The following is a 110274-nucleotide window of genomic DNA, read 5'->3' as shown; positions in this document are numbered from 1 at the left end:
AACTATAGAACCGAAGTATACTGACAATACATGTTTTACTCATGCATAAGTGCACGCGTGTTAAACGTGTGTTCAGTCACAACATTCAAACTAAAGGTTAGCAGTATGCGGATGCTATTATTTGGTTACTTACTCATTTTCATGCTACATGAACATCCGTAAATACCAGTGGGTGTGCCCCAATTCGTCATATTGTGATTCTTAACGGAAACCCACCATTTTACAGGATTCAAATCTTGATCAAACACACGTGAATTAGAACTTGCAACCTCTAGGTATTGCCGGCATACTCGTGAGCTGTCGATTAAAGCTTCAATTTGTACAATGGAGCCATTGTAAGCAGGAATTACTTCCAAAACATCTTCAACGGGGCCAGTGATGTTGATGTCCTCTGTGTTGTGATGAATATTTGTGAATCCTATTATAAAAGACGTATAACACTTCAGTAGAGAAGTCGTATGGAGCACTTACTAAAATTCATATTCGTAACTCATATTACATTTAAACAAGAAACGTTTGGACAGTATTTATTGTGGGACATTAGAGCACATCAGACATATCGAATTGCATTCTGAATACGAAGAATGTCATTCTGATATCAAATAATTTTGATTTTTGAAATTCGCAATTTAATACACATTTTATGGCAAATCATTAAAATTGATATTTTTGATATTTAACAGTACTTGAAGTAAACTTTATAAATCTGATGATTTATACTTAAAGTGTATGTAGGTGGGATGAAAAGCCGACGATCAATTGAAAATTTTGACCTTTCGTATTGAAGATATGGATTTTTTTTCCCAAAACACCAAAAAAAATAAGGTCTTTTTGGAAAAAAATCCATATCTTCAATATGAAAGGTCAAAATTTTCAATTGACCGTCGGCTTTTCCTCCCTGCTACATACACTTTAAGAATATGTCATTAGATTTATATAATTTACTTCTATGACTGTTATATATCAAAAATTTGAAAAATATCAAATTTTATAATTTGTCATAAAATTTGTATTATATTGTGATTTTCAAAAATGAAAATTATTTGATATCAGAAAGACATGCTTCGTATTCAGAATGCAATTCGATAGGTCTGAGGTGCTCTCATGTCCCACAAAAAAATACTGTCGAAACGCAATAAACGCTCATTTGAGATCCCTTAAGTGTTTGAAAATAAGTTGTTAAAACTTCATTCTTTGAAGTGCTTCAAATGTCACTGTTACCCAGTTACCTGTTGTCATGTTACAAAATGCTTGAATAGGTGGGGCAACACCGTGTGGCCCGGAGGGGTCTATTTCATACCATCCGTCCTCTGGCTGACGATCGGGGAAGTCACGCTCTAGAGCCAATTTTAGTGCATAACACGATTCTTTGCGATCTGAAAAGAATGAAAAAAGTTTGTAAATACTAGATTTGGCTTTATGGAATACCTTATATAAATATATCATGGTCAACCTGTACAATAGAATGAAATGGCAATTACATGCATCAGAAATAGCTGAATTCTGCTGCTGCTGAATTTGTACTCTATCGCCGAGCGATTGTGATGTACCGATTTTCTCAGGGCCGGATTTACCATTGGGCCAGGTGGGCCCGTTTATGTTCCTTTTTAGCAGGAAAACAATATGTTTTGGACCACAATATGGTAAAATTGCAACATTTTGCGCACTTCGTGCGCACTGGCCCTTTACATAACAAAATTCACATTCTTTTGGTGCTAAAATAGTGTGAAATTTAATTTTTTGCGAGCTAAATACCCCATATAAAATTGTAACAAAAGTATGTTCATCACCCTTCTTCTGGCACTGTCGATCTTATAGTAGGCCCCTTATTTTTAAACCAACACTTGGTCACTTGAGTGAACATACCTTTCTCACGGTTCCGGGGCATCCAAGTTTTGGCCTGGCCCAGAATACCTAGAAGACTGCAAAATGAACACTTAACTAAAGAAAGAAGTGAGAAATTTTTTCATGGCATTGGACCCATCTGGATATTTATTGTATTATTTGCTTACTGTATATGTAAATATGATAATCACACATTCCCGTGTTGCCATAACCATCGGTGGCGTTGCAAGTTACTTGTGTCCATCCGAGAGGAAATTTGGTTGAATTATCCGCCGAACATGATACATCTACCACAACACCTGAGTTATCCTGTGTCGGGGGTAATGGCAATGGTATAGTCCTTGTTGTAGAATTGTTGTAAATCGGAACGGATTGATTCGTACATTTGAGTCTTGGCTCTTCCACGTCTAATTTGTCATAAAAAAACAAGTAATAAATGTTTGTGAATTGCATGCCACCAATGCCTTCTATTTCGAAGGTTCGCTGTATGCGGGGCTGTGTCAAATGTTCGCTGTGTCGATCTGTTTTTTTTTAATTATACCAGAGGGCAAGCTATGTCGAATATGAGATAGAATAGGGTTAGGGCTAGGGTGTGATGTGCCCTGAGTAATTTAATTTGATAATGCCCATGGATAGTTGGAACTGGAACATATAGAAAGGTTTCTATACAAAAACGATTCTCTTTAAGGGATCTAAAATGAGCGTTTATTGCGTTTCGACAGTATTTTTGTGGCACATGAGAGCACCTCAGACCTATCGAATTGTATTCTGAATACGAAGCATGTCTTTCTGATATCAAATAATTTTCATTTTTTGAAAATCACAATATAATACCAATTTTATGACAAATTATAAAAATTTGATATTTTTCGAATTTTGATATATAACAGTCCTCGAAGTAAATTATATAAATCTAATGATATATTCTTAAAGTGTATGTAGCAGGAAGGAAAAGCCGACGGTCAATTGAAAATTTTGACCTTTCATATTGAAGATATGGATTTTTTTCCCCAAAAGACCTAATTTTTTTTGGTGTTTTGGGAAAAAAATCCATATCTTCAATACGAAAGGTCAAAATTTTCAATTGATCGTCGGCTTTTCAACCTACATACACTTTAAGTATAAATCATCAGATTTATAAAGTTTACTTCAAGTACTGTTAAATATCAAAATATCAATTTTAATGATTTGCCATAAAATGTGTATTAAATTGCGAATTTCAAAAATTCAAAATTATTTTATATCAGAATGACATTCTTCGTATTCAGAATGCAATTCGATATGTCTGATGTCCCAAAATAAATACTGTCCAAACGTTCATACCCCAGCCCTTAAACCATCATGCGCACAGTTTCCACCTCGATACACCTGAGCACACATTTTCGTCCACAAGCTTCCAAGCAGAGTACAACAAGCAGTGAATTTGTTTTTTGTTTTTTTGTTTTTGGTTGATTTGTATGGCGCTTTCAACTACTGAGGTTATTTGCGCCAGTACTCACTCCTTTGTCAAGTTGCACCTGTATTTCCATTCAGTCACAATACGTAGTTATCTGCTTCACTGCATCTTAGTTATTTCTATCTTCTTCGTGCCTATCTCGTTGAATTTCTCTTGCTGTATATGGTCGTACGTACATTAAAATTTATTTCTTCGTCGACGTGATAAAAACCAAACGGAGTCTCTTCAGAGCCACAACAGGCTGAGTCAACCGAGGAAGGGCTAAAACGTGGTCAAAATACTTTGCATGATCCTCCGCTAGCTTGACTTCCTCGCATCCAAGCCTGTTCCCCAGAGCCCAAGTTAGCGTTATCCATCCGACACCACGTGGAGGTTTGGGTTGAGTTGCCCGCGAGCAAATACTTTGCCAGCTCTACGGGCCTTGTCGGACAACAAGCAGTGAATGTCTCCACCACCGTCTTTGATTACACTACACGGTTGAGTGCATAGCAATGCAAGACCTGTGGAGCCTGAGCTTCTAGCTGAAAAAATGGGCCTCTTTGATTGTTTTTTGCCGAAACCTTCATCCAATCAGAATTGTTTTTATATCAAACGAAAGCTAATACTTTCCCCCTAATAGTCACTTATAGGTCAACTGATAATGATAATGCGAATGTGGAAAATATATATATCCAAACACATTTTTGACCAAAATGTAGGTTTTAAAAGTCTCAAGTGTTCCTTACAATATTTTTAAAATTTTATGTCATTAAATGAAAAAGCACATTCATATCGTCCATATACTAGCGTCACTAGAATGAGCAATGACCAATTCTCTTTAAATTGCAAATCTTGTGCAAAAAGTTACTATTTTCGCCCGTTTTGTCATAAGGTTCTAAATTCAATGAACTATGAATTTTAAAAATGAGCGCTTACAAATTAATATACTTTGAGTGAACGGAACATTGTCATCATCAATAAAAAGAGGATCGGCTAAGTAAACATTGCAGAATTAAATTTGTAATATATTGATGTATGCATGCATATTTATATATATATATATATATTGTCCAATCATATTATACTTTTCATTAAAGACTTTGTTAACTTAATCAAACAGTGTATTATTGTTGTGCATTCTTGTGAATTTGGGTAAAAGGTGATTTTGATCTTGAGGCATTGCGGCTCGTAACAAGGGTAATAGAGTTAGGGTTAGATTCGAACTCCATATGGCAATAATACGAATACTACTACTACTACTACTACTACTACTACTACTAATAATAATAATAATAATAATAATAATAATAATAATAATAATAATAATAATAATAATAATAATAATAATAATAATAATAATAATAACAATAACAATAACAATAACAATAATAATAATAATAATAATAATAATAATAATAATAATAATAATAATAATAATAATAATAATAATAATAATAATAATAATACTGATGATGATGATGATGATGATGATGATGATGATGATGATGATAATAATAATAATAATAATACATGCAATTTATGAAGCGCCTTATTTTAACCGCGACCTTAAGGTGTTTTACAAGATAAACAAAATACAACACTAGAATTACAATTAATATATAGCTATTATAAAAATAACACTAATTTGCAAAATTCTAAAATAACAACGTAAAACACAACAGTTCAGACTCATACTGTCCAGTTTGTCAGGAGTAATCTTGGTAAAACGATCACATAACCGAGCAAAGAACAAAAGAACAACAACAACAACAACAACAACAACAAAAAGGATCACTCGGGATTTTTAATTTTAAAAGCTACATTGGAGTTTTTAGCGGGAAGTATTAACTTTCGTTCGATATAAAAAAGATTTCTGATTGGATGAAGGGTTTTGACAAAAACCAATCACAAATGCCTTATTTTCCACTGGTCACCAGCTAGAAGCTCACACAGCTCTTATGATGCTATGCACTTAACCGTGAAGTCTAAACACAGACTGTATAGAGACAAGATACTGCTTGCGTGGACAAAATTGCGTGCTCAGTTGTATCGAGGTGGAAACTGTGCATAGATGCGTATAACAGAGAATCGTTATGTAGCCAAACTTTTCCAGAATGTTGAACACTGATGGCGCTATTTAGCTTAAATCATTAAAACATCTTTTTTAAATTAAAATTTTTTTTTTTTTTCAGGATTATTGGGCTAAATTATGCTTAAAATATATGTAAATAGCGCCCTCAATTTGCACACAAAATTCCAATTAATTTATAGAATAAAATTTACCAAAAAAGACAGAAAGATCAAAACAATCTATGTTAAAAATAGCTGAAAATATATATTATATTAGTGTGGTAGTTGTTGGTATTGATCAGGTCTAGAATCGAAAATTATATGTTTTATTAGAAAAATTAATAAATGATAACATCAAACAACCGTGTACAGCTATCTTACCTAAAATAGTAACACTGAAACTACAAAGATCCTGATTCCCTGCAAGATCCGTGGCAGAACACTGGACTGTCGACTTGCCAATGTTAAACACACTTCCATTGCCTGGTGTACATTCGATTGTCAGAGGAATGAACCCTGCGTTGTCAGTAGCATTCGGCTCAGACCATTCTACACTTGTATTTGGTAATCCAGTGTCAGTGAATCTGGTTAGGTTGTTTGGGCACGTAATGTCTGGTATCTCATCATCTATGTATACAACGGTGTAAAGAATCAAAAGTAATAAACAAAACAGCACGAATGTTAATTTAAAATAAAAGGTCAAATTTAAAGTTGCTCCGATCAAGTTGTAACCTGCAGAAAATAATCCCTGACACTTGTGGAGTATGACACCGCAAAGGTTATCCGAGGTCAAAGAGGTCAAATTTAAAGTTGCTCTGATCGGGCTGTAACTTGCGGAGTATAAAACTTGGGGAGTATAAAACCGTAAAGGTCATCCGAGGTCAAAGGTCAGGGCAAATTAAAAGTTGCTCCAACCAGGCTGTAACTTGCGTAAAATGACCCTGACACTTAGGGAATATGAAATCGTCAAGGTCATAAGTCAGGAAAGGTCAAATGAGGTCAAAATGTTAAAATAGGCCCGATTGGGCTTAAATGTGATGCAAATTATCCTTGATTTGACAGAGCATGAGTAGTCAACCGGAGTTTACCTGAGGTCAAAGGTCAAATGACGTCAACCAGCAGCCACCGCCTGATATTCGTGGCTCGTGAGCCACAGTAGCTCTAGTGATACTTTTCATTGCCGGAGAGTGTAGTTGAATGACCAACGGCTATTTCCATAATTGAAACTGAAAACGTAAAATTACTCACCTAGAACTGTGATGGTAAAACTACACTGAATATCATTTCCGTTAAAACTGGTTAAACACGATACTGTCGATTCTCCGATAAGAAATTTACTCCCGCTAACAGGCGAACATTCAACTGCTAGAGAGTTACCAAAGTTATCGGTAGCATTGGGTTTACTCCATTCAACTGCTGTGTTTGGGAGTCCTTCGTCAGAATATCTGGTTATGCTGTCTGTGCAGTTGATACTGGGAAGGAGGTTGTTGTCTGATGAAACGATAATATTAAAATATAAGTACTAGGCCACGTTAAATGTTCAAGCTTTTACGATGGGTATTCACAAACCATACCGAAAGTTTCATCGTCGCGGACAACTCTGAAACTGTCAAGATTTCGTTAGGGTTAGCTCTGACTTCTAAGTAGGTTGCTGCTGGCATACTGATTTTGCGGTGGCTAAATAAATAGCCGTTAAAGTTAACATCCTGTTGTTCACTGATATACTTCAGCGCTACCAGCTTTATCTGTGGACAAAGACCAGTCCTGTTGAAGGGCTCTTTGGCACCTATTTCAAACGATCTTTCCAGATCTTTCCACCATGTTTTAAGTATATTAGTCTTTACTTTTCAGTCTTTCTTTGTGCAAGAGGCACTACATGTATGATACAATACAAAATTCAAATGATTATGCTATACTTGCGTCACTATAACCATAGGCCTATTTCTCTTAAAAGAGAAATATCAATCTCACTAATGTCGTTTTACCTGTCTGGGCACTGACTTTTACTAAGAATTTCATCATATGATACAGGTAGATAAGTTTGTAGACCATCAAATATTATATAAATCAATAAATATTAAATGATTCATTTGATATTATGGTATTAAGCTAAAGAATTTTTTTAAATTTTTAATGTAGTTACCATAGACTTTTCTGCTAGGATTTTATTTTTTATGGGCTATGTTATCTTACGACATGGCTGATGGGTCCATCTGTGTGTGATCCCTTTACGCAGACAGTTTGGTTGCGTCAAGTCTTGTTCCTTGAAACCAACCTGTGAACAGTGTGGGCAAACATTATTGTCGTGTTCTTTTCAAATTCAAATACATGTAATAAGGAGGCACTGACTCTTCCGTAACCGGAAGTGCAACGTCGATAGGATAACAAAACATAAAATTTAGGCCAAATATATGCGTATTTCCACCAAAATGTATGTATGACACCTGAGATGTTCTTGTTGCCCATGGATGTGACAATAGAGAAGAACTGTATCGCCGGGAACTGATTTTTTGGGTACTTTAAGGTGGTACTACACCCCTTGATAAATTTTATCAAAAAATAATAACACATTGGTAACAAAAGTTATTTATATTATAGGGGCAAGAAATCCAGTTACTACACTGCAATTTCAGTGAGTCAAGACAAGCGATACGTTATTTATGATAAAAAAGAGGTACCGCTAGAATGTACCTCATTTCTTTCCAAATATAACTAAATAACTGATGTTGTTGAGGAACATTATCAGCTATCACATACTTTTTGAATTTTGAAAATTGACCACTCCGTTTTTGGAATAAAAGAATTTTACGAAACTCCATCATTTTCAAGCCTTTCCACGGAGTCAACATCTATCAATGACAACAGACGCATCATGCACTGATGGTGCGCAATGATTAGACCATCTTTATTTTTAATCTTAAATAGAACTCTTAGTAGTTTATCTCAAACAATTCCCGAGTTAAAAGCTAATACGGAATGCGGTTTAATTATTTTTTATTTATTTTTGTTTACATATGGAAAGGTTTCTATACAAATTTCTCTTATAAACCATCATGCGCATAGTTTCCACCTCGATACACCTGAGCACACACATTTCGAGAACAACAAGCAGTGAATGTCTCCACCACAGTCTTTGATTACACTACAAAGTTGAGTGCATAGCAATGTGAGAGCTGTGGAGCTTCTAGCTGAAAAATGGGCGTCTTTGACTGGTTTTTGTCGAAACCTCAAGTGTTCCCTTTATGCAATCAGAAAACGAAAACTAACACTTCCCGCTAAAAACAGTTTTCGTCACTAGGTCAACAGATAACGCAATTCAATGTTATAGCAAGGCGAATGTGGTAAATCTGTTGAAACTACCTATCCAAGCACATTTTCTGACCAAAATGTAGGTTTTAAAAGTCAAAACCTCAAGACTAGAGGTTGTAAATACAATGAACTATGACTTTGCTAAAAGAGCGCTTACAAATTGATATGCTTTAATTTTGTGTACCTGGGGCATGGATAGATCACCTTTTCATCTCTCAGGAAGGTTGCACTGTGGTCAAGATGTGGTCAATTTTTATTGAAATTTGGACTATGTTGACGTCTGACGATGTCAGGCGTGAGATATTTGTGTGGTGGGTCGGGAAAACAATAAAACAGCGAACAAAAATTGAAATTTACTCAATCCAGCGGGAATAGCGCGACAAAAACGGACGACTTTACTAATGCTCGCGGGGGCTTTGAGACGAATTATTAAATCAAGATGGCCTTAGCACTCTGACTATAGATTATCGTTGAATCCGTGGAAATGATTGAAAAAAAGGGGGGGTGGGTTCGTAAAATTCCTACATTTCAAGAACGGTATGGTCAATTGTCAAAATTCAAAGTTTAGTTATGTTTAGTTGTGGCGATAAAACTTCCAAACAATTACGTTTCCGACCATACAGTTTTTTTAGAGACACACTGTATTGACATGAATATAATAATATTCGTTCTTATTGTATGCAATGGGATGACAATGTATTTTAAAATAAAGGAGTGGGGGGGGGGGGGGGGGAGGCGACAAACTTACCAATTCATAGTATTGCATTTTTGCATCTTTTTCCTTTACTACATCATCATCTGGAATATTACTAGATGTAGCATTATTGAGCTGACAAATTCTATTGGTTCTATCATATTGAAAAGAAAAGCAACCATTCTGAACTCTGCATAATTCCAAACAATCATTGAGTCGATCCACATACGCGATTTTGCAGATGGCGTGACGGAGAAGGCGAGCGCTGGGCACAGATTTGAATCGGTGGCTTTTGACGGCAGGAAATTTCTGTGATCTCAGTGCTGTCGTACAGGTTTGAAAGCTAACGGGTAGGCCAAACACCAACAGTAATCTAACTATAGGTAATGATCCATTAGAAAAGGGCGATCCATTTGAATCTGAGTTGTAAAGAGTACGTAAATAGAAGAAAGTAATAAATACAAAATGAAGTAATCACACATGCCGTAAAAATGTAGGCCAACGTTATAATTCATCGGCAAGACAAGGAACGTTGAATTGAGGGAGGAATCGCCGACCAATTCCAGCTCGCCATTCTCATCTGAACAGATGCAAGGTATTGACTGTTTCTTAAACTAAGTTTGGACTTTATATATTATATTCTAATAATAGGATGGAAATGTCTCAGCAAACACAAAATGTTCTTAAAACGTTTACTCAAAACGTTTTTAAAACGTTTTGAGTAAACGTTTTAAGACCATTTTCGTATAGCCTTTAAATATCGGGTTATAAAAATTATGAATACGATTTCAAAACGTTATTGTAAAATATTTCTGGCGAACATGTTTGCAACATATTTTGTCAATTCTGTTAGAAAATTATGTTGCATCACGTTTTCAAAAATGTTTTATGAATGCTATTACAACGTTTTTATACCGTTTATGTAACCCAATTGTCATGTGGTAATGTTATCAATGCGCGATTAATTGCAATATGCGCTCAAACTAGTACGCGGCGTGGCGCGCTATGTCCGCAGATTTGCGTAGCGCCATGATTGCGAATGTATTTTATTATTGTAATTCACTTTTGAATGTAATGTCCGACCGCGATGTCGTAAAACTATGGAATGGGAGAAAAGAGGTGGAAGGAAGAGGAGAGAGGAATAAAAGGACTCCCAAGTCTAAGAATTATGGTAAAACTTCGCCTGATGGTGTGATTTCATAGTTTTATTAAGAAGATAAGCCGGCAGTGAATGAAATGTCCGACCGTGATGTCGTAAAACTATGGAATGGGAGAAAAGAGGAGAGAGGATGGAGAGAGGAATAAAAGGACTCTAACTAGTCTAAGAATTATGGTAAAACTTCGCCTGATGGTGTGATTTCATAGTTTTATTAAGAAGATAAGCCGGCAGTGCCAGCGAACGTAACATTTAAACCTTTTCTGTAAAACGTTGTGTGTTAGCGAAGGTAAAAGGTGAACATTAAATTAGGCTTGGTACGGTCTTGTAAAATCCAAGGAGATTACGAGCGTTTAAGTGATGATGTTAACATGGTTAGACCACGAGAGTATAAATATCATACTATAAAATGTGAGTGGACATTACGAAGGAGCCGTAAACTCGGCAAATTGTATTCTGAGATACAGTGCAAAATGTGCGTGCAGGTCGTATTCATAGGTGTCTCAATTAGGCGCGACATGTTTCTCATTTGATAGCGTTTAAACCAAACAATAATCCTATTGCTGAAGAAGATAATAATCTAATCATTAAATAGCTCTAGTCTTTGTTTGCTTTGGCTAAATCCTGTTCAAGTGGTGGGTTACAATTTCATTGTATTTTGTCTAGGTATGTATAACCAACAATTACAATGAGAGGACATTCCTGAACCTGGTTGACTTGGGGATGATTTGAAATGACCGCCAATTATATTATGACTTTATTACCAGCAATGTGGAAAAAGAGACACACGTAGAAGCGAAAAAAGTTACCATTTTGTTGAAGGAGCAGAGTTCAACAAACCATAACCCCGCTTCTGGATATCGTTTGAAGTCAAATGATATACTATTTTAAAGCTTATGATATATATTTTCTAAACACGAAATAAAACAAAATTGACCGGGTCCGACTTTACGGCTGATTCGCAGTGTCCAGTCACATTATGATAACCCGAATAAAATAAAAAGGTTATAATAAAGAAATATGTGCAAAATTGTATTAACTTACCTAAATCGAGGAATGTTATCATGTGCATAGTACAGTCACGACAAAAATCATTAGCTTTAAGCTAAAATGACAAAAGTTGTTTTCCGTAAAGTGTCGGAAAACACTGTGCGTCTTTTATCAGCTACTTTGTGTGCCAACGTAGTAACCTCAGTTTGGGGGCACTTCTAATTCAAAGACGTCTCTGATATCAAATACTCTTGAAGCGTCATGTCACATAACAGTATCATATTTCAGAGACGTCTCATAAATCACATACTCCCTAGTTTCAAAACCCAGTCGCAAACGATATAAGTAATTTTGATGAACGTGCCAGCGCAGTGGGAATAATTTTGTGTATGGGCCTTATCAGGGTTGTAGCTAGCCCAAGTTGAGCATGTTGAGTGCCTGGTAATTTTACTATCCAATTCATGAATTGGATAGTAAAATTGGGATTTTTTTTACTTCAAAACATTTGATTTTAGCCATTGCAATCTAAGTGTGTTCTGGGACCATTTGTCAGAATTTGCACAGATGGATATAATGTTTGCACAGGTAGATATTTGCTAAACATAGGAAAGCTTATTGTAATACACTCAGCTTCGTTCCGATGTGCTGCATCGAGCGCCGAGCTGTCAACAAAGCTCGACGTATGTGATATCACAGCCCCCGTATGTGAAATCACTGACCCGTCTTTGAAATCAGAGACGCACACCGACATCGCCTGTCTAATAATTATTTGGTGCAGCCAATATCTGTGGTGCAGCAGAGACATTACAATGAATATGCACGATTTTGATATCAGACGAAAATCTTCGGATACTGGGTTAGAAAATGATGAATATCTTCCGTAAATGATTTTTTCTCAAGAAACCAGATGTGGTCTCATACACTTGAAAATACGTGTTGAACAGATATGATAGTCGTTAGCGTGCGCTTTGAAAATTGGCCGTGCGCTTTGAACTCAAAATTTGACCAAAACTCTAATTTTATATTGCGTTGGTCCTGTATGGACTACAGCGCGCAGCAGGCTATAGCGGCACTCACTCAAGTGGAGACAGTATAACCATTGACCGCAATGTCGTATACAAGCTTACTCACACAGCGAGAAATCAATTACCCCGTCTATTGTCAGTAGCCTTAGTCAGGTCACTTCGCTAATTATGCATCTCATAAGGTCCGAATAAAATGGCCATGGGTGGCTGTGGATTCAACCTACCATGGCGATTTCTACCATGAAGATATCGGGGCGATGTCACTGTGAGACGTCCGGTTATTACGAGTGCCCCCGAACTGACCTTGTCCTTAATGACGTTAGTATTTACCCCTAACGAGGTTTTAATTCACATACCGTGTTAAACGACTGTAATATTTTGTTTCTAATGACGGTGCCTTTTGTGAAAAAATGCATTAGTTGATTAAAAAAGGGAATTTTAGAAGTATTAACATATGAAGTACTGCAAACCGTGACTTTAGTGGCTATATTAATAATTGGCCTATAAAAAGGCTAAATGTATGGACTAAACTCTGTATTATATAAGGGTGCCCTTGTGCAAAAATGCATTAGTTGATTAAAAAAGGGAATTTTAGAAGTATTAACAGATGAAGTACTGCAAAACGTGACTTTAGTGGCTATATTAATAATTGGCCTATAAAAAGGCTAAATGTATGGACTAAACTCTGTATTATTATAGGGGTGCCCTAAATGCTATCTTCAGTAGATGGCGACAAAATCGAAACATCAAAATACATCTTTCACATACATAAATAATAACACATCCCGTAAAACCTCGTCTACAAGCATATCATAGTGTTTTTGATGAAGGCTAAATTAGTACGAGACAGCCATAATATGCCAATACAATAGATTGGTCTTACAATAGTACTTGTTTGTATATGTTTGTATCGGTAATTAATTTAAACTCAAACTCCATAATATTATAAATTTGTCGATGGATGGCGTCTGCATTAATTTAGCTTTCACCAAAAGCACACTACATGCTTGTAGACGAGGTTTTACGGTAATTCACGTTTATGTTACGAATTCCTTATTATTTTCAAGCATAAAGATATACCAGTCCCTTGCCTTTGTTTAGAGGTCAACTCATCTATACGGTACAATAAAACAGGTGATAGGTATAAATGGTTGTGGAATCGATCTAGAGACCTGCTCCTCTGTCATCTTAAGCTATCTTAGAAGTTTCCTCAAGCATGTCTGCTATTTTAATTGTTATACCGTTCCGGTTGGTTTAGTGCATACACTACAGGGTGATTTAAAATGAACTGTACCCAACTTCAAAAATTAAAATAAAATACTTGCGGACATTTAAATAATTTGTGTTTGTAGGCTGTAACAGGATAATATGTTTTCTGTTATTGGTGAAAAAATCATGTCTTTACCTCTAATGGTTTTGAAGAGAAATACATTCTTAGAAAACACACCAAAAACGATGTTGCACACGGATGAGTATTTTTATTCAAATATTCTGTTCTACAGCGTTTTGATCACTCAACTGCCCTCAGACACTTTAAGTTCAAAATAAATTGCGCATGTTTATTTAAAAATGAAAATAAGATGAATTGATAAATAAATACAATTACAATTAAATACTTACCGACATTTAAATAATTTTATGTAGCAAGCTGTAATAGGGTAGTAGGTTATGTTTCCTATTATTGGTGAAAAATTCTGTTCTCAATTACGAGTGTATAGATATTGCACCAGCACCATTTCTATTTGCATTTAAATTTCCCTCTACAATTTCAAGTCAACGAGACCTTTGTTCTACATGTATTATTTACATGTAATCTTTGGAAACCTGACATTGTAATTGAATATCAATATTATTGAATTAATAATGCGAAATAACATTTGTCTTGGTTTTGCTGTACATGTACGTAGTCATGGTAGTTGCATTTAACTGCGGTAGAGAACACGGATAAAATTAGTTCTGTGTGTTGGTCTAAAAATGGGATGATAACTTGAAAATGCGATATCTTCTGACTAAAACCACTTATTATCAAAATTCAAAATTTCTACTACAGAACCAAATACTTTCTATGATAGTTTTTTTGATATGTACAATTTCCGCAAATATATAAAAAAAAATTGCTGAAGTTGGGTACAGTTCATTTTAAATCACCCTGTATATACACATCTAAATGCCCAGGTATTATAAGCATCATCTCATTTACTACATATATTACCTTTTACATTTTTTTGTCTATATGTAATATTATTACGTCATAGAACTCAGGCATGAGAACAACATTTTAATGAAAAAAAGGAAAATTCTGAAACAGGAAAAAGCGCGCAAAATATGCAATAAATGCTCAAAACGGGCTAAAAACAAATAAAAACGCGGAAATTCGGGCAGACAGGGGAAGTCTTCATATTTTTTGGTGTTATCTGTCGTTTACATATCCTTCCTAAAAACACGAAAGTGCGAATACTTCCAAACACCTAAAAAATTAGGACATGTTACAAAACTATATTTTCTAGAATTTCAGAGAATACTTTAAATGTAGCTTGTACCATTTTTTGTGGCATCCTTCAGAAGTGAGCGGTCCGTTACCAATATTTTCGGTCAAATCTCCATTCAATTAACACGGGGAGTTGGCTAACTATGCCTTGCCCTCACTCATATTTTACCAAAGTGCGACTATTTCTGAACGTCTAACCTAGCTGTAATTTTAGGTCATGTTAGAGAAATATATTTGCTAGAAGTTTGGAGAATACTTTAAATATTGGCCGGTTATTTTTCATACAGTGATGTTAACTAGGCAAATGCCTATACTTCTAACATACACTATTTGTAAAGGTCGCGCGTCAATGGTGAGAGCACTGTGTATAGAAAAACAGACAGTAACTGCAGTATGATGTATAATAATGCCATGTTTAAAGAAGCTACCCTTTACAGAACCAGTTATAAAAAAGGCCAAACAATAGAATAAAAAGGTTACAATTAGTGATTCATACACTCTTAGATAGCGAGAACCAATCAGAGCAAGCGTTAGAAAAATCCAAACCAAGCATTGATTGTGTCTAATTGCACTCCGCGTACTACGCGCAGTGTTTCACGCGCGTTCGCGTCGGGGGAGTGCATTAGACGCATCAACATCAGCGCAAGTGCATTATTTTGTCTAATTTCTCCAGCAACAAGTAATACGAGTTCATTAACCTAAGTAGTAAAGGTTTTAACATAATGAAGTTTAAAATCACACACCGTGTATAATGACAGTAATATTTTGTTTCTAATGTCGGTGCGTTTGTGCAAAACTGCATTAGATGATTAAAAAGTGAATTTTAGAAAAAGTACCCGGATGCGATGATATTATATTATAGAGGAAAAATGCAAAAAGCGATTCAGGAAGCGGCGGGGCTATATAAATAATTGGCCGATATTAAGGCAATTTTTGAATTATATTCTGTATTATATAATATACCCGAAATGTTATCTTCAGTAGATAGCGGATAAAATCGAAATATAAAAAAAAAAGACTTTTCTAACACGATTACATAAATAATAGCATACAATTCACGTTTCAATGTTACGAATTCCTTATTAGCTGTATTTTTTCAAACGCAGATTGCTGACAATTGCCTTTTTTTCCTTTTGCTTTTATTTGAAGAGGGTTGGTGCTTTCAGCTGCTACGGCTATGTGCACCACCAGATGTACAATTCTCTCGTGAACAATACCTTTTTTTCATACAAAACCATAAATACGTATATGCTTCACTGCACCTTGGTTATGTTGGGGTGTCTCCAGACGAATGAATGCCTGTGCGTTAATTCCTCTTGGATGGTTGTGCGTAAATGTCCTATAGACGAATCCAACGAGCCAAGTCATGGTCAGGATTAGTCTACTGTAGTAGACCAGTTTAATTTATCATCAAATTAAGCTCTCTGACCTGACCATGGAAAACTCATCATTCCTGTTCTGATTCAACAGCTCAGATATCCATGGGAAAACTCTGGGCAGGGCAGTCACTGGAGATGTGATGTGTTTCGTCATAGATTTTAAATGGTTTCATGCATGGAAACGTATGAATTGTTTATCACAAAAAAAGGAATGCAGCGCAGTCTAGGTCAGGATTTGGTCAGCCATCTTTGGTTTCCCGCTAGCACCAACCTGGTGTTTTGAGCGCCCGATTGTGCAAATAAAAGCCGCCTAACACCTAGTGACGATGCAAAGACGAGGAGGGTTAATAATAGAATAATCTTACTATAAATAGGGAAATGTTGTATGTATCTATTTATTCAGCTATTTATCTGATGATCGCCGTTTTAGGCGTGACACTCCGAGTAATAAATCATGCTGTTATAACATAATTACGTTGTTTTATGTATTTTATTACACGCTCTACTATCTAATAGTATCGAGCACTATCTTCAGCTGTTTTGATTAACTATATATTACTAGCGGGACACCCGCGCTTCGCGCGGGTCCCCGCTAGATGAGTAAATGGGAGCGTTCACTATAACAGGAAGAATTACTGAACAGGTAGAATCATTGAAAAGGGACATTTTATTTATCTAAATAAAATCTGTCTCTTCTTACATTTTCTTTTTTAGTTTCTTCTGCTTAGCTTGTGATTGTCCGTTTCCGTGTTATTTATTTAACCCCGTTCTCATTATTTTCTAAATCTGTTCTTTCTTACATTTCCATTTTTTCTTTATTTGCTGCTTGTGATTTCCCGTTTCCATGTTATTTATTTAATTCTATTCTCATTATTTTAGCTTCTTTTTTTGTTACATTTCCTGATTAGTTTCTTTCCGTCTTTGTTTCGTTATCATAATCCCGTGACCCGTCCATGTACCTTTTTGTCCTTTATTTTTCCTTCATTCCGTATTGTCATGTCCACTGGTTGCTGGCTCGCAAGTCGTGTGGCTCTGCGCCGTTTACGCGCGCATTGGCGTAGTGCGCATTACGCACGCGGCGCCGACGCGCTGCAGGCCAGCTGCAGTGACGCGTAGGCTGGCAACAGATTTTCATAATAAAAAACCGGTTTTTACCCATATTTTGACTGTTTTTGCAGCCAATTCTTGACCGTTTTCAACCAAATAAAGTTTAAACACGTTCCCGTATATTCCTCGATCTCCCGTATGAATTTGGCGACATTTGGATTGAAACTGACGGAGCCTTTATAGGCATACATAGATACATAGATAGATAGATAGATAGATAGATAGATACAACATTTCCCTATTTATAGTAAGACTAGCGGGATACCCGCGCTTCGCGCGGGTCCCCGCTAGATGGGAGCGTTCACCATAACAGGAATAATTACTGAATAGGTCGTACTTTTTTGTCCTCATTTTAATTTATAGTACCGCTTCATGTTGTTTATACAACAAACATCTTTTTCCCGTATTTATTACGTCCTCTCATAGCGTGTCTGCGGACGTGTTCACCCGTTATCATAATCCCGTGACCCGTCCATGTACCTTTTTGTCCTTTATTTTTCCTTCTTTCCGTATTATCATGTCCACTGGTCTCTGGCTCGTAGTCACGAGGCTCTGCGCCGTTTACGCGCCCATTGGCGTAGTGCGCATTACGCACGAGGCACCGACGCGCTGCCGGCCAGCTGCAGTGACGCGTAGGCTGACAACTGATTTTCATAACAAAAAACCCGTTTTTACCCATATTTTCACTGTTTTTGCAGCCAATTCTTGACCGTTTTCAACCAAATAAAGTTTATACACGTTCCCGTATATTCATCGATCTCCCGTATTAATTTGGCGACATTTGGATCGAAACTGACGGAGCCTTTATAGTGATACATAGATAGATAGATAGATACAACATTCGCCTATTTATAGTAAGACTAGCGGGACACCCGCGCTTCGCGCGGGTCCCCGCTAGATGAGTAAATGGGAGCGTTCACTATAACAGGAAGAATACTGAACAGGTAGAATTATCGAAAATTTAATTTTTCTTTATAGTACCGCTTCATGTTGTTTATACAACACACATCTTTTTCCCGTATTTATTACAACACACATCTTTTCCCGTATTTATTACGTCCTTTCATAGCGTGTCTGCGGACGTGTTCACCCGGTATCCCGTGACCCGTCCATGTACCTTTTTGTCCTTTTTTTTTTTCTTTCCGTATTATCATGTCCACTGGTCTCTGGCTCGCAAGTCGTGTGGCTCTGCGCCGTTTACGCGCGCATTGGCGTAATGCGCATTACGCACGCGGCGCCGACGCGCTGCCGGCCAGCTGCAGTGACGCGTAGGCTGGTAACCGATTTTCATAACAAAAACCCCGTTTTTACCCATATTTTCACTGTTTTTGCAGCCAATTCTTGACCGTTTCCAACCAAATTTTCGCATAACCGTTTCGGTATATGGTTCAATGTCCCGTATGAATTTGGCGACATTTGGATCGAAACTGACGGAGCCTTTATACATGATACATGATACATAGATAGATACATAGATACATACATACAACATTCCCCTATTTATAGTAAGACTAGCGGGATACCCGCGCTTCACGCGGGTCCCCGCTACATGAGTAAATGGGAGCGTTCACTATAACAGGAAGAAATACTGAACACGTAGAATCATTGAATCATTATTTTCTAAATCTGTTCTTTCTTACATTTCCTTTTAGCATCTTTTTTTTTTTATTTGCTGCTTGTGATTTCCCGTTTCCATGTTCTTTACTTAATTCTGTTCTCATTATTTTAGCTTCTTTTTTTCTTACATTTCCTGATTAGTTTCTTTCCTTCTTTGTTTCGTTCCAGTTTCATTTAGTTACTTTACCCCGTTGGCCTAATTACTCGTACCTTTTTGTCCCCATTTTAATTTTATTTTTCTTTATAGTACCGCTTCATGTTGTTTATACAACACACATCTTTTCCCGTATTTATTACGTCCTCTCATAGCGTGTCTGCGGACGTGTTCACCCGGTATCCCGTGACCCGTCCATGTACTTTGTTGTCCTTTATTTTTCCTTCTTTCCGTATTATCATGATTATCATGTCCACTGGTCTCTGGCTCGCAAGTCGTGTGGCTCTGCGCCGTTTACTCGCGCATTGGCGTAATGCGCATTACGCACCCGGCGCCGACGCGCTGCTAGCCAGCTGCAGTGACGCGTAGGCTGGTAACCGATTTTCATAACAAAAACCCCGTTTTTACCCATATTTTCACTGTTTTTGCAGCCAATTCTTGACCGTTTCCAACCAAATTTTCGCATAACCGTCTCGGTATATGGTTCAATGTCCCGTATGAATTTGGCGACATTTGGATCGAAACTGACGGAGCCTTTATACACGATACTTAGATACATAGATAGATACATAGATACATACATACAACATTCCCCTATTTATAGTAAGACTAGCGGGACACCCGCGCTTCGCGCGGGTCCCCGCTAGATGAGTAAATGGGAGCGTTCACTATAACAGGAAGAATACTGAACAGGTAGAATTATCGAAAATTTAATTTTTCTTTATAGTACCGCTTCATGTTGTTTATACAACACACATCTTTTTCCCGTATTTATTACAACACACATCTTTTTCCCGTATTTATTACGTCCTTTCATAGCGTGTCTGCGGACGTGTTCACCCGGTATCCCGTGACCCGTCCCCGTCCATGTACCTTTTTGTCCTTTTTTTTTTTCTTTCCGTATTATCATGTCCACTGGTCTCTGGCTCGCAAGTCGTGTGGCTCTGCGCCGTTTACGCGCGCATTGGCGTAATGCGCATTACGCACGCGGCGCCGACGCGCTGCCGGCCAGCTGCAGTGACGCGTAGGCTGGTAACCGATTTTCATAACAAAACCCCGTTTTTACCCATATTTTCACTGTTTTTGCAGCCAATTCTTGACCGTTTCCAACCAAATTTTCGCATAACCGTTTCGGTATATGGTTCAATGTCCCGTATGAATTTGGCGACATTTGGATCGAAACTGACGGAGCCTTTATACATGATACATGATACATAGATAGATACATAGATACATACATACAACATTCCCCTATTTATAGTAAGACTAGCGGGATACCCGCGCTTCGCGCGGGTCCCCGCTACATGAGTAAATGGGAGCGTTCACTATAACAGGAAGAAATACTGAACACGTAGAATCATTGAATCATTATTTTCTAAATCTGTTCTTTCTTACATTTCCTTTTAGCATCTTTTTTTTTTTTGCTGCTTGTGATTTCCCGTTTCCATGTTCTTTACTTAATTCTGTTCTCATTATTTTAGCTTCTTTTTTCTTACAATTCCTGATTAGTTTCTTTCCTTCTTTGTTTCGTTCCAGTTTCATTTAGTTACTTTACCCCGTTGGCCTAATTACTCGTACCTTTTTGTCCCCATTTTAATTTTATTTTTCTTTATAGTACCGCTTCATGTTGTTTATACAACACACATCTTTTCCCGTATTTATTACGTCCTCTCATAGCGTGTCTGCGGACGTGTTCACCCGGTATCCCGTGACCCGTCCATGTACTTTTTTGTCCTTTATTTTTCCTTCTTTCCGTATTATCATGATTATCATGTCCACTGGTCTCTGGCTCGCAAGTCGTGTGGCTCTGCGCCGTTTACGCGCGCATTGGCGTAATGCGCATTACGCACCCGGCGCCGACGCGCTGCTAGCCAGCTGCAGTGACGCGTAGGCTGGTAACCGATTTTCATAACAAAAACCCCGTTTTTACCCATATTTTCACTGTTTTTGCAGCCAATTCTTGACCGTTTCCAACCAAATTTTCGCATAACCGTCTCGGTATATGGTTCAATGTCCCGTATGAATTTGGCGACATTTGGATCGAAACTGACGGAGCCTTTATACACGATACATAGATACATAGATAGATACATAGATACATACATACAACATTTCCCTATTTATAGTAAGATTATTATATCTACTAGCGGGACACCCGCGCTACGCGCGGGTCCCCGCTAGGTGAGTAAATGGGAGCGTTCACTAAAACGGGAGGAATTACTGAACAGGTAGAATCATAGAAAAGGTAAATTTCATTTATCTGAGTCTGACCCTCGTTAAGCCTAAGTTTCCATTTTAGCTTCTTTCTTTCTTTTTAGTTTCTTCTACATGGGCCAATTTTGTTCCATTTTTTAAAACATTTTGCTGCTAAGCTTGCAAATTTCCGTTACCATGTTTTTTTATTTACTCAATCCCGTTCCCATTATTTTCTAAATCTGTCCTTTCTTACATTTCCTGTTGACTTCATTTTTTATTTGCTGCTTAGCTTGTGATTTCCCGTTTTCATGTTATTTATTTAGTTCTGTCCTCAGTTTAATAGCTTTTTTTTATTTAAATCATCTAATTTTATTAGATTTTATTATTCTTTCCTTCTTTAGCCTATTTTATTCCCGTTTTCATTTTCTTACTGTGACTAACTATAGGCTAACCCACATACTCGTAGGCCTACCTGTTTGTCCTCATTTTGTTTTCTTTTTTAATTACAGTAGGCCTACCTCTTCATGTTGTTTGTACATCTTTTCCCCGTATTTATTACGGTCGGTCGTTCACCCGTATTATCATTCATTGCGCGACTCTGCGTCGTTTACGCGCGACATGGCGTAGTGCTGCGTTACCCGCGCGCTATCGCTGCGCTACGCGAGCGGCTTGGCATTAGATACGCCCGTACGACGCGATAGATAGATACATACAACATTTCCCTATTTATAGTAAGATCTATCTATGTATCTATCTATGTATCATGGAAAGGCTCCGTCAGTTTCGATCCAAATGTCGCCAAATTCATACGGGAAATCGATGAATATACGGGAACGTGTTTAAACTTTATTTGGTTGAAAACGGTAAAGAATTGGCCTCAAAATCAGTGAAAATGTGGTACGTTGCTATGCTGGGTAAACAAAAAAGGGAGTCAGTTGTCAAGCTAGCCCGTGCGCGTCGTACGGGCGTATCTAATGCCAAGCCGCTCGCGTAGCGCAGCGATAGCGCGCGTGTAACGCAGCACTACGCCATGTCGCGCGTAAACGACGCAGAGTCGCGCAATGAATGATAATACGGGTGAACGACCGACCGTAGGCGTAATAAATACGGGGAAAAGATGTGTGTTAAAAAGTACAAACAACATGAAGAGGTAGGCCTACTGTAATTAAAAAAGAAAACAAAATGAGGACAAACAGGTAGGCCTACGAGTATGTGGGTTAGCCTATAGTTAGTCACAGTAAGAAAATGAAAACGGGAATAAAATAGGCTAAAGAAGGAAAGAATAATAAAATCTAATAAAATTAGATGATTTAAATAAAAAAAGCTATTAAACTGAGGACAGAACTAAATAAATAACATGAAAACGAGAAATCACAAGCTAAGCAGCAAATAAAAAATGAAGTCAACAGGGAAATGTAAGAAAGGACAGATTTAGAAAATAATGTGAACGGGATTGAGTAAATAAAAAACATGGTAACGGAAATTTGCAAGCTTAGCAGCAAAATGTTTTTAAAAAATGGAACAAAATTGGCCCATGTAGAAGAAACTAAAAAGAAAGAAAGAAGCTAAAATGGAAACTTAGGCTTAACGAGGGTCAGACTCAGATAAATGAAATTTACCTTTTCAATGATTCTACCTGTTCAGTAATTCCTCCCGTTTTAGTGAACGCTCCCATTTACTCACCTAGCGGGGACCCGCGCGTAGCGCGGGTGTCCCGCTAGTCTAGGAAATGTTGTATCTATCTATCTATCTATGTATGTATCATGGAAAGGCTCCGTCAGTTTCGATCCAAATGTCGCCAAATTCATACGGGAGATCGATGAATATACGGGAACGTGTTTAAACTTTATTTGGTTGAAAACGGTCAAGAATTGGCCTCAAAATCAGTGAAAATGTGGTACGTTGCTATGCTGGGTAAACAAAAAAGGGAGTCAGTTGTCAAGCTAGCCCGTGCGCGTCGTACGGGCGTATCTAATGCCAAGCCGCTCGCGTAGCGCAGCGATAGCGCGCGGGTAACACAGCACTACGCCATGTCGCGCGTAAACGACGCAGAGTCGCGCAATGAATGATAATACGGGTGAACGACCGACCGTAGGCGTAATAAATACGGGGAAAAGATGTGTGTTAAAAAGTACAAACAACATGAAGAGGTAGGCAGGCCTACTGTAATTAAAAAAGAAAACAAAATGAGGACAAACAGGTAGGCCTACGAGTATGTGGGTTAGCCTATAGTTAGTCACAGTAAGAAAATGAAAACGGGAATAAAATAGGCTAAAGAAGGAAAGAATAATAAAATCTAATAAAATTAGATGATTTAAAAAAAAAAAAAAGCTATTAAACTGAGGACAGAACTAAATAAATAACATGAAAACGGGAAATCACAAGCTAAGCAGCAAATAAAAAATGAAGTCAACAGGGAAATGTAAGAAAGGACAGAATTAGAAAATAATGGGAACGGGATTGAGTAAATAAAAAACATGGTGACGGAAATTTGCAAGCTTAGCAGCAAAATGTTTTTAAAAAATGGAACAAAATTGGCCCATGTAGAAGAAACTAAAAAGAAAGAAAGAAGCTAAAATGGAAACTTAGGCTTAACGAGGGTCAGACTCAGATAAATGAAATTTACCTTTTCAATGATTCTACCTGTTCAGTAATTCCTCCCGTTTTAGTGAACGCTCCCAGTGAACACTCACCTAGCGGGGACCCGCGCGTAGCGCGGGTGTCCCGCTAGTCTTACTATAAATAGGGAAATGTTGTATCTATGTATCTATGTATGTATCGCTATAAAGGCTCCGTCAGTTTCGATCCAAATGTCGCCAAATTCATACGGGAGATCGATGAATATACGGGAACGTGTTTAAACTTTATTTGGTTGAAAACGGTCAAGAATTGGCTGCAAAAACAGTGAAAATATGGGTAAAACGGGTTTTTGTTATGAAAATCGGTTACCAGCCTACGCGTCAGTCCGCGTCACTGCAGCTGGCCGGCATCGCGTCGGCGCCGCGTGCGTAATGCGCATTACGCCAATGCTCGCGTAAACGGCGCAGAGGCACACGACTTGCGAGCCAGAGACCTGTGGACCCGATAATACGGAAAGAAGGAAAAATAAAGGACAAAAAGATACATGGACGGGTCACGGGATACCGGGTGAACACACCGCAGACACGCTATGAGAGGACGTAATAAATACGGGAAAAAGATGTGTGTTGTATAAACAACATGAAGCGGTACTATAAAGAAAAATTAAATTAAAATGAGGACAAAAGGGTACGAGTAATTAGGCCAACGGGTTAAAGTAACTAAATGAAACGGGAACGAAACAAAGAAGGAAAGAAACTAATCAGGAAATGTAAGAAGCTGTAAGAAAAAAAGAAGCTAAAATAATGAGAACAGAATTAAGTAAAAACATGGAAACGGGAAATCACAAGCAGCAAATAAAAAAAGATGCTAAAAGGGAAATGTAAGAAAGAGCAGATTTAGAAAATAATAGGAACGGGTTAAATAAATAAATAACATGGAAACAGAAAATCACAAGCTATGCAGAAGAAACTAAAAAAGAAAATGTATAGAAGAGACAGATTTAGATAAATAAAAATGTACCTTTTCAATGATTTTATCTGTTCAGTAATTCTTCCTGTTATAGTGAACGCTCCCATTTACTCATCTAGCGGGGACCCGCGCGAAGCGCGGGTATCCCGCTAGTCTTACTATAAATAGGGGAATGTTGTATGTATCTATGTATCTATCTACACTGTAAATTGGCCAGAACACATGGAACGCGTTCATTAATGTAACAGTTTTTTAACACATGACACGTGTTCAACTTATTTAGAGAACACTAGTGTTAATGTAGAGAACACAGGTGTTATTACCTCAGAACACTAGTGTAACATGTTCTAATCCTTTAAACTCTGGTGTTCAAAATTACTATCTATGAACACCTCGGACACATGAAAGAAATGTAACAGTTTTTTTTTTCATGACACGTGTTCAAACATTGATTTTCAGAATGCTGGTGTTCAACCTTTATTTATACATTTTCAAAATCTCATTACTCGACAATAAACAAATACATGGTAGTATAAACAAGATAATGGCGGTGTTCCGAAGAATTCCGAGAGATGAAATCAGAGAGTTTTCACCTAAGGCAAGCCCAAGGCTCGAACCCTCGCCGATCGTATCTCCCGGCTGACAGCGCAACGCATTTCAATGCGATTTTCCTGCGATTAAAATCGCTCGGCCATAGTCACCCTCTTGTGTCTCTCCTATGCTTGTTCATCGCTGTCCACAGATATACGGGCTCCGAGTCGCTCCCAAAGTTGCCCTGAATTTCATTCTTCTCTAAATCCTTCGAATTTACTCTCACTATCATCCCATTTGTCTTGGAAAAGACAGTTTGTTATAGCGTTTCCCGGAAGCGTTTCCACGTTTCATCGCCATTGTTGTTGTTACTTATATCCCTCCTTCAAAGGAGCACCGTGTATTTCTCGCTGACACGTCGCAGCTCTCCAACGCCTCTATCTGCTCATCCGTTCCATTTTTGAATACCAGTATTCAATATAATCATTCAGAACACTTGTGACATGTCTGATCAATACGATGTGTTCTACATTATACTAAAAGAACACTAATGTGCAAGGCTTATCATATTTTCAAATACACTAGTGTTCTAAAGAGACAATTATGAACACCTCAGACGCGTCTGAGAGGCGTCACGTGTTCGGGAACATTTGCAGTGTATGTATGTATGTATCGCTATAAAGACTCCGTCAGTTTCGATCCAAATGTCGCCAAATTCATACGGGAGATCGAGGAATATACGGGAACGTGTTTAAACTTTATTTGGTTGAAAACGGTCAAGAATTGGCCTCAAAATCAGTGAAAATGTGGTCCGTTGCTATCCAAGGTAAACAAAACGAGGAGTCAGTTACTAAGCTAGGCCTGCGCGTCGCACGGGCGTATCTAATGCCAAGCCGCTCGCGTAGCGCAGCGATACCGCGCGGGTAACGCAGCACTACGCCATGGCACGCGTAAACGACGCAGAGTCACGTAATGAATGATATTACGGGTGAACGACCGTAGCGTAATAAATACGGGAAACAGATGTGTGTTAAAAAGTACAAACAACATGAAGAGGTAGGCCTACTATAAATAAAAAAGAAAACAAAATGAGGACAAACAGGCTGTACGAGTATGTGGGTTATACTAAGTCACAAAATGAAACCGGGAATAAAATAGGCTAAAGAAGGAAAGAAAGAAACTCTTCAGGAAATGTAAGGGGAAAAAAAGCTATAATAAAATCAGGAAGTTTAAATAAATAAGCTATTAAACTGAGGACAGAATTAAATAAATAACATGAAAACGGGAAATCACAAGCTATGCAGCAAATAAAATAGAAGCTAAAATGGAAATGTAAGAAAGGACAGATTTAGAAAATAACGGAACGGGGTTGAATAAATAAAAAAACATGGTAACGGAAAATCGGAAGCTTAGCAGCAGAATTTGTTTTAATGGAACAAAAAATTGGCCCATGTGGAAAAAAACTAAAAAGAAAGAAAGAAGTTAAAATGGAAACGTAGGCTTAAAGATGGTCAGGTTCAGATAAATAAAATTTACCTTTTCAATGATTCTACCTGTTCAGTAATTCCTCCTGTTTTAGTGAACGCTCCCATTTACTCATCTAGCGGGGACCCGCGCGTAGCGCGGGTGTCCCGCTAGTATATACAATAGAGTTAATCCTGTCGCATCTATTCATACATAGTCCTTTTGTTCATCCATTTGTACATCTATGAATAGATGCGACGGGATTACCTGCGGAATTATCTCTGTTGTATTATTCTATTAACCCTCCTCGACCTTCTCTAGGTGTAATGCGGCTGTTGGAACTGTATTGTGTTGTAAACTTTAATCATTCTTTTGTCTACCTGTGTTTTCGCGGAAGGTGTAAAACGGGTGATGGAATGCAGTTTAAAATTTCCGCCAAGGTCGAATCATTTCACATTTTGGATGCATTGTAGCCGACGGGGACCCAACTAAAGGCTGCTAGTCAGGTATAGGAATGCGTGTATTTGGATTCGTCTATATCTTCCTCTTGCACTCAATTCAAAAACCAAACGGTGTCTTCTCAAGGCCACACCAGGCCGAATCAGCAGAAGAAGTGGCTAGACCGTGGCCAAAACTATACATGGTCTCCGACTTCGCCGAAATCTTCGCTTCCACGCCTGTTCCCCATTGCCCAAGTTACCCATCCGACACCACGTGGAGGTTTGGGCTGGGTTGCCGTGTTTCCACGTGCATGTCATTATAATACTTTCCGTATTTTATTGGTGTTGATGGTGTAGTGATGGCCGTCGTTTTGAACATTTTTATAGCTCAGCATTATAATAATCATATTTCTGAGGTACCCTCACAGTGTCGACATCCTGGATTATAAATATTTTTTCTCTGCAACTTAATACTCCGGTGCCTTGGTGAGCGACGGGCGATTGGTATTTCACCGAACACAAGAAAAGGATTCCTGTCTGATTGGCTAGAAATCGATCGCTAGATCGCTCAGTGGTGAAGTACAAACTCAAAATGTAGAGATGTATTAATTTCTATTGAAATCAATATTCTATTGACGCAGATAAAGAAGGTTGCATAGTGTTTCGATATGTGCATTGTATTATAGACTTGTGATTTAATATTCTATACAACACCCGGATCTGAGCTCAATGGGTTACACGTGTTCCTTTATATGATTGTAATTCTCAAACAGTTGAATATATCACATTTTTATCGTACGATTTAAAAATCGTTACACTGAAAATGCAGTAAAATATATCCACAGCAATCGCCGCTGATTAGTGTATTGAATTTCCAGTTAGTGTATTGAAAACAAAACCTGGGTTTTACCTGACAACAAATCGATTTTTTTGTAATGGCAACATCATATGGGGTACTGAGCATGCGCAAATCGTAAAAACGTGTAGACTAGAAACTCTGTGGTATCTCATATCGTGTAAATGGTATGCTTAGCCCGAAGTCGCTCGGCCTATCTCGAACAAAATCGACATGCGTAGCTGTTGAAAAACGAGAGGATTCGCCGTACTATCACGGCAATTTTTGACACGAAGATATAGGGATGATGACGCCGTGCCCCTTTTATAGTTTATCAAATAGTTTCTTGCTTGGTTTCATAATCATGAAAGTCCGTGGAGGAATGTAAAAGATTTGTACTCTAGGTCCATGGTAGCATAGCTTAACTTAACTTTAATGCATTTATAAAGCGCCATCTATCTAGGCAGCCTAATTCGAGGCACTATACAAAATAAAAACACATAAGAAAATATAAACATGAACAATACCTGAAACCGACAAGAAGCATATTTAGGAAAAATACACTTTGAATAATTGAACTATTATTTTGAAATCTAAAGCAAATGGAAAAGTAACTTCAAATAAAAAAAACATTAAATAACATATGCATATTGGAGCAGAAATGTTTTTAAACGATTCTTAAGGAATAGGATATTAACGTTTAGCGACGTTTTCACGAATTTTTTGTGGGAGCTTATTAAAATTATTAAAATTTGATATTTTAAAATTTTTTGATTTCAAAAAATCAAAATTATTTGATATCACAAGGACATTCTTCGTATTCAGAATGCAATTCGATATGCCTGATGTGCTCTCATGTCCCACAAAAAATACTGTCCAAACGTCCATACCTAATTCCTTAAAAATGCATTTGTCGAAAAGTGGGGGGATAATGCTGTGGATCACGAAATGCCCTTTTAAATCATGAACAAATTAAGTCTCGACATAATGTACATGACATACACTGGAAAAAACACCCCAAAACAAACTAACAATCGACCCCAGGATTTGAGCCTGGACCTTTGGATACACATGATACAAATGAATACCTGAGTGGAAGAAGGGCCCAACTCCAATTTGTTACAAAAATGAGGTAGACCCAGCATTTTATTGCCAGCAGACAGTTCTTCTTTGTGTGTGAAAGATGCGCCAGAATTCACTCTCTAAAAGTCTTCCACGTACATTTAATCATGGTTTTCATGGAAGAAAGGCCCAACTCCATGGAGTTGGGCCCTTCTTCCACAAATATTGGGTTAAAGAGGAATTTTGTTTATCCATGAAATCTGCTTTTCTCTACAATAAACTTTCTTGCTAACATATTACATGCTTCTACTTGTGCAATTAATGGATTATTAATAGGAAAAACGGACAGTAACTGCAAAATGCCGTATACGATAATCCTTGTATATTATACCGATACCCTTGCTGTTTATAGTGAGACACACAGTTACCGCACAAATTATATACCAACTAACATTATCGTACATTTGCAATGACCCCGAGGTCACATGGGGAATGTATAAATACTGTGGCGCGAGCACGGAATAGGCGCGAGCTATAAACAGCCCATTCAACACTATGATCATGGCGGTGATCGTGCAGCTTCTGTTTTCATAACTCTTGGGGTGAGAATCGTTCCGAATGTCCTGCGCGCCTATATTAAGGGAGGTGTCATGAGCGTGAACCTGGTTTGTCCGACAAGGCCCGTAGAGCTGGCAAAGTATTTGCTCGCGGGCAACTCAACCCAAACCTCCACGTGGTGTCGGATGGATAACGCTAACTTGGGCTCTGGGGAACAGGCTTGGATGCGAGGAAGTCAAGCTAGCGTAGGATCATGCAAAGTAATTTGACCACGTTTTAGCCCTTCCTCGGTTGACTCAGCCTGGTGTGGCTCTGAAGAGACACCGTTTGGTTTTGACCACGCAGACAAAGGAAAAATCTGGATTTTATTGTACGAGCCGATACAGCAGGAGGTATCAACGAGCTAGGCATGAAGATGATAGAAATAAATAAGACGCAGTGATGCAGATAATTACGCATTGTTACTGAATGGAGTTATACAGGTGCAACTTGACAAAGGAGTGAGTACTGGCGCAAATAACCTCAGTAGTTGAAAGCGCCATACAAATCAACCAAAAACAAACAAAAACAAAAGCGTGAACCTGGTTTGGATGCAGAGGGAGTGTGCCTGTAACAGACACAGCCACCAGAAAAGGACCAGCTCAGATCGCGCGCCAAATAAGTTTGCAGTCCAGAAATTTCATTTTTTCTCAGCCTTGCAAAAAATAGGCAGAGGTGGGAATCGAACCCGGGACCTCGGTGTTGTAAAACCTACTGCGTTACCACTGAGCCAACTGCCAATCAGCTATGAGAAGTTTGATAGTAATCCTTGATATTGCTGAATAGAATAAATTAATACTGATAGGTCTATTTATCTAATGTACGATGTTATTCAAATTGGCCTATAAACTAGGAATATAATGTGAAATGACTATCAATCGATCAATCAATCAAGTTGTCAAGTTATCAACAATCAATAATAAACCGACGTAGGCCTATCATGGAATATTACTAACTAGGCCTACTAACTAATATACCAAATAAATAAAATAAATAAATAAGTCAGTAAATAAATAAATAGGCATAGGCCTATATAAATAAATAAATACAGAATGCAGAATGCAGTTAGTATTTTAGTTGCAAAATTCCAAACATTCTATTCACACATTCTATTATAATTTTCTGCTATGCACGCAAAGGACCTGTGCCTTTAATATGTCCGCGCCTAATCAATAATGAGTCTTTCACCATGCTCACACACCATGTTAAACTATTGTATCCCTGCAAGTATTATCTACTGACCAAGTCCTAACACCTCAATGAAATGGATGCTATAACATACCCAATCAAGCGAACATATCAAGGTCATATCAGGGCGTTATACAAAGAATGGTCAAAGGTCAACGTTTCCAAAGAAGTATAGTAATAGATGTAGACACAAGCTTTCGTGCGGGAAACATAAACACATAGTCGTCAGTCGTGTGGTTTTTATGAGATTTGATACGGCGCTGAAGTCTATTGGCTGTCCCAAAATCAGTACCAGACCCGGTTTCCAGACGGCAATGTGTGTGTTGTTACAAGGAATGCAAACTCATTTTATCAATGAGTGAACCACATAGAGGAATACGACATCTATCGTGAGCCAATCTGCATTCTGTTGCCTGCAAAAGCCGACGATCAGGTAAAATTCTAAAAGCAGCGTGACTAGATATTTGCGTTAATTTCATGATACGTGTAAAACGCATTGAAAACGCCAAATTGCAGTCATAAAATATATAATACTAGATTTCGCGGTTCTCGGGTTGGGTGGTTCTCAAAATAGGCCTATCTCTAATTACTAAACACCCGTTACTCATATACCCGCCCTGACCTTTTAAACTACTATGATATAGGCCTGCGTCTCTTAGTGATCAATATAATGGGCTATATAATAGGCCTTACCTGGTTCTGGTCCGATGAGATGCACCTGTAAATTAGTCACATGCACACTGTAATGGTTTGCGATACCCGCACTGCGCCCGTCGGTACTCCGCGCACACGCCCGTTGATACTCCGCGTACGCGCTCTGCGAGCACGCGATAGCTCCGCGCGCACGCGATAGCGCGCGGACAGACGGACAAACTCTCTATAATTAGTATTAAGATTAGTAAATCACCCAATCGAATGTTAACGTAGGTATGTGGAAAAGAACTGCAATAACAATAACAAACTATGTGCCCAAAGAGTTGTCTTTGGCATGTCGCTTTTTTGAAATATGACCAAAAATATCAAATTTTGGAAAAACGCCCCAAAATTTAAAACAAACACGAACCTTCCAAAATAAATATATATTAGCACTCGGCGGCCCAGTCACTACCTGCCGCTGTGATTTGGGGTAACTCATTGCTTCCCCTCTCCAGATACCGGAACTTCAAGGTCGCTCATACCCCAGCCCTTAATTTACTAGTCAACATTTGCATAGGAACCGCATAGTCGGAGGCAAGGTTCATTATTGATTGGAGATTATATACGTATTTATTAGTAATAGACAAGTAATATATATATATCGTGTGTTTGCGATTTATTCCGTAATCAATAAGTATGATGAACAAACGCATTTCTGGCAGAAGCACTCACAGCGTAGTGGTATTCGATCTCGACTGTTAATCAAAAGGTTGTGGGTTCGAACCCTGGTAGAATTTTAATTGGAATAAATTTGTTTTTCTTTTGTTAAGGGCTGGGGTATGAACGTTTGGACAGTATTGATTTTGGGACATCAGAGCACATCAGACATATCGAATTGCATTCTGAATACGAAGAATGTCATTCTGATATCAAATAATTTTGATTTTTTGAAATTCGCAATTTAATACACATTTTATGGCAAATCATTAAAATTGATATTTTTGATATTTAACAGTACTTGAAGTAAACTTTATAAATCTGATGATTTATACTTAAAGTGTATGTAGATGGGATGAAAAGCCGACGATCAATTGAAAATTTTGACCTTTCGTATTGAAGATATGGATTTTTTTTCCCAAAACACCAAAAAAAAATTAGGTCTTTTGGGGAAAAATCCATATCTTCAATATGAAAGGTCAAAATTTTCAATTGACGGTCGGCTTTTCCTCCCTGCTACATACACTTTAAGAATATATCATTAGATTTATATAATTTACTTCGAGGACTGTTATATATCAAAAATTTGAAAAATATCAAATTTTTATAATTTGTCATAAAATTTGTATTATATTGTGATTTTCAAAAATGAAAATTATTTGATATCAGAAAGACATGCTTCGTATTCAGAATGCAATTCGATAGGTCCGAGGTGCTCTCATGTCCCACAAAAAACTGTCGAAACACAATAAACGCTCATTTTAGATCCCTTAAGTAAGAGGTAATAATTATGTCAATAAATCCGCCGTATAAAACTGAACACAGCTCAATCCAGCCTCATATAGGCCTATATCATGTAAATGTATTATGTGATGCAAATGTTGACTAGGAAAAAAAATATCGCGTCCTGCGCGCATCCTACGCATCATGAAGAAGCTCCTACTTCCGGTAATACCGCACAAAATTTATACTGGTGTGTTTATAGTGCAAATATCTCGCGACCATATCCTTCGGTTGAGAAGGATATCGATGTACCGTACATACTAGTGTTTATAGTGGGCAAGAATCCGGATAATTTCTGACCGGGTAGAAATTATACCGCAATGTACCGCACATCTGCTCCCACTATAAACACGCTCAGAGATAGCATGTAGGGTATATACCAAAGATTTAGCATTTTTATCTTCTAATTATTACGTCCTTGATCATCATCTCATTTACTACAAATGTTACTTTTACATTTTTTGTCCCTATTTAATATTATTACGTAATAGAACTCAGGCATGAGAATACATTTGAATGAAAAAAGGAAAATTCTGGAAAAGGAAAAAGCGCGCAAAATATGGCATACATGCTCAAAACGGGCTAAAAAGAAATAAAAACGCGGAAATTCGGGCAAAAAAGGGGAATTCCTTTTAAAAAACGAAAATTCTCATGCCTGAGAACTTCTTCGCTTTCTACCACATACGTCTCGTTCACAATTTTTATTTTAATAGCTATCCTCATTTTATCCTTTTATAGTGTAGCATTAATGCCTATTTGTGCTGTATTCAAGCAAAATCAGTCTGAAGTCGGGCATATTCAATATTTAACATGATTATATAAGGCATTTGCAAAGCTACACTTTGTAGAAAAACCCCACAGAAATTGAAAATTTAGTTTTAAAGATATGAACAAAAAGACAGCAAAAAAAATGATTTTCTTTGTTTGGCTATATCTGAAAATCAATATTTTCGACTGATATAATTTTTACATATGTTGTTAGAAAGTCAATGTGATCACAGATAAATGCCACGAAAATATATGGGGTTTACCAGTCAACTCTCATTACATACCGACTGCCCCTCGTGGTATGTATGTATTCTACTGGAACTCCTCAATTTTCAATGATCATGATGATGATTGAGAGCTCTACCAATTTTCAATGAATTTATCCCATGTTTCAGCATTATAAAGTGTCCTTTTTCTTCTCTTTTATTTTACAGGAATTATGGAAATCCAGCATTAATGATTCAGCCTTATCTGATTTACTGTTCATATGCAGCCAAACCCAACTTCAAAACAAACCCTAAAACCAACTTCCCATCAAAATCAGGAGATTGCTACTCTTGGTATGGAACTTACATCAGATGATTCTGATTCAAATCCAGAAACATGGTCGTCAGAGCTTAAAGGATGTTTAACCAACTTTAAGAATCCATGGCTTGATGACAGTAATAGCCAACTTTTACAACTGTTGCAAAACGTCGTGACTTACTACACATTTTCCAGTATTGAATTTGATATACACTGAAAGCCCACCTGGAGTCAGGGTGACTCTAAAAGTAGAGTCCAGCCACTCTGCGACTCTATGTCGGAGAATTAGTAAGCCATCTGTTTCCACCTGCTATGGCCTGTCTTTTAATGAACTGGATGGGTATTGATGATTCAAGTGAGGACCCTAACAGTAAAAAATACCCAAGAGGGTGGAGCCTCCAACGCCCAAGAAGGTGAAGCCCCAAAGACTCAAGAGGGTGGAGCCCTAAAGACCCAGGAAGGTGGAGCCCTAAAGACCCCGGGTAAAGACCCAGGAAGATGGAGCCCCACCCAGCAAACACAAAACGTTTTCGACATCATTCGCAAAAGGTTATAAACGGTTATCAGAAAACGTTTAAATGTCGGGTTATATAAAGGGCATATTAAGGGTATAAAACGTTTTCATAACATTAAAAATCATTTTTTGATAATCTACTGCTCAGCAAACAAACAATGTTTTACAGAAAACGTTTAAATGTCGGGTTATATAAAGGGTATAAAAACGTTTTAATAACATTCCAAAACATTTTTGAAAACTTGATACAAAACATTCTAAACAGAATGTTATTTTGGGGTTGAAAAAATATTTTGCGAAAAACGTTTGCCCAAAATATTTGCAATGTTTTAAAAACGTTTTCATGACCTTTATATAACCCGACATTTAAATGTTATTAAAACGTTTTGAACATTTCTGTTTGCTGGGTGCAAATATTTTAACATAATGTTATTCAAGTGTTGACAAAATATTTGGCAAAAAATATTTGCAAAAATAGTTTACAATAACATTTTTGAAAATATTTTTAAAATATTGTTGTAGTGTGTTATCATACAAAACGTTGTAAAACGTTTTCATGGCCTTTATATAACCCGACATTTTAATGTTATTAAAACGTTTTTATGTTAACCAAAAGCCAAAATATAACTTATTAAAAACGTTTTTAAAACGTTTTTGTGTTTGCTGGGCAAAGACTCAAGATGGTGGAGCCCCAAAGACCCAATAATGAAGTGCTCAAGGAATTAAACAAGGTGTGGTCTGTCCAGGCCCGTAGCCAGGATTTTTTTTTTGGGGGGGGGGGGGTGCTGATTTTGAAAAGGGGGACCTTTTATTTTTTCAAAACTCCTTTAAATAACATGACACATACTATGACCTTTGACCCTTATCTGTGTGTAACTTATATTATGGGGGATGACTCCATGAAAAACATGCAACACTATCCTGTTGTTTCCACCATTGCCAAACCCCCAGGTTACCATGGAGAATTGCACAATGTTACAAAATACTACATGCCCCACCCCTGGAACACAATAACCAGTTAACATGTTTAATGGCATCTTCCGGTTTCCCACATTCCCGGATGGGCGAGGGGTCAGTACTTGACTTGTGCATTAAATTCAAGTTTCATCTTCATAACACATAATTTACATTATGATTACAACATGTGTTTACTGGTTACAGACTTACAGTAATACATTAAACACAATACAAAAAAACAGCTTTGGTTTGTTGGTCTATAGCATTTTATTCCATATTTCAAAGCCTTTTAAACAACAGGCTAACAACAAATTAATGACTTCATACCATCAAATAATACCATATTGATCATGTTGATGCTATTGAGAAATCACTGATGCAGGATTTGCAAGAAATAAACTCATGTATTTTCTATACAGAGATGAAGCATACATGAGTAAGCATTTATTGATAGCGTAATTGTTATCAATTAACAAAGGCGTTTCAGAGTTTGTTCACTCAGGCATGTAAGGTGATTCGGAAAGAATTTAGGCGTTGTCACTTGATGTCTTTCGCTCATAACAGCTAGATCGGTAAATTTTCCAGAAGTGGGTAAGTTTTCAGATTTGATTTGATTGGGTAATAATGAGGCCTACAATAAAGTCAGGCCTAGTACGTTTTATAGACTCCGGCCCTTAGCTGCTGCGGTAAGACAACTCCCCAGTACAAGGATTTCAATGTTTGTGTATATAACATGTGGCGCAAGCGCGTTAGAAAATGTTTTATTCGCGTTTAAGCAGCGCGTATTTAGCGAATAACATATAAGAAATTGAGGTTTAATCTAGTACAAGTCATTTGTTCTAAATTTGACTTTTATCCTATTACACCCATTTAAAAACATTTTCAAAAAGTTGCTGCAAAACATTTTAACATGTTCAGTTTTGACAATTTTTTTCTAAAATCTTGTTGTGTTTTTCGTATAAAACATTTTAAAAACATTTTCATGACCGTTACAGTAACCCACCATTTAAATGTTATACGTTTTGACTAAAACCAAACCGTTTAAATAACATATTTATAACATTATAAAAATATCTGTATGTATGTTAAAGGCAACAAAAGCTGTATTCTTCTACTAATGTTATCATCGCTATGCTGAATGAAGATGCCGTCGCAAGCTACGTCTTTGCGCTACTCAGACTCTGAAAAGGTAACTTTTTAAGCTTATGTCAATATGACAGAGTCCAATATCAGTCTACATGCTGCAATGTTTTCATCGTTTCTTAAAATTAAACCTATATTTTGTGCAACCAGAATAGGATCTGGTCCCTGCAGTTAGAAATAAGTCAACATTTCTGAGGGCCATTTGGGCCTTCTGGTCTGAAAATCTATGGACCCGACCTCAAATGACACATGTTGAGGATTTTAATGTTACATTGGTTCTCAATTTGTGACACTCATAATATGCCATAAGAAGGATTGATGTTGTCTGAAGTCTGCATTGATGGCTAGAGATCTTTGGGCCTGCACATAGTATACCAGCAGGCCTGCAGTGATCTTCAGACCTTTGGCCTCAGGGCCCACCTTATTTCTGTCTAACATATGGAAAGGTTTCTATACAAAAACGATTCTCTTATAAACCATCATGCGCAGTTTCCACCTCGATACACCTGTGCACACATTTTCGTCCAAGAGCTTCCAAGCAGAGAACAACAACCAGTCTTTGATTACACAACACGGTGGAGCTTCTAGCTGAAAAAATGGGCCTCTTTGGCTGGTTTTTGTCGAAACCTCAAGTGTTCCCTTCATCCAATCATAATTTTTTTTTATATCAAACGAAAGCTAACACTTCCCCTAAAAACACTTTTTAGTCACTAGGTCAACAGATAACGCAATTCAATGTTATAGCAAGGGGAATGTGGTAAATCTGTTGAAAACTACCTATGCAAGCACATTTTTTAAAAGTCAAAACCTCAAGTGTTCTTTACAATATTATTTTATGTCATTAAATACACTATAGTCACTAGAATGAGCAATGGCCAATTCTCTTTACATTGGAAAAAGTTACTATTTTCGCCTGTTTTGTCATACGGACAAATGAACTATGACTTTTCTAAAATAGCGCTTACAAATTGATATGCCTGGGAGGCCTGATGATTTTAATGTTACACTGGTTCACATTTTGTAACACTTTCAAAGACATCATATTATACCAAAGAGCAAGGAATGATTGATATTGTCCAAAGTCCGCATTGATGGCAAGAGATCCTTGGGCATGCACATAGTGTATCAGCAGGCCTGCAGTGATTTCCAGACCTTTGGCCTCAGGGCCCACTTTATTTCTATCTATCACGGGGGTTCACAAATGAACTATGACTTTTCTAAAATAGCGCTTACAAATTGATATGCCTGGGAGGCCTGGTGATTTTAATGTTACACTGGTTCACATTTTATGACACTTTCAAAGACATCATACTATGCCAAATTAGCAAGGAATGATTGATGTTGTCCAAAGTTTGCAATGACGGCAAGAGATCTTTGGGCCTGCACATAGTATACCAGCAGGCCTGCAGTGATCTTCAGACCTTTGGCCTCACCTTATTTCTGTCTAACGTGGGAGGCCTGATGATTTTAATGTTACACTGGTTCATATTTTGTGACACTTTCAAAGACACCATAATTATGCCAAATAGCATTTGGTTTTCTTTAGAGTCTGCATTGATGGCAAGAGATTATTGGGCCTGCACATACAGTCATCCACATAGAAGTACAAAGTAAATGCTTTTTTGGCGTGCCAACTGCTGTGCGATTTGTACTTGCTGAGCGCACCACGCTCTTTCCCGACTCCCAATGCCACAGATTTGGTTTGTACTTCTATGTGGACAGACTGTAGTGTATCAGCAGGCCTGCAGTACTAGTGATTTTCACAGACCTTTGGCCTCAGGGCCCACATTATTTCTATCTAAAACAGGAAGACTGAAGATATTAATGTTACACTGGTTCATATTTGTGACATTTCTAATGCCCAAAGTCGACATTGATTAAATCTTGCCGTCAAAATGTCATGTGCCCTTTGGGTCAGCAAATAAAAGCACCCATGTTATTTCAAATTTAATTTGAATGATCCAACCGTGAGCGTATTTTAAAATATAAAATGTGAGCGGGAGGAAATATGGATCAAACAGTGAATCGGATTCACTTCCATGGCATGGACACACACATTCATCACACAGTGTAAGCGGACATTTGTCATGCTGTGTTCCTTCAAATGAAATTTTTACTGTAATATTCAAACTACTACATGATCAGTTAGTATTTAATGATAATAACAACTCCTGAGTAAATAGCTAATAACACTAAATAATAATAATAATAACAATAATAGCCATTAAGACAACCAGTAAAACCTTATCTTTGCTGAAGATTGTATTCACAAATACAAGTGAATAATGAAATATACAAAAATAGAATACAAAAATGTAACACACACAGTGTAACCAAAAGGATAGGATACATCATTCATTTTCTCCTGTGAGTCTATGCAAAACTCAAGTAAATAGCTATCAACTATAACATAGCTGTCACCATCCCCGCAATCGTATTCCAAAATATTCCAAAATACAAAATGTGGGCGGGAGGAAATATTCATCAAACCAGTGAATCGGATTCACTTCCATGGCATGGACACACACATTTGTCACACAGTGTAAGCAGACATTCCTCATGCTGTGTTCCTTCAAATGAAATTTTTACTGTAATGTTCAAACTATTACATGATCATTTAGTACTTAAAATGATAACAAATCCTGAGTAAAAAGTTAATAATACCAAGATGTTAAAACAACCAGTACAGCTTTATCTTTGCTGAAGATTGTATTTACAAATACAAGTGAACAATGAAATATAACAAAAATATTATACAAAAATATAAATACAATGCACCCAAAAATTTAAATACATATAACATACATTTGTCACACAGTGTAAGGGGACATTCGTCACCCTGTGTTCAATCAAATGAAATTTTTACTGTAATTTTCAAACTATTACATGATCAGTTAGTCTTTTAGATCTTGGGAGAGGCCAAGCAATTTTTGACAAATATATAAAATACAAAAATATAAGTTAAAGGAGGATTTCGTGATCCTTGCATCCTCTTTTTATGACATTTTTCAGTAGATATCCACGAAAAAAGCTTATTCCTACAATTTCAGTTGATTCCGATTTTGCGTTTGCGGGTTATGCATGATTATGTGTATTACACTGCTCCATAGACCACTGTTGTAATTTCGTTCTGGTATACCAGAATGAAATTAAAATTTGGCGATATTTTTGCTGAACGAATTAATCTGCAAGAAATATTTGGTACATAAACATTTTTAGCCAGAGGTTTCTAGTGGTATAAAAATCTCAACTTTCTTTGAGAAAAGTGGGGGATGAGGCATAGATCACGAAATGTCCTTTTAATATATAACTTTTATAACAAATATTTACAAGGTTTATCATGCTCTTATATATACATTGACAGTCTCATGTACAAGTATTTATATTTTGACCTAAAATCTATGTTATAAAATCTGTGTTTATATGTGACGTGTCATGTCAAAAGGAGACACTTTTGGGCAGGTTATCAATTTTGAGGTTATTACATATTTCAAATATAGAGATATTTTGCTCCACAACACCATTTTCCCTAATGAAATCGGACATTCTGAAGCGGATATACTGAGTTCGTAAGTTATGGTATTATAAAATTGGAAATTGAGATATCGGCCTTTATTATTGACAATGTTGAGAGTAGGAATAACCTCGAAAAATGTCTCAAAAATGCAAGATGCCAGTTATATTCCGGTCTGAAACTCTCATACAATATTTTAAACATTAATAACATCAAAAATTTGCAACAAATCCAAATTGTGAAAAATTTACCCCAGGGCATATTTTTGGCCATTTCTCCATTTACGATCCTGCCCAAGTGTCTCCTTTTGTTACCATTTATTGGTATCGAGAACTGTATAGCTGTCTCTGATACATCTATTTCTTAATATATTTTGACCTAAGTAAATAAAAGGCTTTTTTTCTAGAAGGGTGCAAGCATTTATAGACCAAAATAATACAACAACATAAGTGAAAATAAAAAGACTGTTTAACAAATATTTACAAGTCTAATCATGTTCTTACCCTGATGGCCTCATGTAAAGTATTATTGACATGATGTGACATATTTATAATAAAAAGAGGCTTTATTTATGTCTGGGGATTTTGGCAGGTTGAATGCTGAGGAGCAATTTTATCACAAATTTTCCATATAGCACAAACAGTTCAGAGGAAAACAACAACGAAAATGTTCCAATAATATGTAAAAATATTTGCTCATGCCACATAATTACACTGTTTCAAACATGTTTTCCCCAGAACTTGCCATGTGTAAAGGTGGGTATCGATCACATTACAAAAAGGGTGAAATTGAGAAGCTCCTTGCCGGGTATGCTCAGTTAGCCCTGAAAGTAAATAAAGCGGATTTGGAGATTCCATAGATAGAAACAAATGTTTGTATGTGGTTGATTTGAAAAACATTACCAAAAAATTTCAATTTTGTATCCACAAAGGACAACAAATTGTATTCACATCATTAACTATTTCAGAATTAAAACACATAGGTTTTATATGCAAGGATACACCATTCATTTTCTCCTGTGAGTCTATGCAAAACTCTTAAAGTAAATAGCTATCAATTATAACATAACAAGTCTTAATAACAATGTTCAAACAGTCTCCTTTGATCAGTTGATAGCTCTCATTTACTCTATCTCACAGCAAATGCTGTGATCACAAGTCGACTCCTTTGGGCCAGCAGATAGTAGCTTTTGGCCCAAGCACCCACCTGATTTTGAACACTGGAGCATGTACACACACACTAACCACATTCTTTTGTCATGTTTATCTCAGTCTATAGTGAAGGATAAGTCATTCAAATTGTCATTTGGTATTTTTGAAATGAAATATTTGGCAAAAAAAGGGGAAGAAAACACCCGGGGGTGCCAGTTGAACCGTCAATGAAGTCATCACCGACCAAAATTTCGCGGTAAAAGGGTATCTTTTTAAGCATAGGCCACGTCCCGCGCGGGATGCGAAAAGGGTCTCAATTTTGGTGTTTTCTGGAAAAAAGGGTACCTTTTTTACAATAGATATGTCGGCGTTTTGGGTTCATGAAACATCAAAGTCCAGCATTTGACGTCAGCCGCTGTTTTCGTTCCTGATTGTAAACAACTTCTTACTTCCGGGTCTGTAAGTGTAATATATTAGTCTTGTGCCCGGTCTTGTACCATGATTAAAACTTGGTGATGTTTGTGCATGCTGCCGAGCGGGCTAAGTAGAGACGGGCGTAGAGACTACGAATTTTGTACAAGGTACAGATACTGTGTAATCGGAATGGATTACGACATACGTTTGACTGCTGAACCAGATATGACAGGAACCATGCCTTTTGGAAATCGTGAAGTGACATTTGCCATCGCTGTTTGTCACCCGCGCCAAACCGAAGTTAAACGGGGAAAAAAGTGCTTTATATTTCAGATTTCAGAGCTTAGCGCGGATCATGGATTCGGCCCGGGATTCAGCACTGAAATCAAAGGTAAATAGCTACGCTTATTAAGCAATGCCAGTGCACCAGGCTGTCGGAAATCAAAGCGTATTAGAGTGCAGGTAACATTTTCCGACAAGTAATAGACCTGGTGAGTGTGTATTTGTATGTACATTTTACAAATATTGATATACAATTTCTGTGTGTACTTTAGTCATTGAAAACTGTGATCATCCCAAGGGATCATACACCACAAATGACCAAGATGGATTATACATCATGCAAAAGTATTGTGAATTTAATATGGTTCATGTATTTATTGCCAAGAATAGGAAATAAAACTTTTCCACTACAAATAACCTGTTGGTGTATGATCTTCCCAGGATGTACTTGTACTAATTGGATACCAATGAAATGATTGCAGCTTGTTTGTTGTGTATGACCACAATTTTGTGTTAAGGATGATATTCCAGGCTATTTCATATTATAACAGAAATTGTATGTAAAGGGATTGGAAATACACTAGGTAAATATTGCTTTCTACCTTCGTCAGTGAAAAGGGTCATTGGGACATGTAAGGTCAGTGATATGGGTACCTTTGTTTGCACCATGGCTGTGGTCAGTGATTTGGGTATCCTTTTTTCATAGCAGGTCAGTGGTAAGGGTTACCTTTCAGCCCTTGGTTTATCTCAGTCTATAGTGAAGGATAAGTCATTCAAATTGTCATTTGGTATTTTTGAAATGAAATATTTGGCAAAAAAAGGGGAAGAAAACACCCGGGGGTGCCAGTTGAACCGTCAATGAAGTCATCACCGACCAAAATTTCATGGTAAAAGGGTATCTTTTTAAGCATAGGCCACGTCCCGCGCGGGATGCGAAAAGGGTCTCAATTTTGGTGTTTTCTGGAAAAAAGGGTACCTTTTTTACAATAGATATGTCGGCGTTTTGGGTTCATGAAAAATCAAAGTCCAGCATTTGACGTCAGCCGCTGTTTTCGTTCCTGATTGTAAACAACTTCTTACTTCCGGGTCTGTAAGTGTAATATATTAGTCTTGTGCCCGGTCTTGTACCATGATTAAAACTTGGTGATGTTTGTGCATGCTGCCGAAGCGGGCTGCGTAGAGGCGGGCGTAGAGACTACGAATTTTGTACAAGGTACAGATACTGTGTAATCGGAATGGATTACGACATACGTTTGACTGCTGAACCAGATATGACAGGAACCATGCCTTTTGGAAATCGTGAAGTGACATTTGCCATCGCTGTTTGTCACCCGCGCAAAACCGAAGTTAAACGGGGGAAAAAAGTGCTTTATATTTCAGATTTCAGAGCTTAGCGCGGATCATGGATTCGGCCCGGGATTCAGCACTGAAATCAAAGGTAAATAGCTACGCTTATTAAGCAATGCCAGTGCACCAGGCTGTCGGAAATCAAAGCGTACTAGAGTGCAGGTAACATTTTCCGACAAGTAATAGACCTGGTGAGTGTGTATTTGTATGTACATTTTACAAATATTGATATACAATTTCTGTGTGTACTTTAGTCATTGAAAACTGTGATCATCCCAAGGGATCATACACCACAAATGACCAAGATGGATTATACATCATGCAAAAGTATTGTGAATTTAATATGGTTCATGTATTTATTGCCAAGAATAGGAAATAAAACTTTTCCACTACAAATAACCTGTTGGTGTATGATCTTCCCAGGATGTACTTGTACTAATTGGATACCAATGAAATGATTGCAGCTTGTTTGTTGTGTATGACCACAATTTTGTGTTAAGGATGATATTCCAGGCTATTTCATATTATAACAGAAATTGTATGTAAAGGGATTGGAAATACACTAGGTAAATATTGCTTTCTACCTTCGTCAGTGAAAAGGGTCATTGGGACATGTAAGGTCAGTGATATGGGTACCTTTGTTTGCACCATGGCTGTGGTCAGTGATTTGGGTATCCTTTTTTCATAGCAGGTCAGTGGTAAGGGTTACCTTTCAGCCCTTGGGCATGTCAGTGTTTTGGGTGAAAAATAAAAGTGTCTGGTCAGTGATGACAACATGCAATGGTATATGAGTGGCATCCCCGGGAGAAAACAGCAGTACTGCCGCAGTAACATTTTATATGCTAATTTATATACTGTCAGTTTATAAATTACAGATTCATGTAAATTCCTTATTTTTGTCTTGAATAACACATTTATGACGATGACAAAGATACCAAAATTTGAATTTTGATGATTTTTACGATCTTTCGGATGAGCAAATCACTGAATGGGCCTTTCAGAACCAAAGACATTTAGTGTTTTCAGTATACGATAGCCTTAATTTTCAAAAATGCCTCTTTAGGCCTCCATGGACCAGATCGTGGAATATCAAAGTGTAAAGCATTTATTGCATTTGGAGAATGTTTTTGACACTCAAACTGCTCAGAAAGCATTGCGATATAGCCTGCTCAGAAAGCATTGCGATATAGCCTGCTCAGAAAGCATTGCTATATAGCCTGCTCAGAAAGCACTGCGATATAGCCTGCTCAGAAAGCATTGCGATATAGCCTGCTCAGAAAGCATTGATATAGCCTGCTCAGAAAGCATTGCGATATAGCCTGCTCAGAAAGCATTGCGATATAGCCTGCTCATCAGAAAGCATTGCGATATAGCCTGCTCAGAAAGCATTGCGATATAGCCTGCTCAGAAAGCATTGCGATATAGCCTGCTCAGAAAGCATTGCGATATAGCCTGCTCAGAAAGCATTGCTATATAGCCTGCTCAGAAAGCATTGCGATATAGCCTGCTCAGAAAGCATTGCGATATAGCCTGCTCAGAAAGCATTGTGATATACATTTGTAGCCTGCTCAGAAAGCATTGCAATATAGCCTGCTCAGTATAGCCTGATCAGCCTAAGCATTGCGATATAGCCTGATCAGCCTAATAGCATTGCGATATAGCCTGATCAGCCTAAGCATTGCCATATAGCCTGCTCAGAAAGCATTGCGATATAGCCTGCTCAGAAAGCATTGCGATATAGCCTGCTCAGAAAGCATTGCGATATAGCCTGCTCAGAAAGCATTGCGATATAGCCTGCTCAGAAAGCATTGCGATATAGCCTGCTCAGAAAGCATTGCGATATAGCCTGCTCAGAAAGCATTGTGATATAGCCTGCTCAGAAAGCACTGCGATATAGCCTGCTCAGAAAGTACTGCGATATAGCCTGCTCAGAAAGCATTGATATAGCCTGCTCAGAAAGCACTGCGATATAGCCTGCTCAGAAAGCATTGCAATATAACCTGCTCAGAAAGCATTGCGATATAGCCTGCTCAGAAAGTATGTTCAGAAAGCACTGCGATATAGCCTGCTTAGAAAGCATTGCAATATAGCCTGCTCAGAAAGCAGTGCAATATAGCCTGCTCAGAAAGCAGTGCGATATAACCTGCTCAGAAAGCAGTGCGATATAGCCTGCTCAGAAAGCATTGATATAGCCTGCTCAGAAAGCACTGCGATATAGCCTGCTCAGAAAGCATTGCGATATAGCCTGCTCAGAAAGCACTGCAATATAGCCTGCTCAGAAAGCATTGTGATATAGCCTGCTCAGAAAGCATTGATATAGCCTGCTCAGAAAGCTCTGCGATATAGCCTGCTCAGAAAGCATTGCGATATAGCCTGCTCAGAAAGCATTGCGATATAACCTGCTCAGAAAGCATTGCAATATAGCCTGCTCAGAAAGCATTGCGATATAGCTGAGGAATCAATTCATGATATAAAACTTGATCTTTGAGCAATTGATGATTGAAAAAAGACAAAATGTGTGTATACACGCGAAAACTGTCATTTTTGCAGTACTTTTACATATTGAAATAACATACAACAAATTTGATTAGTTTTTCTACATACATGTATAACCACATCAACAATAGAGGTTATCCACGTTACTCATGTGTGACTTCTAACAAAAGGCGCTGGTTCCCGTAGTATTCCTCATTCAAACCAATTCAATGCACGACCTCAGAGTTACCTGCATGACTATGGCGGACTATTTTGAAACAGTTATGGTTGCAGATGCAGGTACTTCTTTTGAAAGTACTAAAGAAAGTATAGCAGTCGCTGATAGGATATGCAGCTTATAGAACACGGATAACCTCTATGATGATAGCTATTTTAATTGCTCCTTCAGACAGCGTTGGCAGCACTGTTCAACAAATACTGTCAATTGCTGCCGTAGTCACGTTTCCTGGCATCTTGAACAAGACCTTTGTCTGGTGCCCTCTACATTTGATTTTGATGGATATCCATCATAAATATATTTTTGTTGTGGGCCAGGCAGCTCACACCTCCTAATCAAACTCACTGTGGTATGTCCAGCTCCGTTTTCACACTTCATTTAAAAAGATACTCGTCAAACCTGGACTGTATACTTTTTTTCAATGATTTGAACTTCGCAAAAAAGGTCGTAATCATGCTCGCGTAATGCACTCATGAACTCTATGTATGCATCTACATTTTTAGTTTTAAGAGTTGAGAGCAGGATTTCGACCCTTTGTCCAAGTCCTTGATACCTGTTGATCTCGGCCACCTCGTATTCACTCAGAACACGTCTTGATTGGAGTCTCAATACAATATTGTATGGATTCAAGTTGTTGTTTAGCTGATTCATGGCATCATCATTGAGAATCTGTTGAATTTGAGACTTACGTAATTCTCTGGTTCGTATCTGAAATCATATAACAATAACAATAACAATAACAATAATAATGAAAATGATAATACCGTATTCATTTCGCATTCCATTAACCACCAAAAATGACTTTGTTAAAACAAAGTCATTTTGGGTGGGTGCTTATTTTTTTTATATTGTTGGAACAAAAAAAATCTATGCACTTGTTTCATATGCTTATCTTAAAGGATTAAAATGGTATGCCACGGCAGAATGGGAAAAAAAGAAATGATGTCGTGCGGGTGCATCAGTGGAATAGGACAGATCTATGGAAATTTTGTTTTCATATGCTTGTCTTAAATAATAATTTAAAAAAGGTATGAGGCCTGCCACAGTGTAATTGGAAACAAACTATGGCACACATTTCCTATGCATCTTAAATCATGAAGACATGATATCTCCCACAGCAAAACAGGTAAAAGGAAATGATGTTGTACGTCCAGCCTGCCACATCAGTGGAACGATGATAGTATCACTGAAATAGTAACATTGTAATAATCACTGAAGTTATTGATCACTGAAACACCTCTGAAAATTTGATTATTTCAGTGGCATTAGTGAGTTTCAGGGTGATTAGTGTCCAAAGATATTCCGCTAATAACCACCAGCAGAGCTCAGCAGGTAAAAGGAAGTGATATTGTACGCCCAGTCTGCCACAGTAGAACAGAAAAATAATACCGCTGAAATAGAAACACTGTATCGTAATGATCACAACACCTCTAAAAATTTCATCATTTCAGTCGGATTAGTGAGTTTCAGTGTGATTAGTGTCCAAGGCCATTCCACTTTTCACACTGAAATTTGCTACTCCTGCTGAAATGATTTTGCAGTGATGTTTTAGTGATCATATCAATGATTATTACAGTGTTACTCATTTCAGTAATACTTTATAGATTTAGTTATATATTCAGTGATTTTATTTCACAATTACATGAAGGTAACACACTTCTTTTGAGCCGAGCTATCTGTCACACATGCAAATTCTACATAGTCTGCTTCCTTTCTTGAATCTCTAAACTTTTATTTGATGCTTCAGGCAGAAGCTTGTAGGCTTCCCTACAAAACTACTTTGTAACAGCAGGGTCCAATGCTCTGTAGGCCATTGTTTTTTCTACCTAACCGAGATAAAATTATCTTCAAAGTTGGAACTTTGGCTGTTTGGCTTGTTCATTTGCCTTTGCGGAATGTGCTGAGAGGTTTTTCGATAATATTGCATCCCACCTGGAACAATATAAAATTAAATAATAGACCTCAGTATGTTATCTAGAACACCACCATTACATGAAGTTTCCCATACTGCAGCTATATCGTAAGTTTGGTTGCAGTTGGATTTGAACTGTTCATATGAGACCAAATTTGGTATTTTTACAAGTTGACCTCAAGTGACCATTAACCTCAGTATGTGACCTTAAACAACAACCATACATGAAGGATCCCCCTAATGTAGCTATGACCAAAGTTTGATATAAAATTGGATATTTTGAACCCAATGCACAAATTTATTGGTCGAGCTATGAAATGTATTTGAGTCCAATATTGTAAAACTCATAGCGAGACCAATAAATTTTGCATTGGGTGAAAAAAACACCCAAGTTTATCAATATTGTGTTTTCAGAATCTTAATTTCAGGTATGTGAGAAGCCACAAACCAAAAACGAGGAAAATGCTGCAAAACAGCGTAAAATCGGGGTAAAAATGCCAAATATGGGCTGAAAGTAAAAGAAAAAGGCGTACATTTTGGCAACAAAAAAAGAGGAAATCAGCTGAAAAGAGGAACTCTCACATCCCTGTATTTTGTATTTTTTTCACATTTTTTAAATTTATTTTTCTTGATTTTTTTGGGGGGGGGGGTCAAAATCGACTAATCCAACATAATAATGGTTGCAATAGGATTTGAACTGTTCATATGAGACCAAATTTTAAGAAGTCTTGTTGACACACAGAAAATTACACTTAATAATAATAAATTTGATTTGTAATACCCTACGCTGGACCCGAAATAAATATCTCAACCAACCTCAGGGTTGTAGAAACTTAAACAAGCGAAAAAACAAAAACAAACAATACAATAAAAAGCTGCTATGAATTAAAAATATATATAGGTCTTCTGAGCAGTTTTAAAGCACTGGACACTGGCAGCCACACTGGGGACTTGCATGTGCGAGGGAGTTTGGGTTTAGGAAACAAAGGTCATGCGAATCACAGTTGATCATCACAATCAACAACCTTGCTAAGAGCCTGGATGATAGGCATAGATTGACTTGATCTTACTTGACTTTTCAAGGCTTTTGACAAGGTCTCTCACTACCATTTTCTCCTACAGGCCAAATACTATGATATACATGGGACTTCTTGAGTGAACGTAGCCAGCAAATACTACTTAAAGGACAGTCAAGCTCAACATCAGAAGTCACATCTGGCTTGCCACAGGGCAGCATCCTTGGTCCTCTCCCATTTGTAATCTACATCAACAACATGCCAGAAAATTCAACCAGGTCCACCACTAGACTCTTAGCTTACAACAGCATCCTGTTCAAGAATCTCATCACCCGCAGACAGTAAACATCTACAGGAGGATCTCAATTCTTTAGTTAACTGGGAAACCAGATGGTTGATGCAATTCAATGCTTCCAAATATCAGATGTTGAGAATTACAAACAAAATATGAAACCAATCCTGGTTCAACATTCATATAACATCCATGATTTGGATTTGGAACTTGTTGACTTTACACAATACCTGGGAGCACCAGGGCCGTGACACTCGTATTCAATCCCTGTATAAAAAGTGAAGTCACTTTACGGCAGTTTGAGTGACAGTTGCTAACGAGTTTGGTACACCTAGTAACGCCATAGTAACGCTTTTTTTTAATAGCCTAAAATTTACATACATGTGCACGACAACATTGTGCGTACTACTTCAATAGTGAAACAGACTTATCCGTAGTTTGATTGACAGTTGCTGGGGAGTTTGGTACACCAAATTTTTCCAAGATGGCGCCCATCGACTGCCAATTATTCGGACCCTTTCCAGCAAACTTCACCAAACATGCTGACTCTGTGGCAAACAAAGCAAATGGTAATCGAGCCATACTTAATTCCTTAGTCGAAACAATAGCCATTGTGGGTGCAAAATCAAGGAAGCCAAGACCTTCATCCATCCTGTAATAGAGTATGCAGCAACATCTTGGGACCCTTGTACCCACCATATTATCAGGACTGCATGCCCGGCGCAATGAATTTAAAAGTGGTGTGGTGCTCGTAATATATATACGATCCAATTTGAGTGCAGCATTAAACGGCGTGGGTTCTAGGGGCCCGCATAAGGGGCCCTTGAAAATTTTTGTTTCTGGATGGGCTTAGAGGCCATTTCCTATTTTTCAAACAAAATTGTGTATATTCTAGGCTTAGGTAAAGATCAAAATAAGGTCCTAGTTGCGCGAGAATGGCGAAAAAATCCACTCTATAATTATTGTAATTTCCCCCCGATTTACATTGGTAAAGACCACAATATAGGCCTACGATCCAATTTGAGCGCAATGAGCAGAGCGTGTAATGGCGTGCGGTCGCGGGGTCCACTTTAGAGCCCCCATGAAAAAGTTTTGTTTTTGGATAAAGTTAGAGGCCGTTTCCTATTGTTTTTTAAACAAAATTACGGATATTCTAGGTTTATAAAACAGATTTGAGGTCTATAAAAATACCTTTAGTGATTTGATTAGAGGCCACAGGGTGTTGATTTAAATCATGTGGGGAGATTTTTTGTTAAATCTGATTTTACGATTTTGTGACATGCACGGGAGGATCATTCTGGGCAGGTTTTTCAGAGTAGAGGAAGCTATGTAAAAGGTTGCCGCACACAATCAAGTCTTTTAACTCCATCCACAAAACCATTTTCAATCATAAAGGGGTAATTTTTTAAGTTGGAGTATACCGGATATCAGAAATAGTTAAAGCATAACTTGGGACATCTGCCTGATATTGTGCCCCTTGATGCACAACAGCTCTAGTTATGTATTACCTTACCTTGATGACGATAGGAGAAGCCGGGGTTCAAGTCACCAGTAGCATATGGATCAACATGTTCTGGGAAAAAACACACCGAGCATACATTTTTTTAACTTAGAGCTTCAAAATAATCCAACCTAATCCAACTGTATTTTAAAAATAACTAATAAATAATTTTTTAAGGCTTTTATTTATCATTATGCAGAACCCAGGACTTTGGCAATGTTTTGCTTATGAATTGGTTTTATACTATAGAAGTTTTAAATGTTTGAAGTATTTTAGTGTCTTTAAATTATAAGCTGCAGATTTTTTGCTATATTTCAGATCTTTTAGCAGGAAAATTTGTATATTTAAGCATTTCCGAACTGTTTTCCTTTTTTAAAGCGTTCTATTTAGAAGGTGTCCCATGAATGTGTGCCAAAAATTGCTCGCCGCTCAGCTTGCCAAAAATTTCTTGCCTCCCCCCATTTGGCTGGCTAAAACATTCTTGTCCCCAAATTTTACCCTCCCCCAGGGCTCATAATTATTGCACAGCCCCTTAATCTTACAAAAACATGGCGGGAATTAATGTCTCAAAGCTGCTGCATTTTGCTGTGCAAAGTTCAATGAAATTACCAAGTGTCCATTTTTTCTCAGAACATTTTTCCCCCAGGATTACAATAAATGATACAACAAAAACATCTGAAAATCATTATTTTTAAAGAATTATTAGCTTGATATTTCAAATTAGCAAAACCCTTTAGCTGGTGCACGCACAACTTGAAGTGCATATGCCATAATGTCACTCACTGAGGAAGAAGCTATGAGATACATGCTGCTGCTTTATTAACACAATAGAACAATCAAATTACCTCTGTGTATCTCCTGTTGAATGTTATGCGAGTGAAAGTTGATTTCCTTGGTCATTGTGCCTTGTGATACTTTTACAATACCACCAATGCTTCTACAAGGGCGATTGCAAGGAAGTTTCTTGTTCACTGTTACCTGCACATGGGATGAGGCATCTCCAAGACACAATTCTTTGAAATCTATTACCTGAATTAAAGAGCAAATAAATAAATAAACTTCATGAGTTGGCCAATCTGAAATGATAGGGAAAGCTACAAAAACCATGTCCAAGCTGGTTAAGAAATTTGAACCATCTCCTATGAGAAGTACATAAACTTTAGGCCAAGGACATTTATACATGTAGCTCAAGTTCCCTTCAATGCCTCATTTGGTTAAGCCCACTGTTTACCCTAACCCTGCAGTGGCGTAGCGTGGGTTATCATATGGGGGGGGCATCGACCATGATTGGAGGCACAAGCCGTTTTTTGGCAATTTTCCTATGGGATTTTCTAAATTTTGCAATCGATTGGGGTGCTCCCAGGTATTTTGTAAAGACATGCCCCCGATGGCGCTTCGCCACTGTAACCCTGCCTGGTTGACACACCCAACTTACCAGTCAAGGTGAATATCATGTATTAGAAGTATCAATGCATTATGCTATTATGTTCAGAGACATGCGCGAGTTCTTGAAGCTCATTAGAAAAGACACTGGAGATTACCGAGGTACTTCTCACCACCCACTTGTCCAGGATTTGTCCCCTGGACTTTAATTGTCAAAAATACATAAGTGTAGATTAACTTAGATGTGCACATTTTTATCCCTATCCTCAGCAAATCTATTAAAGCGTCTGGGCCAGGTACCAAGAAGCAGGGTTAAGGTTAAGGGGGCATAGTAACATTTGTTGTGCACATATGAAGGCTAGGGCATGTTCCAGGTGAGTCACAATTTTATCATTATGTTTTGGATCTAATATTTTCACACACTTGGATTCATCAAAATATAATAATGGTTGCAAGTGAATTTGTTTGTCATTTTTCAACAAAATGGGCTGAAGTAATAAGTATTTTCTATCAATGTTTTATCAAAATGCACACAATTTGTCTCTACGAAAGTGCCCCTTGCCAACCTCTAGCTGCCCCTATTCTGATCATGGTTTGCTATCTCTAAGGACCGCTATATCCAAGGTTTGCTATCTCTAAGGTTCACTATCACTAATAACAAAAAAGGTGCACTATACCTAAGGTTCATATCACTAATTAGGAATAAGGTTCTAAGGTTCGATATCACTTAATTTCAAGTAAGGTTCGCTATCACTAATTTTAAAATAAGGCCTGCTATTACTTATTTATTGAAAGTTCGCTATATCCAAGGTTCGCTATCATAATTTTAAATAAGGCCGCTATCACTAATTTATTGAAGGTTCGCTATATCTAAGGTTCGCCAGCACTAATTTAAGGCCCACTATTTCTAATTTTAACGAGCACAGTATCCCTAAGGTTCATTATCTCTAATTTAAAATGAGGCCCACTATCTCTAAGGTTCGCTATCTCTAAGATTCACTATCTCTAAGTTTCGCTATCACCAAGTTCAAATAAGGTTCGCTATCTCTAAGTTTAAATAAGGCCCACTAACTCTAATTTTCATTAAGGCCCGCTATCTGTAACTTAAGGCTTATTTATAATGAACCTTTTTTAAAATTACAGATAGCAGGCCTTATTTGAAAATAAAGATAGTGGGCTAGGGTGGGAGGGAGGGGCATTATCTCAATATGTTGTGATGTTTTATCCTGCAATATATTGTGTCTCTTGTAACTTGGGGCTTCATGCTTTTAACATAGTGCTGTTTTTAAAAATGTTTGTACTTTTAATGTGTTATTAATCTTTGTAATATCTATGTGCATTTATAGTGCAATACTTTGTTTATTTTAATGACCAGCTTGCAAGGGTGGGGTCCACTCATCTTTTAGATGTCAGTGCTTAATTTGCCACTTTTGTTGGGCCCTGGCAGCCCTTGCTTGCTGGTCTAATTTTGATGTATATTTTTGTTGAAATGCCTAATGAATAATAAATAATAAACAAATAAATTTAAAATTTAAATTTAAAATTAGTGATAGCAAACCTTAGAGATAGCGAACTATAATTAATTAGTGATAGCGAACCTTGATTAAAATTAGTGATAGCGAACCTTAGGTATAGCGAACCTTAATTGCAATTAGTGATAGCGAACCTTAGAGATAGTGAACCTTAATTAAAAATTAAAATTAGTGATAGCGAACCTTAGGTATGGTGAACCTTAATTGCAATTAGTGATATTGAACCTTAGAGATAGCGAACCCTTTTCTCTATTAGAGATAGTGGGATTCTCATCTCAATAGACTTTACATGTTAATTGCAATTAGTGATATTGAACCTTAATTGCAATTAGTGATAGCAAACCTTAGAGATAGTGAACCTTAATTAAAAATTAAAATTAGTGATAGCAAACCTTAGGTATGGTGAACCTTAATTGCAATTAGTGATATTGAACCTTAGAGATAGCGAACCCTTTTCTCTATTAGAGATAGTAGGATTCTCATCTCAATAGACTTTACATGCTAGTGATAGCGAACCTTAGAGATAGAGGTCCTATAGAGATATACTATGATCAGCTCTTAATAGGTGGGAATTATTCGGTTTTGTTACTGTGCGAGTCAATAAAGTTCCAACTTACGCACACGTAAATTCACAAAAGCATGAGTCATTCACGCAAAATGCTGCGCCTAGCTATGTGTACGCCATTCTGTATCAATCCACGATGCTATGAGTCCTGCCTATTAATTGCAATTCTTTGTAAAAACCACATGTGCCTGCTAACGGTCAAAATTTTTTTATTGCATGAGGTGAAAGGGCTTTGGTAGTAGGTTACAAAAGTCACATCAAAAATTTCTCCGAGCTTGTTGCCATAGCAACGGCAGATTTTATGATTTCGGCAATTTTTGCTTATTTTGGGGTGAAAATAAGGGAAAATATGTACTTTTCTAAATTGCTCCTGACTTTAAATTTGAGGTCACATTAAAAAAGCAACCTTACCACCATAAAGTATTATCTTTGTGCTTTCCCCAGATGCAAAAAATATTTCAATAATATTTCCCTATGTGCAATTTTAGGCCTGGGCAACATTGCCAATTTAGCACTTTTGAAAAAATGCAATTTTTACCCTATCTTTGAAGTCTAAAAACTAATTTTGTTTGAGCACCCAGAATTATTTCCTCTTTGTTGGTACTTGGGCAGATATTGCCCCTTCCAAATTTGGTTTAAAATCTCTGGGGCTCTTTGACCTGTAAAGCCAGTGTTGCCAGAATGTTTGATAATTTTCAAAAAATGCATTTTTGGAAATAATGCATTTTCTACATATTTACTCATGTAACCTATACCTCCAACTTAATTAAAATATTTGCACACATGATTAGACACACATTGCAACGGAAGCAACACTTTGAGGCTGGGGAGAAGTCCTGTGGGCTGCAAAAACCGGTATTGCCAGAAAATCATATTTTATTAATCCAAATTTCCAATTTGTGCGTTTTACAATTATTTATTTGGTTAATTTTATACTATCAATGTTAGTTGAATAGAATGTGCATTTAAACATCATCTGATACAATACAGGTTCAGACACATGGGCAAGTTTCTCGACAGTTGGCTTAGTAAGCCCTAGGCTTCGGCGACCTTGAGGATACTAAGCCTAGTTGTGACCAAAAATAGTAATTTTTACATGGGAATTTTTTTGAAAAATGACATATGCATCTTCGAAAGTGTATCAGCTTACTAAGATGGATGTTTGGATCAAAAAAGTAAATCACAACACTTTTCTGTGACCTATGGTTTTTGACCTATGACCTCTTGGAATTCATAAGTAGGCCTAAAATGCAGGTTTTTAATGATTTTGGTCATTTTGGGCAAAAATGGACCAATTTTTACCCACCATCTCAAACAGGTTTTTAAACTTAGGCAATGATGGTGTTACAAGATTATATGACAATTAATTTACCCATACCTGTTATTTTTGAGTTCGTCAAAGCATGCGAGCATTTGTTTAAAAATGTAGCCTGGTAAAATGAATGATACGCACAATAATATAAACTTCAAACTCCCATAGGGGCATCAATATTGACGTTTGCATTATTTGACACCCTTATTGAATATCTCCCCTAAAATAAGACATCCGTTTGTTGTTCCGATGCCATAAAACAAGGAAAAGGGACCCAAAACTACCACCCCTAATTTGGGGTTTATTTTGGGGGTTTTTTGTCCAAGTTAGTGGGGTCCACGTTGGCGGACAACCGATACTCGCGGGTACACCATACATGATCACACACTTTTAAAATGTTCGCATAAATGTAAATCAACTGATACAAATCATGTGAATGTTTTGATTATTGCACTATTCTTATATTAAAACGGTTTGCAATGTTTGTTTGTTTTTTATTTTAAAAAAATCAACATTTTGAGGCAAAAAAGCTAACAAATTATATTAACATATTCTTCATTAGACCGTTGTTTTTTTACAAACGTAATGGAGTATTTTTACCCCCTTCCCCCCCCCCCTAATAGTAAATGCGAATCTCAAGGTTTGTAAATTTAATTCGGGCCCTTTTTTCTGTTTAAATAGTGCACAAATGATGCACCAAATGGCTTGAATTGGACCTTCATTTTGCAAAATTTTCCAACTGCGTAATCCATATACAGGTGGCTATTTTCGCTCCTGCTTTCGCGCATTTGTCAATATATGTTTAACACAATTTATAGGCCTGCAATAATAGGGAAAAACCTTTCCACGAAAGGCTTCATGGAACGCTCATTTGACAAATTTTTGGCTTTTTCAAACTAAAATTTTACACACTAATAGTGCCAAAATGGTCCACCAAATCGCTTCAATTAGTTCTTCATTTTGCAAAAGTTTCTTACTTCTGAGGGGGGACGCGATGGCCGCTCCATTTCGTACATTTTTATCTATTTTTTACTCAAATCCCCCCCCCCTTTCTGACTGCCCTGGATCCGCCACTGCCTAGATAGACCACATCATTTTACATTTCCGGTGGATAGACCTATGGGGGGGGCAGCTATGGCTGCCATTGAGGTGTAGGAATGCATGAAATTGGATTCTTCTACAATATAGCCTCGATTCTTTGTTACCCTTGTGTGCCATGTTTCGTTAAAAATTGTGCAGCCTGTTTTTTTGTAGATTACATTAATATCTGATATATTTACATACAGGTTACATCACACAAATTTATGTCTGGAAAATGTACTTGAACCATTAATTTGCTATATTCATTACTGTAGATTATTTTCTACGAATGAACACTTGACACGTTTCTATGCAAGAATCCACAGTTTTAGAGAGTATTGATAGGCCTATTGTTAGTATAAAGCAATGGTTTAAATCAGCAAATACACTTGAAACTGTTATTCCTTGATACGAATTCACTCGGCTATGTCTTGTGGATTAAGTAATCAAGAATCAACAGTTTCGTGTATTCTCATTAACAGGATTGTCATAAAGCCTAAAAAATTTGTTTGATTGGCATAACATTTTAAGCTATTAGGAGAATTCAAAGAGATGACAGTTTCATGCATGGAAACGACCATTTACACACATTTTTGTTAATTTTACTGGGAAATTAGCTCTATTTGACAGATATATTTCCTTAAAAATGAGCATTAATGGCCGTTGCCATGGAAACAGCATACTCGTTGAATTCTCTCAATAGCCTAAAATTAAAGAAGCCCTATTTATCAATAAAGGTAAATGTAATTTAAACTTTTTTAATGCAACAAATTGCTAAAAATGGTAAAAAAAGGGTCCATTTTTGCCCAAAATGACCAAAAATATTAAAAACCTGCATTTTAGGCCTATTTATGAATTCCAAGACGTCATAGGTCAAAAACCATAGGTCACAGAAAAATGTTGTGATTTACTTTTTTGATCTAAACATCCATCTTAATAAGCTGATACACTTTCCAAGATGCATATGTCATTTTTTTAAATATTTCCCATGTAAAAATTACCATTTTTGGTCGAAACTAGGCTTAGTATCCTCGAGGTCACCTAAGCCTAAGGCTTACTAAGCCAACTGTCGAGAAACTTGCCCATGTGTCTGAACCTGTATTGTATCAGATGATGTTTAAATGCACATTTTATTCAACTAACATTGATAGTATAAACTTTAAGCGAATAAATAATTGTAAAACGCATTACATTGGAAATTTGGGTTAATGTAAGATTTTCTGGCAATACCGGTTTTTGCAGGACAGGACTTGTCCCCAGCCTCAAAGTGTTGGTTCCGTTGTAGTGTGTGTCTAATCATGTGTGCAAAGTGTGCAAATATTTCAATTAAGTTGGTGGTATTAAAGGTTACATGAGTAAATATGTAGAAAATGCATTATTTGAAAAATGCATTTTTGAAAATTATCAAACTTTCTGGCAACACTGGCCTCAATAGCCCCAGAGATTTTTTACCAAATTTGGAAGGGGCAATATCTGCCAAAGTACCAACAAAGAGGAAATAATTCTGGGTGCTCAAGCAAAATTAGTGTTTAGACTTCAAAGATAGGGTAAAAATTGCATTTGTTCAAAAGTGCGAAATTGGCAATGTTGCCCAGCTCTAAAATTGCACATAGGGAAATATTATTGAAATATTTTATACATCTGGGGAAAGCGCAAAGATAATACTTTATGGTGGTAAGGTTGCTTTTTTAATGTGACCTCAAATTTAAAGTCAGAAGCAATTCAGAAAATTACATATTTTCCCTTATTTTCACCCCAAAATAAGCAAAAATCGCCAAAATCATAAAATCTGCCGTTGCTATGGCAACAAGCTCCGGAGGAATTTTTGATGTGACTTTTTGTAACCTACTACCAAAGCCCTTTCACCTCATGCAATAAAATTTTTTTGACCGTTAGCAGGCACATGTGGTTTTTACAAAGAATTGCACTTAAGAGCTGATCAGAGTATAGAGGGATGTCATTGATAACATACCTTTTTCGACTCCTTTGGCACAAAGTCATTTCCTGTTATGTTGATCTCAACTTCGGCCTTGGAGTTTGGCGAGACATGTGCCACCACTTTTGAATTTGTACACTTATAGGAACCATGTTTAGCTGCTTCTTCCTCCACATGCTACAAATAATAGAAGTTTAGGTTAATTTAAAGCGACTTGATCGAAAATTAAAGTACATATGTAATTTAACTACATTAACCATATTTAACTACATGTGCAAATTTGTCAGTGAAAAATGATCACACAAATGCACATTTTCAGTGCAAATGTGCACATTTAAGAAAAAACTAAATGTACGAAGTTTTAAAATACAATTAAATTCATCAAGATTGTCCATTAAAATTATATAAAATGTTCTTAAAGTGAAAGCCCCACTTTTGGTTCAAGTTCCTTGGGGGACTAGTCAGAAAAATCTAAACATTTTGCCTTTGGAACCAAGGAATATAGGTCTTTTTTTGGTGTTTTTTTTGGGGGGGGGGGGAAATGTATATCTTTAATACGAAAATCACAATTTTCAAACGATGGTTGGCTTTTCCTCCCAGCTACATACACTTTAAGTATCATTTATAAATTTTACTTCGAGGACTGTTAAATATCAAAAATATAAATTTTCAATAATTTGCCATAAAATTTGTATTATCAAAAAAAAAATCAAAATTATTTGATACCAGAAGGACATTCTTTGTATTCAGAATGCAAATTTGTCAGTGAAAAATGATCACACAAATGCACATTTTCAGTGCAAATGTGCACATTTAAGAAAAAACTAAATGTACGAAGTTTTAAAATACAATTAAATTCATCAAGATTGTCCATTAAAATTATATAAAATGTTCTTAAAGTGAAAGCCCCACTTTTGGTTCAAGTTCCTTGGGGGACTAGTCAGAAAAATCTAAACATTTTGCCTTTGGAACCAAGGAATATAGGTCTTTTTAGGTGTTTTTTTTTTGGGAAATGTATATCTTTAATACTGAAAATCACAATTTTCAAACGATGGTTGGCTTTTCCTCCCAGCTACATACACTTTAAGTATCATTTATAAATTTTACTTCGAGGACTGTTAAATATCAAAAATATAAATTTTCAATAATTTGCCATAAAATTTGTATTATCAAAAAAAAAATCAAAATTATTTGATACCAGAAGGACATTCTTTGTATTCAGAATGCAATTTGATATGTCTGATGTGCTCTCGGGGCCCCACACAAAATACTGTGCAAAGGTGGGTGACCAACCCCTTAACTACTCCTACCTGAATTTCATTCGGTGAAACAACATACACAGTAAGAATAACACTGTCATTTGCATCCACTGGTTTCATACAAACAAATAAGCATCTTTTAACCTCAACCTTTTTGATCAAGAATGCAAATATTCCAACTTTCACAGTTGAAAATATCAACGATGACCCATCAGTGGTAAGGTTTGCTGGTTCCATACTCCGATAATCAGAATATGAGGAAATCCAAATTGGTCTCCATGATGGTGTTTCTGTAAAAATAAAATAAAGCGTAGCATAAATAACAAGGTAGATTAGGGATCAATTTCTCAAACAGTTGCGTTGCAAGGTTTTTATTAAAATTCACAACACAGACTTTTTGAATTACAATTGCTGACAGATGTGCCTGTTTACATTTACAATACAAATAAAATCAATTGAGATTTATAGGGGAATTTTGTGATCTACAGCCGGGACCCTTTTATAACATACGTAAATTCATCTCTAATAAATGCCCCTTACGAAAAAATTTGGTAAACGAGGCAAAAAATAAGCGCCCACCGAAAATGACTTTGTTAAATGCCCTGGGTGCTTATTGGAAATGAATACAGTAATAATGGTCTATAAGGAAAGAAAATCCAGATTTGTAAACTGCGACTGCACTATTTTATAGATTTTATTTCACTATTTCACTAATGTTTTGAAAAGAGAGAAAATCTTTGTTGTAATGCGCACAGATATGCTACACACACGCAACACTTATCTGCAATCTGCATGAGTGGTGCATCCTATGGAAACACTAATTTTAAGTGGTCAAATGGCTCCGTTTTAGCTGATAAACTGTGTTTTTTTTTCAAGTTCTTTCCCCCAATTTAAATATCAAGTTATGAATGGATTTCGCTCTAACTTGTCAAAGGGCTGTGGATAAAACAAGAACTGCCGCATTCTCCTGTGAGCTTCAATGAAAGTGCAAAATGTGACCACTTTAAACTTCAACGGCCATTATTTCAATGTTCATTTTCTTGGTAAAATGACGATTTAGGTACACGATAACTTAATAATACAGCATCTATAGGTAAGCAATTAATGCTCATCCTAAAAAGCAAGATCGACTTAACCCTAACAGGACTGTATACTACAAAATACTACTTGATATATGCGCTGTTCGTGCGTGCATCCCAAGTGGTGTGATGATGCAATCGACCAAAGTGATATATAGGCACGGTTTCGCTGGCCAGCGAAGCCCAAGACCCGTGGCAAAATGTCGCTGACCCTGTGGTTGGCATGCGAGGGGTCTCGGGTTCGAATCCCCACCCAGAGCAAACAACTTCTTTCTTTGTTTTCTCTCTTTATTCCTTCCTTCTTTCCCTTCCCGTTGCCAAAAAGCCCTTAGGCGGTTAGGGTTAAGAAACTGTTTTATCATCTTTTTATATTTTGGTCTATTTCCGATTTTAGGCATCATTTTGTTCAAATAGGCGTTATATCAAAAACTAAAAAAAAGAGGTTTTTGGAATGGAGGCTCAAGATTTAAAAAAAATAAAACAAAACTTTTTGGAAAGAGTGTTTTTTTGTTATGATGTACCAAAACAAGTCAACTTTTTTTTCAAAGCCATATAGGTTGAATATATTGGTATTATGGTCTCATGTACACCTTTAGAGAGTTAGCCTAGTAACAACAAGACAGGGCCAGGTTATGCAACTCTGCAATCCCTAAATGAAGTCTTGAAAAGAGGCTAATTATAGTGGATTCAACCAAATGTTATCTTATTCATTTTACTTATTTGTTTGTTATAAATAAATTTGTTATATAAATATTTGTTATATTTGATACCTAGTGTCGAGTACACAACTCGTCTTTCTCGCCGTACATCAAGATCTACATGTTCATGTCGAGGTATGATCATCTTTATTTTTTTCTTGAAACAGATGTCCGATGATTTTCTATGTATATCCAATCGCCAGATGTCAGGGGAGAGCATCTCCCAGTCATTTGAATAGGTAGAGTGAATGGATTGAATAAATTGTTCATCATAACATTCGCTGAGTAAAACATTCTGCTTGTTGACACCATCTGGTAGGTCACTCGGGTTGAAACGCAAGTCGTGTTCACTGGTACATGGTACATCATATTCTTGCTCATTTAGCTGATTAGCTTCATTATTTCCAGAGGCCGATGCAAAACTTGGTTGATTATCCACTATCTACAAACAAGGTATAGACTATAGAGTAATATCACACTTTATATATATAGTAACCATTTTTGTATCATTGTTTTAAAACTTACATTATTTATAATGCAGCTGCTAATTAAAGCTTTCAAACAGGGAGCCATTGTGCACTTTTTAGTAGAAGCATGAGAACATAGGCGTAGATCCCGAGGGGATCCCCCCAATATTTTGCCAGGGGGATGGTCCATACATCATTCCCCAAATGTTGATGCCTGTATGTAGGTTTCTAATCAAATTAACCTCATATTTGTCCATTTTAGCCCCAAAGTGCAAATTTTTGTGCGTTTCGCGCGCATTTATTCCCTTTTGCACCATATTTCATCAGTTTAGTTTCAAAATTACAAAATTTTCCGCACGCATAAACTTATTTTGTCGCCAAAAGGTGCTGGATTTACTATACTTCAAGATATTTTTCCAACCCCATCCTCCCAATGTTAAAAAGAAATCTACGCCACTGCATGAGAATTTCCACACATAAAGTACAAGGTCCAATGGTGATTTTAAGATGTGGAGCCATTTCGATTTGAACCCTGGTGACCGCTAGAGGTCACAAAGGTCATACAGGTGTAACAAATTAAGATCTTCTTGAGAGATATACCAAATTATACTCATCTGATCATAAATAAGGATTAAAACAAGGTATAGTTTGAACTATCTACAACCTATCGTTATGGCATTATCGTACAAAAAACACATTTTTATAGGTAAAATGTCACTTTTTTGGCTTGGTACAGGGTTTAAAATTTCAACTTGCTCCAATTTTGAAGAAAAAAATTGTGACAAATAATTATTGTTCATGTAACAAAATCAGAAAAAGAATAGTATTTAAGTTTTTTAAAACATAGATTCTGTGTTCACCTACTGAGATAGAAGGCAAGCAAGGTCAAAGGCCATTGGATGGTGATAGGCCACTGTTGATATTTGACTTCCATTGCACATAACGATTAAGTAAACAATTTAGAAGGCAAGTTCTGTACCATTTCTTGATTATTATGTCATGATGAGAAATTTGACATCATGTTTGCTCAAATCAAAGTTGAAATTTTTGCTTTTACCCCTGTACAACCAAAAATGTGATATTTCACCTCAAAATGAGGTTTTTGTAGGATTAATGCCCCCGGGGGCGTTGCATTTTCCAAAAGGGGTGTGTTATAACATTATAAGAATATGAATAATTAATATACAAACATGGAAATATAGAACAAGTTCAAATTAACAAATTAATGAGGAAGGCTATATAATAAGTTGAATATCAATGTCTTAAATTCATACAAAAATTATACGGCATTATTGAACTCATTCAAGCTGGTGCGCCTTCACTGAAGAGTGGCTCATGGAACAATCGAAAGGCTTCCATTTTGTTGACATGAAAGGTTTCAAGCAAAATTTAGACGGGTGTACATTTTGACACCTCACTATCATGCATTTTTGTGTAGCCCATGATGTCAACTATCTCTGGTAGCATGCAGCTTTCCCCCCCCCCAACTGGTACCAAACACCCTATCTGAGGGCTTCAGGTTCACTTCACACGCTATCTGACCCCCCTGTCGTGAATGGCAGATTGACAAACTGAAAACAGTGTACCTGTAGGACTAAATCCGAGAACAGTTCCATTCCTACCACCAACCTTCTTCACTTGACGGCTTGCCTCAATTTTGCTCTCAAAATGTATATATGATATATTATGCATATGATTGTACTTTTATTTGACCAACGATATGACATTAAGACTCTCCCTGAATCTTCAAAACAGCGATGAAGACCTTGACCTAGAGTGACCGAGTGATGATCATCTTAGGGGTGGGAGATCCAAGTGCTTCATAAGTGACTTATAATTCCAGTGATTAATGTATGTTTATAATATCACCTTTTGCCAAATATAGAAGAAACTTAAATTGTCTCGGTCCTTATTCTAAGTGTTTAGGTGTGGACCTGATTATGTCAACTGGTATACATTTTTGCATGATTCTGGGACCCCCATCCAGAAGACACCCTGCTTAAATGTTAATGGATTTATATTGAAAACACTTTCATCAGAGTTGTTATATTTTATGGCTATCTCATCTTTCTTGTTTGGTTCTTTATTCATTATCAATGCCACTGTACCAGAAAATATATCATTAGTGATGACATCAGCAAGTCTTTTGGACTTTGGATGATCTTCAAGGATGCTCATTCCATCCTTGAACTCGAAGGATGATTTTGTAGGTGTTGATTATCACGGACTTCATCGAAAGCAAATTCCATGATGACTCTCTGTTCATTTCTGTACCTGTGAATTCATGGAGGTAGGCTTTTTCTGCACGGTGTCCTAACTATATACAGTGATGCAAAAACTGAATATTTTTGCAATAATGTTTTGAAGGAACAAGCTTTCAAATGAGACCAAATTCATCACCGAGCGACAAAGTAGCATACCTTGTTAATAATAATAATAACACGCTCTTATATAGCGCCCTTAACCCAGAGGGTCTCAAGGCGCTTAACAAACTAAAAACCAAAGTACAGCATAAAAATACCAGTATACTTAAGCCTACAATATACAGTCAAATCTTAGAATAAAACTACAGTTTGATTTAAAAACTAATATTATACAACAGGAATAGCAAATTAAAATGAAGACAAATAATACACAATAAAAGAGAACAGCCGAGTAAAATGTTATTGTTATTGTAAAATGTAAAAATTGTCTTCAAATTGCTTAAGCCTTACCTTCACCTGGCTGCGTGGGAACAACCCTCTCCTTCCATTGACTTCACCTTCCCATAATTTATCATGTTCTCCAGTTATTACCACATTCTTGACAATATCACCTCTCCTTAAATTTATTTCACCAGGTGTACCAGTAGCATAATCAATTTCGACCATTACAACTTTAATATGGAAGTTTTATATACAGGTTATCGAGAGAAAAAAAAGAGAAAAAAATACATAAGCATAAGGTATGTGAATGTGTAATATCCAAATTTTGATTCAGGCATGTAATATTAGCTTGGTAATTTCAAGAGAAAGCCCACCAAGTCAGTAAGTTCAAAAATATGTTTTTTTAATATTTTTAGTGAAGCTATTCTGAGACGAAATAAAGGTATATTCGTCTCAGAGCTATTACAAGTACGAATAGCGTTCACAAACCGTATGGTGTACGTTGATGGCTTTAAAAATCGCTACTGATGAGATATCGGGAAATACCCAGTGGCTGTGTGCTGCCGAAATGGCAGTAATATTTACTCTGACAGCATTGGTAGCTATAGTAAAATTTAATCTGTTCGGGTAATAGTTGACAGAGTAAGGAGGGGGGGGGGGGGTGTTGTACCAGCGAGGTACATTTTTATTGTTTGTGAGTGTTTCTGCATTATAATTATTAACCACTGCAATTTCATTGATTTCTGTTTGAGAGAAAATTAATCGGTACAGAAGATGTGACTGAAGACCCTGTCTTAAGGGTAGACAATGTACTGTTGGTCGAAGCAGCCAAAAAATATTGATTTTCATTATGTAAATCAATATATTATTGAAAAGTAACACTTTGATGTTTTGCAAAAGTTCATTCTACAAACCATATACTTAATTGCTTGATTTATCGTTGTTAATGAGTTATGTATGTTTATGTAGGTGTTGCAGGTGTTTAAGCCCTCCTACAACATAACTCAAGAACCACAGGACCTACAAAATTATATCTGTAAATATTTGAATTCTTCTACACACTCGCTATGAAATGAGCAATGCGATTTTTGCCAAAACTGACTACCATTCACAAGATGCTGTGTACTACCAAATCGCAACACTTTAAAATAGTGTCAAACCTTAACTCTGTAAATTATAAAAATGTGAAATTTGACCCCCAAACCCTAAAATGATGGAAACTAGAATTTTGCGGTTCTCGACCCGCGCGGTTCTCGGCACAAAGCGTCGGCCGCAATACCTCCACCTTGATGCCCATCATTATAACCGGTGCAATTTCATGTGGCCCCAAAATGACCTTAACATATTTGCCTCACTAAGGTGGCCGTTCCCACCAAATTTCATGAACCTGCTGCAGTTTATGGCGATTTGACCCAAGATGACCTCAAATGACCCCAAAATGACCTTGACATTTTTGCCTTGTTTCAGTGGTTGTCCCCACAAAATTTCATGAACCTGCGACAATCTATGGCAATTTGACCTTAGATGACCTTGGATGACCCCAAAATGACCTTGACATTTTTTTCTTCCTACAGTAGTTGTTCCCACCAAATTTCATGAACCTGCAACAATATATGCCGATTTGACCCCCAAAAATACCTGCAAATTAGGTACTTCATTACCATATTTTGCAACGAAAACCTGCTAAAATTTAGAGACCACCAATTGCCACCCCTCCACCAAATTCTATCACAATACGCCTCACCGGTTCCGAGAAATTGCACTCGCAAGCTCGGACGGACAGATGGACGGACGGACAACCAGGAAACATAATACCTCCGGTGGAGCATAAAAATATGTGTCTAATATCTGCAAATTCATGCAAAACTACTTTGCTCATAACTTTGCTAATTTTTGCCTAAGACATGATTGACCGCTCATTTGAATTTCCTTTTCAATGAAAATAATTTTAAATGAAAACATTGTACCAAATCTTGTGACCATCCAGAGATCAATACTTTAAGACCCATTCAGTGATCCTAGCGCGAGTGCAAAAAAATTAAAATTATTTTTAAATTTCTAATAAAAGTGAAGGATAAGTCATTCAAATTGTCATTTTGAAATGAAAAAAAAAAAAAAATGGCAAAAAACAAAGAAAATGGCAGTACTGACAAAGTTGAAGCCCCATTCAAATACATGTAGCTAATATACTGTCAGTATATAAATTACAGTTTACATGTAAATGTCTTATTTTCAGCTGAACCACTAGAAGGCTATCTTATGACAATGACATAGGTACTAAAATCTGAATTTTAATGATTTCTACAATCGTCCAGATGAGCAAATCACTGAATTTGGACATGCTTAAAATATACTTCTCGACTAAGGATCCCAACATTTCTAGCCAATTGCTGTATGTACATACCATAGTTAAGAGAATCAAGCCTCAGTGGTAATTCTCGTACTTGTGATGGAAGAAAACTCCCTCTGATGCCATTCAGCTTCCCTTGCCACCATCCATGATAAATGGAACTCTCTTCTAACACTTTGATGATATCCCATTCTTGAAAGGAGAGTATACCTCTTACACTGGCCTGGTAACTCAAAATGGCCACAACTTTGCGACCTGTAAAAGATAATGTATAACATTAAGTTTGAAAATTACATGACCATTTTGGTAAGCTTTAACATGTTTAGGCAAGCTTATTTTCATCGTTGAAGCCAGACTCTACTCCTAGGGTCTATAGGTAATGACCAGCTGTGGTAGAAGGTGCAGGATTGGCTCTTTAGCGAGTTAGCGCCGAGAGTTAGCACCAACTGAACGCTAATGCTAATAATTACAAGGAGTGCTAATTAGCGTCATGTAGCGTTTTAGTGCTAATAACGGTAATTATAGCACAATTGGCGCTAATTAGTGTCATGTAGCGTTTTAGCGCTAATAACGCTAATTATGGCACAATTAGCGGTACCTAGCACTATGACGCTAATTTGCCCGATTAGTAGCGTTACGCTAATTTGCCCTATTAGTAGCGTATTAGCGCGATATAGTGTTTTAGCGCTAATAACGCTAATTTGCGGTACCTAGCTAGCACGGCGCAATTAGCGCGAAATAGTGTTTTAGCGCTAATAACGCTAATTTGCGGCACCTAGCTAGTACGCTGTCGTTAATTTGATAAATTGAAGATGTCCCAGTGAGAGGCGCAATTAGCGCTATTTAGCGTGATCTAGCATTTTAGAACTAATAATGTTAATTAGCGTTACCTAGCACTCTGACGCTACTTTGCGCTAATTAGCGTCATGTAGTGTTTAAGCGCTAATAACGCTAAATACCGGTACCTGGCATTCTGTCGCTAAATTATAAAATTGAAGATGTCCCAGTCAGTGGGGCGCAATTAGCGCTATTTAGCGCTAATAACGCTAATTAGCGGTACCTAGCACTCTTACGCTAATTTGCGTTAATTGCGCAATTAGCGCTATTTAGCGCGATCTAGCGTTTTAGAACTAATAACGTTAATTAGCGTTACCTAGCACTCTTACGCTACTTTGCACTATTAGCGCTAATTAGAGAGTGGCGCAATTAGCGCTATTTAGCGTGATCTAGCGTTTTAGAACTAATAACGTTAATTAGCGTTACCTAGCACTCTTACGCTACTTTGCACTATTTGCGCTAATTAGAGAGGGGCCCAATTAGCGCTATTTAGCGTGATTTAGCGTTTTAGAACTAATAACGTTAATTAGCGTTACCTAGCACTCTGACGCTACTTTGCGCAATTAGCGCTAATTAGCGTCATGTAGCGTTTAAGCGCTAATAACGCTAATAACCGGTACCTGGCATTCTGTCGCTAAATTAGAAAATTGAAGATGGCCCAGTCAGTGGGGCGCAATTAGCGCTATTTAGCGTCATGTAGTGTTTTAGCGCTAATTAGCGGTATCTAGCACTCTTCCGGTAATTAGCTCTAATTGCGCAATTAGCGCTATTTAGCGTGATCTAGTGTTTTAGAACTAATAACGTTAATAAGCGCGTTGTTAAAAACCAAGAAAATTTACGGCAGAATGATACGTACGAGGATGTTTATAAAGAAAAACAAACTCCACAAACCCCCCAACAACGATAACGCTAAAGTCCATCAGCGCTACACCATTGCTCACATAATAGCGCTATTAGCACTAATTGCGCCCCTCTCACTGGGACTTCACCTTCAATTTAGCGTAATTAGCGTTATTAGCGCTAAAACGCTATAAAGCACTTATTACCGCTAATAGCGCCCCTATCACTTAGAGCAGTTTTTATTTGGTCAAAAAAATTATTGGCCTTTAGCGAATTAGTGCATCTTTTGGCTAGCTTTGCAATTAGCGCTAATTTACATAGACCCTATACACTAATCCTATGCTAATAGTGTGATTAGCAAAATTGCGCTAATACGCTAAAGGTCCAATCCCACACCTTCCTCCAGCTGTGTACAGTGGTGTAGCATTAGTCACCCTAGTAGGGGGAGTACAGACCATGATGGTGGAGGGGAACATCACTTGGCCTGCTTGGGGCGCACAAGCAATTTTTCGGCAATTTTCATGTGAGATTTTCTAAATTTTCAAATCAATTGAGTGGGGACATGCTCCCCAAGTCTTCCTATAATGCTATGCCACTGGCCACATATTTTCTCATTTGCTTATGCAATTTGCTTGCCTCCATGTTTGTTTACACATATTAAGAGATATTGAAATAGCAAAGCATGAAGCTATTTAACTTTATAATTTTGTCATTGCTATCAGCAGTAGATAGCAAAAGATGCTAAAAATTATATCATGTGATTTGCATAGTAAAAGCCCCTTCAAATTAAAAAAAACAGTCTAATTATGTTTACCAGTATCCAAATTTATGATATATTTTATAAACATGTAAACATAAAAATTCTTTAGAGTGCACACCGGTAAATAGGAATCTCCTATACCCTTGTAGGAAAAATCAGTGTTTCAAACGAGGAAAAAAAACATATAACTTAATGTAATACATTTTAGGAAAGGCTTAAAAACAAACAATTAGGCCCGATTCATATTCCTCATTTAGGCCTGGGTAATAGATTGTCCATGAAAAGTGAGCAGGATCCGACTTTTTATGAAGATTTGGCTAAGTTTTCAAAAAGTGTTACATTTCAGAAACACCAAGCGATTTGTGAGCTGACGTAAGCTGTATGGACTGTAGGGTGATCTAGTCAGCAATGTTGTGGAAAAAGTCACTGGACTCCACATGATTTCTCTGCATTTGATGTCTTTATCTGACCCTCAACTGCAGAAAGTGTAAGTTTTGAACAGCTGTCGATCACTCTGAAGTCAAGAAAATGATGTTTTCCTGGACCCTGTTTGTACAGAAAGTCACCGGTATGCACCCATAAGAAGCAAGATTCTGAAAACATAATAAAGGTTGGAACAGGATTTGAACTGTTCAACTGAGACCGAATTGTTGAAGGACACATACACCCCTACACACAACTTATGATGCCATAAGGTATTTTCCTTCGGACGACCTAAAAACATGGAATTCCACAGAAAGAAGGAACACTCATCACATCCCTGTAATATTTCAGCCAACCATCTGCGCCATAATATATATGCCCCACACAACATTTTTGTGCCGTGGGGATGAAAATAGGATTACTACTACACACAGGTCCCAAATTAGCTGGCAATATCAATCAGAAAGCAGATAGGAACACAAATAGCTTACCTTTATTTCCCTGATTCCGAGGAGGAAGTGGAGGCGGATTCTAAATAAACAATAATAAAATCCCTTATGATATCTTTTCATGATTGAGAACATTTTCAAACTGGTTATAAGATAAATGGTTCAGAATATTATTGTTATTATTATCAGACCTGAAACTAACTTTTAGTGAAAAACGCTGAAAATGTTTTTTAAAAAAGCTGAAAAACTGTGTACAATTGGGGTAAAATGGCTCAAATCGGGCTGAAAAACACGTAAATTTGATCAACATAAAAAGCTGAAATCCGCTAAAGAGAGGAAAAGTTTCAGGCCTGTATTATGCAAGTGTTAATTAACTGATTCAAAAAGTTACATGGAAATTATGTTAATATCAATTAGGAATCAAATTTATGAGTGTCCAAAAAAGAGGATTGTCACATTTATAACTGTGGTGTACTATTTGTGTCATTTGAAAGTAACAAAGTCAGATTTCTGCCTTTTTAGTATAGGTGATCTAGCATACTCTGCTTATGGGTGGTGCAATAATTATGTGTACCCCTGGGGATGAATTATATGGGGGGACCAAACATCTGGGCAAAAGAGTCAAGCATTTGTTCACAGGTCAAAAGGGGGAAGCAATTTTTGACACAAATGATTGGGGCACCTTTTCAATATTACGCCCTAAAAAGACAGACAAATATGCCACATTTCCTGCTTGCTCCCCATACACATGATTAGACAATTGAATACCTGAGTGGAAGAAGGGCCCAACTCCAAGTTTTTTACAAAAATGAGTTAGACCCAGCATTTTATTACCAGCAGACTGTTCTTCCTTGTATGTGAAAGATGAGCCAAAATCCACTCTCTCAATAGTCTTCCACGTGCACTTAATCATGGTTTTCATGGAAGAAAGGCCCAACTCCATGGAGTTGGACCCTTCTTCCACAAATATTAAGTTAAAGAGGAATTTTGTTCATCCATGAAATCTGCTTTTCACTACAATAAACTTCCTTGCTAACATATTACATGCTTCTACTTGTGCAATAATAGATAATTATCAAATTTCTGTAGCTATTTATAACACATCTGCTTACAGAACTGACACTGCAGTATATTAGTGGAAGAAGGGCCCAACTCCAGTTTGTATTATGACCTGTATCGTTACCATGGAAACATCATATATAATTTCGAATGTATGTAATATTGTATGTTCATGTATTAAAGGTCCACTGAAGATGAAAACATTATGTCTACAAAAAGTTTTTTTTCCACTCAGGTATTCAATTTAAAGCCATAATGTATGATTACCATCTAATTATAGTTACCCAAAATGGTGAAATAATATTACGACTAAAAAATTATTATCCTGTTTTGTCAAATGAAACCATAGTCATATGCCTATAGACTACGATGAAACACATCTAAATCTTAATCCTTTAGTTTTGTTTCATTTGGACAAACAGGATATTGTTTAATCCACAAAAATCAGGATTAGCTCCTTTCAAGAACAAGCAAGATATTAAACTTACCCTCTCACTATTAGGGGTATCCAAACGCTGAAAATGCTCAAAAAGAGCTGAAAAACAGCGTACAATTGGGTTAGAATGGCTCAAATTGGGCTGAAAATAAAAGAAAACACATAAATTTGATCAACAAACAAAAAATGGAATCCGCTAAAGAGAGGAAAAGTTTCAGGCCTGTATTATGCAAGTGTTAATTAACTGATTCAAAAAGTTACATGGAAATTATGTTAATATCAATTAGGAATCAAAAATATGAGTGTCCAAAAAAGAGGATTGTCACATTTATTAACTATGGTGTACCATTTGTGTCATTTGAAAGTAACAAAGTCAGATTTCTGCCTTTTTAGTATAGGTGAGCTGGTCATATGTCGCGAATTGGTACATCAAATAAGGTGGAATAGTTACAGATATTTTTATTTTTTGCATTAAGACATCAATCTAAGTTGAAGTACTAAACCTATTGCCTGAAGTAAGGCATCATTTTATTGCTAATACTGTCTACTTTTAAATTAAAAAAAACAACCAGTTCATTTGGATGACCAGTAAGAAAGTTAGACCTTTAAATGTCCACTATAGTGGGTCAAGGGTGGACTCGGCGGGGGAGCAGTCGTGGGGGGAGCAGCTATAGAGTTTACACACTAATTGGTCAAAATGATGCCTTTTTTTAAAGGGTCATATCTGGAAAAGTTTAACTCTCAGGGGTCTCAACAGTCACATGTATTGCAATCAAGAACACATTTAAGGAGGCTGTGTACTCTCAGACATGCATGTAGTAAAAGTGCAATAACTTTGTAATTATTAGTAAAGACATATAAAAGTATACATTTTTATGAAGGCAAGACATCAATAAATCTTAATATAAATACAGATTTGGGGTAATAACAACAATTATGAAGAAAATCACAAAAAAATGAGTTTTTGGCAATATTTGTTAAGTACATCATAACAAAAAAACACTCTTTCCAAAATATTTTATTTTGTTTTTAGCTCAATATAGAGGCTCCATTCCAAAAACGTTTTATTTTAATTTTTTTGATATTGGCCTTATTTTTTGAGATATTGACCATATAAGGCATCAAATTGAACTTTTAAAATTCACAAACGCCTATTTGCACAAAATGATGCCTAAAATCGGAAATAGACCAAAATATAAAAAAATGAGAAAACCGTTTCTTGAGTCGATCATGCTTTTTACGATGATCATATTTGCTTACCTATAGATGCTGTATTTATTGAGTTATTGTGTACCTAAATCGTCATTTTACCGAGAAAATGAACATTGAAATAATGGCCTTTGAAGTTTAAAGTGGTCACATTTTGCACTTTCATCGAATCTCGTAGGAGAATGCGGCAGTTTTTATTTTTCTACCTTACATTACATAAACATCGGGTAAATCCACGGCCTCTTGAGAAGTTTGAGCGAAATCCATTCATAACTTGATATTTAAATCGGGGGAAAGAACTTGAAAAAACCCACATTTTATCAGCTAAAACCATGAAACGGAGCCATTTGACCACTAGGTTTTTGTGCTTCCGTGGTGTTTCCATAAGATGCGCCGCGCATGCAGATAAGCGTCGCGTATGCGTAGCGTATTTGTGCGTTAACAAACTCTGTGATACGTAACACAATGCATTGTTGCGCGCGTGTACCCTGCTGGTACAACAAAGATTTTCTTTCCTTTTCAATTTCAAACACGATTGGAATAGTGAAATAAAATCCTTAAAATATTGCAGTTGGAGTTTATAAATCTGGATTTTCATTCCTTGTATTAATAAAAAACATAACAAAGTACAAACATATTAAAAAAACTCAATTTTGCAAAAAAAACAATGTCTAGAGTACACAGCTGCCTTAACTAATGAAATATGACTTGTAACAAAAAATCTCATTAATTGTTTAACTCGAGTGCTAATTAGTGCTAATCACCCATAGAGTTTACACACAAAGTAGCCATCTATAGTTTACACACAAATCGGTCAAAATGGTGCCTTCTTTTATAAGTGTCATATCTGGAAAAGTCTAACTCTTTTGATAAATAGGTCATCATATACAAAATGCATGCATGGACCTATTTATCAAATTTCTAACCTGCAAGAAAAAAGCTGTTGCATGCAAGAAAAAAATTCTTACCCAGAAGAAAAAAGCTTGTGCACTTAAATATATTTTTTTGGTATTTTCAGAATTTTAGAAAATTTTTTAAATTTCCAAAATTATGTGAAAGGGTTCTCCTTCCTATAATTAGCCATAAAAATTGCCATTTTGATGAGATGAGGCTAAATAAAGTAATTGAAACTTTATTAATATATATTAATGCATTTACTAAACATGCTAATATAGGTCCGATTTGGGGGTTCCTTTTTCATTCATTCATTCATTCATTTATTTCCATATATAAAAATATACAACTACATCAAAAATAAAGAAACACAATATGGCGGAAAAGGCAGGAAGGCCAATAAGGCCTGAGAATTGCCTTTCCCTGACGAAAAAACAAAACAAAGATTATGAAATCAACAAAAATAAATAAAAATGACTAACAGACATGACAAATTACAGTGCTCGAGAATGGCCTAATTGTACTTAGAGATAAGTTTTTGTTTAAGGTGTTTGCGGAAATGTTTTATGGACTTTGAGTCTTTAATTTTTTTATCTAGAGAGTTCCAAAGTATGGGCCCGCTCTAGGGTTGTCCAGAAAATCATATTTGTTAGGAAACCTCGCCTAGTGAAGTTTTTCCCATTATACTATTCATATTAAGTCTATAAACACTTTTTACAAAAATTTTGCAAGTTATCCTGAGGTCCCTCAAAGCCCCTAAACATTTGAACCCAAGGTTGCCGAATTCGGCAGGCTTTACAATGTGTTAACACACAGGTCCAATTATGAAACTGACGTTATTACAGGTAAACTAAGTAGTATGCTCTCTAAATGTAAAAGAGTGAAAAACACACTGTCCAAAAGAGTGAGAAGAGTGAAAATCACTCCAAAAAGAGTGAAAATTACTCTAAAAAGAGTGAAAATCACTCCAAAAAGAGTGAAAATCACTCCAAATGAGTGAAAATTAGTCCAATTTCCACTCAATCACGGAGCCATATTAGTTTATATGGCTCCTTCATAGAGTGGAAATTGGATTTTCACGCTTGTTGGAGTGATTTGCCTAGGTTTTAACTTTGCTTGCCTTTTGCTATTATGAGCATTTGATAATACAAACTGAAACATTGTGCATCTTACAAATCTCAAATTTTGATATAGACCCCTAAAAATTGCCTGTAAGTACTAAGGTTGCCTTGTAAAAAATTGTAACTCAGCATAGAAAGCAGATACAAACAGGGAAATCACACCAAACTGCAAAGCTTGATGAACTGACATAACTGTAGCAATGTAGCTATAGTGTATCACTGCTCATTTGCTTTTTGTCAGCACAAGATGACTACTAGAAGTGGTAAACAGATACGCATGCGGAAGTCCCTACCAAGAGTACAGTTGCTGATGATCCGGTGCGGTCACTCCGAAGAGGCCCGTTACAAGAACATTAACTGACTTTTGGCTGATAGGACATCCATCAGCTTCAATAACAGGAGCCAAGTTGCCAGACTGCAGACAGGTCATGAAATATGTACTGTATCTCAGGAGTGACCCAGATAACATTAAAAACAAAGTAAAAAATGAAGAAATTGCATACGATGTGGTCGACAGCGTTATTGTTTTTTGGAATATGGCACGGATCAAAACAAAATACAGACAGAACTGCATGTTTGATGTGATGAAAATGTGGAATGAGTGGCAAAAGTTAATGAAAAACAAAGGGCGACCATCAGATCCGGGTAACAGGCGAGCAAACTTTGTAGCACGGTTGGACACTCTTTTCGATATTGGTGCACCTGACGCCATCGCTGAAATAATGAAATCAAGACTTCTGTCACCCAAGAAGAAACAGGATGATATTGATTTTTATTTAGATCAGCAACAGGAAAGGAGGGCTAGTATGGATGGGCATGATAAAGTATTTCAAACAAAGGCTGAAATACTCCTTGCGAGACAGGTACAAGAATCAAGAATTAAAGAAAGAGAACAGAAGAGGTTAGAAATGTCAAGGATAGAGATGGTAAAGGGAGCTGCTTCTTTATCAGGCCTACATGTAGATACAGATGTACAATTGCCAGAAGACGACGACTCTATGGAAATTGATCCTGAGGTTAACTTACTGGATGAGAAGCAGCCAGAAAGGGAGCTTGTATGCCTCAACTTACCTAAGGAAGTTATGCAGTGTGATGAAATAACAAGTGCTGTAGATCGCCTTAAACTATCTGACAATCAGACTACAATGATCGTATCAGCAGTAATAAAAGCATCTGGCGGAAGTCTGGATGATTTTGACATATCAAGATCCACAACTCGTCGAAGTCGAATGTGCAATCGACAAAAGCTAGCTGAAGATGTCATAAACACGTTTAGGCAGAATCCACCCCTCTTTGGTGCACTACATTGGGATGGCAAGCTTTTGAAAGACATGTTAGGAGACAGCTATGAACGGCTTGCAGTTCTTCTGTCGGGGAACCAGAATACAAGGAGGAAAGTTACTTGGTGTGCCGACACTTGTTAATTCCAAAGGAAAGACACAAGCAGATGCTACATATGATCTCCTTGAAGTTTGGGAAATGTCAGACAGAGTTGCGGCATTAGTATTTGATACGACAGCCAGCAACAGTGGCATACACAAAGGAGCTGCCAAGCTTATTGAAGAACGATATGGGTAAAAAGCTGTTGTATCTAGCATGTCGCCACCATATTTTAGAACTTGTTGTCGGTGTTGTCTGGAAACTTTTGTTTGGTGCTATCCTTGGCCCAGAAAATAAACTGTTTGCCCAATTCAAAGCGGCTTGGTCAGATGTGGACAAAGAAGTTCCAATACAAATACTGCCTGTCAAGAACCCTGGTTGTTGCAGGTTAGAAATGAGGTTGTCAAGGACTTTACTGCTCTGCTTACCTGTCAAGATTCAGCTACTTTCCCGCGTGATGACTACCGCGAGTGTGTGGAGAATACGCTAATCATCTTGGGTGAAACTCCTCCACGTGGCATCCATTTCCTCAAGCCAGGCGCCATTCATCAAGCCCGCTGGATGGCCAACAACATCTATGCTGGAAAGATGTACATGTTTTCCAAGGCAATGCTATATGATGATTGTATGGTGGCAAATCTGATGCGTATGAACAAGTTTCTGGCACTTTTCTTCACTCCAGCATGGATGAAAGCCAGCAATGGTGCTGATGCTCCAATAAACGATCTTCAGCTCATCCACGATATGATGGAATTTCGCAGAGTTGATGAGGAAGTTGCAGACATTGTCATTCAGAAACTTGGTAACCACGGGTGGTACCTCTCAGAAGAAGTCGTTCCATTTGCAATGTTCAGTAAGAGTCAGAAGATGACCGACAGCTTGAAACAACAAATGGCTGCTCGGCTGTTGGCGACACCAGTGCCTGAAAACTTACGCCTCGGTAAGCCTCTCTTCCGCAAAGTTGCTCGTGACACAACGTTGGCAGATTTGATTGGTCCCGAATCCCACTCATTGTTCCGCATTCTGAATGTAACCACGGATTGGCTTGCTAAACCAGTCGAGCAATGGTCGTCAGATCCTGCATTTTGTGCTGCTGAACAATTTGTTCGTACAGTGAAAGTTGTAAACGATGCAGCCGAGCGTGGAGTCAAGTTAATATCCGACTTTGCCACAATAATTACCACTGATCCTCAGCAAAGATCTTGGCTGTTGCAGGGTGTTGAACACCACAGGAAGCAGTGCCCCAGTTTTGATAAGAAGACACTTGATATGACACTGTGAAGCACCACAAAATATATAGGCCAATAACAGTCACCACTCATAAAATATTGAGTTGTATAAGTACTTCCTCTTCTAGGACATTACAAAGTAAGCAGGTTGGTACAGATTCATAGGCACATACTTTTATTCACTCTCAAAATATAAAAGAGAAAAACTCACTATCCAAAAGGGTGAAAAGAGTAAAAAATCACTCCAAAAAGAGTGAAAATCCAAGAGTGATTTTAACTCTTTTTAGAGTAATTTTCACTCTTTTTGGAGTGATTTTCACTCTTCTCACTCTTTTGGACAGTGTGTTTTTCACTCTTTTACATTTAGAGAGCATACTACTTAGTTTACCTGTAATAACGTCAGTTTCATAATTGGACCTGTGTGTTAACACATTGTAAATAAGCCTGCCGAATTCGGCAACCTTGGGTTCAAATGTTTAGGGGCTTTGAGGGACCTCAGGATAACTTGCAAAAATTTTGTAAAAAGTGTTTATAGACTTAATATAAATAGTATAATGGGAAAAACTTCACTAGGCGAGGTTTCCTAACAAATATGATTTTCTGGACAACCCTAGCCCGCTCGTTCGAATGGAATGGTCGGAAAAAACTCTTTTATTTTTTGTTAACTGGAGATCATTATTTCGTCTTGTCTGGTAGTCATGGATGTCAGAACGTTTTGTAAAATACTCATTAAATGAATTGGGTAACTCATGTATGGAATTCTTGTACATAAATACACCAAGTTCAAGAGAATACATATCTTCTATATTTAAAATGTTGTATTTGGCAAATAAAGGTCTGGTATGACTTCTATATATAATGACTATTAGAAATTGTTCTTATTGCCCATTTTTGGAGTTTGGTCAGTTTATCTAAATAAAGTTTACATGTATTCCCCCAGATTAGAATTCCATAATTGAGGTACGGCAAAATAAAAGTACAATATAAGGTATATAATATTCGATCAGGAATAAAGTGTTTTAATTTGTTCATGATACCAATATTTCTCGACAAAGTTTTGGAAACACAGTCAATATGACATTTCCAGGTGAGGTTTTCATCTATTAAGACACCTAAAAATTTGGTATGTTTCACTCGGTCCAATAGTGTGTTGTTTAGGACGATGTTTAAATCTTGCTGCACTTTGACTGATGTCATATGAGGCGTTCCTAATAACATATAATTTGTTTTGCTTGCATTTACTGATAACTTGTTTGCTCTAAACCAATTGCTTACTTCTTTCAATTCAGCATTCACGACATTTGTTTGATTCTCAATATTTTCATGCGAGTAAAGGATAGTGGTATCATCAGCAAATAGTATAAAATCCAGAATATTAGAGATACTAGTGATATCATTAATATATAATATAAACAAGAGCACCACTGGTGCTGTAGCTCATTTGTTATGGGTTATGGTCAGGAATACCATGCATAGCTATGTATAGCCATGCATAGCTATGTATAGCCATGCATAGTTATGTATAGCTGCCCATGCATAGCTATGTATAGCCATGCATAGTTATGTATCTAGCCATGCATAGCTATGTATAGCCATGGATAGCTATGTATAGCCATGGATAGCTATTTATGGCCATGTATAGCCATATGTAACCATGTCATAGCCATGTATAGCCATGTATAGCTATGTATACAGGGCTGCCAACTTTGAAAAACACATTTCAGTATTCTCAAACCTCAAAATCACCATAGTGCTGTGATCAAGCAGAAATCAGCATTTTGAAAATATACTTACGGTTCTCAAGATATTTCTTTATTCAAGGCATTTATTTATACCTTTTGCTTGTCGAGTATCCTTTGATTTTATTTTGTTTAATATGCACCATCGGATAGATGAGTGCCACTGATGTAAAAGCAATTTCCAAATAAAAACTTGAAACTTAAAAACTACAACAGTTTCATGGTAAATGCCATGCATAGCTATGTATAGCCATGCATAGTTATGTATAGCCATGCATAGCTATGTATAGCCATGCATAGCTATGTACAGCCATGCATAGCTATGTATAGCAATGGATAGCTATGTATAGCCATGTATAGCCATGCATAGCTATGTATAGCCATATGTAACCATGTCATAGCCATGTATAGCCATGTATAGCTATGTATAGCCATGTATAGCCATGTATAGCCATGTATAGCCATGTATAGCCATGTATAGCCATGTATAGCTATGTATACAGGGCTGCCAACTTTGAAAAACACATTTCAGTATTCCCAAACCTCAAAATCACCATAGTGCTGTGATCAAGCACAAATCAGCATTTTGAAAATATACTTACGGTTCTCAAGATATTTATTTATTCAAGGCATTTATTTATTTGTACCTTTTGCTTGTCAAGTATCCTTTGATTTTATCTTGTTTAATACAGTTTTGTTTGTATATTTAATGCATTGGATGCACCATCGGATAGATGAGTGCCACTGATGTAAAAGCAATTTCCAAATAAAAACTTGAAACTAGCCATGTATAGCTATGTATACAGGGCTGCCAACTTTGAAAAAACACATTTCAGTATTCTCAAACCTCATTGCTCCATTTTTTCAAATATTTTTACCCGATGACCCTTTTTTTAAAATCTTATACTCAATGACCCCCTTTTTTCAAAATATTATACCCAATGACACCCTTTTTTTATTTTGTTTGTACCCAATGACCCCTTTTTTAAATGACTATTTGTACCTGATAGGCCCCAAACTTCGCGACGCCGGTAGGCACATACCCGTCACTTCTAAAGTGTGTCCCTCCCCCCCGGACTATATTATAATAGATAGTGGCCAGCACATTTATAAAGGACTGATTACTCACTACAATCGTCACTCTTAAACTGTGTTTTTCTGAATGTGCTGATCATGTTGATTGCTAGTCGGAAACTCCTGCGAAGCTATGGACATGGCATCTTACCTACTCCATTCTATAACAGTCTGCCCAGTGCCTTGTGTGTTTTCTCTTCAATCATTTTGTTGAATGTAATTTTATGAATCAAATAAAAAAGATAGAAAGTGACTTCACATAAGTTAGGGAGCGATCGTTATTTATGGCAGGGGGGAATGGGTAAATTTAGGGGGAACACGAAATTTTTGTGGTCTTGAGGGGGGAACCTGAAATTTTAGTTGAACCAGGAGGGGGATTGTTAAATTTTAAATGGAGAAAATTGGGAAAACAAGGGGAACGCGAAATTTTGAGCGGACGCGAGGGGGGGGAACGCGAAATTTTTTGTCGATATTTTTGCCAAAACACCCATTCCCCCCCTGCCGTAAATAACGATCGGTCCCTTATGTGTCATTTTATTTATAATAAAGAAGTTATTAAATTAATAATGTAAGACAATTTATTTATCTATAAGTGCATGTCAAATGGGGTACATTGTTCAATACTATAGGCCTACATGATTAAATTATGCCCATATTATAGCTAGGCCTAAAAAACGACACAGGATATGATAGATCATATCAATAGGGTCCATATGAACAAAGATTGTTGAGAATCTGTGATATGATGAAGATTTTGATTCTATAGATCTGTTATCAACATGATATCATGCTGTTCAGTGGTCAAGGAGTAAGGACCACGGTCAAGGACACTGCTATGACATCACAGGTGATGTAATTTTCTTCTGCTGACCATATGATGCTGTATATTAACTATTATTGTTACATTTAGGCCTATACCTAGAACTTTTTAAAGTCATAATTAGTTCAAACATAACTTTGGTAATACTCGCTTTCGTTTTCATTCGTTGAAACGGCAAAACATACTTACTTTTCCTTACAATTCGAATACCAACAATTTTAAAACATTCCACCTCAGAGAGGGGTTGTCATGGTCCCATATACTGATATACCAGGCACTGAAACAGTGCTACTCACCTTGAGTAAATGTTTACATAACTAATTGGGTTTAGTAACTGGTCAAGATGTGTGATAAATGAGTGAGATTTTGTTCATAGTCGGGGTTGCCAACCAACAATTTGGTAGCCCAAATTGGGAGAATTTGAGACACCATTTGCTCATGGCTCGTGCACAGAAGTAAGGGCCTATACACAGCACGAGCCCAATTGGTGCTTTATTGACTTACAGAATGTAAGGCAAAGCAACACTGAAAAGCAAACATCTCTTTTACAAAATCGCCAGATCAAGGAGTTTGTACAGTGTTTGTAATATGAAAAGCACCACAAACAGTCTGCATAGGAGACTATTCCATGAAATGTGGTAAACATTTTCGTAACAAAATGCTCAAAAAATGACACTTTCCGTCCGAATTTTCCTAGCTAAATAAGTAACAATCATGAACAATCATGCAAAGATCGCTCCCTCAAATTACTAGCTCCATTGCTCAAACGATGTAGCAAGAGAAAGTAAAAAACATAGACAAATTTAGACTACGGCTATAGTTCATTTGCTGGCGCAAATGAGCTAAAAATAGTGGACCTAATATTGATCCTTGCGGAACACCACATACAATATCTTTAAGTTGTGAGTCACACGTGTTGTAGGATACATATTGCTTTCTATTACTTAGATAATTTGTAAACCATTCCAATACCACACCACGAAATCCATAATGCTCTAATTTATGAAGAAGTATTTGGTGGTCAATTGTATCAAACGCTTTTGATAAATCTAAGAAAATTCCAATAGTTGCTTTATTTTTTGTCCACTGCTGTATTAATTTTATCCACCAGCTGTAATATAGCCATATAGGTAGAGTGGTTGGATCGAAATCCAAATTGTTTGTCATTAAGGATTTCGTGAGTATCTATGTAGTTAACACATTTATCAAATACAAGTCTTTCTAAAATCTTTGAAAAACATGGTAAAAGTGACACTGGTCTATAATTGGAGAAGACTTCAGCTTCTTGTTTTTTGTATATTGGTATAACCTTAGCTATTTTTAGTTTTTCAGGAACAATACCTGTTGAGATTGACATATTAAATATGCTTGTAAGAGGTTTTACGATTTCCTTAGCTACTCTTTTTATAATAAAATTTCCTATGTTATCATTACCAGCACTTTTATTTTGGTTAAATTTATCAATAATTTTTATAATATCCATTTCCACAATTGGGCTCATGTACATGCTACTAAATCTTGGATCATGAAGGTAATCATAATATTTTTTGTCGGAATCTTGAATACTGGATGCAAGTTCCGTGCCTACATTTACAAAAAAATCATTAAATTGATTTGATATATCGTCAGAGTTTGTATATATGTTGCCATGACCATCCTTAAATTTATTCTGGGAAGATTTCTGCTTTCCTCGACCAAGAATATTATTTATTGTATTCCATGTTTGCTTCATATTATTCTTGCTATGTTCGAATTTCAAGAAATAATATTTTCTTTTAGCTTTACGTATAAGCATGTTTAATACATTTTTATAAGTTTTAAATTTTTGAAGTCCATTTTGACTTGGGGAGTGAAGATATTGTTTGTATAATTTATTTTTCTTATTGATACTTTTTAGTAGGCCTTTTGTGATCCAGGGAGACATTGGTTCCTTCTTTCTATTATTAGTGCATTTCTTAAGTGGTATGCATTCGTTATATAACTTATCAAAAGTTTCTAGGAACTTATTGTAATCGTCATCTACATTGTTGTTATCAAGAACTTCCTGCCACTTAACTTCTGATAACCTCTTTTTAAATTTTGCAATATTATCGTCAGTGTGATTCCTTTTGTAAGAAATTCTTTTAGAATTATTAGATGGACTAGTTAGGGTATTACGAGTTGTTAACACAGTTGGTAAATGATCAGTTATATCGGTAACTATTATGGAGGATTTAATAATATTTTCATCATTGGTTAAAATATTATCAATTATTGTTGCAGTAGTTTCAGTAATCCGTGTTGGTTTGTATATCGTAGGTAATAAGGAATAGGAATAAATGAGTTCAAGATAATCATGAGTAGGTCTATGGGTATCTACCTTTAAAAGGTCAATGTTTAAATCTCCCATGATATAAACTGATTTTTTCTCTGTATTCAGTTTCTTAAAGACGGGCTCAATATCTGTCATGAAGTCATCAATAGACGTATGTGCTCTATATACAACTCCGACTACAATGTTCTTAGCATTATTACATTCAATTTCAATAAAACAGGATTCGTAATTACAGTTTGCAATACAAAGATCTTTTCGTAGTTTACAATTAATTTTGTCAGATACATACATGCATACGCCACCTTTCTCTCTTGCAATTCTATTTGTATATTCTACTTTATACCCAGATATGTTATAAAAGTCATTTGGTTTGTCTTTAAGGTGAGTTTCTGATATCCCAATTACACTAAAGTCATTTTCCAATATATTAATGCATTCTTTGAGCTTTTCGAAATTATTTGATAGGCTTCTAATATTAACATTTAGGAAACTAAATTTGCCAATACTAGAATTAGAATCTGAGGAAAACTGTTCAGGGGTAACATATGAGCATTCATGACTCCTTTCCGTATCATCATTTACTACATCGTTATATCTTTTTTCCAATGAATTACAATCAAATCGTATAGGATTAAAAACCATTTTATCATATTTTTTTATGTCTAACTTAGTAACTTTAAGTTGAGGATTTTCGTTTAAGTCTTTTGCATCTTCTTCAAAATCAGAATCAGGAATAGTGTTGTTTGAGCACTTTGAGCACACCCACTCTTTAGGATTTAGACATTTTAGTTGTTTTGGCTTGAGTTTTGTACATTTTTGTGCACATATCCCGTACATTTTGGCATGATATATCTTTGTGGCATTTTTTTACTATTTTCGAGCACACAACACAGACATCACAAGTATTTAAATTAGAAACAGACATAGAAAAATATATAAATATACACAAATATAAATAGATTAAAAAATCAAAGGTTTATATAAAGTGAAATAATGAGGATTGCTAGTGTGCGGACAAGGTTAAGCCGATTTTGAGGCGCTACACATAGCCATTATATTTAACATATTCAAGTAGTAAATTGTATGAAGTTTTTAACGGGTTACTTGAGCTTCTTCTACTATCGATTTTGCTTCACGGTTGTAGATCACTTTTATTGAAATAAGCGCAAAGCTTGTCAACAAATTATTAACTAATCGAACATGTATCGATATATAATCAAGTTAACAATTACATTTGTGAGACATATTTTAGTATACAGTTCTACATGCATGATGATTGTATTGCTTTCAAATATGAAAACAAAATGGTGTGCTTGCCAGTTTTCCAATCTGAAAATAATATGATATACAGAGTTCATTTGAAAAAAAAGAACTATGTACAACTTTAAGTCACTCTCTCATTATAAATACATTAACATAAGCTTAGTTTAAGTTTTTACATGAAACCTCTGTATGTACGTATACTATGAGTCAATTAGACCTCATAAATCACGAATGGATTTTTTACTGAACAATTTAATATATACAAGAGTATCTATTATACATAAGATATTTTTCTGTTAAAGTTTCATTTCTAATTCAGACATAATTATAAGTGCTTGTCAGCTATCTTCCTGATCTCCTCGACAGAATTGTGCATACCCCATTCCATGTCCACACTGATTTAGCTTTTTCAACGTGTTTTGCCATGTCTCTGGCCTCATTGTATATTGTTTGGTTTGTTTTTGTGAGGATTTCATGTATTCCAATTCCTGTGCCCTTCAGTGATTTTCGTGATGAGATAACCTTTTGCCTAATGACATTTCTTGTGAACTTGACCTCAATTGGTCTCGGGGCTGCTGTGTTTTGCTGGTGTTTAGGTTTTTGCAATCTCCTGGCATAGTCTATATCTTCTTCACGCATTTCTACTCCCGCTTTTTGGGCTATGTTTTTGACTACTTCCACCACGTCCTCTGGTATGATCTTGTCTGTCTCTGGGTCTTTCTTGACAGGTGACTCGGACACGCCCGTTATCCGAATGGAATTAAGAAAGGACTGTTGTTCTAAATAGTTCATACCTTGGTGGTTGAGTAGAGTATTGTTTATAGATGTGCTACAGTTCTTATTAGAGTTCTCTTGCAGCTTTTCATGTGATTTTTCAAGCTTCTCGTGTTCTACACGCGCATCATGCAATTCTCCTTTCAACTCCTCAATCTTCTCATTGTAGTCTGCTTTCATCGCTTCCATCTTTTCATTGGTTTCAGCCTTTATTACATCCATTTTGTCACTTAAGATTTTGAGTTTCTCGTCTAAGGATTCTGATAACAGTGACTTCAACATTGTTCAAATTGATCGCTACAACAAGTGCATCAACAACACTCTTGGCAAGTACGTTAGTTTCCATTTTACTTACTGTCAAGTTACTTAGTAAATTCCAATGTCAATTCCTTCAAATTAGTAAGAACAGTGTACAATAATTGATAATATAAATGGTCAACGACAGTAGTACAGTAGTAGTATGCAATATTAATGATAAACAGCCGCAGTGGCAAGCCCCATCAGCTCATCGATTTGCTATTATCCGCTACATGTTTTAGCAGAGTCGTGAAAACACGTCTTCTCTCATTGAAATCGCAGATAATCGCTAATCGATAATTTGGGGGGTTGGGGCAAGGGTGTTAGGCTAGTTGGGCTTGGGTGGGTTTGTATACATGTAGTAAGGTTTGGGAAGGGCTTAGAGTTTGTATAAGGGTAGGAAAAACATTATCAAACTTTTTTCACAGCAACGATTGTTTCATAACAATCATCACGGCACTTCAGCTACAAAGCAGGTGTCCATATTGAAACACGGATTTCACTGAAATCTGCCACACCAAATAATATTCTGAATGAAATTTGGAGCAAAAAGCGGGTTTCTTTGGTCTCAGCAGAGTTGAGTTGGTGTGGAAGATGACAGTGCTGGTTGAGCTCTCAAGCTTTATTGGAGAATTAGGCCTAGTTTACAAAGATTATCGTGTACAGTCTGTCCATATAGAAGTACAAACCAAATCTACATGTATGACATCGGGGGGTCGATGCTTTGCATCACATGCACTGTGTGTTAAAAAAGTGATGCGTAAAAAGCGTCGTGCGCTCGGAAAGTACAAATCGCGCAGCAGTTGGCGCAACAGCAGTCTATTTACTTTGTACTTCTATGTGGACAGACTGTAAACGGGTTTGAGTAAAATTTACATTACTCCGGGATTATGCAGACCAGCTGGTTGCCGGTGCTGATTAAAAGCTGATTAATACGGCTATATATTGTATGGTAATTTATGAATTATATTATTTGGCTATTAACCAATGAAATGTCGTTATTCATGTCTACTGAATGATAAAGACATATATGCCACATTTCCTGCTTGCTCCCCGTACACACAATTAGACAATTTAAAGTCATAATGTATAATATGAAATAATATTAGTAGGATTAAAAAAATATTATCCTGTTTTGCCAAATGAAACCATACACTATGATGAAACATAGCTAAATCTTAATCCTTTAGTTACGTTTCATTTGGCCAAACAGGATATTTTATATACGCAAAAATTAAAGCTAATTAATGCTGTATTTTTCTGGAATTAGGATTAGCTCCTTCCAAGAACAAGCAAGATATTAAACAACTTACCCTCTCTCTATTAAGGGAATCCAATGTCGTCTGAAACACAAAGCAGATACATTCATATTATGCACTCCAAATTTTGATATCTTAATTGTTTTTCAATAGCTCCAATATTGTTGCTTTTGTGTGTCTCATTCCCTTGTCTGTGGATACTTTATAGTTATTGACAGGTATGAATGTTTTCAGGTTTTGCTGGAAATCCAGCTTATTACCTCAAAATTTTGTGGCCTTTGATTTCAATGATACAATATACTGTGCCAATCAGGTTCTAAAGCGTAATTACTTATGCCGGAATAAGGCTCTCAATTAATGAATTGAATATAGAATCCCCTGTATAATCCACTGAATCAATTTTGTATTGATTTAATTTAATTAAATCACTTGTATTTGTCACTAGATAGACTTGTAGACTCAAATGCAGGACACAAGAGGAATATTGCACTGTCTGAAGGCGTTTTTATTTTGGGAAAAACCCTCAACTTTTACAAGAAAATACATCAGCTTTTACATTTTGTCTTTTTGAAAATGATTAAACCATTACAACAAATTCATTTTGTTTGGCTCGCCGTATATGTAAGATAAACGGTTCAAAACAGTCCATTATCAGAAATCGGCTTCTTGTATGGTTCGCATGTTAGTCGCTTGGAAAGCAAGACACTGCCTTCCGAGCGACTAACATGCTTCATACCTCAAGAAGACACGATTATTTCTGATAATGGTCTTTTTCTCACCCTGTATCTAATACAGTAGTGTACCATGCAAATTTTTTTGTTTCTTAAAAAGCTGGTAAAAATGAATATAGTTACCATAAATCACTGTAATAAAGTTTAACACAGTGCAACAAGTTAAACTCAATTTACCCTTGCTGAGAAATGGGCCAATCCATGTTATTGTTTACCGGGTCAGATGTCAATCATTGTCATGTAGATAAATTTGTATTGTTTGGCTCGACCGGGAACCAATGTGATTTGCCGCCTTCGCGGGTTTCGGGCGTGATTAGGTGGTGATTTATTCACTGTTGGTTTTGTATTGGACACGACAACAACATAAATCTTCCCACCCACCGCGCCCTGTGTGGACATGTGAGAAGGAAGTAAAATATAATTATGTGTGACAGTAATGAGATAATGACCTGTATAAATACAGATATATTTTATCTACTACATGTACATGGTAGTGTGTTAAATAATAGCTAATTAAAGCATTTAACTGTCTGTAAGTTTAAAAGAAAAATCAAGAATTATGGTCCCTGTAGATAAGGAGGGAGGAATAAAGAGTTGACGCCGATCATTAAAATTACATGTGACTTGCAATTAATTTCCCTTTCTCAGATCTTCAAAGATACAATGTACACTGTTTAATTAGATCATGTGTTCAATATGTTGCTACATAAAATTTATATAATTGTTCTGTATCAACCTTTTTAGGATGATAGTTCAAGAGGGAAAGTAAGTCGCCAAAACTATATATATGTACAGGAATTGACAATCGTATTGTTACATGCAGGCACAGGTGTCATCAAAAACAGTAAAGTAGTCTTTTATAAGGTCAAAGACTTCACACAGTAAGCAAAAAGAAAATAATGCTGGGTTTTGAATTATCTTTTCTGTATTTATTTATTATGATATATGTATATGTCATAGAATGCTAACATTAAGACTTGATCCTTTGAACTTCAGGTAGATCACCTGTTGAAGAGTCTCAGGAATTCCACTTGGGAGCGTGGCATCTGTATGCACCAGTACCGTAATTTATTGTTGAGTTTCCAGCCATGATATTTGATTTAATGATCCACGGGTTCGGGGTCAAACGCTCAGAATTTAAGCCTCGGGTGGTGGCCACCCGAGTGCAAATTTGGATCACATTTGGTTTTGCTAAAACGAGATTTTCTGCGCCTTTGGTCGTTGTTTCGCTAGAGTCTTGGGTTGGGTATAATTCGCTCGATTAGAGAATCTCCTATTATATATTTGGCTATAGTACGGCTGAGAAAAGTCAATAAATGGTTGTCGTGTCTGATTGCCAACATGCATGCAAATTTTGCGTCCGAGTGTTTTTCAATTTCTCTGTCTTAGGGTAATTTATATATATCAGCTGAAAGAACATCTATTTAGATAATTATACTAATTAGGGCTAAAATCTGTATTTTCTCCTGATAAATGAATTTGGCCCTGCACGCCTCTTAATTTCTCAAATCTAATTCTATACAATATTTCAAAGCAAAACCACTGTGCATGCATCCCATGTGGTGTCATGATGTAATCAGCCTAAATATGTGCATGCTTTCATTGGCCGGGCCAGCGAAAGACCTGTGGCTACCGGTCGGTGATCTAGTGCTTGGCACCCGAGAGGTCTAAGGTTTGAATCCTGGAGGTGCCAAGTAACTTCCTTCTTCTTCTCTCCTATTCATACCATTTTCCTTTCCGATAGCCCCAAACCACTTTAAACATTAGGGTTAATATACTATATAAGCCTTACCTCATAGCCTTCTGGGTCTAACATCTCTGAATCATCACCGGTTCTCTGTTTAAACAGGAATACAAGATACACATTCTTCATTATTGGTCAATGCAAATATTGCTGTTTAGGTTACATATGTGACCAGCTCAAAACCTGAAACAAGTCGCCAGGCATGTTTTTGAGTTATAGGTATTTAAAGATGACATTCCCATAAAAAAAAAATCAAATTTTGGAATATGCTTTGGAATAATTAGCCCATTACTCAGAATAGCAATTTGGCAAAAATATCAAGGTATCATTTACAAAATTCATATCTTAAAAAGTATTGATGCTATGTAAATAATTTTGGTATCATTTTAAAGCTTATTGTCCCGTGGTTACATTTTTGTTCAAATAAAAATGTCAAAAATGCGACTTGCTTCTGGTTTTGTCAGAACGGGTCACCTATAAGGAATTGTTTATATCTTTGTCCACATACAGGGTGATTCAAAATGATGTACATTCCTGTTGGTGGTGCTTTTATACAAAATCTATAAGGAGTCTGTTGAAAATATCATTGGAAAGAGTAGAGTCTGAATGTCAAAATTTGCTAATACCAAACATGAATTATACTCATTTGAATAAAACCAGTTTGGTATAAGCAAATAAACAATTCTTTTTTTGATTTAAACGTTCATATTCTACTCTTCCCGATAATATTTTCATTTACGGTGGATTCCTTATAGATTTCGTACAAAAGCATCACAAACGAGAGTGTACTTCATTTTGCATCAGCCTGTACATTAGGGGCCATCCATAATTTTCTCCATTTTAAGTTATGCACAAAGCATACATAAGAGGGGGAGGTTGTAAAAAAATTGTGCATGTGGGCATAAGAAAAATGGCAATTTGTTTGAGCAATAAAAAAAGGAGTGAAAAATTTCTTTTCCTTAAATAGCTCTCTGGTCCTCTATGCGATCATATCAGAAGGACATTCCTTGTTTGCAATTTGGTGTGTCTGATGTGCTCTCAGCTAGGTCCCACAAAAATACTGTGCAAACGTCACTACTCGATCCCTTAAGGCCTATGATTGTTGAAAATCAAAGGCAGGTTTCCCAGCTTGTGACCTGGTTTTTTATGTTCCTACTTCGTTTTTAAAATGAAGAAATAATCAAGTTCCTCTTACCTGTTGACTGATACGTTGAATACCTCCTGTACTTCCATCCTGGTTGAATATGCGCGGGAATATGCGTCGATAACACACATAAAAAATGATTGTGATAAGCATTAATGGCACAACTATACCGCATATAAGTCCAATTGGAAGTACCTCTAAAGTCTCAGCACCTGTACACACACAAATTAAAACTAATTAATGCTAATTACATCAAATATGCCAGTAAACTAGAAAACATTACATGGTTGGAATATTTTATTGGCCCACCCATATGGTCCACCCAAACACAAGCACATAACACTTCTGTGACCATAACCCATAAGATCAAACCCTGTTTTGAAGTGTTCTGAGTAATTTAATTTGATCATATAAGTTTGTTTACAATTTACAGCTATTTCATGAGAGATGGGAACCCCCTTTAAGTAATCATGTAAGAGTTGGGGTGTAATAAATTTTTTTGCAAATGCATTAGATCTACATGAATGTACTGCAGCAATTGTTCACAAAGTTGAACACTTTGAATCAGTCAATTGGAGTTATACCAAAGGAGCTATATATATAATATGTTCAGCCACTGAACAAAGGAGATATTGGCTGATAATGTGGATTATGCCAGAAGGGTGCAGTCATCCCGAAAAGAGGGAGTTAATATTTTGGTCTTCATCATCATCCGGGGGCACTTCAATATAAAATGGCTATAGATGTAGGGCTGACACTTTCACAGCAAGGGGCATTCAGTGAGAGCAAAATGTGAAAAATATGGGGTCACTGGGTGAGAACATGACCTTTTTTCTTAAATGTAACCTTTGAGTGAGAGACAAAACAGTGCCACAGAAACATTGAATATTGAATTTCTAGTTCTAAATGGCTTCAATTGTTTTTCAAAATAAGTAAAAAATCAGTGATAAATGAATGTTGCTGTTCAAATTGAAAAAAAAAAAAAAAAGGGTCTTTGAGTGACAGATCAAATGGAAAAATAGGGGGTCTTCGGGTGACAGAGCATGTGATTGTAAACAAATATGGGGTCTTTGGGTGACAGTGACGCTGAAAAAGGGGTCTTAACAGCCCTACATGCAGGGTTAGCGGTGACCTGCCGAGGCCAGGGGTCCAAATTGGCAATTAAAGGGGTCCAGGCATCTAATTCTACACAGACGCACAAAATTAAGGGGTCCAAATCACGGGGACCTGCCAAATCAAGGAGTCCTGGACCCCAAGACCCCTTAAAACGCTACCCCTGCCTACATGTACATATGCATCACCTCCAAAGGTGGGTGTATTTTGCCCTTGACATTGATGTAAGCATCATGTCACAACAGTATTTTCTAATTTCCAAAGAGGGCGCTTTTCACTTGCACAACTTTTTTTGGGACGGGCTGTATATGACACTTTGGTTAACAGGCTCTTGACCAAACAAAATGGTATAAATTCAGTGTTCTTACCAAAAGAATTAAACTGGCATTCCTATAGCCAGATTCCCGAAATGTCTGGTTCATTTTGATAATATAATTCATACCGAGTCCCTGATGATCATTATTGAAAGGGCTGTTTAATAATTTAACCAGGGAAAGTTTAATTAGCAAATGCTCAGTCTGGTTTTCATGTCAATCAGTCAACTTCCACCAGTTCGCTTCATGTATACAGAAGATTTTATTCTGTATAATATGGAAACTGATATTGGTGATGATAAAAAAAAGGTGTGTCAGCCAATGACAAGCCATGTTTGTCTACAATGCACAGGCGTCACACTGCTGATCAGCAGCTAGCGGTATCAGTATGAAACCAGCATTACATGTAAAACTACATACCTTCAGATTCACATTCCAAATCATGGAAAGGTGTACATTGCTGAACCTGGTTAATCACTGCTGAATTCTCCAAATATATAGCTGTATTCTTTACATCATCAACAGAAACTGTCACACAAACTAAACGTGTAGTGTGCTCTTTTCCTAAACACACATTTTCTTGAAATGAAAAGTTGCCTTGTTCGTTGTCAAGTTCAAGAGGTACACCTCTCTCTAATCCTGCCCGCAGCGTAGAAGCTGTGTTGGATTCTAGATAATATGGTACTAGTAAGTGCTCATCAGAAAAAAACAAAAATTGCAATTGTAGCTCATAGTTGCCATCTTTAGATGAACTTGGCAGATCATATGGACTCACATTCATGATGGTCACGTCAAAATTGGCTTTGAAGGTTTGACCTGGTTTCACAATATTGACAAGAGGATTGAATTCAAATTGTGAAACTTCAATATCTGAGGACAAGTAAGAAGAAGAAATATGAATACATATCAGTTAATAAATTTTACTTTAGAACTCAACATTTTCATTCTCAGTTCCAATATATTTCTTGTTTAAGGTGGTACTACACCCCCTGATAAATTTTGTGACTAATTTTGCATTTTTCTCAAAAAATAACTACACACTGGTAACAAAAGTTATGTATATTATAGGGGCAAGAAATCCAATTACTTCACTGAAATTTCAGTGATTCAAGACAAGTGGCTCATTATATATGTTAAGAAACGAGGTACATTCCACATTGTAGCGGTACCTCTTTTCTTATCATAAATAACGTACCGCTTGTCTTGAGTCACTGAAATTCCAGTGAAGCAACTGGATTCCTTGCCCCTACAGAACTTTTGTTACACCAGTGTGTTATTATTTTTTTGAGAAAAATGCAAAAAATAGTCACAAATTTAACAACGAGTGTAGTACCACCTTAATGCTAACTATATTTGAATTTCAATTGAATGACCACAGCTTTCAACAGCTGCATGTGATCCAAAATCATCCAACCGTGATCGTATCAGGTATTTCAAACTACAACGCAAACGCACGACCTTGGATACAATAATTAAAATACTGACCAATCACGAGTGAGTTGGCATGGTTAAATTCACTTTGTTACGCACACAGTCGCACATCACGTAGTGTACATGAATAATCAGTTCTTACACAGCTATAATGCCAACTTGAAGGTAAATTGGTTTGTGACACAGTTTGGGCTGTATTTTGTTGTTGCAAGCTAGTTCTGATGCAAAAAGAAAACTCACAATCTGCGAATGTCACTCTAACCCTATCCCGCTAGGGGCTTTTTGGCGACGGAAGGGAAAGAAGGAAGGAATAAAGAGAGAAAACAAAGAAGTTGTTTGCTCCGGGTGGGATTCGAACCCGAGACCCTCGAATTCCAACCACTGGCTCGGCGACACTTTGCCACAGGTCTTGGGCTTCGCTGGCCAGCGAAACTGTGCCTATATATCACTTGTGGCGATTACGTCATCCCACCACGTGGGGTGCACGCACGAACAGCGCATATATCAAGTAGTATTTTGTAGTACTTAGGCATGTTAGGGTTAACTGAGCCCATATTGAGTTTCGATATTGGTCACCTAACACTAACCCGCCAGGGGCTTTTTAGCGACGGGAAAGGAAAGGAAGGAAGGACTAAAGAGAGAAAAGAAAGAAAGAAGTTGTTTGCTCGGGTGGGATTCAACCAGAGACCCTCGCATGCCAACCACTGGCGCATCGACACTTTGCCACAGGTCTTGGGCTTCGCTGGCCAGCGAAACTGTGAGACCCCTCGCATGCCAACCACTGGCTCACAACACTTTGCCACAGGTCTTGGGCTTCGCTGGCCAGCGAAACCGTGCCTATATATCACTTAGGGCGATTGCATCATCATACCACGTGAGGTGCACACACAAACCGCGCATATATCAAGTAGCATTTTGTAGTACTGAGGCGTGTTAGGGTTAAGGTGGTACTACACCCCCTGATAAATTTTGTGACTAATTTAGCATTTTTCTCAAAAAATAACTACAGACTGGTAACAAAAGTTACGTATATTATAGGGGCAAGGAATCCAATCACTTCACTGAAATTTCATTGATTCAAGACAAGCGGTTCATGAGGTTCATTCTAGCGGTACCTCTTTTTTATCATAAATAACATATACCGCTTGTCTTGAGTCACTGAAATTCCAGTGTAGTAACTGGATTCCTTGCCCCTATAATATACATAACTTTTGTTACCAGTGTGTTATTTTTTTTTTTTTTTTTTCAGTAAATATCCATGAAACAATCTTCTTCCTAAAATTTCAGTTTATTTTGATCTTGCATTTGCGAGTTATGCATGATTATGTGCATTACACTACTCCATAGGCCACTGTTGTAATTTCGTTCTGGTGTACCAGAACATACATTAATTCTAATTTGGCGATATTTTTGCTTATTAAATTGATTTGCAAGAAATTTTGTGCACATAAACATTGGGTAGCCAGAGGTTTCCAGTGGTATAAAAATCTCAACTTTAAAAAAAAAAAAGTGAGGCTGTGGATCACGAAATGCCCCTTTAAGAATACAATTTAAAAACATACCAAATGGACACTGCAGTTGCCCTTCTCCTCCATTTTCCAATGGAATAAACACCTCATTATTATCACTCCAGTCATCTATGTATGTGGCATTAGTCCCTGGGGTGACTGTGATACACAAAGTTTCCAGCTCCAGACATTTGGATTTTGGAAGACCATTGATATTGATGAACACATTCTGAAAGAGCAACTCTTTTTTTGGTCCAAGTCCAGCAGAAGATAATGTCATATTTGGTATGACAGACTGCTGCACAATTGCTTTACTGTTGTCCTTGAAGCTGATAGTAAAAATGAAGTTGGTAGCTATAGTTGCCTGTGACATGAATTGTACAAAACAATTAATTTTAGTTTTCTTTTTATGACAGAAACACTAGGGTGTTTCAAATTGTTGTGGGGAAACAAACTGTACAAAACCGTACAAAACTGTACATAATCCTATCACCATACGAAACTTGAAGTTGATGGTTACAGCGTTTAAGCAGCTAGCACAGTCGATTAATGGTTTTGCTTCAGCCCAGACAGCCAACCATTTGGACAATAACCAGGGTTCGATTTAACTTGTGTCGTGGAGCAAAATGCTCCTCATTTTGGACAACCTGCTACACAATTATCAGCTTGTATAGCAATATTTTACAATATAAACATATTATGCTAATATTATAAGAACATCACCTAAAAAATATTTCCGCTAAAAATTGCTATGCAAGTTTTTCTAAGTAAATTGAACCCTGGCAATAACATAAGCCCCACATATAATGTGGGGCCAAAAATCACGGTGGATGCTGAAACACGCAACCTTCTGTTTGCTAGGCAGATGTAATTTAAGCCATAACCACTAGACTATCGCTCTCCATGATAAACATGACTGAAACCGGTAATGTAGAACATCAGTCAGGTCATACATGTACAACATATGCACAACATAACACACACTGGAACACAAGATCAATAAATAATGTTTAAAAACTTGCTTTTACTTTTTTCTAGTACTTTACTGAAATATTTACTCAATACGAACAGAGAATACGCAACAATTATATGACAAATGATCAGTTTGTGTAAAATTAGCTAAACTTTATGTATTAGTTTGCAATATAGTTGCCTTATTTATGTATCTTGAGGACACAATACATAGTTGTCATTATTTGACTATTACCATGTCATAGTTGAAACATAGAGAATAGAGCGCATAGTGTAATAGACTGGAGACTTTTGGTTTGTTCCAATCTGTATGACAGCTTTCCTTGTTCAGGTTTACTGGAATCAAAAACCTACCGGATATATGTATAATTGACTTGAATTGTTGATGATAGTCATGTCCAAGGAAATTGCTGTAGTCAGATGAGGTCCGAAAGTCAACATCATTTCATCTCCTTCAGGGTGACGAATCGAAACATCCTTCAAAGCGATATCTGTTTAGAAAATTTAACAAAACAAAACATACAAAATAATGAATCAACAAATTCCTGGTCCTGAAGAAGTACATGTAATGTATTGATATGTACTGTTTATGACATGCTCTGACATCAATTAGAGAATAAACGATAGGAATTTTTATTTTGACTATCCTCTACCGTGTGATAGACGACAGGCAGGTCCAATATTTTGAGTAGTGGATGCCGTGCAGCTGAAATATTGGACCTGCCTGTCGTCTATCATAGGTAGAGGATTGTCAAAATAAAAATTCCTATCGTTTATTCTCTTTCTTGGTAAGTTAAATATTATTTTAATAACTGTAAACTATTTTTTAAAGCAAAAATTAAGTTACCGTCATAAAAACTCCCCTTTTCCTAAAATGAATGAAACTTGTTTTAAAAAACTACAACTTCACATCTTTTGTTGCGCATACTGCTAGCGCGTTCGAGTATTCCGCACTGCATCTACGCATACAACGCAATACATACGCGCACCTCTACGAGCGTGTTACGCCTTATCAACACTCATGATGACCTGGGATCAGATTATGTGTCTACGTATAGACCACTCCCACTGACTAAGAATTATAATCAGCTGGTGGAGTGCATGTTAGAATATGACAGTTGCTAGGTCAACTGGCTCACGCTTTCTATGTTATAAACCACTGATCAAAATGATCACAACACAAAGCCTATAGCATATCATAATTCGGAATAGGTGTATGAGATTTGTCACAAGTCTGGGGTTGGTTAAACCCATCGGTTTCTGTTTTCTGTTAGTGTTACTGTTTCTGTTATGGTAACTTCCCTTGGGAAACTCAGTATCACAGACAAAGCTGCATCTACACTAAGCTGGTTAGACCAGTTACATTGATGAGAAACGTTTTACGTCTAGGTTAATCAGTCATGCTGGCTGACCATGTATAGACGCCAGAATTACTCTTGGACCTATCAATTGATTAAAGTGAATGCTGCGACAGAGGTGGGGGTTCGAACTCACAACCTTGTGATCACGAGTCCGGTGCTCTATCCACTACACCACAAGGTTAGTGTCCTGGTATGAGCCAAGGCTTTACCAGTAACCAATGGATACTAACGTGCACTACATCAGCAAATACCACATAAGAAACACATCATACATGTACATTCTATATGTTCCAACTATGGTGATACCTTGTGACGTCACACAGGACAAATTCCATTCACATTCAGGGTATGTTTTTGGGTGTGAATGCAATGGAACAAATAAATATGCAATCAATACAGTATTGATTTGCTAAGGGCACTTGTCTCATCAAATCACTTTAAAAGCAGTATACAGACTTTTTATTATGCATAATATTGTATGTACAATATATACGTTATTTAATCTATTGCCATTCTATTTCCAGTAATGTTTAAGTTCTAACGAATGTTTGATGACGTAAAATCGATAATATATTTCTGCTAGATATTGTATGTAACATATTATCGATTTTTCGTCATCAAACATTCGTTAGAACTTAAACATTACTGGAAATAGAATGGCAATAGATTAAATAACGTATATATTGTACATACAATATTGTACATACAATACTCGGAGTCTGAAGCGCGCTTTATACCTCTTTCAAAGTGACATTGGTGTCATCAATGTTAGAACAGATACTACCACCATACCCCGTATATAAATCAATTAAAGTATTCGCTTATCAATCGTTCACAACTACACAAAAACTGCATTGTCTTTAAAATTTAATGCTGGAAAAATGGTGAAATAAGCATCTTGCATGTTTGAGATTGCCTATTTACTCCTGGCAACAGCAAAAAATACTTGGCACTTTTAAAGGTTTTTGTTAGAACACAGAAAATAACACTTAATTTTACATTTACATAACAGCGAAATTTGGGTCTGACATTGGAATTGCTAGTACGGTACATATTAACCTCTTACCAACTAACGGCAGTCGACATTCCTTAGTAAATTGAACACACAGGTGATTATTTGTCAGATTTATATCGTAAGTATGATGATATCGATCTTCTGGCAAAGAAATCTTAACACACAAACTTGATTCTAATTCCTCACACATTTGTAATGGTCCTGGCAGAGTAAATGTGAACTGTGATATGTTCAGTGGATATTGTCTTTGGATGGACACATCGATTTCACCATCTGCTTTTCCTTCCCAAACTGGATACTTTTTGTGACTGCCGCTTAAAGGGATGTAGATCTCGTATTCTGGTTTTCCAGATGTTGGTATCGTCACATTGTGACCAATTCCTATGATCATTTGCAAGGACTGAAATTCATGAGGTTGATACATTGACAAATTCAACCCTGCAAGATTGTTCACATCAACCAGCTGAATATCTGGAAAATAAAATGAAAGAAGAAAATTTTTTGAATCACAGGCAGTATACATATGTAGTACATTGCATGAATGCAATGTACCATACCAATAATACCATAACAACATTTTAGAAGTAAAATGTTAATTGGCATATAAAATTTCTTTTGTCATGGAAACTGTTCTGCCTGCAATTTCTTGGTCTCATACTAACCCTAATGCCTGAAGGGCTTTTTGGTGACTGGAAGGAATAAAGAGAGAAAACAAACAAAGAGTTTGTTTAATTGCTCTGGGGGGATTTCATCCCGAGACCCCTTGCATGCCAAGCACTAGGTCGGCGACACTTAGCCACGGGTCTTTTCTCTGGCCGGGCCAACGAAAGCGTGCCTATATCACTTTAATAGGGTGATTGCGTCATGCATGCAGGCACAGTACATATATCATGTAGAATTTTGTAGTACTCAGGTGTGTTAGGGTTAAGGAAGTAAAAAGGTGATGTTTTTTGTGGGTTTTTTATAATATGAAACAAGATGGTTCCTATACTCATGATTATCGGCTACACTGCAAATGAACATACAGGTAAGGTAAGGGGACAAGCCAAATGATTGCTGATGTCCTATAAATGAAACTAACTTCATTTAGGGGGAGGGGGTAAACATAAAACATCGGTCTGAAGAATGTTTATTATTCATTTCTAAGCTTTTCTTCGTCAAAATGGATTTTTTTTATCATTATAAACAAACATTGCAAAAACGTTTTCCAAATATCCAAATTATTTACTAATAAATATATGTGACGTGTCAAGTCAAAAGGAGACACTTTTGGGCAGGTTATCAATTTTGAGGTTTTACATATATCTTAAAATTAAATATAAAGATATTTTGCTCCACAACGCCGTTTTCCCCAATGAAATTGTACATTCCTAAGCGAAGATATTGAGTTCGTAAGTTATGGTATAATAAAATTAGAAATTGAGAGATCGGCCTTTATTATTATTTATAGCAATGTTTAGAGTAGGAATTACCTTGAAAAATGTCTCAAAAAATACAAGATGCCAGTTATATTCCGGGTTGAAACTATCAGACAATATTTTAAACTTTAATATACATTTTTTGTAACATCACAAATTCACAACAAACCCCGGGAACAAACCCAAATTGTGAAAAAAATGTGAAGATTTTTGGCTATTTCTCCATTTACGGTCCTGCCCAAAAGTGTCTCCTTTTGACATTACATGTCACATATTGCAAATTTAATCAAACATTTTCCATAATTGGGTTTCAGCTGATTACATCAATGCCAACATTTAAGGATGTGTAAAATGCCACCATTGTAAAACGATGTGGGTTTGGTAGTGGTACCCGAGAAAAAGAGATAGAGAAGCGACACTCTCTGCAAACTGCCTATACCGTGCTATACAGCGGTTGAAGACAGGCGTCACGTCCGAATTGACCTACCTTGACCTATAATTTATGAGGAGAATCACATTTTTGTACCGCTCACAAAACAAAGAGTATAAAGTCCGCCCACCGCTGTCTGTGAAGCTGTCAATCATTCTAATGAACAAATGAAACAAGCTCTGGCATTCTGACAATGACGTAATCCTAATTATAAATTAGAGAATCACATTGTACATGTACTGTCTGCTGTACTAGATGTCTTCCAACAAGTGCCGGAGTGTCGCGGGCCTGGTGGTACTGGAAAATTAAATCTAATTGACCTTTAAGAGCATCATTATTTCTGAATTGTTTGTCCAAAGTATATAAAACTATACATTTTCGGAAAGGAAATGAGCCAAGGAATCCCATGGTGATGTGTCAAGATTTTGTCAAAAATCTTGCGTTTTTGAAAAAATCACAAAAATTCACTTTTTTACCCCAATTTTTTTGTGACAATATAAAAAAAAATCGGTTCAAAATAAAAAAAATTCAGTTAGCTTTTCATGAAGGAGGCATGAACTTCGGGAAGGTTTTCGTCTAATTTTTTTTAATTTAACTCTTTTTTTCGAAATATTGAAAAAATGTGAAAAAAGCAATTTTGTCACTCTATTAAAATTGCACATTATTAGGCGCATGAAAGTCAATTCCGAGTTTATCGTCACTTTTTTTTTCCAGGTTTCCAGATTTCATTATTGACTTAAAATGGGTGTTGATTTAAAGCCAAACTCATACATGTAACTTATAAACATGTTTTTATATGGGTAGGGACTAGAAAATTTAGAAGAGCCTGGTTTTGCTTCCAAGTTATGAATTTATGTTTTACAAACAAAAATATATGTTTCCAATTGCTAAAACTGGTGAAAACACTGATACTTTGAAAATAATAAATTATTTTGGCATTTTTGAAAATTTGACGCGAGTATTTTTGGTTTCCAAAAAGTGACGCGGGCAGGGGACGATAAACTCGAATCAACTTTCACACGCCTTATGGTGTATATTTTATTTAAAACAAATATAATTGAAGTAGTAGATTTGCGTCCAGAACTTTTTGAAATCCCACACGGCTTTTTTTCATTATTTCTATTCTATTAGGCACAAAAGAACTACCCCATTCACGCTGTACAAAGTTAGAAGTAAAGGAGCCGGTTAGCACGCCATGTTGCCAGGCACCACAAAGCATGCAAAGTGCATAGCATCTGATAGTCTCCACAGCAGCCAGTTTGGTTCCGCTCCCTCCACACAAACAGTCTGCCAATGATCACGAACTGGTCCTTTTGATTCGCTAACGGTTTTCTGCGACGCCATCCAGCTTGACGTCAAACAAAGCTTTCAATTGGTCGATCGGCTAGACGGCTACTTTATTATTCATGAGCAATTTTGACCTGCCATCTCGCCAGCTGAGTGAGGTCAATCAAGTTCCCGTATGTACAGCTCTATGGCTACTTTCGTGTAGCCAATCAGAAACGGCGTTATAAGTGGCAATTGGCAGACTGTTTGTGTGGAGGGAGCGTAACCAAACTGGCTGCGGAGGAGACTAAGCATCTGAATTTTGGTGATCCCCGTCATCTTTTTTACCGTTTGAGGCAGTATCGCGCTGCTCATTAAATATTCATGAACCCAATCACGTCACATTCACATGGTCTTAATCGGTAGCTCGGAGTGGTTGGGATTGATCAGGCATGTTTTTATGAATGAAATTATGACCTTAACAGGAGTCAGGCATTAGCATTATATTCATGTGGTTTTTTTTTCAAGATGGCTGCTGGGCTACCGGTGTTGCCTGGCCTGTCATGCTTGTTGTACTGAACTACACGCCCGGGACTCGCGGTGAACAGCCAACACCGGTGAACAACATCATTGCAGACTCATTTTCACGGTTTTTACGACTGTTTTACCAACTTCAAACTTGCTGATTTTATGTTTGAAAGCCATTTTTTTCTTGTTTCTGGTAAATAATGAAATTTTTTGCAAATAATGAAAAAATATGCGGCAGGTTTTGGAGCATGCGGGCGGTGGACGCAAATCTACTACTTTAATTCCCATGGCCTTACCGTACTTACTTACTTTTCTTACTTACTTACGTGAATATTATTTAACAACGCACCAGCCAATTATTTATTTATGCATGTATTTATTATTTATTTGTAAACTTTGTGTATGTGAGGGAGGTCCTTATTATTTGTTGTGTTATTTTTTTACCATTCATTTCTGTGTAATATTGCAATTGCAAAGCATTTGTCAACACATCATCAAATCTGGGAGGCCCCCCAGATATTTTTGTTTTTTCTCCAAAAAAGCCCTACCCCCTAGCTTGAAGAAAGTGTTTGCAATGTGTTTATAAATGACAACCAAGAACTTCTGAACATGTCTTTTCATCACAACAATTTTAGAAATTAAGTAAGCGTGCAAATAAGAAAAATAAGAAAAATATTTGAAAATCTCCACAAATCGGTGAGGGCGGGGACGATATACATGTTATTTTTGTTACTGCCTAACCAAAGGGTGCATGGGGATTGCATTTTTAACTATCACTAAATGTTTCGGAATTGAGGTCGGTTAAAAAGTAGGCCAATTCGGGGACTGCAATTGGTGTCGATGTCACATTTTGAACAGTGAGCCATACATGTGTAAGTGACCAATTTGGCTTTCAGCACCAGTGATGTCAACGCCGCGCCTTAGGCGCACAATTGGGCTACTTGGCGATCACTTGCTGCTACTCAAAAAAGCATGCCGCTACTTGTCTAAAATTGGGCTACTTTTGCCAGTCTCAGGCCGCGGCAGTAATTTGATGTATTTTCCTTTAAATTTAGCCGATTTATGAAGGTTTTGAGTCTTTGAAGCTCCAAATTGAAATTACAATGGGTTTTGTGACCATTTATTGATCGGTCAATAACTTCCCAGTAAGTACCGGAAGTTTTTTTTTTAAGCTTAAAAAATTGGGCTACTTGAGAATCCTTTACCGCGGCCTGGCGAGTCAATGCGCAGCGCCTTGACGCTGCAAAGTTTTGGCAAGACTGTTCAGCACAAGTGTTTGGCCTAACTCAGTGTGGTACTGTCACCCGGGACTGTCACGTCACTGATCACATTTTAGTAGGTATGCTAGGTGAATTCAAATTTGCCATCAAACTGCATCATTTTATATATATATCAAATATATCAAAGCCCTTGAGTAAACAAAGCCAAAACTGAAAACCATTTTTTCATAGCACTTTCCGTAGCAAAGTTACATCTTGTCAAAGATTGACTTTCAAGTTTCATCAAAAAGTTTCAGCTAGCAAAATTCCCCAAAACGGCATTTCGGGGGTGTTTCTAGATCTTAGTCTCATTATGATAGCAGCTTTTTTAATGGAACTGCTATCCAAATCCCTCTAAAGTTCCATGTGCGAGTGACTTATCACCATAAAAAATCATATATTTGGGTCAAGTGAAGTATAGAAAACATGTACGTTTCCTTCTTCGGCCAGTTGTTTTAAATTTCTATGTAAATATGCATTGACATTGTCGGCGAATTTGGCTGACTAGCAAATGTGTTAACTAAGGTTTGCCTGGGTTACCTAGTACAAGGAACTTATACGATGTCCTCATTCACAAACTGATACTATCTGTCCATCGTATAAGACTGTTACCGCACAGCAACTGGTTGAAGGAATATTACACAGTCAAGAATAGGCTCCATCATTTTTTGTTCTGAACCTCCCAGTCTCCCAAAACATCAAAGCGTTGCACTTAAGACTGTCCTTTTCATATTTAAACGCAGACAAAGTAGGGCCAACTTGCCTAGAAATGGTCAAATTTTGGCAGAAATATCTCTGTGTAATCCTATATGTAAGTCCCATATCACATCGTTATCGGCGATCGAAGTTTTTTTTTGTTGGTACCCACCAGCGTCATGCATGTGACGTGACACGGCTAAAATAAGCGACCGGGAATCGGGGATCGTTAAAACGTCAACAAATTTCAAAACATAGAAAGCAGTAAACTTATTGGCGAGCGGTCCGAATTTTGAGCCATAAGTTTATGTGGTGAACTACTGGGTTACCTACATTACATTTTTATTTAAGCTTACCAACATGCAACTCTCTTAGAACTTGTCATGCTTCTTGTCACTACTCTGAGCTCTGCTGCGACTGCAGGACACAATTCTTATTGTCTTGTATAAGTTGTGGGCTATTATTTAAAACGGGAGACTTTTGACATACATTTCAGTCATGCTTTCCTATCAAAACAACACAAACATGCCCCAAATCACTGACGACTGTTGATTGGACACGAGTTGGCACTGTGTGTTTGCGCTTAACACACGTTTCTCCAGTAATGGTCAAAAGCAAACAGACAGATGGATGTATTATGGCGCTCATCAGGTCATGTCATGTTTATTTATTTATTTATTTATTTGAACAGACGCTTTTGAATCAGCGGCACACGCCTAAATTGGCGGTGCGTTCATATAAAAGACAAAAAATACATTTCAAACAACAACAACAATAACTCATAGTAATGAATATAAATATTAAATAATGTACAATGTATAAGGCAAAGTACAAAATAAAACGTGTTTCACGTCCGGGTTTTCGAAAAAAAAAGGAGGAGGAGGGGGCTTTTTATTTTCTATTTTTTTATGGCAAAATTGGTGTAATACTTAGAGCTGTTTTAGCATATACAATAATGCCTGCAAAGAGAAGGAGGCCCTTTTTTATTTGTTGTTCTGAGAGTTACACCCCCTCCAATGATCACAAAACCTTCCTAAAATGTTTCTTGTACACTCTCAGAACATTGGATAAAAAATGAATGGGCAGAAAACAGTTGGTTAAAAAATGCCCAACAATGGTTAAGATTCTTGAAGTTAAGGCAAAATACAGTTTAATACATGGTTGGTCAAACATGTCAATATGGTATTTACACAATGTTGGTTAAAAGTTAACCAACCTTGGTAAAAAACATCCTTTTCCCGCCAATAAAGTTGGGCAAAGTATGGTTTTGCCCAACCATGGTCACATGGTGTTCCTTTGCGAACTGTGATTGGTCATTGTGTCGGGCAAAAATGCATTTCAGAAAACAAGATGTCCGATATGAGTGGCTTGCTGCAAAGCTGTGGATCGGGGTCTTCAAGATCTGTTTGAGACATTTGAAGGTAGGGAATTATATTATAAAGTATATCATTTTATCGGGTATAACACTTAGTTTAAGTGTGTGCGACCGGTAAGCTTAGCTTGCTTACCGGTTGTGGTGGTAGCTGCCGTCGATAAAGCATCGTAAGTCTTGCTCACAGTCTGGCCTCGCAACACTTAAACTAAGTGTTATACCCGATAAAATGTTTATAATATAATTTCCTACCTTCAAATGTCTCCAATTGGTTAAAATATGAACAATGAAATGAACTTCCCATTCATAGTGTTTAACCAACTATTGGTTATATTTTGCCCATTTTGCCCAACATGCTTTACCCAACTGGTTGGTTACCGTAATGTTAACCAGTAGTTGGTCAATGTTTTTAACCAACCTGTGGTTATATTGTTAACCAACCCATGTTGGTTAACAATATAACCAACTGTTGGGCTGTTCACCTGTAAATACATGGTTGGTTAAAATTTTAACCAAGTTGGTTAAAATTTTTAACCAATGTTCTGAGAGTGTATCTTAACAAGGCTATAGAAAGCATTCCAACTTCCTAGACATATTTTTTGAAAAGTTATAACTAAAATTTCCAAAAATAAAAATATATTTGAGGAAACCTCAAAAACATTAAGCGGGAGGGGACGTGAAACATGTTTATTATTTTATTTTGCCTAAAAGATACCGGTACACAACCCACTCACGCACACCCCCACGCTCTCATCCCTCTCACCCTTACTAGTCTCACCCCCATTCATATCATATCACACATAATAATTATAGGGGGCCTACCCTCACACACATGTACACAAAATCAAACTTACGTATATAGGTCTATATTACAATAATTACAATCATATGTAGGCTACATAAGTGAATTAAATCAAGTTAATTAAGTTTTGGCAACTTTTACACTATTTTTGAGTTGTCCAAACTTACTCCTTTTGAATTGCGCCAACAAGGCGAACAAGTCATTTCTATGCGTGTAGTAACATTTGGCATTTTAATAATAAATGTTCCAAAATTGGGTTAATTTTGGATTTAAAATAGACCAAAAGGAAGATGCAAATCGTAAATTGGTGGGGGAAATGCATGGGTTGGAAAATATTTCTTGAAGTATATAGCGAATCCGGCACCTTTTGGCGACAAATCGAATCAAGTTTATGGTACAAATGCGCGGATGCGCGCGAAGCGCGAGAAACAAATGTATAATTTGAAGCTAAACTGGTAGAATACCGATATTTACTCGATAGTTAGAAACAAATGTATAATTTGAAGCTAAACTGGTAGAATACCGATATTTACTCGATAGTTAGCATGTGCTTACTATCTATTAGCGCTTTTAAAACATGCAAACATGAAGAGTCCCATCCACGAAAGTGTAAAGGGTTTTGAGCAAATCATATACACGTAGCCTACTGAGATACACGTGGTTATTTACGAATAAGTAAACCTGCAAATGTGTACTCGTATCTCAATCCAGTGTCGTAGCGCGAGCGTCGTAGGGGCACGTGCCCCCCTCCACCAAAATTAGAAAATCCCATATGAAAATTGCTGAAAAACGGCTGGTGCCCACCCCCAATCAGACCCGGTGCCCCCATCATGGTCGGTGCCCCCAATATGATGACCCACGCTTCGCCACGGACTTGAATAAATGTCATGTTTTCAAAAGCGTTCGACATACCCCAAATATGAATATTGACGGCCGTGTCTTAATTACAGAACTTCGTTTCTAAAAAATCTTGGAGCTCTATCAAATTGCTCTCCTGGTTTCAACAAGGAGCACAAAAATTTATATGGCCAAATATGGGGTTAACGCGGCTGTGTACTCTAGACATGGTTTCTTTCGCAAAATTGAGTTTTTTTGATAAGTTTGTACCTTGTTATGTTTTTTATAAATACAAGGAATGAAACTCCAGATTTGTAATCTCCAACTGCAATATTTTAAGGATTTTATTTCACTATTCCACTCAGTATTTGAAATTGAAAAGGAAAGAAAATCTTTGTTGTACCAGCAGGGTACACGCGGCAAGAATCACAAGATCGCTATCGATCGCGCAATTTGTTAACGCACAAATACGCTTACGCATAATGCTAACGCTTATCTACATGCGCCGGCGCATCTTATGGAAGCACCACGGAAGCACTGATTTCACAAAACCTAGCGGTCAAATGGCTCCGCTTTTAGCTGATAAAATGTGGGTTTTTTCAAGTTCTTTCCCCGATTTAAATATCAAGTTATGAATGGATTTCGCTCAAACTTCTCAAGGGGCTGTGGATTTACCCGATGTTCACGTTATATAAGGTAGAAAAACGAAAACTGCCGCATTCTCCTGTAAGATTCGATGAAAGTGCATAATGTGACCACTTTAAACTTCAACGGCCATTATTTCAATGTTCATTTTCTCGGTAAAATGACGATTTAGGTACACGATAACTCAATAAATACAGCATCTATAGGTAAGCAAATATGATCATCGTAAAAAGCATGATCGACTCAAGAAACGGTTTTCTCATTTTTTTTATATTTTGGTCTATTTATGATTTTAGGCATCATTTTGTGCAAATAGGCGCTTGTGAATTTTAAAAGTTCAATTTGATGCCTTATATGGTCAATATCTCAAAATTAAGGCCAATATCAAAAAAAAAAAAACCGTTTTGGAATGGAGCCTCAAGATTGAGCTAAAAACAAAATAAAATATTTTGGAAAGAGTGTTTTTTGTTATGATGTACCTAACAAATATTGCCAAAAACTCACTTTTTTGTGATTTTCTTCATAATTGTTGTTTTTACCCCAAATCTGTATTCATATTAAGATTTATTGATGTCTTGCCTTCATAAAAATGTATACTTTTATATATCTTGCGCGAATAATTACAAAGTTATTGCACTTTTACTACATGCATATCTGAGAGTACACAGCCACCTTAATATGGTCAGTAACCACAAAACTCACTTTACAGGCGTCAACATGAGGATGATGGATGATTGTATGGACCACCATAGGCCCTACATTAATATATTGGGGAGATTTACCCCCCCCCCCATCCCCGTGATCTATACGCCAATGCCCATGACTAATCTCCATTGGTACTGATGAAGGGCGTGGTGTGGAGGGGATGCGCACATATTTTGTCGATCTTGCCAAATCATTTATAGTTCTTCGTCCACATCACCCCAACGCGCCTGGCCAACATCATTGTAGGCCCAATATACCGGCCCCAGGGCCTATACTACGAACTTAATGTAGTTTTTATCTGCTTTCTCATGCGCCTCTCTCTCACTCCCCTCCCTCTCTCTTCACCTTCTCTTTCACTTTATTTCTTCCTTTCTCTCTCTCTCTCTCTTCCCTTTTTTTAGGGATCACCAGGGGGTCGCACCTCACACCCCATGGCGACGGCCGTGGGTCATTGAAGCCATTTGGTGGACAATTTTGATGACTATTATTGTGTAAAATTGTAGTTAGAAAAAGTTATACAGTTTGAACTAAACCGTCATTATGGTGAAATATACAAGTACATAGCCTACTTACCATAAAAAACTTGTGCTGATGATGAATACATGAACGATGTAAACCAGAAAACCATTACTCCAAGTACTGCTAATTTATAGTCCGTGTAAAGTTCCATAGTGATTTGGGAACGCGCTAATTATCTATTTATTGTCAAAATAAGGCAAATGTGATGACTTCTATACTCCACCGGATTCAACTGACCACCTCACATCATTATTTATTAGTTCTTTCATCAGCATCATTAAAAAGGTTCTTCCATTGCTTTAAGGTTAACATTTCAAATGGTACAAGTATTACGAAATGAACACTCTCCTTATTATGTTGGACTTGGGAATTCCCTGGTCCTATAAAAGAAGCTACAAGTTACAAGAACAGAATTATATTATTAGCAGTCGATTAAGCAGAACTTTTTTGGTACGATCATCATGACCATGGCGAAGTTCATGATCACTCATGCATGAAGTTAACGCTGCATGAACCTTATTTGTTTAAATTTTTTTACTTTATACTAATTAATACATGTTATATCTTGTTCATACAAATTGTTCGTCATACCATGCATTTTTCACAGACTTCACCTTGTTTATTGCATTTGTTTTTGTTTCTCGTCTTTGCTCTCGTGTGCCTTG

At 36.9% G+C, this 110274-nt stretch overlaps 1 protein-coding gene across 1 annotated transcript; it reads right to left on the bottom strand.

Moving 5' to 3' along the window:
- Positions 1-47144: 47144 nt before the first annotated feature.
- Positions 47145-109971, bottom strand: LOC140154249 (uncharacterized). Its single transcript, XM_072176836.1, has 18 exons — positions 109664-109971; positions 99184-99603; positions 97111-97247; positions 95839-96148; positions 93266-93715; positions 91470-91630; positions 90323-90367; positions 87854-87883; positions 72479-72568; positions 70974-71013; positions 67677-67877; positions 65342-65502; positions 62233-62602; positions 60435-60673; positions 59161-59301; positions 52162-52345; positions 51329-51388; positions 47145-47303 (listed from the first exon to the last, which is right to left on the bottom strand). The coding sequence occupies exons 1-18, from the start codon at positions 109758-109760 to the stop codon at positions 47281-47283; spliced, it is 3159 nt and encodes a 1052-aa protein (XP_072032937.1). The 5' UTR covers positions 109761-109971; the 3' UTR covers positions 47145-47280.
- Positions 109972-110274: the final 303 nt, after the last annotated feature.

The sequence above is a fragment of the Amphiura filiformis genome, chromosome 6 (genome assembly GCF_039555335.1).
Source record: "Amphiura filiformis chromosome 6, Afil_fr2py, whole genome shotgun sequence".
Lineage (NCBI taxonomy): Eukaryota > Metazoa > Echinodermata > Ophiuroidea > Amphilepidida > Amphiuridae > Amphiura > Amphiura filiformis.
This window is presented reverse-complemented; position numbering and strand designations above follow the sequence as displayed.

Coding starts and splice junctions, on each gene's coding strand:
- LOC140154249 (XM_072176836.1), bottom strand. CDS start 109,760: ATGGAACTTTACACGGACTATAAATTAGCAGTACTTGGAGTAATGGTT. Junction 72,569..87,853: donor ATTCCCTTAATAGAGAGAGG/GTAAGTTGTTTA, acceptor TTTTATTTTCAG/CCCAATTTGAGCCATTCTAA. Junction 71,014..72,478: donor ATACCCCTAATAGTGAGAGG/GTAAGTTTAATA, acceptor TTGTTTATTTAG/AATCCGCCTCCACTTCCTCC.